Here is a 144179-nt window from a genome sequence, read left to right on the forward strand (position 1 = left end):
TTTAGTACAGACAGGGTTTTGCCATATTGGCCAGGCTGGTGTTGAACTCCTGGCCTCATGTGATCCGCCTGCCTCAGCCTCCCAAAGTGCTGGGATTACAGGCATGAGCCACTGCATTCAGCCTCAGAGTCTTTTAGTAGCAGATTTGATCAAGCAGAAGAAAGAATTAGTTAGCTTGAAGACAAGCTATTTGAAAATGCACAGATACAGGACACAAAAGAATAAAAAAAGAAGAATGCCTACGGGATGTAGAAAATAGCCTCAAAAGGGCAAATGTAAGAGTTATTGGCCTTAAAGAGGAGGTAAAGAGAGAGATAGGGGTAGAAAGTTCATTCAAAGGGATCATAACAAGAACTTCCCAAATCTAGAGAAATAAATCTATTTTCAAGTATAAGAAGACTATTAGAACACCAAGTGGAGTTAACCCAAAGAAGACTACCTGAAGGCATTTAATAATCAAACTCTCGAAGATTAAGGAAAGAATCCTAATAGCAGTAAATAAGAAAAACAAATAACATACAATGGAGCTCCAATACATCTAGCAGCAGACTTTTCAGTAGAAACTTTACAGGCCAGGAGGGAGTGGCATGACCTATTTAAAGTGCTGAAGGAAAAAAAACTTTACCATAGAATAGTATATCCAGCAAAAATATCTTTGAAACATGAAGGAGAAATAAAGACTTTCCCAGACAAATAAAATATGAAAGACTTCATCAACACAAGAACTGTCCTACAAGAAACGCTAAAGTGTGTTCTTCAATCTGAAAGAAAAGGACATTAACGAGCAATAAGAAATCATCTGAAGGTACAAAATTCGGATAATTACTGGTAATAGTAAGTACACAAAAAATAAATATTATAACACTGTAATTGGGGTGTGTAAACTACTCATAACTTAGGTAGAAAGATGAAAAGAACTGTTCAAAAATAGTAACTATACCAACTTTTTTCTTTTTGAGACAAGGTCTCACTCTGTCACCCAGGCTAGGGTGCAGTAGTGCAATCATGGCTCACTGCAGCCTCAGCCTCCCTGGCTTAGGTGATCCTCCCACCTCAGCCTCCTGAGTAACTGGGACCCTGGGTGCACACCACCATGCCTGGCTCATTTTTGTATTTTCTGTAGAGATGGGGTTTCGCCATGTTGCCCAGGCTGGTCAGAAACTCCTGGGTTCAAGTGATCTGCATTTCTTGACTTCCCAAAGTGCTGGGATTATGGGCATGAGCCACAGCGCCTGGCCTGTAACAACTTTTTAAGACATAGTACAATAAGATATAAATAGAAACACCAAAAAGTTAAAAAGTGAGGGATAAAGTTATAGCGTAGAGTTTTTATTAATTTTCTTTTTGCTTGTTTGTTCATGCAATCAGTGTTAAATTGTCATCAGTTTAAAATAATGAGTTATTCCACTGAGCCAAGATCGTGCCACTGCACTCCAGCCCGGCTGATAGCACGAAACTCTGTCTCAGTAAATAAATAAATAAATAAATAAATAAATAAATAAATAAATAAATAGTTATACAATATTATTTGCAAGCCTCATGGTAACCTCAAATCAAGAAAACCTACAAAGGATACATGAATAATAAAAAAGCAAGAAATTAAAATATACCACCAGAGAAAATCACCTTCACTAAAATGAAGACAGAAAGGAAGGAAAGAAGGAAGAGAAGACCACAAAACAACCAGAAAACAAATAACAAAATGGTAGGAATGAGTCCTCACTTATCAATAATAACATTGAATGTAAATAGACTAAACTCTTCAATCAAAAGACATAGAGTGGCTGAATGGATTAAAAAAAATAGGACCCAATGATCTGTTCCCTACAAGAAACACATTCCACCTAAAGAGAAAACCATAAACTGAACATAAAGAGATGATTTTTTTTTGTTTCCATGCCAATGGAAACAAAAAGGAAGCAGGTGTAGCTCTACTTACATAAGACAAAATAGATTTCGAGACAAAAACTATAAGAAGAGACAAAAAAGGTCATTATATAAGAATAAAAGGGCTACTTTAACAAAAGGATATGACAAGAGTAAATATATATATCCCCAACACTGGAGCACCCAGATATATAAAGCAAATATTAGAGCTAAAGAGGAAGATAGACCCCAACACAGTACTAGCTGGAAACACCCCACTTTCAGCATTGGACAAATCATCCAGACAGGAAATCAACAAAGAAACATCAGACTTAATCTGCTCTATAGACCAAATGGACCTAATAGATATTTACAGAACATTTCATCCAACAGCTGCAGAATACACATTCTTCTCAGCACATGAATCATTCTCAAGGATAGACCATTTTAGGCCACAAAATAAGTCTTAAAACATTTTTAAAAATTAAAATAATATCAAGTATTTTCTCTGACCACAGTGGAATAAAACTAGAAATCAATAACAAGAACTTTGGAAACTATACAAGCACATGTAAAGATATTCTATGTTCATGGACTGGAAGAATCAATATTGTTAAAATGTCCATACACTGAAAGAATCAGTATTGTTAAAATGTCCATACTACTCAAAGCCACCTTCAGATTCAATACAATCCCTATCAAAATACCAATGACATTCTTCACAGAAACAGAAAAAGTAATCCTAAAATTTATGTGGAACCACAAAAGACCCAGAATAGACAAAGCTCTCCTGTGCAAAAAGAACAAAACTGGAGGAATCACATTACCTGACTTCAAATTATACTACAATGCTACAGTAACCAAAGCAGCATGGTACTTGCATAAAAACAGACTCATAGACCAATGGAACAGTGTAGAAAACTTAGAAAAAAATCCATGTACCTACAGTGTTGACTCATTTTTGACAAAGGTGCCAAGAACATACATTGGGAAAAGGACAATCTCTTCAAAAATGGTGCTAGGAAAACTGGATATCCATATGCAGAAGAATGAAACTTCACTCCTGTCTCTTACCATTTATAAAAATCAATCAAAATGGATTAAAGACTTAAACCTAAGACCTCAAACTGTGAAACTACAAGAAAACATTGGGGAAACTCTTCAGGGCATTGGACCAGGCAAAGATATCTTGAGTAATACCCCACAAGCATAGACAACCAAAGGAAAATGAGCAAATGGGACCACATTAAGTTAAAAAGCTTCTGCACAGCAAAGGAAACAATCAACAAAGTGAAGAGACAATCCAAAGAATGGAAGAAAATGTTTACATTCTATCCCATCTGACGAGATTAATAACCAGAATATATAAGGAACTCAAACAACTCCATAGGAAAAAAATCTAATAATCCAATTAAAAATGGGCAAAAGATCTGAACAGACTTTGCTCAAAAAAAAACATACAAATGGAAAACAGATATGTGAAAATGTGCTCAACATCATCAGAGAAATGCATATCGAAACTACAATGAGCTATCATCTCACCCCAGTTAAAATGACTTTTGTCCAAAAGACAGGTAATAACAAATGCTGGTGACAATGTGGAGAAAAGGGAATCCTCGCACACTCTTGCTGGGGATATAAATTAGTACAACTACTATGGAGAACAATTTGGAGGCTCCTCAAAAAACTAAAAATAGAGCTACCAGTGGGATCCAGCAATCCCACTGCTGGGTATATACCCAAAAGAAAGGAAATCAGTATAATGAAGAGATATCTGCACTCCCATGTTTATTATAGCACTCTTCACAATCACCGAGATTTGGAACCAACTTAAGTGTCAATCAACAGATGATTGAATAAAGAAAATGAGGTACATATACACAGTGGAGTACTATTCAGCCATAAAAAAGAATGAGATCCTGGCATTTGCAATAATATGGATGGAACTGGAGGTCATTATGTTAAATGAAATAAGTCAGGGATAGAAAGACGAACCTTGCATGTTTTCATTTACTTGTGGGAGCTAAAAATGAAAACAATTGAACTCGTGGAGACAGTGGAATGATGGTTACCAGAGGCTGCAAAAGGTAGTGAGGGAGTGAGGAAGAAGTAGGGATGGTTAATGGGTGCAAAAAATAGTTAAAAGAATAAATAAGACCTAGTACTTGATAGCACAACAGGGTGATTATAGTCAATAATAATTTAATTGTATATTTTTAAATTACTTAAAGAGTATAATTGGATTATTGTAACACAAAGAATAAATGCTTGACAGGATGGATACCCCATTTACCCTGATGTGATTATTATGCATTGCATACCCGTATCAAAATATCTCATGTACCCCATAAATATATACACTTACTATGTACTCACAAACATTAAAAATAATTTTTAAAAAAAACTATAAATGAATAAGAAAATGACAAACTACTCAAATAAAATAATGGCTAAAAGAGTTAGACATTTTACTTGTAAAAATCACAAGTGACCAATAAACGCATGAAAAGATGCTCAATATTTTTAGTACAAATTCAAACCTCAAAGAGATACTACTTCATCCTCATAAGAATGGCTAGAATTTAAAATACTGACAATACCAAATATTGACGAGTTGACAAGGAGCTGGAGCCACTGGTACTCCTTTTTTTTTGAGACCAAGTCTCACTCTGTCGCCCAAGCTGGAATGCAATGGAGTGATCTCAGCTGAGTGCAACCTCCTCCTCCTGGGTTTCAGCAATTCTCCTGCCTCAGCCTCCCAAGTAGCTGGGACTACAGCTACCACCACCACCACGCCCAGCTAATTTTTTATTTTTAGTAGAGACAGTGTTTCACCATGTTGGCCAGGCTGGTCTGGAACTCCTGACATCCACCCACCTTGGCCTCCCAAAGTGCTGAGATTACAGGCGTGAGCCACTGCGCCTGACTGCCACTGGTACTCTTATACTTTGCTGACAGGAGTGTAAAACCATGCAACAACTTGGAGAACAAGTTGCCAATTTCTTGTAAATTGACCTACCTTTTGACCTAGTCCTTTCACTGCTAGGCATTTACTCAGAGCAAGAGAGTTGAAAACAAATGTCCACAAGAAGAATGGTATAAAAGAATACCTGCTCTACGCATCATAGACAAAAACTGAAAATATTTCAAAAGTCCATGGATAATCTGTTATGATTTATTCATAAGTTGGAATACTACTCAACAATAGAAAGGAACAATCTGTTGATTTCTCACAACAACATGGATTAATCTCAAAAACATTATGTTGAGAGGAAGAAGCCAAGTAAAAGAGTACATACTGTATGATTCCATTTATACGAAGTTCGAAACAGGACACAACCAACCTGTGGGATAAAAGTCAGAACAGTGGATACCTCTTGAGTGGGAAGAATTGATTAGAAAAGGACATAAATGAATTTTCAGGAGTTATGGAAATGTTTTACATTTTCATTGGGGTGGTAGTTAAATGAAATGCATTTGCATTTGTCAAAATTTATGCAACTGAGCATTTAAAATCTGTGCATGGGGCATGTCAGGGTGTAGTGTGGGGCTTAAGGGTGAGCTGAGTCAGGACCAGGATATTCAGATGACCCATGGGCTGGAGACATCTGGTGATACTTGGGTTATAACCTTATTCAAGCAGTTTTATAGTGAGCTTTTACCCAGAGCACTTTTGCACGTTATTTAATAGTGATGATAACTCTAAGAAGTACTATGATCTTGGTTTTCTTTCTTTTTTGTTTATTTTAGAGACAAGGTCTTGCTCTGTCGCCCAGGCTGGAGTGTAGTGGCACAATCATGGCTCACTGCAGCCAGGCCTCCGGGGCTCAAGTGATCCTCCTGCTTCAGCCTCTACCCCTGGCTAATTTTTTTAACTTTTTTGTAGAGATGGGGGGGTCTTGCTCTGTTGGCCAGGCTTGTCTTGAATTCCTGGACTAAAGTGATCCTTCCACCTTAGCCTCCCAGAGTGCTGGGATTATGGGCATGGGACACTGTGCCCAGCCTTGATTTTCTAAATGATTGAAACAAGCTTCAGGAAGCTTCAAGAGCTGGTTCAAAATCACTTGGCTATTAAATGATGTAGCTGGACCTCATCCCTGAGAGTTATGATTTCAAACTAGAGACTCTTGTCCCCTTCCACTTGCAAATGGCCTATCTGAAAATCAGCTCTGTCTGGAGCTGGCCCCCTTCCCCTCTGCTCCCTGCAGCACAATCTTCTGAATTGAGTTTCTCAGAAGGGGCGTGGGGGAGGCATACTTTCGTCAGGAGATTCGCCCTGGTCTGAAAGGGGTACAAGTTCTGTCGAAGAGTTTGATATTAAAGATAACTGTAATTTTAAAGCTCTGCCCTTCTGGAGTGGATGGGCTCTGTGTTTGGCAGAGAACTTTGGTCCGTGTTTGGAGAGCCAAAGGTGAGTCCTGGTTGCACTTGGAGTGGCAGGAGGTCGGGAGAAGTGAGATCCTTCACAGAAGACAGCAACAGAACTGTGGGCATTGGGGGCTGGCAGATAGAGAACAATCATAAGCAGCAAGCCAGGCTTGGGGATCCTGCCCTATCAGGTGGTGAGGCTGGGGTGTATTGACAGTGCCATCTCATATTCAGTGGCTCTGCTATGATCCTTTAATCACTATTTTGAACGTTGTTCATTCTTCCCAGTTAATTCCACCACGCCTGCCTCTATGAGGTTTTGTGGCTCTCACAGAGAGGAGGAGGAGCATGGGGACTTACAGGCTTTTTTCACACACCATGGGTGAACACAGAGACACCCAATTTGTACCCTGGGGCCCTGTTATTCTACCTCAGGAGCAGGAATTATTATTTTCCTAATTTGCCCCACAATACACAAAAAAAGACAAAACTGGGAATATAAATTAGCTATGTAAAAATACTACTAATGACAGCTGGTTTCCATTCATGGCTAAGCACTGTAGGGAGTGCTCTGTGGATGGTCTTCTGCACCTGGATAGTAGGTACTCAATGAAGAAGATTGTTGAATTAATAAGCAGGCACTGGTGTGGGTGGAAATGCCGTTATCTTAATGGAGCTTAAAATGTAGCAGGAAAAAATCTTAAATAAGCACACAAATACATAGCATGGCAGAAGGTAATCTTTTTTTTTTCTTTTCTTTTTTTTTTGATGGAGTTTCTCTCTTCTTGCCCAGGCTGGAGTGCAGTGGCACCATCTCGGCTCACCAAAACCTCTGCCTCCCAGGTTCAAGCGATTCTGCCTCAGCCTCCTGAGTAGCTGGGATTACAGGCATGTATCACCACGCCCGGCTAATTTTATATTTTTAGTAGAGACGGGTTTCTCCATGTTGGTCAGGCTGGTCTCGAACTCCCGACCTCAGGCGATCTGCCCATCTTGGCCTCCCAAAGTGCTGGGACTATAGGCGTGAGCCTCCGTGCCCACCTGGTAATCATTTTTAGGAAGAAAAATAAAGCAAAGTACAGAAACAGTAAGCAAAGGAGGTACAGGTGGCTTTCAGGAGGCAAATGCTATTTTAGATAAGGTGGTCAAAAAAGACATCTCTGATAAGGAGCCATGGGTGCAGAGGCCTCAATGCAGAAGAGGAAATAAGTCAGGTGTATCTCTGGGGTAGAGTATTCTAAGAGAGAAGAATAAATGGGAAGTGCATATTAAACTAATATATTTCATAAAGAACTAAAAGTAGAGCTACCCTTTGATTCAGCGATCCCACTACTGGGAAAAGAAGTCATTACATGAAAAAGATACTTGCACACGCATGTTTATAGCAGCACAATTTGCAACCACAAAATCGTGGAACCAACCCAAATGCCCATCAATCAATGAGTGGATAAAGAAACTGTGATATATATGATATATATCTCGATATATATCTCGATAGATACAGCTATATGGTGGAATACTACTCAGCCATAAAAAGGAATTAATTAACAGCATTCGCAGTGACCTGGATGAGATTGGAGACTATTATTCTAAGTGAAGTAACTCAGGAATGGAAAACCAAACATTGTATGTTCTCACTGATATGTGGGAGCTAAGCTACGAGGATGCAAAGGCATAAGAATGATACGATGGACTTTGGGGACTTGGGGGGAAGGGTGGGTGGGGGGTGAGAGATAAAAGACTACAAATACGGTGCAGTGTATATGGCTTGGGTGATGAGTGCACCAGGATCTCACAAATCTCCACTAAAGAACTTACTACATGTAACCAAACACCTCCTGTACCCTATTAACCTATGGAAAAATAAAAAAATAAATTAAATAAATAAATAAATAAATGAATACACTTCAGAATATGTTGGCAGTGAGTTTTCATCAGTTTCAGATAAGGGCCCAGGTGCTCTAGGGAGCGCAAACAGCAAAACACTGAATCTTTACTTTAAGGTGCTCAGGGGATAGTTAAAACATACACCTCTGGAAAGACCCCAGAGGCTCCATGCGGATCAGGGGTCTGGGCTACAGGTCCTCATGGAGTTTAGAAGAGAGGGTTATTGAGGGCTGGTATGGACAGTCCTCAATGTCTTCATGGAACAAATTGTCCGAGAGCCTCGCTTTGAGATTTTTATAGGAACTAGGGGGTGCAGATGGGGAGAGAGAGCACTTAGAAGTGGAGCATGGGGTGGTGAAAGGACAAATTTCAGAGTGTCCAAGGCCTGTTTATGCCTTAGGACAGACTAGAATCCTTACCATGGCCTACTAGGTTAGCAAGATCTAGCCCCAGCCTAGCTCCCTGTGCTCCAACCACAGGCCTGCGTTGAAAGAAAACTAAACTCCTGTGACTTATAATAAATACTGCCAAGGAGGGAAGGGGAAGATGTCAGTGTGACTCCATTGTGGCCTAAGGAAGATGTGTCTTGACTCTACACACAGATATACTGATCTCTTGGCAGGAAGCCCCTTGGAGTGGAGGTGGAGCGCTCAGGTGGGGCAGCTTGAGGTCCCTGGTCACTAAGATCTTTCCTCTGCTCTGACTCCAAGCAAATCAAGTTTCCTGAGTCATCTGACTGTGTCAACTGTCCCTGGGAAAGAATGCAGGCATAGCTGGCCCCTGAACAGATCCATTCCCCACTGTGGTGAGTGCCTGGGTATTTTATCTATCTCTTTTACGAGTTCTGTCCACTACCCACCAACACACAAAAGTACACATTTCCCTTGTAGGCATGCCACTGGGATTCCTGTGCTGAGTTCCAACATGTGGGTGTGTTCCCCCGGGCGAGGAGGGAAGTGTTAATTCCACACACCAGTCAATCCTACAGGTAAAAGGTCTGCAACAAATAACAGGATGACAGGAAGTGGACTTTAAAGCAGGCACAGAAGACTTAGAATTTCTCGGGTCTCATCCCTTGGAGATTAGACATAGGCAACAGGCAACATTTGGATACTTGTCAGGGGTCAGGCCCCACCTCAGCTTGATTGACAGGTGAATGAAAATAAATTTTTCCTTAGAGTGAAACGCCTAGAGAGTCTTGAAAAACCAGACCTTCTCTAATTTGAGAGCATGAACCAAACTGATAATTGCCTTGTCAAGATTCTTTCCAGGCCGGGTGTGGTGGCTCACACGGTAATGCTAGAACTTTGGGAGGCTGAGGCGGGCAGATTGCTTGAGTCCAGGAGTTAGACACCAGCCTGGGCAAAATGGTGAAACCCCGTTTCTATTAAAAAAAAAAAAAACTTTCCGGAGCAGAGTCAGGTGTGTATAAAATGCTGCCCCCTGGTGGATATTTCCTGAACTACTCTTTTAGCTCCACATGAAGGAGACCCAGATGCAAGACGTCAAAGCTAATCTTCCCTGTTTTTAAGCTTTCTCAGGTTTAAAGCTAAGAACCCAATAGATGAGTTTCATTATCTCCAGAAATTTTTATGGAGAGAACTGGGCTTAATGTCAAGCATGTTGAGATTTGCTGTTGTGGCTTAGAGATTTCATAGTTATGTGAAGAGAAAACACAAAATTATTTGGTTTCCCCAAGATTTGCAAGAATTTTACCCCAATTTGACACCCCCAGTTGAAGCCCAATTTATGTTCCCCCCAAAATGAAGCCTGAAATGTGTTTTAGCCAGCCTGTGATTGAGAAAATAGAAAATCTTCTACCTTCAACCAAATTAACATGTAGTCAAAACGTACTGCTGATGCAGTAAGGAGCCTTTCTTTGAAGTTAAAGACCATTTCCCTCCTTTGTATTGACAGACACTACCAGAGCCAGGTGGGAGAGCTGCGAGGACTTGACCTCAGGGTTCCTGACTTAGCACCTATGTGGCCCACAGGGCCTCAGCCCTGGCATCCTGATGTCCTTGTCCCACACCCAGATCAAGTGAATCAGAACCTCTGGATGGAGGAGGTAGGGCACTTTTGGTAAAGAGCTCCTGCAGATCAGCCTGATGAGGACACATATCTAGTTCAATTCCCTCCTTTTATGAAAACTGAGGCCTAGGGAGGAGAGGTTGCTTGACCAAGGGCTCTCCAGTGAGTCTGTAGGAAAACTGTGACTCACCAATGAAAGACTTGAATTCAGCCTTGAATTTTCAAATAGTTGTCCTTGATTCTGTAGTGTTGTAGCAGGTCAGGCCCAGAAGTGATAGAAGGAGCCACACTCCTCTTGAGGCTTGCTTGTCTTCCCTCTCTGTGCTTTTCTCTCCCGTCTCAGCCCCTCCACCTCCCGGTCACCTGTGCACTGCCCACCAGTTGAACAAAAGCCTCACTTAAGCATGAACCCCAGGCCTGGCTTTCCTAATCCATGGCCCCTGCCTTGTGCTATAAAAAGTGCTGGCCCCTTGATTATTAATTTCTTCACCACAGGCTGAGACCAGACCTGCAATACCCCACCAAGCCAAACTCAAATGTTTGCACATCCATTTGCTTTAAACATAGCCCCAATAAGCCTATGTTAATCCATTTAGAACCTGCCTGCTCTGTATACTCCATGAAACTGTACCCAATATCTGCTGGCCAAGGATAAGCCCCAAGCTATTGCAGCCCATAGGAGCTCTCTGACCCAGAGATTCCCTGCTGTGCTGCTGGGTGACTTCACCTGGCCATGGAACCCCCTTTTCCAATTCTCTTCTTTCCTAGGAGTCCTCTTGCCCTCCCTCCCTTCTGAGTAGGACCATATCTCCACACTACAGCCTCCTTGACCGACTCCTGCGGTAAAGGACCTTCCCCAGTGTAAATCTGTTAAAGCATCACCCAGAAAGCCTGTGTGTGCTACCGCCACCTCGTGGTCATATCTTTTTCCTTAACCTCCAAATCTCTGAAAAATCCTTCACTCTGGGCCTTTCCCCTCTTCTAAGCTTCCTTCAAAATATTCTTGGTCCGAGTCCCCAGTCTTCTCAAATTTGCTGGCCAGTCGAATAAATTAATCCCTATTGATATATCAGTGGACAATTCATTTATTCACTGGCCAGATATTCACGGAGCACCCAGTATATCGCAAGCAATGGCCTTGGCACTTGAGATACACTGTAGAACAAAACAGACAAAAATATCTGCACAGGTTGAGCTGACATTCTAGCAGCATGATGATGGTTTAAAGTTTTTCCTCTTAGGAATATTTTATGGAACACTTTAAACCAAAGTAAGGAAGTGTTTTTTTTTGTTTGTTTGTTTGAGACAGGGTCTCACTATCACCCAGATTGGGGTGCAGTGGCATGATCTCAGCTCACCGCAACGTCACCTTCCAGGTTTGAGTGATTCTCGTGCCTCAGCCTCCCAAGTAGTTGGGATTACAGGCATGTACCACCACGCCCGGCTAATTTTTTGGCATTTTCAGTAGAGACAGGGTTTTGCCATGTTGGTCAGGCTGGTCTTGAACTCCTGGCCTCAAGCGTTCTGCCTGCCTCAGCCTCCCAAAGTGCTGGGATTACAGGCGTGAGTCACCATGCCCAGCTAGGAAGTGTTAAGAGAGGAGTTTTTGGTGTCATCAATGGGCTAGTGGGATAGAGAGTAAGGAGATGGGCTAGGTTTATAATTAGGAGAATCCCTTTATGCTAGTGCATATGCCAAAACTTACACACTGTGTGATTTATGCTTTTTATTTTATTTATTTATTTATTTTGAGACAGAGTTTTGCTCTTGTTGCCCAGGCTGGAGTGCAATGGCGTGATCTCGGCTCACTGCAACCTCCACCTCCCAGGTTCAAGTGATTCTCCTGCCTCAGCCTCCTGAGTAGCTGGGATTACAGGTATGCGCCACCATGCCCGGCTAATTTTATATTTTTAATAGAGACGAGGTCTCACCATGTTGGTCAGGCTGATCTCGAACTCCTGACCTCATGTGATCCACCTGCCTTGGCCTCCCAAAGTGCTGAGATTACAGGCATGAGCCACCAAACCCGGCTAATGCATTTTAAAACAGTGCGTCTCAAATTTAATGTGCATGGGAGATCTGGTTAAGATGATGACCCTAAGTTGGTAAGTCAAGCCTGAGATCTGAGAATCTGCATTTTAACTCCAGAAGCATGCTGATGTTGCTGATGCATGAGCCACACTTGGAGCAATAAGGCTCTAAAGCAGATTCCTTTGAGCACTGACTCTTCTAGGACTAATAATAATAATAAATGCCACTCACCACAGAAGGCTATTGCAAAGATTAAGTAACTTTGCAATAACTCAGCATTGCCTATTATTTGCATTTAGTGGTGGGAAAACCAAGGCTCTGAGGTGTTAACTAGCTTGCTTATGAGCACCCAGTGCAAGCAGGAGAGTCAGAGTGTGACTGCAGAGCCCCAGAGTTCACCCATGTGACTGTTTTGCTGCCTTGCCTGTTTCTAACCTGTAGCTTGCTGCTTGACCTAGTTTGCATGAAGAGTCTTAGCCTTGGGTTTTACCTTCTGTAACATGAAGGGAGGCTGCATATAGATCCTCACAAATATTAGCTGCTATTGTCATTAAGCTTTGATGAGTTTTCTGCCTTGAACCTCCTCCTTTTACCAGGATTAAAAATATATCAACGACACATGCCCTGCCCTGCTAGCTACTTCCATTTTATATACAAGAAAGATAAAACTCAGAGATGTTGGATGACCTCCTCAACGTCATAGGATCTTAGATCTAGAGAAGACCTTAAATATTTTCTCCAGTTTGTTGCCTTTTAGCCTACTTAGTTTAGTTTGCTTTTAGCAATGAAGTCTCCCTTTCAAACAAAGTCTCATGGGAGGTCCAAGTTGTAAAGAAGAGGAAAACAGAGGGCTCTGTTGGGAGCAGGGTTCAGGGATGAATCCTGGCCCATTTATCCTCCCCTCTGCAGGCCTTCCCATTTCCAGAGACCTCAGAGAGAAGGGTCCAAGGAGCTCTGTTTGGAAAATCTCCATCCAAATCAACACTCCCCTCAAACAAATGAGGAACAGTCCCCAAAAAGGGAGGTGACTTGGCCAAAATCAGACAGCAAGTGCATGACCTCACTGGGGCCTGCCTCTTGGACTCCAGAGACCAAGCCCAGAATCTAACAGAAACAACCTGGGCAGGTGAAAGGACCACACTCCTCATTCACCTGACTGTTTACTAAGGTATGTTTGATAAGTGGTCACTCATGGTCTTGCACTCCCACCTATGGGGCCAAATTCAATACTCCACTCACTAATCTTACAATTTCCCAGATGCTTCTTTCCTTACATCCTGGTTGTTGGGGGGCAAGTCTTTTTATTTTCTAGATATTGTGAAATAAAATATACACACAGAAAACCGCCTAACTACATCCATGCCAAGAAATAGAATGTTGTCTGGACCCTAAAATCCCCCAGGTGCTCCTGCCTGCCACTCTGTCTCCCAGGGGCCAAGCTTCACTAGGCCTTCAGAGAGAGCATGGCCTTGCTTCTCTCTGGATCACCTGTTTCCACAGCCCTCCACACAACAGCCCCATGTTGCCCGTTTTGAACTTTATAGAAATGGAATCATACTCTATGCATACTTTTGTGATTCTTGTACCCACATGATGTTTGTAAGATTCATCTGTCTTGTGAGGTGCAGCTGGCTGTAATTCATTCATTTTCTTTGCCAAGGAGCGTTGTGTTGTGTGCAGATATGTGATGTACGAATTCATTCTGTGATGGGTGCTCCAGTAGAGGCTGTTGTGGACAATGCTGCCCTACATCTTTTTTTGCAGAGAGATTTGCTCTCATGTTATCCAGGGAGAGTGAGGCTGAAGGAAGAAAAGAACTCTCAGAGAAGAGGCAGCCAAGCCCCAGCCTCTGGGGTGAGAAAGACACATTGGTCTTTCAATTTCCTCAGCACTCTATACCCAAAGCCTGTCAAGGCCAAGGACATAGTCAACAATATAGGCATTTTCAAGATTTTATTGTAAAACAGAGCTGAAGTCACAGGAGGTAGGGAACTTTGCACCCAACATATACAGCATTCATTCACTGAGTACCTGCCAAGAGCAAGGTTAGGTGCTCGGCCCTGCAGGGACCTGAGACATACAGGAGTCATGTTTCCTGCTCTGCAGAGCTCCCAGCTTGGTGGGGGAGACAGGCAGAGGCATAGCCATCTTTCATACAAGTCTCCAAGTGCCAGAAGCTCTACAATGTCAAGGAGCAATTCATTCCTTCAGCAGAGGAGGAAAGAATCCCCAGGAGCCACATTTGCTCAGAGCCTTGGGAGCTGAGAAATTTCTGATAGGAGGTAAAGTACTGCAGGCAGCTGTAAAAGATCTGGAGTGGAGATGGAGCTTGGAGCCTGGGCAACAGTGCCTGGACAGAGGAGTCCAGATTATGGAAGTGTTTTAAAAGGAAAAAAAAATTATGGGGCCAACATAGTACCATAACTTTTAATTTTTACAAGTTGGGACATCACAAAAAAGAAGAAAAAAAAGGGAAAAGCTACCATTTACTTTCACTATCATTTCACAAATGCAGGAATATTTTAAGCCCCGAGCCTCTCCCAGAAAGAACATAATCTCCAAATGAAGGGCTCTCCTTCATGGGGACTAAAAAAAAAAATCATGAAATCCTTAATTTTCATTTTCCACAAACCCTTAAAAACCTTCCTCATGGACTGGCCTTTTTTTTTGTAAAACAGGGTGTGGGAGCCACTTGGTGGGGGGTCATCAAGTGGCCTGATGGATCCGGGGCATGGGAACGTGGAATGAGGGAGGAGGAGGCAGTGGGGAGAGGAGAGCAGGCTGGGTAGGTGGTCGGGGTTTGATCCTGAATGCAGAGGCGACATGGAAGGGCTTTGCACAGGGGCTGCTGTGCTCTGATTCACACATTAGAAAGACCATTCTGGAGGCAGCATGGAGGCTGGTCAGTTGAAGAGGAGGCAGAGTCCTGTGACCAGGTTCTTGTGACACTTTCTGAGGGTCCACCTCTCAATGGCTGGTCCTCAGTGCCCCCATAGCCGGAAGCCCTGGGGCAGGGGGACTGGCAGCCCCTGCAGTCCTTGCCACGCCAGAATGGAAACAGGCAGGCCTGGGCAGTACTACTCGTCCTCCTGGAAGTAGAATTTGGTGACCACAACGCCCTCGTCAGGCATATTGGTGAGGCTGACGGGCTGGTCAGCTTCCATCGCTGTGCAGAGGAACCAGCCAGGGCAGGCGGCAGACTCGAAACTGGTGGTGGGGCCGCTGTCTGAGCGGATGAAGGTGAAGCGCTTGTCCTGCTTTCTGTTCTCACTCAGGTCAGTGATGTTAACTGCCTGGAAATCAAAAGATGGGCAGGTGAGAGCTGAGGCCTAGGAAGTCCTGTGCTGCCTCCCTCTCCACTCCACACCATGATGTGACCCTCTGGACAGCCCAGAGTTAGTACAGGGGAAATGCCCTACCCTAAAAGCCCCCAGGTGCTCCTGTCTGCCACTCTATGGGACTCTGGGCCCTAGGTTTATTTATTTATTAATTAAGTTTCCCGAGAAGGAGTCTTGCTCTGTCGCCTAGGCTGGAGTGCAGTGGCGCGATCTCGGCTCACTGAAACCTCCACCTCCTGGGTTCAAGCGATTCTCCTGCCTCAGCCTCTTGAGTAGCTGGGATTACAGGCATGCACCACCACACCTGTCTAATGTTTTGTATTTTTAGTAGAGACATGGTTTCACCATGTTGGCCAGGCTGGTCTCAAACTCCTGACCTCGTGACCTGCCCACCTTGGCCTCTCAAAGTGTTAGGATTACAAGCGTGAGCCACTGCACCTGGCCTGGCCCAGGTTTCTTAGGACAGCAAAGACACAAAGAGGCTGTCCCACTGTCACACCTTGACTTTGGGAAATCTGGCTACTCTGGCTTCGAACCAGTAAGTCTGATAAATACACGGCACCATCAGCAGAAGCCAAGGCCTGTAGAGCTGGTGTTCTGTCAGGGTTTGAGCTCTGAGGAGATGGGGTGGTGGTGTGTTCCATGCAATGTCCTAGCCATCCCCACTCCTCACAGAACAGGCAGCCACCCTCCAGAACAGCGTCCCTGGTGAGGGATGTGACAGTACCACAGTATGGCCACTCACATTAAGGTTAAGGTTACATCCAGCAAGCCCCTGAGACAAAGCCATGTTTTCCCAGGGCTGGGAAACCTATTAACATTACATGAGATCAAGGAGCACAGGGCTCTGGGTGGGGCACCAACTAATCAATGTGAGTCGATAAGGATTGGAAGAGAAAGGTCCTGAGGATGGGCTTTGCTAGATGAGGGCAGGTACAAGTGGGTTGGGGGCCCTTGAACAAGGGAGTAGCACACAGAGTTTCAGGTCCTGGGTAGACCGCTACAGTGGTGACCCCCAGTGACCATGTCCCCTGGTGTTCACACTCTTATGCAGTCTCCTCTCACAAGTGGCTAGACATAGCCACGTGACTGGCTTTGGCCAATAGGATGATGCAAGTAGAAGTTATAATAAGCGCCTGCATGTTGAGGCTTGTCTTTTTGGAATAATCCCTTTTGGAAGTCAGCTGCCATGCTGTAAGGAAGCTCAAGCTGACTCTTAAACACTGACAGATCACATGGGAAGAGAGCCTGGAGGATGAGGGACCACTTTGGATGCCCAGCGCAAGCCAGGCACTCTGCTGAATGCAGCTGCCAAAGTGACCCAAGCCTGTTCCACCACACAGAACACAACTACCCAGCTAATCCTGGTCAACCCATAGAATCATGAGAAAAAATTGTGGTTGTTTCAAGCCACTGGGTTTTGGGGTGATTTGATATCCAAAGCATGTTTTTACCTCCAGCTGGAGTCTGGTCTCATCACCAGACTTGACACAGGACAGGCACATCTTCCCTCCATGGATTCCCAAGAATAGAGCATGAGGCTTAATGGGTACCACATCTATCTTTTCTGGGGAAGAGCAGAGGGGAGGGTCAGGTTAATAGAAGAGGAGACAGCAATAATGAAGAGACCCTGGGTATTTTTCTGTCTCCCCTGGTAGCCACAAAACTAAAATCCCAAGGTCAGAAGGGCAGAGAGGTCTCATCTTCCCAGTCTGCATCTAACAGAAGATTAAACCAAGTACACTATCCAGTTACTCCTAGAGGCCTGAGTCTCCTGGATGTTGTTCCATGTGATTTCCATCTTTCCCTCACTTTCCCCAGGATACCTGTGCTCCAGGTCAATAAGAGTGTTGCTTAGGGGCAGGGAAAATGAACAAGGCCATGAGTGGGGCTCCACAGGAGCCTAGGGGTCTCTGAACTTCCTCTTTCCCCAAGAGGCCTCCATGCTCTCATGTAGCAACAAAAATCTCAGCTTCCTCGTGCTTCAGTGTGTTCATTAGGAGAACTACCAGGACAGGAAAGGTAGGTCTCATCCACTTTCAGAGCGAGGCACGGGAGACAGAACTAGGGAATAGGGAAGGTGGGAAGGTGGAGGTAATACCGTCCTACAACAGCAAACAGGGGAGTGAAAACATCCTAGAAGGCTGGAACTAAAAGAATCACACATCCTGTCGTCCAACTGACATCATCCCACTGAAGGGAAAGCTGAGGAACAGTGTGGGTGAAGCTTCTTCAAGTTCATCCAGCTTGTTGACCAGAATATGGCTGAGTTTGGTGTCCAGGAATAAGAGACATAGCCCAGCCTTATACACGGTGCGTTAATTTGGGATTGAGTTAGGGTTTGAACAACATAGGAACATGGAGGCTTAATAGGCACTTGAGGAAGGGAATGGTCAACCTTGCCTTCTGGTATTTGCCCTTCCCAGCTGTGGCCCTGGGACCACCGTGCCTATAGGCACTGACCCCTGACCTAGACGCTACCTCTCCACGCCCTCTTCAGGCTGCCCTCATATGTACCCTTTAGTAGCCAGGACCTCCCAGCTTCAAATTTGAATACAAAGACCCAACAAGGATTAGGACATTGCACCTAGGGTTTGTGCAGGCAGGCCATGCTGCTCCAGACAGATGGGCAAAGTGACCCGATGCCCACACACATTGGCTTTCCTGGCAACCGCTCACCTTCTAAATTGACATTTGGTCCTTGCAAGTATCCAGCAACTAGTTGGTTGTTCCTCAGGTAGAAGGTCTTCTGGTTAACATCCCAGATTCTGAAAAGGAAAAGGACTCAGCTGTGGTGCACAGCCACCATGTGCCCAGCCTTGTGCTTGGCATCATCCTGTGGCCCCCAGAACTTGTCAAATTTGCATCCAGCTCTTCCGGGGGTATAGTATTTTAGTATACCTATGGCATGCATGGATGAGAAGACTGAGGCTGACACTGGTTAAGAGGCAGGCCCAACCCTCACAGCTGGTGAGCAGTGAGCCCACATTTGACTCCCTTCCTCACTTGCTTCCCATCTTAGATTCCCAGTGAAGGCACTTCTGTTTCAGCAAAGCATGCTGTAGAGCAGCAACATCCAAAAGAACTTTCTGGGATGCAAAAATGTTCTATAGCTGCACTGCCCAATAGGGTGGCCGCTAACCACGTGTGGCTATTGAGTTCTTGAAATGTGGATAGTGTGACCAAGGGTCTGGATTTTAAATTTTCTTCTATTTTCATTCATTTAAGTATAAATTTAAATAGCCATCTGAGACTAGTGACTACCACAGCACCTAGTTAGAAGTTTCAAGAGACAGAACACCTTGCAGCTAACTCGCTCTGAGCCTTAGACCAGAAGGGTCTGCCCCTAGAGCCTTTCCTCCATTAGCTGGTGACCTGCTCAGAGTCCTGCAGGAGCAGCTGCCCTTGGGAACAAGCTGGCTTCCTCTCTACCTCAGCCAGTGACCTGTTTCTTGGTCTCAATCCTTTCTTATTGGTACAGGGCCTCTCTGGTTGAGAGCAGGACTCAAAGCTGTGAGATGTAATAAACAGAGCCCCGGCCAGCATGACATAGGACCTGTGCCTCACCTCCTCACCTGTGAAGTGTGGCTAACTGTACCCACCTCATCAGGTGGCTCTGAAGAGCCCAGGGGCTCGATAAGGGGTGGCCGGGCAAACCAAAGTGCTTTGCATATGGCAGCATTGGCCTGTCTGTGATTATCCTAGTTTCTAGATTTAGCCTCAGTCTGGAGGGATAAACATCACCTTCTGGGGCCTCCAGGGGGATCTCCTGGAGCTTCTAGCTGATCAGAGCAGGGAGAGGCAACCTGGGGAAGCAGACAGTCCCCATATCTGGAAGGGAGAGACTTGTCACCCATACACCCACAGAGCCCGACTTGGAGCTTCAGCCCAGACAAACATAAAGGTCAGAGTGGGGGAGAAGTCACCCCAACATGATTTCACTGCTGGACTGTCACACGGCAGCGGGCATGCACAAGCAGTCCTGTCATTTCTATCAGCATCTTTACAAACATCTTTACAATAGTGATGGTCTCACAAAGCCCTGATTCCATTTCCAAATCACAATGGTTTTCAGGCTCTTTACAATGCACGGAATACTGTTATGCTATTATCTGTGCATTTAATTTTCACAACAACCCTGTAAGGCACACAAGGAGTTATCGTGGATCTCATGTCACAGATGTCACAGGTGGGGAAACCAAGGTCCCTGGAGAGTGGGACCCTCCGACGTGTCAGCACAGACAGGCATTGCTCATATCAGTCTGGGCCTTCGGGCTGTGCCCCTGGTGCCCCTCTCTGCTTCTCTGTCAGCACATTCAGCTAGGCCTGAATCGCAGTCTCACTCCTTAGCATGCATCTATTACTCACTGGGTTCCTGAGTCTCTGGGAAAGTAAGACAGCCCTCCAGTCGTACTGTCCACATCTGGGTTATTTTGAAATACAAGTCCTGAAGCCCATACATGTAACAGCCTCTTTCTTGAATAATGGACATCCTCTCCAGCCCAAACCCACTTCTCAGGCCCTCTGGGGCCTGGCAGCCCCTGGCAGCTGTGATATGTTTCCAATCTCCAGCTGATCCACCCTCACCTTCTCCTCCTTGGGGTAGCCTTACCTGAAGGCTTGCATCTTGCTGGATTTTCTCCCAAAGGGTCGGCAGACTGTCTCTGAATGGAACAGGAAAAGGAGGAGAGAGATTAGGTGACTGCAGAGGCCTCTGTAGATTTCCATTCTGTGACTGCAGCAAGGCAGTGGACTGCCATTGTGGGCCCAGGGTTGCGGTTTATAAAGAAATAGTCACTCACCCAAGCTAGGCATCTGTCACCCTGCCCCACTCTGAGAAGCGGAAATACCCTCCTCGCATTTCCAAAAAGAGAAACCCTTGCTGTTGTCACTTTCAACCCCGCTAAGTGTCGCAATGGAGTGTTGTAACTGATTCCCTCCCCCTTTTCCCCTGTGCAATTTCCCCAAAATTGAGATTTCTATTTCCCCTTCATTGAGCTCCTGGGAAGAAGAGCACAATGAAAACCAAACTCCCTACTGTGCCTGACAGGTACCCGGAGTCTGTTTGTTGACTTTTTAAAAAACAGATTTGAGCAGAAAGGCCGTTTTTTCATAATAAAATGATAGGGCTCCCTGCACATGGGACAGTCTCATGTCACTTTGTGTTCTTTGAAGGATGGACAGCCTTGGACTCCGGACCATAGATTGGCAAACATTCTGTAAAGGACGAGATAGTAAATATTTTAGGTTTTGTGCACCATGATTACTCAGCTCAGCTGTCTGTTTCACAAAAGGACATTGGCAATCCATAAATCAATAAGCCTAGCTGTGTTCCACTACAGCTTTATTTGCAAAAGCAGGGGATGGACCAGATTTGGCCTGAATCTGCCGACCCCTGATGTAAAGTGAGTCCTTCTAAGAAGTGATTTGAAATCAACTCTTTTCCCACTATCTTACATCTTTAAAGTTATGGTCTCCGGACGATGACATAAACTCAGCATTTGGACAGGAATGGGTCTAAATTCAACCTCTGCCACTTGTCATGTGCCACCCGTGTGACCTCGAACAAATCATTTCATTAGTTGAGCCTCTCTCTCTTCACTCTCAGAATGAGGGTGATCATGTCTTCTTCACAGATGGATGGAAGGAAGGAAGGGAAAGAGGGAGGGAGGGAGGAAGCAGGTGTAGGGAGGAAGAGGAGAACTTCTGGCCCATAATGGGCTCTGATACACATTAACTTCCTTCCTTACGATATTCTAGGCCTGGGGCCTGGAACCTTAGGAACAAGGTAAGCGTGCTCCTATTTTATGGGTAGGAAAAAGTTGAAGAGAATTTCTGCATGATCTACCAGATGGACAGTGCTGGTGCAGAAGCATAGGTTGCAGTGTTTTAGAGCTGGACAGGAGCGTGGCAATCATCCTGTCCCAACCTGGCATTGTTTTCAAAAAGACTCAGAAAGATTTAGACAAAAAAGGGACGTGTCCAAGGTCACATAGCTTGCTGATGGCAAAGGTATGCAGGGAAATCCAGGTCTTCTGACCTCCAGCCCCGGGCTTTATTAACAAATGCTTCAGAAACTTTAAACCCTAATATTCATCACACTCTGGGAAGAGGCAAATAAGTAGGCAGGTTAATATATATCACCTCCGTCAGCTAGTCCTCACAAAAACAAACAAATAAACAAACAAAATGTCTCCTTGGCCCTCAAAGGAAGACACTATTTCTCAAACGTGTTTCAAAAAGGATGGATGGGCTGGGCGCGGTGGCTCATACCTGTAATCCCAGCACTTCGGGAGGCTGAGGTGGGCGGATCACCTGAGGTCAGGAGTTCAAGACCAACCTGACCAACATGGTAAAACTCTGTCCCTACTAAAAATGCAAAAGTTGGCAGGGTGTGGTGGCATGTGCCTATAATCCCAGCTACTCGGGAGGCTGAGGCAGGAGAATCACTTGAACCCAGGAGATGGAGGTTGCAGTGAGCCAAGATCACGCCACTGCACTCCAGCCTAGGCAACAGAGTAAGACTCCATCTCCAAAACAAAAACAAAAAAGTATGAGTGACTCACTCAAGGTGACGCAGCTTGTGAGGGCAGTACAGGAATACAGACAAAATGTCAAAATATTTACTACTACAGCAGTTGATCTTGATGAGTCTGACTATTTTCAACTAACAAATCAGAATCTTTCTCTCAACCAACACATCTTCCAACCAACAAATCGGAATCGAACACTTTGTGTCCAAAGAGTTAATCCTTCAAAGGAAGAAGGCTATGAATGAATTTCCCACAGGTTTAAAGAACGTATCCTTCAGAGGAAATAGAACATTTCTGCAAAATTGTGTCACCTCCCTGGGTGATGGATTTTTCAGGCAAAATGGCATGTCTGTATTCCTGTACTGTCCTCATAAATAGTGTGACCTTGAGTGGGTCACCCATCCTTTTTGAAACACGCTCAAGAAATAGTGTCTTCCTGTGAGGGCCAAAGAAGCATTTTGTTTATTCATTTGTTTGTTTTTGTGAGGACTAGCTGAAGGAGATGATGTATATGAACCTGTCTACTTATTTGTCACTTCCAGAGTGTGTTGAATATTAGGGTTTAAAATTTCCGAAGTATTTGTTAATAATCAAGTGTATCACTTTATGATCACACCCTCTGAAAGAGACGGCAGCTAGCACCTGACTACGGTAGGTTCTCTCCTATTTGTCTTTCTTCAGCCCTCTGGAATTGGAAAACCATAATTCTCTCAAAAACGTCCTTACAGATTGCAGAAGAGAAGTGGCTTGCCAAGGCATGGTGGAGAGTTCCATCCTGGCCACTGCCCTCAGACAGCATTTCAAGTAAAAAGCCCCACCCAAACTGTGGCTCCTGGGTAAATGTTTCTCTGATCCCAGTCTGAATTCAGAGAGTATTCTCCTGGAGAAAAGACACTTGGGGCTCCTGGAACCTCCTTGCTCTGTGTCATTTCCCCACTGTGTGGTGTCATGTCCCCCACTGAGAAGTGGCCCAGCCTGTCCTTTGTCGATATGCACAGCGTGAGGGTGGGGGTGGTCCCTGGGGCAGGAGTTATGGAGTCTAGGTCTGAATCCCCCTGTGTCATTTCCGAGCTGGGCCACCCCACACAATGTGCAGAGCCTGTCTTGGTCTCAGTTTCATTATCTGATAGAGCTAATAATAGAAGCCACATCATCGGTTACTATAAGGATTGAATGAAATGCTGCACGTGATGAATCATGCCCTGACTCTGGCACTTGGGAAATACTCACACCGTGGCTTTTGCATATGCTTCTTTACCCCAGGTAAAGTGGGAAAAATCAGGCACAATGAATGCCCCAGCCTCTAGCTCCTGCCCTGCACTCCCAGCCTTCCTGCCCTGTATCCTGACCCACCCTCCTTTCCCAGTCCAGTCTCAATCCTGCTCTGACTCCAAAGGAGGGGGCTGTCAATCACTGTGACTTAGGGAGAGGAAGAAAGGGAACAAGGGAAGCTCTCTCCCTCTTCCTCACGCTTCTGGCCACAAGTCCACTCTTGGTTTCGTCTTATCTCACCCAAACAGTTGGCGTCCTTATGATTTCTGCCCACAGGAAATCTCTGACTAATCTTATTCTCGATTCTGGGTCCTCAGCACCCCTCCAGTTCTGCTTCCTGGATGAAGCTTTAAGACCACAGCACATAAAGAACTATGCCTTCCCAATCAGCACCCATGGCTTTCATCGGAGGTCCTGGTCATCACAATCGTGTCTAGTGCCTTCTATGTGCTGAGCCCTGTGCTACCAGCCACTAGAGACAACAGGAGTGTCTAAGCCCCATGTAAAGGGGTTTTGGTGAAGCAGAGAGATAGGGAAACCAGGCTGTCCATATCTTAGGAGGGACACTGCACTGCTGTAAGGAGACACATCTTGTATTGATGCCTGTAAAGCGTTTAGCACAGCCATCCACGTGGGAAGTGTTCAATAGATGTTGGCTATTTCTCAACAACAGTTAATTGCATCTTTCAGTTCTAGGATTTCCATTTGGTTCCTTTTTTGTACAGTTGTTAGTTCTCTGCCAAAAATTCCAATCTTGTGTTTTAAATCTTTGAGTATATTCTCCATAGTTCTTTCAAAGGCTGCCCCTGATTCAAATCCATGATTTGAATCCCTGCTGGATCTCCATTTATTGCCTATTTCTCCCTAATACACAAATCATCTCGCATATGCCTAATTCCTTTTTATTGACTGCTGAATACTATATATTAAGCACTGTAGAGGTCATTCAAGGCTCTGGATGATTGTTATCTGTACCCTGAGATGGTTCACTTTTGCTCCCGCTGCACAGGTAGGCCAGGAGCCTTTCAAAAGCAGGTAACCTCTACCCTAGCAGGACTTGAGATCATTCAGAGGAGGGCTTCAGTACCTGTGAAGGCTGACCCAGATTTCCAAATTGGGTGGGGATTATCAGGGACCCTCTTTGTAGGTAGGATTTAAGGTACAAATTTTATCTCCCCCACCAAGTTCCATGAATGCTCAAAACCTCAGCTGAAGTTTTTGAAACGAGCACATGTCCCCAAGAGTAAAGGGCACCAGTGCTGGGCTCCACCTCACTGGGCTCAGGCAGTTCCTTACAGCCTTGGCCATTCTCTGATGCCTCCAAAGAGATCTTTTGGAAATGTGTTTTGTCTAGCTTTTCTAGTTATTCTCAGCAGGAAAGTTGGTCATAAACAACCTAGGCCAGAGGTATCTGATGTAATCTAGTTTTTGTTTTTGTTTTTGTTTTTTGTTTTTGTTTTTTGTTTTTTCTTTTTGAGATGGAGTTTTGCTCTTGTTGCCCAGGCTGGAGTGCAATGGAGCAATCTCGGCTCACCGCAACCTCCGCCTCCTGGGTTCAAGCAATTCTCCTGCCTCAACCTCTTGAGTAGCTGGGATTACAGGCATGTGCCACCAACCCCCACTAATTTTGTATTTTTAGTAGAGACAGGGTTTCACCATGTTGGTTAGGCTGGTCTCGAACTCTCGACCTCAGGTGATCCACCCATCTTGGCCTCCCAAAATGCTGGGATTACAGGTGTGAGCCACTGTGCCCAGCCCATAATCTACTTTTTAAAAGTCTTATTATTCAGGATGGCTGGAGTTTGAGTGGCATTTAGAGGTAGGGGTAGGAAAAGTGATTTGAAAATTTGGGTGAGGTCCAAAGGAGGAATGGCCTTTAAAGCTACCCTAATGAGCTGGAAACTTATCTTTTAAAAAACTGAATAAGAGGGTAATGTTGTCAGCTGTGTTTTATAAAGATCGTGTTGGAGACAGTGGACAGATGGATTAAACTTGGATGGGGTCATTGACTCTGAAGGCAGGGCAGTGGTGTGCTGGTAAATGTTTAACAATTGAATCTCCAATAAAAGTTTCCATTTGCCAATTTCCATGACATAATACTCCCACCACGGATAATTTCAAGCTACTGACGTGATATCACTGAATGGGGAGCTGGGGAGACATATACACAATTGGATCCTGCTGGCTGCCACCCCCCAGAGAGGCAGGGAGATTCAGTCCTTCTAAATGGAAATTGTCTCCATATTTCTCAGCTCCAACCTCTCTCTTCCTCAGCCCAAATGGCTCACCCCACAAGTTTCATCCCCCTTGCAGAAAACAATTCTTACTGACAAATCTAGTTTGTCTGGAAGCTTTAACAAATCTCAGTACAAACATTTTCATCTGGGCCTCCTGGAGCTGCATTTGCGTCATGCAAGCACTATTTGTGAAATGTTGGCATCCAGCTTTGGGTGGACAGATGTGCACCCTGCCTTGTAATGGCTTCATCTCACATTTAGTGGCTTCAGCCAACACTTGAATCTTGAGTGTCACAGGACACACCACACAATATGGCAATATTGTTTTCCAAACTTTGTAAATTTTTGCTAAGATAATGCTACAAAGACTCCAGTTGCTCTTTCTGAGTCATGGGTAAACAGTTCAGTACAGAGAAGAGAAAGAAACACAAGAAATACAAACCCCCAGGGTATAATCTGATGTCTTCTTTTTGTTCGTCCCCACTGACCCAGTCCTGCCAAGTAGCTAAGTTAATTTTAACCAAATCCATCAACTTATTAGAAGCTCCATAAGGCAACAGGACAGGTTTGGAGACATCTGTCCCCTTGAGTACCTCCACCCACCAAGCTGCAGCCCCCAGGCTTGCTGCTCTCAGAGTGACCACCTCTGCTCTCCTGGATGATGAAGGGGATCAAGACATGGTATATAATCCAACTGTTATCTACAAGAAGCTACTCTCCTCTCAGATCTAGCTGGTTAACTTACTGTGAATCCTTTCTGAGGTTCAGAGCCTTCCAAGATGATTTTTGCCCCAGCAGTTTATGGGTTAGCTATGGATCTGCACTGAAAGTCATTACTTATGCAGTTATCTTGTGTTTTCAGAGGCACATGTTTGCTCTTGCCTTCTTGGCTTTGATGATTAGTTTTATAATCCCCCTGCAGGCAGGAGGAAATGGAGAAGAACAGACACCGTGGGGAAGGGGACAACTGTGTTGCTTACCTGTTGTAGTTTAGGCTCTGTGTTACACTTTCACACACATCTCCTTTTGTCCACATAACAGCTGTGCAAAGTGGACAGACATATTGACACCCACTTTCAAAATGAGTATAAATTCATAGTCACTTTATAGAAGAACTCAAGGTTCAGGCTACTCTGTCTATGGAGTGGCCATTCTTTTATTCCTTTACTTTCTTAATAAACTTGCTTTCAGTTTGAAAAAAAAGCAAAAGAAGAAGACGAAGACGAAGACAAAGAATAAGAAGAATAAGAAGAAGAAGAAGGAGGAGGAGGAGGAGGAGGAAGAGGAGGAAGAGGAGAAGGAGAAGAACTCAAGGCTTAGAAAGATTAACTCACTTGCTCCAGATCCTGGCCAGGCGAGGATTGAAACCCAGTTTTGTTATTTCTTCCCACACTACAGTCCTCCTAAAGAGGTCACTGACTTTTTCTCTCTGCTTCATTGCATGGTTAACAGAAGCAAGAACTGTATTTGTTCTTATGGTGTTTGTTTTGGGCTGAACTCCTATCTCATAGAGTAACTATTTAGTTCATAACTGCTTGAAAATTTGGGGAGGATTTTTGGTAATAAGGAAAAAAATGATTCTAAAACCTTAAACAGGTTACAGGGAAAGTTCTTTACCTGGTTATGGACTAGAGTGACCAATTACCTTGGTTTTTCCAGGACTTTCTTGACTTTATTACTGAAAGTTCTACACCTTGGCAAACCCCTCAGTCCCTGAAAAACTCAGACAATTGGGTTATTCTAAATTATGAACCCTTAAAGGGCACTGGTACCTCTGGTGGCTGCTGCTGCAAATTGCAGGCACAATTAATGATTGTAGTTGTACCCTGCCAGTGTAGTCTGTTTTTATTAGCAGAGATGTGATCCATTTTATTAGACAACAGATAGATAGATAGATACATGCATACATACATAATACATACATAGAGCAATCAGCAATCACACAGGAGTATTCAAAGACCTTAGTGAGTCTGCCACTCAGGAAAATAAACCATTGCAGGTATATTAGTAATCAATCATTTTCATTCTGATTAATTTTTAATTAAGCCATTCATCTTTAATTTCCTTCAACTACATAATCAAGATGTTGTTCATAACTAGTAGCCTAAAATTGTTTTCAAACTTGATCCTAAAAAGGATTTACCCTTTTAGTCAGCATTGTCTTCACTTTCTCCTCCTCCTCCACCTCCTTCTTCATACAAGTCAGCTGTAAGGGAAGTGGTGGGACCCCATTGTGTAGAGAGAAAGCAGAGGTCCAGAGAAATGAATGACTAGTCCAAGGTAACACAAAGTGTATGCACATGGTTCCATCTCTATCGTTTACCCTCTGTTCTCACCCTTCCAGTTTCCAGTCAGAGTATGCATCCCCTCAACTTTTCTCTTCGCGGCACCCTGTTCTGTGCTGGGCAAACATTGATACCTCCCATACTCCTGGCCTTAGATGGAGAATGTGGTTCCTCTACCCAGGGAACATGGTGTCTTCACTAAGCTTATTGCACTTGTTTCCCGAATTCAATCCAATTCAAGTTCACCCACATTTATTTAGCACCTATTGTGTGTCAGTTCAAAATATGTTGGGATGAACCAGTTTTAAGCACAGAGATTTATTTCTTCACAATTTATCACTATCTGGTTCTAAGAGTGGTTCCAGCATCCTACTTTACACATTTGAAAAACACATAAGACCATGGGCTAACATTGTAGCACAACCCACCAGGGACCATTGTACACACTGGGGGACAGGGGAGGATCTGCTGTCCCCGGAATAACTGCTTGTGGTTGACAAAGCAATTCCCTCTCCATGATTTCATTAAGTCTCTGTGCCCCCATAGCATAGTGTAGTGGTTTGAAGACAGATTGTCTGCAGTCAACCCACCTCCTCCTCTTATACTAGCTGTCTGGACATGGGCAAATTATCTAATCTCTCTACATCCATTTCCTCTTCTGAAAATGTGAGCAATAATAGTCCTTCCTCATAGGGTTATTGAGAGGGTTCAGTGGGATAAACCATGTAAAGAGCTCGGCACGGTGCCTAGCTTGTAATATGTCCATGACCCATTAAGAGCTGACACTTCCACTGTGCTTACTACAAGCTAAGAGTTGTCCATCTTCCTCTAGACCTCCTCTTAACACCCAGAAAGGAGAGTAAGGAAAGTAAGACCCAGAAAGGAGAATGGCCTGCTCATTAGAGGCCTATTTTATTTCATTTTATTTATCTTTATATATATATTTTTAGACAGAGTGTCTCTCTCTATTGCCCAGACTGGAGTGCAGTGGTGTGATCTCCATTCACTGCAACCTCTACCTCCCGGGTTCCAGCAATTCTCCTGCCTTAGCTACCCAAATAGCTGAGATTGCAGGCATGCACCACCATGCCCAGCTAATTTTTGTATTTTTAATAGAGACACGGTTTCACCATGTTGGCCAGGCAGGCCTTGAACTCTTGACCTCAAGTGATCCACCCACCCTGGCCTCCCAAAATGCTGGGATTACAGGCGTGAGCCACCACACCCAGCCTCAGGGGCCAATTTAAATTAGAAACTTAAAATTAGAGTCTACAGACCAATGATCCTGAGAGTTTTTTTCTTTGCCCCACACAAATCCTAACCAGAGGTTGCAAACTGGCAGCTTATAATTTAAATATTTTATCTGCTTGCTTTATTGTCTTATTTAATCAGAATACTATACATAATGAAATCAGAATATTGGACTCTTCTGGAAAAGTGAGAAGTTCTGGCCACCTGAGCCTGCATTCTCTTGCGACAACTATCTGGTGGAACTGACTAGTGCCAAGCCCTTAATTATCCACAGTCCCCACCCTTCCTTATCAATCAACCCTCAGACCTTGTGGCTCAGTGCCACATTCTATTAGTATTTCTCATTGAGCTCACACTGTTCTTTCTCTCATTTAACAGAGCTATTTCACCAATTTCCCTATTCTATCAACAGTGGAAAATGACCCCCACACTCCAAGGACTCCATGACTTCTGTCAGAGCAGTTACACCTCTCTGTTCACCTGCTGCCCCAGCAGGCACTAGGCTTGCAGCCCCTGCCTCAGAGTGCCTGCATGGTCTCCCGTGGATGCCTCCCCGTGCCCAGGTCCCCTAGACAGGCCTGGAGCTCCATGCGCTTGACATTTTCCTGGACGCTTGCTCACCAGAGCCTGAAAGCATTTGGTAAACACCAGTTGTAGACATTTTCCTCTCTCATTTCTCAGGTGGAAAAATAAGAGTGGAAGGAGCTTACCTAAAGCCATGGGGAGGGCCTCTTAGGACAGGAGGTCTTCCGAGGTCTTCCAGACTCTAACTCAACTGAGCTGCTGCCCATAAAGTAGCACCCAGGCAGTACCTGGGCCACAGCCCCTCCCAGGGTGGAGCTGCTCCTCTTTCCAAAGCACCTCAGAGAGTACAAGGAGGAGCCCAGCCTCCCCTCCCACACACTCACAAAGGGCTGGCCAGCATGAGGAGATGGGTTGGCTGATGGCTGACTTGATGCCAAGCAGGCCCAGTTTCCAGGAGGGTGACTCAGGCTAGCAGAAACCAAACTGGTTCTTATCTGCGTAAGATGGGAGGTCACATGCAGAGAACTGAGCTGGGCCTTTGTGCTTACCCCAACCCCGACTGCCACCAGCTCATGCATGTGTGCACACATTCATTCAAAACATATGTGTTGGCTTAATCCTGTGTGCTGGGCACTCTTCCAGGCATTGGGAACAAGCCGGACAAGGTCCCCAATGCTCTAACAAAGGAAAACAGACAAGAAAGGAGTTAACAAATAAAAAAACTTCATAGGGCATATTGCTGCAGGGGAAATCCAAAGCAGGATATGCTTTTGAGGGACCTAGGAGTGGGTGGTTATTTTAGGGAAAGTGGCCAGGGAAGCCCTCTCTGAGAGGGTGACATAGGAGTGGAGACCTGAGCAATGTCAAGGAAGGGGAAGAATATTCCAGGTGGAGAGAACAGCAAGGGCAAAGGCCTTGTTTGAGCACTACGTGGAAACCATGTCTTAGAGAATAACAGGGTCCATCCCGCTTCCAGTTACCCCCATGCCCTATACCTGGCCTCTGCCGTGACATTGTCCACAAGGCCAGACACTCTCTCCCTGCTTTCTCTAGAACCACCTGATGTTCTGAACACCCCTTCTCCTTTTTGCCACTGAGAATGAACCTGCTGTAGCTTCATGTCTCTGCATGCTGCCATCAGGGAGCAGACAACTCACAAATGCTTAAAGCCATCCAAGTTGATGGGGAGCAGTGGCAAGAGACCCCTGGGCAGTACGAAGTCCTGGGTCTAGTCCCCAGGTCTGTAGCCAACCAATTGTGTGTGTGTGGGCACACCACTTCTACCCTTCAGACCTCATTTTGACAGCTGCAAAATGGATCTGATGCTCCCTGCCCTATCGTAGACTTAGGGCTCACCGGAAGGATGAATGACACGCAGTATATAAAATGCTCTGTAAATCACATGAATTTACACAGGCCCTTGCTGCAGGTAATGCCTTCATACACAGATGAAATAGAGAGGAAGGAGTAGACCAGCCTACTGGCTGCCACCAATCTTGCCACCTACAATCTGTCCCTCCTGACAGGGAAGAACACTCTCATTTGCAGAAGGGCTCATAATTCATAAATTTCTCAACAGGGATCTAGTAAGGGCCTTCAATTTCCTCTAACCCTGCAGACCTGGACTCATTCCCAGGGTCTCTTCATTCAACTCACAGGGCCTGAATGGGGCTGGGAGGTGCAGGGAGCTGGCCACAGGAAAGCCCCCCACCCCCAGCCCCGCCTGGGTGCTCCAGACCGCAGGGACTTCCCATGGGGCCTTCACTTCCTGTTCTCTTCCTCCTTGGCTCACCAAGATGTAATGCCAAGGTGTGTAAGGCTTGGCTGGAAATTTTCAAAGCAGCTTTTGTAGAGAAATTCCTGCTGACTAAAGAATCAGAAACTAGATTTGTAAACCTGGAAACTTTGTAAATGTCAACTTTGTAAACCTAGAAAGTTGGGCATTGGGGCAGCCTGGGAATCTGCCAGGATAGCCTGTTGTGTCATCATGGTATTGTACTTTTCTGTTATGACAACAGAAGGAGGACACAGTAAGGTGGGCTCTGGTGGCCAGAGGTTCAAATCCCAGCCCCATGAACTATAGCTGTGGGATCCTGGGCCACATCTATAAAATGAGAGTAAGATAAGACTCTTGCCCACCTCACAAGGTGCTTGTGAGGACTGGGCTAACAACTGTAAAGTGCTTGGCATGTGGTCAGCATTATTTAAGTATTAGCCATTACTATCAGAGGAAATAGATTGGATTTCTTCCCTGGGGAGCTAGGGGCCTGGCTGGTCCAGGGTCAGTCATGAGAGAGAAAACTAGGCTTCCAGTCAGGGCCAGGGGACTACAAGTCAATCAGCATGCAAGGCTGGGGGTTCCCAGGTGGTCCCAGCACTGGGCACATCCAGGGTAAAGGGACAATTTATGAGCATCTGTAGCACCCCAGTGCCTGGTCCACCCCAGAACTCTCCTTTGCAAGCCTGCCTCCCTCTCCTCTAAGGCTATGAAGCTCTGATGGATCAGTCGCTTAGCCTAGGGTACTCAGTGCATCTGAGAAGCCCAACATCCCAGAGATGGAGAATGCTGGGAGTAGTGGGAGAACTGGCATTTGGGAACCGTGGAATTCTGAGTGACTGGGGACTCTTGATCATGAAGGGGCTTCTGAAGAACCCTGAGGATCCGCAACCCCAATGATGGTGACTGGCCACTTGCTCCAGCACTAACCTGCCAGCCTGAGGCATAGGAAAAGAGGTAGGGGAAGGGTAGAAGAAAAGGGAGGCATCGGGAATGGAGGAGCAAGATATTGAGGTTTAATGTTATTAGAACCCCTCCCTTGAATTGAGACAGTCACAGGCGAAGCCCTCTGGCAGGAGAGACCCCAAGGCTCCCAAAGGAAGTCCTACTATGGGAATGGAAATCTAGACCACACACTAGCAGGGGGGCCCTGGGTGCTGTGAGAAGACTGACAGCTTGGGTGAATCCCTCCATTCCAGCCAGGGGAGAGGTGCATCCTGATTCCTGCTAGCTTAGACACACAAGGTCAGAGCAAGGGATCTGAGGTTTGAAAATACATGGGATCAGTTTTACAATTCTGATGACTGTAAACCCTTGAATTGTTTGCCAACTTGTTTATCTACGACCGTAGTTGTTTACGGTCATAGATAAACCTTTAAGTTTTTGCAGAGTTCATAAGAATCTGCTCAGCCTGGTTCCAGACTCAGCTTGTGAAACAAACCCCCTTGTTCTCTGAACTCCAGCCACACCATCCTTTTGGTTCCTCAAATTCACCTCTTACTCTCACCTCAGGACCTTGACACAGGCATGGGACACTCTTCCCTCCCCTGCTCCACTGAGTAGTTACCTATCCTCACCCTTAAGACCTCAGCTCAGACTCTGCATTTATGTGATCCTCCGTGTAATATCTGTCTCCCAGGGCAGGTCACAGCAAGCACCATGTCTATTTTGTTTACTATTATATCTCCAGCTCATAGCCCAGGATTTGGCCCATAGAGAATTAAATGGGAAACCACCACTCATATTCTCATTCTTCTCTCTCTGTCTCACACACAAACACAGACACACACACACGCACACACAGACTCATACATCACCATAAATAAATGAGACACCCGATCATAACTTTGTAAGTGGTCACACATTGAAATTTGCAAGTTCACATCAAATGTGGTCAAGATATACAGACTCCTCTTAACCTGTAATCCATTCTTCTGGGAGCTACCTCCATCACCACCACCACAACTCACAAAGCCAGCTGATTATACATGTACCTGACCGTGTCCCCAGGCCATGGCTCACTGGACTTATGGTGGGCAGCTGCCTCAAACTAAGCCAGTACCAGGAATAAGAAACTGGGACTAGAGTTCACAGGTGCCAGGCATTGGGTAACTGCTCTCAAACTGAGGACTCCTAAATCCATAAGCCTTATGGTGGTCACCTTCTGCAGGTGCACAGAGAAGCAGAGAAGACCATTCTGCTGAGAGAGAAGAACAAAGCAAACAGATAGAGGCAGGAATGATAACATTATGGCCTTCGATAGAGAGACAATTACTACTGCCTTAACTTCTCATAACTTTCCTATTCCCAGTTACTGCCTCTCACAACGTCTGGCTGCACTTCCTGTCACTGTGTCACGTCTCACAAATTCCCCATTACAGCCAAAACCAGCTCAAGCGTGTCTGCCTCCTGCAACCAAAGTCTTACTTAAATAACTCCACAAGAGCCAACAAGCAACCCATAAGGGAACTGAGGAGTCAATACAAATGAACAGAGGGAACTAATCCAGTAAGGTACACATTGAAGAATCCTTGACTACATTGGCGTGGTGCATCCATGGCCACAAAGCTCACAGGCATGAGTCCGTTGGTTCAGTAATGCATGTGTGAGGCTTTGTCTGCCCAGCACCCAGCCTCATGTTGCTGAGCAGCTCCTCCTTTTCTCAGTCCAACCATTTTTAAACTACTTTATTGAGGTACAAGTGACATGTAAAAAGCTGTACATATTTAATATTTACATCTCAATTCGTTTGGGGATAAGTATACTCCCATGAAATCATCACCACCATCAAGGCCATAAACATATCCATCACCTTCCAAAGTGTCCTCCTGCCCCTTAATTATTACCATTATTATTATTGTTGGTAAGAACATATAACATAAGATATACCCTCTTAGCAATTTTAAGTATACAATACAGTATTGTTACTTATAGGTACTATGTGATATATTAATAGTAAACCTCCAGAACTTATTTATATTGTATAACTGAAACTTTGTATCCTTTAACTATCACCTCTTCATTTCCACTTTTCTCCAGCTCCTGACAACCAGTATTCTACTCTCTTCTTTAAGCTTGACTATTTTAGATTCCACATATAAGCGAGCTCCTGCAGGAAATGTCTTTTTGTGTCTGTCTTATTTCACTCAGCATAATTACCTCCAGGTCCATCCATGTTGTCACAAAATGTTAGGATTTCCTTCTTTTTAAGGTTGAATAATATTCCAGTGTATGTATATACCACAATTTCTTTATCCATTCATCCACCAGTTGACATTTATGTTCTTTCCATATCTCAGCTATGTGAACAGTGTTGTAAACTCCAACCAGCTTACCCCATCCACAGCTACAATACATCGGGTACGTGACCCAACTCAGACCGATATGAATCTTCCTGATATTATTCAAGCTGAAACTGAAGGAAGAGGTGCAGTTCCTCTTCCTCTCATGCTGCAAAACACAAGGTGGTAGAGCCGTCAGTCAGCTAGATCAAGGTGGGGTTATGTCACTTGCAACAACAACCAACAACCATAATAAAAGAGTCCTTCCTGTGTGTTTGCCTCATGGGTATTTACTCCCAACCACTGTGTGCCAAGTGCAATATTAGATTCTGAGGATACAACGGTCAACAAGGTAGGTGTGTATTTGTCTTCATAGGATTCACAGTCTTCACACCTCCAGAAAACTACATTACAGCATAATATATGCAACGATGAAGGAGGCACAGGGTTTTGTGGGAACACAGAAGAGGAACACCCCACTCAAGCTTGGGAGTGGGGTGAGAGGAGGAAGATGGAGGAAGAGGAAGGATGAGAAGCCCCAAAGTAAGAGAAAGCATGGGTGGGGAATTCAGGCAATTATAAGTAAGTCACAGAGCTAAACTGTAACATTCAAAGGGAAAAGCAAGGGGAGCAGCCTACAGGGCGAGGGGAGCTCCGGCCTCCACAATCACATCCCTTCACCTTATCAACGGTCTCAGCCTTGGGGCAGAGTTGGGGACTCCAGAACTTCCTGCAGGGGAGGCTTGGGGTGGCATTCTGGTTGGAAGTGGGGGAAGGGCTAGCAACTCTTCAATTTGCATTTTCCTCCTTACATTTGTATTCTTGTTTGCAGGAAGGGGAGTTGGAGAGCTGATTTTAATTATAGGGTCCTATACCCAGAAAAACAACTCTAGCCAAAGAATATCTCTGTTGATTGTTGCATGTAACACAGTGGCTGGGCCCTCGGAAGCTTTACCCCAAATGTTGGTCACTTAAACTAGCTTCCTTTTCTGAGGCCAGGGGCTTTTCACAGGGAAGGTAGAAGCATTCAGACCATGGGATTTTGCAGTGCGTCAGAATTCCTGGAGAGAATGGCCTACAAACCTCTCTGTGCTCAGTAACAGGAACGGGTGATCAACCTGTGGTCTCTCACAAAGGATTGCAACATTGGCAAAAGGAGGCTGTGTCCAGGAAACAACAACCCAAAGTCTGGGGTTGCCTCAGACCTAAAGCTGTCTCAGATGGCTGAGTTTCAGGGGTGGGGCCAAGGCCATGAACTTACACCTCAGGAGGGCCTGTTTGTCTTGTTCTGTTGTAGAAACAGGGTGCACATCTAACCCAGACTGGCCTCTTTGCCTCTGCAAGTAAGGGGCCTGACTGATAGAGGATGGTTTTTGTGTATGCATACGAAGCCTAGCATGCAATAGAGATTATCACGTGAGGCATTTAATATCTGGGTCCTCACCTGTGTGAGTGTAAAGGAAGGACTGAATGGAAAGAACAGATGAGCTGCAATGCAGTCATAATGTAAGCCTCAGTCCATTCACCAGGAGGTAGGGTGGCCCTGGCAAGGGAGCCAGGCCTTTATATACCCACGTTGAACAGTCATTGGATGCAGGCTTCACCTGGGGAAAAAAATGCGACTTCTTGAACTATGGGCCATTCTCATAGATAGTTGTGGGGTTGTGAATCTAGGCAGTGTACTACAGTATCCATGCCATTGTGTGAACTATCTCATTGAAATTCCACAACAGCATTCAGAATATATTATTATCTTCATTTTACAGATGAATAAACTGAGGCACAGAGCTGTGTGACTCTGAGCCACTTGGCCACCATAGTGCCTTCTGCATAAATAAACACTAGATAGGTAGTCAGGAAATGCCAGTTCAGCAAATCTTAACTTTTCATTTACTCACACACTGTCCCCTAGACAAGTCTTTCAACCTTTTTGAGATTCAGTTTTCCCAGCTTTAAAATGAGGATTATAATGCTTGACCTACCTTTTACTTGTCTCATAGAATTGCTGCCAAGATCAATTCAAAACAAGCCCTTATATGTGAATGTGCTTTGTGAACTGCTAATTCCTAGACAAATGTAAGAAAGAATGCTTATTACACGTAAAAGGCAGCATGTGGTCAAACAGATGGCAGCATACGACCTCTCCAAAACCTCTAAGCCTTTTGGTTACTCCAACTGGCAGAGGCCAAATGCAAACATTTCCATTTGATAAATGGAGAGACAGAAGTTAAGTATCAGAGAAGTTGGCAGGCATAACTCATTCCAGAAATTAGTTCTTGGGATCCATGTCCAACACATGGACTTAGTATGGCTCTGATGACACAATGGAAACCAGAGGCAGCCTACCCAAGAGGATATGGACTCCCACAGTGGGATAGAAAGGAGTTAACCTTTGTTAAACACCCACCTGTGCCAGGCACTATGCCAGGTGCCTTATATAGGTTGTGTTTTTATCCCTTTAAGAATCACAGGCACTTTACCATTGACAAGTCAGAGGTTCAAAGAGAAGGAGTAGTGGTAACTTGTTAAGGATGCAGAGCTAAGAAAGAGCAGTGTCTGGCTTTCTTCAGCACACCTAATTATCTTCGCGCAAGGTGAGGACCCTGCTCCAATGCCTCAGGAGTCATAATTGAGGGGGCACTGGGAGCTACAGAGGCTGGCCAGCATTGGAATCTGTTTCTACCCACGAGTTCAAACTGTGTGAGAGGTGAATGTCTTTGTCTCTTGCAGCAAAACCTACCTCTTTAATTTTGGGATGGTCCAAGAACCTGATGTGGTTGATCAGAGAAAGTTGCAAAACTAGGATAGCTTGGAAAGCTATGACAGCAAGCCCACAGCACAAAAAAAAAGCTTCTGTGAGGAACAAGAGGCACCAAGAAGAAACATTCCCATAAACCCCAGAATGACAGTGGTTTCCTCAACGGCTTCAGAGTAAGACCTGGAATTTGAATGTTGGCACTACTGCCGGACCAGAACAGGACTGTGCTTGCATGTGTACGTGTGCATGTGTGTGAGTGTTCATGCAGTGATTGACATGGAGTCAGATATACCATGGGGCCTCTTTTTTCATCTGCAACCACAGAAGCCTCCATCCAGATCTATCTAAACACGTTTTGAAGGTGACTGTGGTCCTTTGGTAAAGGCACACCACTTCTCATCCTGATGGATAATGTGAAGTAGGTCTCCAGGTGAGGTGTGAGGATCAATCAGCAGGAAGCAGAGTCAAGAAGAAACCAAGGCATGGCCCAAATCTTTTTCTCTATGGGGAAATTCCCCCATCTGTAAAACGGGGATGAAGACAGCACCTTGGTAATATGGGTAAAGTTTGTAGTAGGACAATGCAAATATGGTAAGTGCATGTCAGCTGATAGCCATGGTTCTTCCCAAATTTTATATATGCTGGGGTTATTTTTTTTGCACTCATAAAAGTTTAGAAGTGTCATACATTTGTTGAGAAAAGAGCTTCATCACTATGTTGTGCCTTTCCCCCTTCCTGTTAGTGTTTTCTCAGTGAAATTATGCTCTAATATAAAAGGCTGAACCCAGCTCTCTTCTAGTTAGTTTGACTGTGTTCTTCCATCCCTTTACTTTCAACTTTTCTGTGTTTAATATTTTAGGACTGTGTCCTGGAAATATCATTGCCAGATTTTAAAATCCAATCTGACAATAAGTCTTTCAACTAGGAAGTTTAGTTCATTTTCATTTTTTGTAATCTTTAATGTATTTGGATTTGTTTTACTATCTTAATTTTCTTTTTTTTTTTAGACGGAGTTTCGCTCTTGTTGCCCAGGCTGGAATGCGATGGCATAATCTCTGCTCACCACAACCTCTGCCTCCTGGGTTCAAGAGATTCTCCTGCCTCAGCCTCCAAAGTAGCTGGGATTGCAGGCATGCACCACCACACCCAGCTAATTTTGAATTTTTAGTAGAGACGGGGTTTCTCCATGTTGGTCAGGCTGGTCTCAAACTCCCAACCTCAGGTGATCCACTCATCTTGCCTCCCAAAGTGCTGGGATTACAGGCATGACTTAATTTTTAATTTCATTTTAGCCCCTTTTCAATGCTTCTTTTTTTTCTCTCACCTTATTCTTTATTTTGGGTGGAGATGTTGGTGGTTGCTATTGTTTTCTTATTCCATCCCCCTTCCCATATTGATTTAGAAGTTATATATTCTGTTTCTCTTGTTTTAGTGGTTACTATTAGATTTTTATCATGACTATTTTACTTTTCAGGGTCTAAAATTAATAAATATCTAACTCCCCTACCCCAAAAAATACCATTTAGGAGTATTTTTAACTTTGATCATCTCCCTCTCAACTTATAGGCTTAACATTTTAATTTGTCTTAACATTTTAGTTCTGCCCTTTTTCTAACCCCACATTTAGACTTATTTTTCAAAGATTTGTTTAGATTATTCTACATGTTTACTGTTTTCCTCCTCACCATTTTTACTGACATCCAAGGTCCCCTGTGGTAAGCAGAATAATGCCACTACTCCACCGCCTGCAATACCCACATCCTATTATTCCCTTGGGCCTGTGACTATGTTAGGTTACATGGCAAAAAAGAAATTAAGGTTACAGATGGAATTGAGGTTGCTAATCAGCTGACCTTAAAATAAGGAGATTATCTTGGATTATTTAGGTGGACCCAATCTAATCACAAGGGTCCTTAAAAGTAGAGAAAGGAGGCAGAAGAGGTCAGAGTGATCAGATGAGAGAAGGACTCGACTGCCATTGTTAGCTTTGAAGATGTGGGAAGAAGCCACGAGCTAAGGAATGCAAATGCCTCTAGAAGTTAGAGAAACATCATCTCCAGAGCCTCCAGCAGCCCTGCTTATACCCTGATTTTAGCCCGGTAAGACTTCTGACCAGAAATCAGGAGGTTAAATTTCTGACCTACAGAACCGAAAGATAATTTCGTGTTGTTTAAAGCCACTAAGTTTGCAGTAATTTCTTGGAGCAACTAATAAGAAACTAATATACCAGCCTTTAAGGGATCATTTTTCTTCCTTTTGAAACATCCTTAGATATTCTTTTCAGTTGTAACAAAACAAAAGAATAAATACTTGAGGTGATGAATATCCCCCAAAAAAATTTTAAAAAGAAACATCCTTACATATTCGTTTACGAAGTAATCTCATTCACTGTTTATCCGGAAATGTCTTTATGGTGTACTTCTTGAAAGATTGGTTTGGTTTGGTTTGGTTTTGAAGCAGAGACTCACTCTGTCACCCAGACTGGAGTGCACGATCTCAGCTCACTGCAACCTCTACATCCTGGATTCAAGCGATTCTCCTGCCTCAGCCTTCCAAGTATCTGGGATTACAGGTGCACACCACCACACATGGCTATTTTTTTTTTTTTTTTTTTTTTGTATTTTTAGTAGAGATGGGGTTTCACCATGTTGGCCAGGATGGTCTCAAACTCCTGACCTCAAGTGATCCACATTCCTTGGCTTCCCAAAGTGGTAGGATTATAGGCGTGAGCCACCACGCCTGGCCAAAAGATATTTTTGATAGGTACACAATTTTATATTAACAGTTAGTTTTTCTCTCACCATTTTCAAGATGTCTTTCAAGTGTCTCCTTGCTTTCATTGTTGTTGAGAAGTCAGTTGTCATTCCACTTATGAAAGAATATCTTTAGCTTTGGTGATTTACAGATTCATTACAATGTATCTCTGGTGAATTTCTCTTCATTTATCCTTTGTAAAAACTGTGTTTCTGAGATCTGTAGATTCATTTATTTATCCGTTCTGGAATAGTCTCAGACATTAACTCCTCAATATTGGTGCTCTCTCTCTATTTTCACCTTAAGGTGCTGTGATTAGATGTCTATCAGGTCTTCTCATACTATCCTTATAGTGTCTTAACATATCTGCCATATATTAAATTACCCTATTTCATCATTTTGCATTCTGTGTAATAGTTTTTGAAATCTTTCAGCACAATAGTTTTAACTATATTCATTTTGCTGTTTAAACCTATTGACTTGAGTTTTTACTTCAATAACTGTATGTGTTATTTCTAAAAGCTCAATTTAATTCTTTCTCAAATATGCCAGTTCATTTGTTATTTTTGCTTCTTGCTCACTTTTTAATTTGATTTATTTTCTTTAAATCTTTCAAATATAGTTATATTAAATTTGAATCTGATGAGTTTGGTTTCTGAGGGCCTCAGTCTGCTATTTTTGTTTTAGACTCTGAGGTTCCCACATTACTGGGACCACTTCATGCCTGAAGTTGAAAGTTTGAGCAGTGAGGTCAGATTCCCACCCGGTACTCTAAAGCCCACTTAGTGATAACCTCAAAACTCTCAAAAAAAGGAAAGGAAAGAGAGGTCACATTAAATTATTTATAATATTGACCCTCTTACACAAAATTTAACAATTAGCTCTTTGTTAGGACAGGTAAACACAAGCAAAAATTAAACATTTTGGTTAAAGCAGTTATTATAGAACAATGTTTCTTAACCTGAGAGCATTTTGTGGATACACTTCAGGGGATCTATCAACTCATTTAAATTTTATGTAAATCAGGTTCATTTTGAGGATAAAAATGCATATCTCAAAATAATTTATAATCCCAAAAAGGTCAAGAATTACTGCCCGGGGAAAGATTCAAAAATAAAAATAAGTTATTATTTTGTATCTTTATTCACTATCCCTTTGCTGTTCTTGTTCCTTATTCATTCCCTTGTTTAGCCTCTAAAAAAGACCCTTTGCTTATTTTATCACATGATTTTGGAGTCATACAAATTGAAAAGAAAAATACTAAATTCCAGTGAAGAAGTGAGCAAAGGAAATTGTGCAAAAAGTAGAATTTAGTCAGAAAATAAAAATACAGAAAATGTTTAACTTTCATCAATAACAAGGGATTAATAGTTAAAATAAGTCATTAATAACTATTGAATTAGCAGAAAATAGGAAAAGCCCATTTTCCGACATTGGTGAGATGGCTGTGAAATGGGATGCCAGCAATAGGCGCTCCTTCCAACTCTTCCAGAAGTTGATTGAGTGACATGTATCAAAAGTCATGAAAAGATTACTAATCTTTGGATCAACTAATCTAATTTCAGGGAACATTACAATATAAAATAATTCAAAGAATAAAAACCACATGATTATTTCAAAATAGTTAAAAATAGCAAAACACTAGAGGTAACCTCAATGTGCAAAAAGGAAAATTAACTAATAATGCTACATTTATAGACAATTATACAGCTGTTTGAAATGCTTAGTTTTGAATACGGGGTAGTAAACATGAAAAGTGCTTATAACACACTGTTAATGTCATCTCACCCAACTGGGGGATCAAAAAAGGGAAGGAGATTTCTGAGCTGCACAGTTCTCAGAAGAGATGGAACTCGGATTTCAATTTCTCCCAATTTTAAAAAAGTTCTGAGCAGATGGTTGTGCCTCATGATTGAATGACCATATTGTTTGAGTGGCAAACTGTGAAGCCTGTAACTACATATATAGAGTTTACATTTGTAATCAATTCTCACCTAAAATTTACCCTGATACATCTTTAATGAGTGACATAATGATTACTGAGCAGGATGATAAGTAAGCCCAAACATTTGTATTGTCATGAGAGATGATATATAATCACCATGGCCCTAGTACTCAGCTGGAAATGTTAGGGTTTTCTTTTCACAGAAACTTCAGTCATCAGCTATGCCAGCAGTAGCCCCTGACATCATAAGCTCCTGACTCATCGTGTTCATCAGTCTAGTACTCACTCTTTCCAAACATGTCCACCATCTTCATGCCTTTCTATATGTTCTCCCTCTATCCACAATGCGCTTCTAGCCAGAAACTCATCCACCCCTGAGCCCAGCTACAAGGCCACCTCCTCTGAAAGATCTCCTCCGTGCATTCCTCTATTGGTGTTACAACTTCCTTTCAGGGTTCCCATGTCTTTGTTTTTGTATCTACATCGCTACACTGTGTTATGGTAATTTGTGATTCCATCTGTTTTCCCACTGGGACTGGGAGTTTCTCAAAATCAGAACTATGTTTAATTCATGGCAAAATAAATCAGATGTGGGATTTGGCGTTGGATAAACCTGGTTTTAAATTTCAGCTGGACCACTTACTAGCTACATGACTTTGGCCAAGTTACTGGGCCTTTCTGACCTTCTGTTTCTTTATCAGTATAATGGGACTCAAAAAGAACCTGTCTCATAAAGCTCTTTGGCACATGCTAAGTGCCCAATAAATGTTAGCCATGTACTCAGGCTTGTGGGCTACTGGGGCAAACCAAGACCAAAGTCTTTGACTCCTCGCTTAGCATCATACATAGAAACTAAAGGGAGGTGTTGAAATCCCAAAACGCCCCAGCTACTTGAGCCAACAAGACTCCAACTCCAAGTCATCAGTTACTTTTTCGTCTCCTGGAAGCACTCAGACACTGCGGAAATCCCTTTGCATATCTTTTGCCCCCACCGTGAGAAGGCCCAGGAATAGACATGTGGGGGCAGGAGGAGTCAGATTCTCTACCCACTACCCAGCCTTTCATCCCTCCCCTCACTGGGCCAACAGTCAGTGAGTCACTGCTAACATCCCCCAGAACACCCACTAGTCTTAGAGCCGGTGACTTCATGCTGTGAAGAAATTTTCCTCTGAGAAGCATCTCCTCCAGGTTACCAAAGATTCACTCCTCTCCAAGTACCACTGCCCTGAACTTTATTTACCTCTAACCTTTCAAAGTGACCAGCTAACACTGACAATACCTCTGCCTCACTTTGCATGTTACTAAGACTCCAGACATTTCTCAGGAACTCTCTTGACTTCCTTCCTCAGTGCTTCAGTAGAACCATAGTACCATGTAATGATGAAAATCACTCTGTCTAGTCTTAGTCACATCTCTTAACCCCTGGCCAATTACATGGGATGCTTAACTGAGAAAATTTGGTTTAAGGAAAAAAAAAAAAAACACCCCTGGATGCCATAAAAATTAAATAAAATACCTTGGTGAAAGAACCAAAAACCTTGTAGGTACTCAACACATATTGAATATTACCTACTTTCTCCCTTTCAAAATATTGTTGCTCCTTCCTTTCTTTCTTTGAAGTCCCAGCTTTTGATGGACTGTTCCCCAATAACATTCATATGACACCCAGAATGTCCCAAACAGAATCCATCACCTTCCCACCCCACCCTCTGCTCTCCCCAACCATCTTTCTTCTGATTGCTGTATTTCTGTTGGTAGCACAACCCTTCTTGTATTAGTTTCCCATTGCTGCTATAACAAATTACCACAAACTTAGTGCCTTTAAACACAAATTTATCCTCTTAACAGTTCTGTAGGGCAGAAGTCTGACAGAGGTGACACTAGGCTCAAATCAAGGTGTCAGCACTAGTGTGATCTTTCTGGACTCTGGGGGAGAATCCATTTCCGAATCATTGCCAGCTGCTAGAGGCCACCCACATTCCTTGCCTCATGGTGGCATCACTCCAACCTCTCCTTTTATCAGCACATCTCCTTTGCAATTCAGTCTCCAGTGTCCCTATTTTGAGAACGCTTGCTGTTACATTGGACACAACTGGATAATCCAGGAGAGTCTTTCTATCTTGAGATCCTTAGTTTAATCCCATCTGCAAAATCCTTTTTTCTATGTTAGGTAACACTTGGATTGACTCTAGACGTTAGGACATGGATGTCTTTGAGGGCCATAATACTACCTACTGCACTTCTCTCAGACTCCCAGGCCTGTGACATCAGGACAACCTGTGACTCCTCCACCTCCATTCCAATCCCATCTCCCCTCACAGGATGGAGTGATAGCACCAGTCATGTGCCCACTCTGATCTACTGATACAGGCTGCCTGAACTATGATGCTGAGGACTGTGAAGTGGTGTGTTTGATTCCAAGAAAGTATTGTCTGATCAAGTAGTCATGTCTGCCGTGGGCATGGGATGTCAGGTCAGCAGGAGTACTTTGCACCTCTATCCCAGCTCCTCCTGTGACTTGTCAGGCCTCTGAGCCCAAGCTAAACCATCGTTTCCCCTGTGACCTGCACATATACATCCAGATGGCCTGAAGCAAGTGAAGAATCACAAAAGAAGTGAAAATGGCCAGTTCCTGCCTTAACTGATGACATTCCACCATTGTGATTTATTCCTGCCCCACCTTAACTGAGTGATTAACGTTGTGAAATTCCTTCTCCTGGCTCAGAACCTCCCCCACTGAGCACCTTGTGACCCCACCCCTGCCCAAAGAGAGAAACCCCCTTTGACTGTAACTTTCCACTACCTACCCAAATCCTATTAAACGGCCCCACCCTGTCTCCCTTCGCTGACTCTCTTTTCGGACTCAGCCCACCTGCACCCAGGTGAAATAAACAGCCTTGTTCCTCACACAAGCCTGTTTGGTGGTCTTTTCACATGGACGTGTGTGACACTCCTGACCTCTCCTTCCCATGCCTACAGGCTTCCCCCTTCCCCAATTAGAGCTGCTTGTCCAAACCATTGCAATAGCTCTGTGTGAACTGAATCCCTCCACAATCCACATATCGAAGTCCTAACTCCCAATGTGGCTGTATTTGAAGATAGAGCCTATAAGAAAGTAATTGAGGTTAAATAAGGGTGGGTCCCTAACACAATAGAATTGGTGTCCTTATAAGAAGAGGTAGAGACACCAGAGAGCTCTCACCGTCCCTGTGCCTGCACAGACACCAAGGAAAGGCCACAGTGAGAAGGTAGCTGTCTGCCAGCCAGCAAGTGGATGATCTGAGACTTGATCATAGCCTCCAGAACTGGGAGAAAATACATTCTTCCTGTTGGTTAAGCCACCCAGCCTGTGGTATTTTGTTATGGCAGTCTGAGGTGACTAAGACAAGCTCCTTAAGAAAAAAAATCTCGGGTGGGGCACAGTGGCTCACACCTGTAATCCCAGCACTTTGGGAGGCTGAGGTAGGCGGATCACCTGAGTTTGGAAGTTCGAGACCAGCCCGACTAACATGGAGAAACCCTATCTCTACTAAAAATACAAAATTAGCCGGGTGTGGTAATGCATGCCTGTAATCCCAGCTACTTGGGAGGCTGAGGCGGGAGAATCACTTGAACTGGGGAGGTGGAGGTTGCAGTGAGCCAAGATTGTGCCATTGCACTCCAGCCTGGGTAAGAAGAGAGAAACTCCATCTCAAAAAAAAAAATAAAAATAAAAAAAGAATAAAAAAGTCTCTCTTCCCCAGCTCCAATCTGCCTTCTCCGCTATTGCCAGATCTTTCAGAGCAGTGGTTTCTACATGTTGGTCCTTAGACCAGTGCCAGTTTTAATGATGAGCTAAATGAAATGAGAAAATCGAGAGCCCAGGGCTTGATATTTAAATATGTTGGGATGCTATTGTTAACTCTTCACTCTTGAGAAAGGCAGTCCTTTCTTCTGAGATCATGCTCACTGAGTGGAGAGGAAATGTAAAAATGGCCTTTCTTTTATGAAATAGTGGCTATAGTAGGTGCAACTTGTTATTTTTATTAACGTTCTTGTAAAAATTATAAGTCGTTTTCTCGTTTTTAAAAAGATTACAGGTATGATATATTAAAATATCTTTGAATGTTGGTTTTACATCACAGCTCTAATCACATCAGGCCTCCTGCTCCCAATCTTAAAATGTGAATGCCTCATCCCACAGGTGGAAGGAAATCCCCTCGCTACCCCAATCCCTACCCCCCGCCCCCACTGCGTCCACCAAGTAGGACAAAGGTCAACCAGCGAAGACAACTTTAAGACTCTTATCAGTCTGGAGATGGCACCAGGGGAATTTACATTAACAAGCTTTACAAACTAGCCTTTATCTGACATTTCGCCTTTCCACAAGTCACTACTCTTAGAGACTCAAAGTCCTTTTTAATTCTCTTGTCATGTCTCTAAAACTTTACTGTTCTTTGTTGAAGACATTATATAAGCTGGAATTCAAAGCCACCTCTTTGAAAGCTACTTTTTCCCTGGGGGTCTCCCATGTATATATGAAATATACATGTTAATAAACACCTGCTTGTTTTTCTCTTATTAATCTGCCCATTCCAACTAAGAACTTATGAGAACTGAGAAAAAAATATTTTTCCTCTCCTACAAAGTCTTCCTGATCGCCCAAGCCACTGGCAGTCTCCTCCTCCTCACAGGTCACTTGGATCTTCTTTGTGGTATTTAAATCTTGGCTTGCTTGAGCTTTTTAGCCACCCTGTGCTAAGAAAGAGCATGAATATGTGGTGATTACAAACATTGCTTTCTGTCAGAACAGTCTAAATTTGATTCTTGTCCGCACCACTTACTAACTGGGATAAGTTCCTTAACCTCTCCGAGCCTCAGTTTCCTCATCTGTGCGATAGGGTGATAGAAGTGCCTCCTAGGTGGGGCCCTATAGGAAGTGCAATGGCACTATGCCTGCAAGGGAAACCATTAGGCCAACCTCATAGCTGTGAGGACCATGGCTCATTCTTCTTTGTCTCCATGAGGGGCCAGTGCTTGGCCTGACAGACTCCTGTCCTCCCCTTGTCATTTGCTGCTTCTCTTGTGACCAGCACAAGGCTCAGCTAGTACCTGTTGGCCTGAACATGAATGCGCCTGGCCTCAAAATAATCTCCAGTTTTCCAGCTTTTTTTTTTTTTTTTTTTTTTTGAGACGGAGTCTCGCTCTGTCACCCGGGCTGGAGTGCAGTGGCGCGATCTTGGCTCACTGCAAGCTCCACCTCCCGGGTTCACGCCATTCTCCTGCCTCAGCCTCCCGAGTAGCTGGCACTACAGGTGCCCGCCACCATGCCCGGCTAATTGTTTTTGTACTTTTTTAGTAGAGATGGGGTTTCACCGTGTTAGCCAGGATGGTCTTGATCTTCTGACCTCGTGATCCACCCGCCTCGGCCTCCCAAAGTGCTGGGATTACAGGCGTGGTCCAGCTTTTAAGAAGGAAGAGGATGCTGAGGAAAAATGGCGGATAGCAGGCAGGACTAATCTGCAGCTCCCACTCAGACGAACACAGCAGTGTGTGGAGACCCACATCGTGAACTTTTGCTCCAAGAACTTCCACAGGAACATACCAGGAAAGCCGAGAAAGTCCACAGACCCTTTGAAGGAGGTGGACTGCCACTGCAGGCTCCATGGGACAGTCGAGGAACTGTGAGTTCGCTCCTTTTCTCAGCTGGGAGGCTTGTAGCCTGGGGCAAGTTCTCAGCCCTGATCACCAGCTTCCTGGAAATAAACTCAATGCTGTTGGTGGGGCATGGTGGGAGTGAAACCAGCCTTTAGGGCTGTGGGCTGCATGGGAGCTGGGTGAGGCCTGTGGCTGCCAGCTTTCTCCTACTTCCCCAGCAACCTGTGTGACACAGCAGAGGCAGCCAGAATCCACTTGGGAACAGAACTCGATTGGCCTGGGCACCACAGCCCCAGACCCCATAGCTGCCTCAGCAAGCCCGGCCCAAGGAGAGTATGAGCTCAGACACACCTAATCCTGCCCCTACCTGATGATCTTTCTCCACCCGCCCTGACAGCCAAATACAAAAGGCATAATCTCTTGGGAGCTTTAAGGCCAGGAGTGAGTCTTACCCACTGCCTGATCTTCCCTATACTGATGCATTCTTGAAAGCACCAACTCCTAGCTGGAGGCCAACCAACACAAAATCAGTGCAGTTAACAAAAATGCAAGAACCCTCACAGAGTCTACTTCACTCCCCTGCTGCCTCCACCAAAGCAAGTGCTGGAATCCATGGCTGACAGACCTGAAGATGGATCATATCATGGGATTCTGCAGATACTCCCCAGTACTAGCCCAGAGCCCAGTAGCTCCACTGGGTGGCCAGGTCCAGAAGATAAATAACAATCACTGCAGTTCAGCTCTAAGGAAGCCCCATCCCTAGGAGAAGGGAGAGCAGCACATCAAGGGAGCACCCTGAGGGACAAAAGAAAGTGAACAGCAGCCCTTGAGTCCCAGATATTCCCTCTGATGTAGTCTACCCAAATGAGAAGGAATCAGAAAAGCTATTCTAGTAATATGACAAGATCAGAGCAGAACTAAATGAAATTGAAACAAAAAAATACAAAAGAAAAATGAAACAAAAACTGGTTCTTTGAAAAGATAAACAAAAGTGATAGACCATTAGGGAGATTAACCAAGAAAAGAAGAGAGAAGATCCAAATAAGCTCAATTAGAAATGAAATGGGAGACATTCCAATACTACAGAAATACAAAAGGTCATTCAAGCCTACTGTGAACACCCTTATGTGCATAAACTAGAATACCTATAGGAGATGGATAATTTCCTGGAAATATACAGCCCTCCTAGATTAAACCAGGAAGAAATAGAAACTCTGAACAGACCAATAACAAGCAGTGAGATTGAAATGGTAGTTAAAAGTAATTGTAATGGAAATGGTAACAACAAAAAAAGTCCAGGGCCAGATGGATTCACAGCTGTATTCTATCAGACATTCAAAGAAGAATTGATATCAATACTATTGACACTATTCCAAAAAATAGAGAAGGAGGGAATCCTCACTAAATCATTCTATGAAGCCAGTATCACCCTAATGCCAAACCAGGAAAGGACATAACAAAAAAAGAAAACTATAGACCAATATCCCTCATGAACATGACACAAAAATCCTCACCAAAATACTAGCTAATCAAATCCAGCAGCATATCAAAAAGATAATCCACCATGACCATATGGGTTTCATACCAGGAATGCAGGGATAGTTTAACATTCACAACTCAATAAATGTGATACATTACATAAAGAGAATTAAAAATCACATGATCATCTCAATAGATGCAGAAAAAGCATGTGACAAAATCCAGCATCCTTTTATGATCTAAAACCCTCAGCAAAATTGGCATCAAAGGGACATACCTTAAGGTAATAAAAATTATCTATGACAAACCCACAGCCAACATTATATTGAACAGGAAAAAGTTGAAAGCATTCCCCTCGAGAACTGGAACAAGACAAGAATGCCCACTTTCACCACTTGTATTTAACATAGTACTGGAAGTCCTAGCCAGAAAAATCAGACAAGAGAAAGAAATAAAGGACATCCAAACCAGTAAAGAGGAAGTCGAACTGTTGCTGTTTGCTGATGACATGATTGTATACTTAGAAAACCCTAAAGACTCATCCAGAAAGTTCCTAGAACTGGTAAATGAATTTGGCAAAGTTTCAGGATACAAAATTAGTGTACACTAATCAGTAGCCCTGCTATACACCAACAGCAACCAAGCTGAGAATCAAATCAAGAACTCAATCCCTTTTACAACAGCTGCAAAAAAATAAAAATAAATACTTAGGAATATACTTAACCCAAGGAGATGAAAGACCTCTACAAGGAAAACTACAAAACACTGCTGAAAGAAATCATAGATGACACAAACAAATGGAAACACATCCCATCCTCATGGATGGTAGAATCAGTATTGTGAAAATGACCATGCTGCCAAAAGCAATCTAAATTCAATGCAATTCCCAACAAAATACCACCATCATTTTCACAGAGCTAGGAAAAAATATCCTAAAATTCATAAGGAATCAAAAAAGAGCCCACATAGTCAAAGTACGACTAAGCAAAAAGAGCAAATCTAGAAGCATTACATTAGTCGACTTCAAACTATACTATAAGGCCATAGTCACCCAAACAGTATAGTACTGGTATAAAAACCAGCATATAGACCAACGGAACAGAATAGAGAACCCAGAAATAAAGCCAAATACTTACAGTCAACTGATCTTCGACAAAGCAAACAAAAACATAAAGTGGGAAAAGGACACCCTATTCAACAAATGATGCTGAGATAATTGGGAAGCCACATGTAGAAAAATGAAACTGGATCCTTATCTCTCATCTTATATGAAAATCAACTCAAGATGGATCAAGAACTTAAATCTAAGACCAAAAACCATAAAAATTCTAGAAAACCCTTCTAGACATTGGGAAACCCTTCTAGACATTGACTTAGGCAAAGTCTTCATTACCAAGAACCCAAAAGCAAACACAACAAAAATAAAGACAAATAAATGACACTTAATTAAAATAAAAAGCTTCTGCACAACAAAAGAAATAATCAACAGAGTAAACCGACAACCCATAGAGTGAGAGAAAATCTTCACAATCTATACCTCCGACAAAGGACTAATATCCAGAATCTACAAGGAACTCAAACAAATTAGCAAGTAAAAAACAATTCCATCAAAAAGTGGGCTAAGGACATGAATAGACAATTCTCAAAAGAAGATATACGAATGGCCAACAAACTTATGGAAATGTATTCAATATCACTATCAGGGAAACACAAATCAAAACCTCAATGCAATAACAAGTTATTCCCACAAAAATGGCCATAATAAAAAAAAATAGATGTTGGCATGGGTGTGGTAAAAAGGGAACACTTTTACACTGTTGGTGGGAATGTAAACTAGTGTAACCACTATGGAAAACAGTGTGGAGATTTCTTAAAGAACTAAAAATAGATCTACTCTTTGATCCAGCAATCCCACTTTTGGGTATCTATCCAGAGGAAAATAAGTCATTATATGAAAAAGATACTTGCACACGCATGTTTATAGCAGCACAATTCACCATTGCAAAAATATGAAACCAGCCCAAAAGCCCACCAATCAATGAGTGGATAAAGAAAATATGATATACATATATATATATATATCACTCATAAGTGGGAGCTAAGCTGTAAGGACTCAAAGGCATAAGAATGATACAATGGACTTTGGGGACTCAGGGGGAAAGGGTGGGAGGGGGAATGAGGGATAAAAGACTACACAGTGGGTACAGTGTACACTGCTTGGGTGATGGGTGCACTAAAATCTCAAAACTCCCCACTGAAGAACTTATTCATGTAACCAAACATGCCTGTTTCCCAGAAACCTATTGAAAAAAATGTAATCACACACAGAAAAGAAGTAATGCTGAAAATAAAATGGTTTTCATTCCCAGCTCCCCCCGCAAAAAATTTTTTTTTAAAGGAAGAAGAGAATGTTACAGCAGAATGATCCTTCCTCTGTGAATAGCCCCTCTCTATCTTTCATTGGCACATTCCCCAGCCCCTACAAAAATTTCCCTTGATCTCTGTCCATTTTCTAAGCCAGTTATCCAGCCTTCCTATTAATTCTGGGAACTAACCTGATTTTTTTTGAATACTTTTTTTTTTAAATCAATAAATTTCTGTTTAAATTGGTCCGAAGTCTATTTCCACTGCTTGTTCCACAGAGACCTGACTGATGCACATGGATCTACCCACAAAGATTAATTCGCGACACTAATTGTTGTCAACACTTTGCATTTGGGTTCCTAAAGTATGTGATGTATATCACTGGTGGTACATGAGATTAATTTCAGATCTCAGGATGTATTTCTGTGTTTTAATAGTATTATTATGTGTTTATTTTAAGATGTAATAGAAATACACAGTCCATTAAACTTATGATTTCATGGATATCAGTGCCATGCCCAGGAGGAAGCAAAAGTGAGCAATCTCTATTTAAAAATATGTGCAATTATACAGGCATTCGCTTTTAGTGAATAGTGGCTTTTAAATTTTCTACCCATTAACTAAACATGCTTTCCATTTGGGGATGAATTCCACACTGGTCTCGTTTTGGTGGGAGACAGGGCTCTGCCTTCCATTTCATAACCAGAAAAACCAACTACTCCCTTCCTGCTCTCTGATAGTGAGGAAAGTGTGGGCACATGAGCCTTTGCTTATAGGCCACATGGATGCTCTTACTGAAGACTTTGAATCTGAGAGAGTGAAGCAAGACACAGAAAGCACTGGGTTACCTGTGGCAGTGGCTACTATCCTGACCACTCACTTTATGAGTGAGCATTTTGATATCACAAAGCACTAAACAAGATCCAGAACATTGCAGGAGTCTGTCCAGGATCACACAGCTATTGAAGAGTAGGGCTCATGGTGGGACAAGACCTCTCCTCCAAGCCCCACGCTCTGTACTACATTCACTTGTAGAAGAGTATCAGGTTTGTCTCTGTGAGTCAGCCACCCTATGAGCACTGTCCCCAGACATGGTGATGCTAAGCTGGGCTCTAAGCTGCACGGTGGGAACCCAGAAAAGGAGCACAGGCTTCACTTGAGAAGAATGTGAGAGTGTTGGCTCAACTTTCCACCATGGGCATAAAGGTACACAAATTGCACAGTCCCCCAGCAAGGCCAGGGAGCAGGAGGGAAAACCACCCCACAAAGAGCTCTGGCTTATCCCTACTGACATACACAGACCATTTCTGGTTCCTAAACCTCAGAAGACATGGAAGAGGTAGTACAGATGGTGGCTTGGCTACTCAATGTCTCTCTTAGCATCCATCCAACTCATTCCTGCAGTGCTTGGAAAGCTAAAACCCACATTTCTCAGACTCTCTTACAGCTAGAGTTCCAGCTGTGACTTCAATTCTGCGAAGCAGATGCATTCATGGCAGACTTAAATTTGGAATACATTATTTAAATAGAGCCATCTATTTTCTTTTTTCTTTTTTTTTTTTTTTTCAGACGAAGTCTCGCTCTTGTCCCCCATGCTAGCATGCAATAGCACAATCTTGGCTCACTGCAACCTTTGCCTCACAGGTTCAAGGGCTTCTCCTTCCTCAGCCCCTCCAAGTAGCTGGGATTATAGGCACCTGCAACCACACCCGGCTATTTTTTGTATTTTTAGCAGAGACAGGGTTTCACCATGTTAGCCAGGCTGGTCTAGAACTCCTGACCTCAGGTGATCCACCCACCTCGGCCTCCCAAAGTGCTGGGATTACAGGTGTGAGCCACCACGCCTGACCTAGAGCCATCTATTTCCTGACTGCATATTTTAGCAAGTACAGCATGCTTCAGGAGGTAGCTTTCTGATCTCCGGATTATAGGTAAAACCGTGTTTTTCTGGAGCCAACAACTGTGTGATCCCTGCACTGGGCCCCAGTGCTGTGTTGCTGGAGCCAGCAGTGTAGCAGCATCTTCCTGATTGTGACAGAGATGATGGCTCTCCAGCAAGCCAGTTTTAGAGTGTCCCTCTGGGAATTATTCCTGGATGTCCAGTCGAAAGCCCATTCCTGTGGTCCTCCAGCTGATTCTGTAAGAACCAAATTCTTTATATGGAAACATTTTACCATTAAACTAGCTAGGGTACTTTCTGTAGTCTTTCACTGAATCCCAACAAATTAACCAACATTTCACCCTTTTGCATACCTCTCTGCTTGTGTGCGTTCTTGGCTGTGTCTAAAAATCCCCTTGCCCTTACTCTGCCTGGATAACTCCTCCCTTTACCTCAACACTTGGCCCAAACATCTCCTCCTCTTTGAAGACTGTACTGCCTATTTAGTGTAGGATTTAAAGTTAGTTATTGCTCCTCTTCATTCCCATAGTCTACATTTTTCTCCCTTTCCCTCTTCCTCCCTTCCTTCTTCCCTTCCTTTTCTTTTCCTTTCTTCTTTCTTCCCTTTCTTCCTTTCATTCTTTCTCCCTTTTTTTCATGTATTCATTTAACACACGTTTATTGAATATCTACTACAAGTCAGTCACTGGAGATACAAACACACAGGGCACAGTCCTGCCCTTGAGCTACCTAGAGATTCATGGAAGAGGCTCACAATTAACATGTCATTTAGCAAGTGCTATGCTGGGGGTGATCCAGGGTCTCGTGGCTGCTGAGAAAAAGCTGCAGAGCTACACATGGTTTCCAAGAGGGGTTGAGTTTTCAGCTGAGCTCTGAAGTATAAGTAAAATTAACCAGGGAAGTCGAAGAGGAAGGATTTTCTAAACAGAAGTTGAGATACAAGTTCTGTGCAAAGACAGAACTTGTGAGAGACGACAGCATCCTGGAGAATCTTTAAGAACCTCATAATCATAATGGCTGTTGTTAAATTTGCTGTATGTACAAGGTTCCGGAAGGACAATGGAGAAATGACCTAGAGATTGTCAGGGCCCAGAATCTGAGGGGCCTTGTCTGTGCTACAAACATGTGGGGAGCCATTGAAGAAAAGGCAGGGTGCTATCCCTATGTAACAATGTGGACCTGCTTTAGAACAAAGCAAGACTGGGAATACCCATTTGGGAGCCCCTCTCTCTCGCAAGAGAAAGCTATTCTCCTTTCTCTTTCTTTTTCCTATTAAAGCTTTGCTCCTAAATAAACAAACAAACAAAAAAATGGAGGCAAGACTTTGTGGTAAGACTAGCTGGGAGGTTATTCAGTGACCTACAGATAAGGAGACAAGGGTCTAAGCCACAGTGCTGACCGTGAGGATGGAGAGAAAACCCTAGAAATGTTTAAGAGGTAGACTCAATAGGACCTACTACTGAATATGGAAAGTGACTATTGAATGTAGAAGGGCAGTAGGGATCAAGGGTATTATTATTTAAAGGCTTAGATAACTGGCGGGCAGCAATAGCATCATTCATTGAGAAAGATGATACAAGAGGTGGAGGAACAGATTGATTCTAAGGGTAGTCAGGGAGGTGTTTAATTCCATTTGAGTTGTGTTGTGTTTGAGATGCAGATGGGATCTGCATCCCACAGAGTGTCTAGTTGGAAACCGGATGTACAAATCTGGAAGCGAGAAGAGAAAAATGCACTAAAGATAAAGACCTGTCAGTTATGGTTGAAGCTTGGAGATGCCTGAAGGAGAGAATGTGGAGTAAAGGGAAACCCAACATTTACATTATTTTGTAGCGTCATTCAAAAAAATTATCTCTTCTTCCTGCTGGGTGAGTTATAACATTATTTTATCTTTAAGTCTCTATTTTTTACAATAGTGTCTTGAATATAATGAGAGCTCAAAAGGTGGGAATAAATGAGGCATTAATGAATTAATTTGGTCATTTTAAAAAAGAAAGAATTTAACTGTAACTAGAAAATAATATCTTCCTCATGATCTCAAGAAGAGGCACAGGTTAAGACAGAATCAGGAAAGAGGACTATAGGATATGTGATAAAGAAAAACCACACAAGGGGGGCACCAATCTGAGCCTGAGTGGCATTTCCAATGCAGTGGCCAATCAGAGCATCAGAGAGAATCACAGGAGCCCAGATACTGACCTTGAGGCCACCTGGAATGAGGACTCTTTCCCAAATGTCCCCAGTTCTCACCCCAGTCAGTTATAGCTCTATCCCCTTAGTTATTGTTCCTGGTCTTCCTCTAATGTTATTTGGAGATCTATTAAGAATGTACATGTCTTATGTTTACTAACCGTGTAACCATGAGTGAAGTAAAACTTCCCTTTCTTTGCCCTAAAAAAGTCTCCTCCAAGCCTCAATGAGTGTCATGTCTGAAGTGCTAGCCACTTCCCTTTGCTCGACCTGAGAATGCCATTTCTCTCTGAGCTGCATGCAAAGGGCCTCAGAGGCTTCCTCCAACCCTCACACAGCAAGTGTCTGCTTTGCTTTCCAGTGGTTCCCTGACCCATGGAGTCCATGGGCAGGAGTTGCAATTGTCTGCTGCTGGCCCTGAGGTCATGTAGGTACGAGAGATCTTGCACTGGTCACAGCTTTCCCTAAGAGGCCACAATGGGAATGAGTTGCTGTGAGAAACCCTGGCAGTTCTGCAAAATTACATGCATCACAGTGATGATTTGCAAATCCCAGTGTGCTTTCTTCCATCTTCTATTCAGTAGAGCTATTTATTCTAGCAAGCATTAATACAATAAAATCTATCTAGGCTTACTGTCAACACAACTCCCACAGCACTCTCCATTTCCTTTGGAGAACACAATTTGTAGCAAACCTCCACTTTCTCTGCACACCTTCACTCTTCATCTAATAGCACATTTTTTTTCCTGCAAATCCTGTATCACTATCCAAAATATATATTGAGTATGTATTTGCTCAGGCATTTATTCTCTGTCTCCTACCACTGGAATGCAAATTCCTTACTATGTCTTATTCACAGATGCATCTCAATGCCCAAAACAGCATCATGCACAGAGCAGGTGCTTGAAAGTTACTTTTTAAATGAATAAACCTATCTATTTTTTTCCATTCTCTTTTCTAACTGTTTTCTCAATTCATGCCTTGGCTGAGACCTGGCTGTCCTCTGGGACCATGTTTCCCCTGCATCTTTCTCAAGGAGAAGAAGCTCATGCCCCTACCATCTGGATATCACAGGCCAGCATGGGGTCATCTTCTACTGACATTTTCAGATTGTGATTTCTCCAGCCTTTGTAAAACAAAAAAAACAACAAAAACAAACAAAAGCATCAGTCCTTTAACGTTTTTACCATCCTATATCTCTCTTTGTAGCTTTCAGCTACTGACTGCCTAGTCATTCTCCCCTATTTATTAAATATTTGGCACTGGAACCTAGCTCTCTTCTTTGTCCTAATCCCCAAGGGGTCTTAATGTCCATTTGGATGACTAACACCATGACCTCTCTGTAAAAATTACTATACTACCCTCTGACCACAACCGATAGCAGTCTTGTTCTCTCTCTCTCATTCTTCATTATTCCCATTGCTCAGGCATTTCAACCACACAGAAACCTTCCATCCTTTAACCTGCTCAACTTTGCTCTACCACCTCCTCCTTGGAGGTCTTCACTTCCTTCAGTTGCTCACTTGGACCATTTTTTTGTCAATATTCTCCACTGTTTGGCTCCTTTGCCTTCCCATTGCACTGTGGGGAAAGCTCTGGATCTGTCCAAGGTCCACCATCCCAGACTAACCCAAAGCCACTGCCGCACATTTATGATATCCAAAACTAACTGGCCTCGTGTTTGCTTAGCAAACCTTTCATGTTTCTATAATGAGCTGGCTGACCCATCTCCACAGAAAATATTTCCAGCCTACTCCACTGACTTCAATCTCCTAGCCCATCTCCCTTTTCCTCACTTATAGCAAAGTAATAGAAGCTAGGAAAAGGACACTTTCTTAGTTCCCCATTAGCCCACATTAAAACCTATTGAAACTCTCTTTATGCTTTCCCTCTTCTCTCTCATTCAATAGAAGCAGGAGCCCACTCTTACCCAAGGCCAATCTCTCTGCATTTGCTTTGCGTCTCATTCAGCCTCCTCAAGGCTCTCACATCATCAGTCATCCTCAGTCACTTAGTCAGTACCTCGGTGTGCCTGGCTCTGTGCTAAGGGCTTGGAGTGCATGAGTGAACCCAATCTTCCCCCCCAGAAGCCTGTGAAGCAGTAGTTCTTATTACTGTTATACCCACTTTACTTAACCATGTTTACACAAAGGGGAAGAAAAATGCTCTATGTTCTTTATCCCACTATTATTAAATGAAACTGCTTTTAGTTCTTATTTCATTTCAGCTGAGAAAATCTTAAGTGCCCAAAGGCCTGAGCTGTTGCTTATCATACAAATAATACCGCTTATAGTGCTTCTAGTCTTCAGAATTAACAAAGAAACAAAAAGGTCTCTGATACAGGTGTCCCCACTCCCTCACAGCTTCAGTGGTTTTGCAACACAAACTTTTTCAAAGAATTCATCTGAGAGGCATTAAACTGAGAACAGCCGCAAGACTAGCACTTTTTTTCTGTGCATTATAAAGACCTGTATAAATATCCACTGCTGTCACCAACTTTTCTGTTTTTCTTTCTTTTTTTTTGAGATGGAGTCTCATCCTATTGCCCAGCTGGAGTGCAGTGGCACGATCTTGGCTCAAACTTCGCCTCCCAGGTTCAAGTGATTCTCATGCCTCAGCCTCCCGAGTAGCTGGGATTACAGGAACATGACACCAAGCTCGGTTAATTTTTGTATATTTAGTAGAGACAGTGTTTTGCCATGTTGGCCAGGCTAGTCTCGAGCTCCTGACCTCGTGATCCGCCCGCCTCAGCCTCCCAAAGTGCTGGGATTATAGGCATGAGCCACTGCACCTGGCTGCCATCTCCATCTTTCCTGTTCCTAGTTAAAATAAATATGTCATTGCAAAGATTTGAACAAAAGAGGGATCTATTACGAATGTGCATTCCTTATGTTTGCTAACCAGTGTAAGACACTGAAGATTTCAGAAAATCTTTCAACATACTGTAGAAACAACCCTGAAAATGAAACCTGTAATTTGTTGTCTTAATTGGCAACTTGTTGCTGTTCTGATTTTAAAACATGCCCATGAATTCTTTGAGACTTTTCTCATTAAGAGGTGGAGTATGATTTTCTTCCCTTTGAATGCAGACTGACATTAGTGAATAGAATGAGGCAAAAGTTATGCTGAATGACTTCTGAAGCGAAGTCATCAAAAGTTATATAGTTTCTGCCTGACTGTCTCTCTCCTAGCCCTTACTCTTGAAACCCAGTCGCCATATTGTGGGGAAGCCCAGGTGTCATGAAGAGGCCAAGCAAAGGTGGTTTGGCCAACAGTCCCGCTGAGGTCCCAGCAGAGATCCAGCATCAATCTCCAGACCTGTCAGTAAGAGAGTCATCTGACCAGTCCAGTTCCCACCCATAGACTCCTCTTGGCTGACGCTGAGTGAAGACAAGATGTCCCTATGTCCCTACTGAGTCCTGCCCAATTACAGATTCACAAAGGAGAACAGATATTTTCTTTTTTTAAAAAAAAAATTATTCCTTATGGAGTGCTTTATGAATTTGCATGCCATCCTTGTACAGGGGCCATGCTAAACTTCTCTGTATTGTTCCAATTTTAGTATGTGTGCTGCCAAAGCAAGCACAGATTAAATGATTTCTATTTTTAAGCCATTAAGTTTAAGGGTGGTTTATTCCTCAGCAATAGATACATGAAACAGATAAATAGATAAATGGAAATAATACTGAAAAAGTACTTCCATATTTTTAATGATATACATTTTTAATGGTATAAATACTGAAAAGATTTATTGCTAATTCTAAAGAAGGTAACTGACACTTTTTTTTTTTTTTGAGACAGAGTTTTGCTCTTCTTATCCAGGTTGGAGTGCAATGGCGTGATCTCAGCTCACTGCAACCTCCACCTCCCCAGCTCAAGCGATTCTCCTGCCTCAGCCTCCTGAGTAGCTGGGATTACAGGCATGTGCCACCACGCCCAGCTAATTTTGTATTTTTAGTAGAGATGGGGTTTCTCCATGTTGGTCAGGCTGGTCTTGAACTCCCCAACTCAGATGATCCACCCACCTCGGCCTCCCAAAGTGCTGAGATTACAGGCTTGAGCCACCATGCCCAGGCTTTTTTTTTTTTTTTTTTTTTTTTTTTCTGAGAGGGTGTCTTGCTCTGTCACCCAGGCTTGGGTACAGTGGCATGATCTCAGTTCACTACAACCTCTGCCTCCTGGGTTCAAGTGATTCTCCTGCATCTGCCTCCCTAGTAGCTGGGACTACAGGTGCATGCCACCACACCCAGCTAACTTTTCATTTTTAGTAGAGACGGGGTTTCACCAACATGGCCAGGCTGGTCTCGAACTCCTGACCTCAGGTGACCGGCCCGCCTCAGCCTCCCAAAGTGCTGGGATTACAGGCATGAGCCACTGCACCCAGCCAGACACTGACATTTTTCTTTGCTCCCAGATTCATTAGAAAATAAGAAAAGCATGACTCTCCTACACTTACAATTTTTTAAGTAATTTGAGTACATCAATTTCATTCAATTTTCTCTGATGAGAAATAACAGAGTGGAAATTTGAATCCAGGCAGGTTTACTCGAGAGCTCATGCATGTACTCATACTGTAACCTCACCCTGTTTTTTCCAACCTGTCCTTCTCCACTGGCTCCTTCCTATCAGCTTCTTTCACACTTGTTTAAACCTGCCACATCTTGACAGTTTCTTTCCTTAGCCCCATGACTCCCTCTAGCTACACCCTTCTCTTTCTCCTCCCCTTTACAGCCAAAGTTACTAAAAGAATTCTCCCTACTCACTGTCACTGTGCTCTCACTTTCCACTCACTCCTGAAGACCCTTCATCTTCACTTTTGCACAATCACTCTCCTGAAAGCACTCTGGAGTTTGTAGCTCCTAGATCCAATGGACACTTTTCAAACTTTTCCGGAGTTGATCTACTGTTAGCATTTGACACTGCTGGCTCTCGCCCTAAAGCCCTCTTATATAGACTTCCATGATTCCACTTCTCCTGATTTTCCATCTGCATCTCCAGGCCTCTCCTTCTAAACCTCCAATGAAGGATTTTCATCTTCTGCCTGCCTCTCAAAAATCTCTCTCTCCTGGGCCATCTCCTCTCTTAAACTAACCTCTCTCTTCATTTCATTCACCTCATAAGTTCATTTTCTTTGTGCTGAAAACTCTGAAATTTATATCTCCATTCCAAATTTCTCTTCTGTACTCCATGTCTGCATATGTAATTGCCCACTGAAATCCTCTACCTGGATGCTCACATACACCTCAAAATTCAACACAGGCAAAAGCAGAGCTTATCATTTCCACACTCTTTGCCCCCAAACTACCACTTTCTTTTCCAGCATTGCTTATGTCAGTGAATAGAATCACCATCCATCCATAGAATCACCACTCATTAGTAGAGACATCTACCAAAAGACACCAAAACAAGAAACCTTCACAATGACTCTCTCACTCTGCCTACAATAAACCACCAAAATCTATCAACTCTACCTCCTGAAGATGCCTTAAATAGATGCCTTCTATTAACTTCTCTCAAATCTCCTGCAAGAATTGAGACATGATGAGTGTCTAACAATTCTTGCAGGAAACCACTTGAGTGGCTGTGCCAATAATCCATGCTCCAGTTGGCAGCCAGAAACAACTATTTTAGGAGGTCAATCTGATCATGTCACTCCCCTGCTTGAAATCATCCATGGTGACTCCATATTGCCCTCCTGATAAAGACCAGGCTTGTAGCTCGCCTGAATGGATTTCTTGATCTGGCTGTGCTCTTTGCTTTAACAACTTGTGTCTCCTTGGAGTGAATTAGCAACAGGTTGCCTATTCTGATTTTATTCCCATCAGTTAGAAAGTTATTAGAAATGCTGGCCTTTTTTTTTTTTTTTTTTTTTAGTACAAGGCACTTTATAGCCAACTGTCACAATATCGTTATAGTAAATATTCAATTCTATGATATCAACATGTGAGTGGTGCCCTCTAGAGTTACACAGTGGAAACCCTGCATTTCTATATGAGGTGGCCCAATCGTTTCATGTTCATTTATGAGAACAATCATGTCCTACATAATGAAATTTCACTCAACGATGAACTGTCTACACAACGGTGGTCCCATAGACTATAATATCATATTTTTACTATAATTTTCTATGCTTGTTTATGTTTAAATACACACATACTTACCATCATGTTACAATTGCCTGCAGTATTCAGTACAGTCACTTGTTGTATGGGTTTATAGCCTAGGAGCAAGAGGTTATACCATATAGTCTAGGTGTGTAGTAGGCTGTACCATCTAGGTTTGTGTAAGTACACTCTGTGATATTCACACAACAAAATCGCCTAATGACACATTTCTCAGACTGTATCTCTGTCCTTTTGTGAGGCAAGACTCTATCTAGAAATAAAAATGCCAAGGTCCCTATCCCTTAGGAGCTCACAGTCTGTTGCCATATAAGAACACTGATAAGGGGATAAATGTCTACCTACTGCCAGCAGGGTGTGTGGGGAGTAGGAATGGGCTCTGACACACCTATATTCTCTTGTCAGGATCTCTTCAGAGCAAGAGCTCCCATCCCTTTGGTCAAGTGATTGGCCAGGCCCAGAAGGTACCATCTATACGGTATGACAAAGCTGTACCAAAGGACAACACCTTATGGAAGAGGACCCAACCTCCAGAACAGGGAAAGAGGCATCATCTACCTGAACACTCACCCCCAAAAAACATATTCCTAACTCCACACTAGACAGCCCTGGGCAAAGCACCTCCCACCCCTACTGGACTCCAAACCCTTGGTGTCTCTGTCTCTTGTGTTAGGAGGGGACGTGAACTCTCTGAGCCAAACTTCCCTGAATTTGCATGCTCAGTCACCTACTTTGCCTCCCTGCCAGGCTGTGGGGGTAATGACTGATGAGCAGCCTCTCATAATGAGGATGATTTTCCATGACCTCCTATGACTAACGCAAATGAGCAGAGAGTGACAGAGAGGGTCAGAATTTGGAGCATGGTTCCATATAGGAAAGTCAAAGTTTGATTTTCAACTTCCTGTTTTAGTTATTCCCTTTTTCGTCATAAGAACATAAACGTACCGAGCATCACGTTCCCTGATTGGGATCGAACTTTTGTGGGTCTGACTTGCAACTTACAACAGGGGGCTTTATTTTTAAATCATGTGACAAGCACATGTTACAGGTGGTAGTAGTAAGGAGGGATTCTGTCTATTCAGCATCAGTGGCAGAAATGGTCATGGAAGAAGTGGTGTTCCGTAGAGGCTGGAGATCCTCAGACTCTTCATAAGAATAACCCACAGGCTGCCTAGAAATTCAGCTTTCTAGGCTCAGCCCCACAGTTTTGCAATTTTGTATTAGCCAGTAAGGGGTAGAGGCCCAGAAATCTTCATTTTTCACTAGCATTTCAGCTGATCCTGATATAAGTGGTTAAGATAATTTGAGAGCCTCTGGTTTCCTGACAGTACCTTTTTAACATAGTAAGCATGCAAATGTATAACGTTGACAGCATCCTCTGAGTTGATGTAAAGGGGCAGGCCATGGAGATAATCTTGGATTGAATTCAGGGCTTGGGAGGGCATGAAGGAATGAGGAGGAGTGTGCAAACCTGAGAAGGCTAGGAAGTCAAACCTTACACATAACCTCTGGCATAGAAGCTAAGCCTTAAGCCTGTCCTTGCTTCTCCAAGTTTACTTGCCACAGACTGGGACTCCAGCTGGGCTTCACCTTCCTCTGGAATTCAATGTTGAGCAACAGTGAGAGCTTAATCAATGGCTTTGAATGATTTTTATGCAAGCTGAGAGGAATATCAACAAACGTTTTATCAGATATTCCCAAGAGTAGCCTCTAAGTAGGACCCTTTTGGGAATCTTATTTGGGTTCTTTTCTTCATTCAGCAAATGTTGCTGAGTGCCTGACATGTCATAAATGCTTGTGCATGCTGGTAATACATAAACTAAGCAAAAAGAAAATCTTCTGCTCTGTGGATCTTGCATTCTAGTGGAGGATAAAGGAAAAAAATACAGTAAATAAAAAATAAATTATAGAGTGTATTAGAATGTGATAGTACCATAGGTAATCTAAGGGTGCTGAGATTTGAGGGGGTGCACATTGCAGTTTTAATTGGGGTAACGAGGGTAGGCCTCACTGAGGAAACAAGCCAGGCAGGTAATTGGGGAACAAGTGTTCAAACACAAGGCTACTGCCAAAGCTCTGGAGTAGCATCGTGCCTGGAGTGTGTCTTTGGAGAATCGTGAGGAGATCAGTGTCTGAAGCAGATGGTGTGAACAGGGAGAGACATGTGGAAGAGGGTACCAAAAATAACACATTTTCTCACATAAACCTATGAGCACTCATTGGAATGTGTGCACTGGAACCAGTCTACAAAATAGATAACTAGCTAATACCTACGTCTGCTGTCCTTTATGCAGACAAACTTACATAACCAGTGCTATTTTTTGTATCATGGGTCCTATGACTATGGACCTTCAGAAGATGTCTATGAGAAATATTCCAGTGTGGAAGAGCCTCTGCTAGAACTCAAGGCTCCCAGCATCCTTTGTCACCCAATTCTGTGACCAGAGCCTGAGCAAGGACATCCAAGGGAGTTGGAGGGGATGAGTGTACAGGAGACAGATTCACAGCAACGTCTCTGTCACGGGGAGAAGGGATCAAGCATTCGTGTGGTGCTCCTTCACATAGGTGGGAAAAATGTCGAAGTGAGTATGTGTCTAATATCTACCTTCCCTGCTAAGCTCTAAACTCCTAGAGAGCAGGGGCTGTGTCCCTCGTGACAAGGGGGAGCTAACAAAAATTGTTACCCAACAGAATGGGCACGCGGACTTCCTGAAGTCTTCACAGGATCCAGTTCTACTTTCACGCATTGCGTGGAAGGATACATCTACTGTAAGTGAGGCACAGATTTGAGGCACAGATTTGAGGCACAAGGGCTGACACACAGTAGCTGCTAAGTATTTGAAGAATTAAATGTTAGAGCTCATTCAGAACCTAGCCCCAGAGAGGCAGTGCCAACATTGATCTCTGTCGCCATCTTTAGCCCAAAGGCCACACTGCAGGCTCCCAGCCTCAGAAATGGGCAGGGGGATCACGTCTTTAGATAGCGTGGAGTCTGTGCCTTTGAGGGCGGAGATTGGAATCTGCTCTGGGGATAGACTCTGTTTTGGTAGGATTCTGGTGAACACTTTTAGTTATGCAAATGTAAAATCCAACCAGAAATAAAGTCAGGTAACCCGAATGCCAGTGCTTCAGTCCAAGATGTTAACTTTACTGTTTATGTTCATTACACTTGTTTCTGTCAAGTTCATTTATGAAGTAGTTGTATATTTTAGAGAATTATATCAAGGAAAAGTTAGTATCCATTAAAGTTGTCTTCATTTTTCTTCACTTTTACTATTTCCTCCCTAAATCTGAGTTTAGATTTCCCTAGAACTGACAGGCATTGTGTGTCCTGCGGAGTTTTCTGTACAACGTTTTGAGCAGGTATTTGTAGGGGATATTGTGATGCTAGATGTGGGCCTAGGATTGCGAGATGAAAATTTGGGTCAAAGGGAAGAGTGACTAGATTTTGAATCCTGGTGGAATGACTTAAGACATACAGGTTATAGGAGACCCTGGATTCATCGCCCTCTTGTGTGAAGTTGTTCCATAGCTTCTTGGAACAAAGACTAGGTCCTCTGTGAATCAACTGCTGCCTACATCTGGAGTCTCTTGTAAGCACGTATGCACACACAGCACACATATACACATACATGGACACATCATGCACATACAGACACACACATTCACCCTCCCCACCCACCCTGCTCCTGGTGCTACCTGACCGAAAGCTGGCCACACTGTGTTTAATTGCCTGTTTACTCTCTCTCTGGACCTACCAGTTCATTCTGAGATGTAAATAGTGGATAAGACCTAAAGTGTACCTCTCCCTAGAATTCACATAATAATAACCCTCTAGCCTGGTTAGGTTTTGGAGTGAAGACTTTGGTGTGGTTTCTAGGGAGGAGAAGGAATTTAAGGGATGAGCCTTGGGGAGTGGGAGAAGAATACTCTTGGCATCTCTGAACTGCACCTGTCAGAAGTTGCCTCCGTTCCTTACTTTTAAATCCCTAGTGCCAGAAAGTCCCGTCACTATTTCTACCACAGTCCTGCAGAATTTGATTATAAGTGCTATTTGGAGTGTCTTGCAGTCAATAAATATGAGCTTTTATTCACAAGGTCTGGTTTTCCCATCTGCACTATGTGTCCTTCAGTCATAGAGACGTGTCTTCTAAGTCTTCATGTCCTCTTCCTCTTCTGTGCGCTGATACAGAATTGGCATATTTTACATGCTGAAAAATTTTTTTAGTTATATAGAGAACATGATTCAACTTGGAACAGCATCACTAGTAAGTAGGAGGAGGCCTGCATTTGCCTGGGTGGCCCGTGGGCACAGTTCACAAGGGAAGGGCCAGCAGAAATGAGTTACCATGTGTTAAAATAATTAATTGGGAAGGTATTAGGCTGAGATGACTCCAGCTTGTTGGGCTCCTGCCTAAGTAAACTAAAACCCAACCCAGAGTGAATGGTCATTGACTAAGAAAATGAAACTTAAGCTTAGCCAATCAGGAACAGCTGACTAACCTGCAACTAAAGATTTTCCACTTAACCAATGAATTTTTTTCTTCCTGAACAACTTATAAAAGTTTTTCCGGTGCCCTCTGGGTGGAGCCCTGAATCGCTTGCAATTTGGCACCTTGTGATTCATGAATCATTCTCTGCTCAAATAAACTCCTTAAAATTTTAATATGCCAAAGTTTGTCTTTCAACACATGCATGAAGGAGATGAACTGGTCAGGGAAGATGAAGCAGGGGTCAGGCTGACTGTGAAATCACAGCATGGAAGCTGACCCCACGGCGGTGCTAAACAGAAGTCAGGGAGGGAGAAGGGGAGGGAGGGGGTGGCTGAGAAGAGCTGAGGACCCAGTAGCATCTGTGTTGGCCCAGTGTTGATCTGAGGGGCCCAGGATTAAAATCTGGGTCTTGCCTGAAATACCTGGATGATTCCTTGGGGCCTCCCGGATAAAAACTCCTTCGCAAGGCATTAGCAATCAGGAGCCACCCATCTTCTCATCTGAATTTGCAGCAACTCCTCAGTCCAAGCCCTGGGTCTCAGCCACATTGATGACTCACCTCAGATGTGCTGGGAGCCCTTCTCCGTCATCACACCTTCCTGAGCGGCTTTTTCTGCCTGGGATGCCCATCCCCATGTTCTCTGCCTGGAAAACACCTGCTTTTTCTCTGAGGCCCAGATTACATGCTCTTTCTTCTGTGAAGCCCTGCCCAGCCCTCCCTGCCAGCTCCACCTCTAGGCTACAATGGTGTCTCTACCTGGTACCATAGCTCTTCTCACACAGTATCATGAATGTCCAATAAGAACCAAGTGATTGGCCAGATGTAGTGGCTCACACCTGTAATCCCAACACTTTGGGTGGTTGAGGTGGGAAGATCACCTGAGCCCAGGAGTTCAAGACCAGCCTGGGCAACATGATGAGAGCCTGACTCTACAAAAAATTTTAAAAACTTAGCTGGGCATGGTGATGCATGCCTGTGGTCCCAGCTACTCAAGAGGCTGAGGCAGAGAATGGCTTGAGTCCAGGAGGTCAAGGCTGCAGTGAGCCATGATTGCACCACTGTACTCCAGCCTGGATGATAAAGCAAGACCCTGTCCTGAGGAGGAGGAAGAGGAAGAGAGGAGGGGGAGGTGGAGGAGGAGGAGGAGGAGGAGGAGGAGGAAGAAGAAGAAGAAGAAGAAGAAGAAGAAGAAGAAGAAGAAGAAGAAGAAGAGAAGAAGAGAAGAGAGAAGAGAGAAGAAGAGAAGAAGAGAGAGAGAAAGAGAAGGAGAGAAGAAGAAGGGAGGAATAGGAATCAAGTGTGATTATCCATTAACTTGTTTAAGATTTTGCATTTACTCAGCCTCTTCTGCATTTACCAGCAGCTGTTCTGGCCATGGCTGACATAAAATTGAACGGAACATGTGCTGAAAAAGCACTGAGTCCCACCATGTAAACACATAGTTACAATGGACTAGCCAGGTGATCAAGTCCCCGGGGCACATACAGGCTGTGGAGAGGCAGCTCAGAGAAAGAATCTAAACATTATCAGAGCCTATGGTGTAGCTCCCTTCACACTTAATACTTGGAAGCATGTACTTTGCCTTCAAGGCCACACATGACCCAACCCTGCTGGTTTTGCTCACTGCATACTCCTCCCTTGCTCTCCAGGCTCCAGCCCCCACCCCAGCCTTCTAATGTTACTTGAACATACCAGCTCCTTTCTGTCTCAGGGCCAAAGCATTTGCTACTCTTTTGCCTTGATTATTTCTAGTCACAGTTCCTTCCTGTCCATAACCTCAGTGCAAATGTTACCTCTTCAAAAAAGTAAAACAACAACAACAACAACAAAAAAAACCCCTCCCCTGACCCCCCATCTAATATTTCCATTGAATACCTGCTGCCCTCACCTTCTAATCATGAAAAGTGTCCTTTCTGTTTTCTTGTTTGTTTATTTGCTTGTTTAGTGTTTCTTCCTTTCAATTATCAGCTACAAGGAAGTTTGGTTTTATTCACCATTCTATCCTCAACTCCTTAAGTGGAATAAAAATTTGCAAAATGGTATTGAGGTCAGCTGCACTAAGTTTTATCTTGAGCTCCAACACGGATAGCCCATATGACCGTCAGCAAGTTATTTCACTTCTCTTAGTCCAGTTTCCTCATCTGTCAAATGCAGGTGAAAATGCTTGCCTTAAAGTGTCATTCTGAGGATGACGACAGAACGTTCTTAAAATTGCTGCCCCATGGTTGGAACTCAGAACATGCTAGGTGAATGTTGAGTAGTTATACACCAGAGGGAGAGCGCCAGCAGCCTATGTCTTCTCTGAGTCCTGATACCACGGGCTCTCTGCTCTAGCTTGAGCCCAGTCAAATATTTTCCCTGAAGCAGAGAAGCGTTTGAGCTCTGAGGATGAGTATGAACTCCAATTGCAAACTCTCAGCTGAATTCCAGCCCTGTACTCCCAGCTATATCAAGTCACCTCAACTTAGAGACTCCACTGTAACCTTAAACTCAACACATCCAGGACACACACATTGCCTGGCCCTTGCTACTCCTTGCTTTGCACACTCAAAGCAACTGGCAGATAGTGGACTGTACCAACAGTCAACCATGGAATTGTGGATTCACTGTGAAGCGTCTGGTAGAAAATCACAAGACTTGAGCTAGAATTTAAGTTGCAAGCAGCCCAGGGCTTTGTCCCTGCGCAGAGGACACTGAGTTCTGCCTGGGACTTCTTGGTTGTTTCTAGAGACTCCATAGCAGATGGACTGGAGGGGAAGCTGCAGGTAGCCTTCTAAGAACTAACCAAGTCTCTTGCATCAAACACTGGACACAGGGTCGAATGAGCTCTGTAGTAGTTTTCTATGGCTGCTATAACAAGTTACCACAAACTTAGAGGTTTACAATAACACAAGTTTTTTATTTTACAGTTGTGGAGGTCAGAAGTCTGAAATGGGTGTCACTGAGCTGAAATCCACGTGTCAACAGAGCTGTGTTCCTTCTGGAGGCTCCAGAGGAGAATCCGTTCCCTTAGCTTTTCCACCTTCTAAAAACCCCTGCATTTGTTGGCTCAAAGCCCCTGACTCCATCTTCAAAATTAGAAGCATGGTGTCTTCCAGTCTCTCTCTGACTCTCCCTTCCTGCCTCCTTCTCACAAGGACCCTTGTGATTATACTGAGCCTACCAGGATAACCCAGGATTGTCTCCTCATCTCAAGATCCTTAACATAATCACATTTGCAAAACCTCTTTGGCCATGTATGGTAACATATGCACAGTTCTTGGGATTAGCATGTGGACATATTTCGGGGGACATTATTCTGCCTACCATAGACCCTGAGCAGGATGAGCTTGGTTTTGGGGCACAAGGCTGAAACACAGCTACCTGTCTCTCTACCAGCTCTGTTCAAAGTAAAACTCAGTACGGGCCGAGGGCTCACTCTCCTTGGTGAGCTGTACTGGCTGCTGGGGCTCTGCCGGGCCACACAGGAACCAGCCAGGCCAGGCAGCAGCCTCAAGCCTGAAGGCAGAGCCTGAGCTGCTCTGGAAGAACGTGAAGCGTGTGGCCTCTTCACCACCTTTGTACAGCTCCTCAATGTTCACATCCTGTGGGGGCAAGGTGGATGGCTGCAGAATGAGAGTGCTGATGGAGGTGTTAGCCCTGGAGGCCTCTGGGGCTTGGCCAAAAAAAGGATCTGACAGGGCTGGTTTTTACCTAAGGGACTGCCTTCTGCAGATTCTAGAGGGCAAGGGTCTTGGTGCTAGGTGCAGAGGGAGATGGTGGAAACCTGAGGGAGTAGGACATGTGGCCCTGGCTGGGAATCCACAGATAGGCACAAAGATGCCAGAGCATCCCAGGGGTCAGGCCAGGTCTGCAGTGTCCCCTAGAATGGGAAAGGCCTCTCACCTCCAGCTGTAGGGAAGGCCCCTCTCCTGTCTCCACACATGCCAGGCAGCGGCTCCCTCCCTGGATCCCCAGGAAAATGGGGACCTTGGTGCGGTCCAAGCCTCTGTTAGGAAGTATGCAGATCTTCTCTAGGAGGGAAGAGAGAGAAGATTCAAAGGACAAGGGAACCCCATGTTGCAGACTCTTGGCAGGTAAAGGCTCAGGCAGGAAGGAACTGGACATGGGCACACCTGGCCTGGCCCTGCATGCAGACTGGAGGGTGAGCCAGGACTTCTGCAGGAGTCATGCCCCCTCACTAGGAGAGGCCACAGCTGCTCTCTGGCCCTTCTCACTGTCACTGGTGGCAGCTGCTGACCCTCTGCTGGGGAGGAAAGGGAAGAAGAGAAGGGAGGGCCTATGGCAGATGGAGCATGGGGTGGAGGCCCCAGAAGCTCACCTGCACAGCAGTTGTCTGCAACAGGATCTCCCACCAGCAGCTGGCCATCTCTCGTGTATAGAGCCTTCTGGTCTGCATATTTAATTCTGAAACAGTATGACAGTGCTGATGGCCCATTCCCTTTATGCACCACTGGCCCCCAAGCCCTTCCACCTCCATGCTCTGAATCACCACCTTGAGCATTTGGGCGATTTTCTCTCCTTCACAGGTGGTAAGAGGGGAATGATCACTCCCAAGAGCAGGTAAAGACCAGGCCAGCCTTAAAGCAAGGAAGGTCTCCTGTGTTCGTGCTTTTCAGAGGCTGTGCTTCCTGCCTTCTCATGGCTTGGGGAGGCCTTCAGAGGAGAATGGAGAGCCAATGCTCTCCGACAGAGGGGTAAAGAAAATGGTCCTGGCTTCCTGAGAAATTTCTTAGTGAGGCTCAGATGACTTTGGGATACAGTGAACCTTATCTTGAGTTTTTTGGGCCTGCCCTAATTGTTTATAAATGTTTATTCTCTTTAGTACAGAGATTAATTGAGCATATACTGAAGTGTGATTTGCTTTTCAGATATTTTAAAAACTTTAAAGTCATGCAGGTTATTAGCTCAGTCACCTGGTTGGTTTCAAAGATGCCTGTCAGCTGCTGTCAGGGCTGGAGAGCTCTCATTAACCTTTTAGGGCAGAACCTCTGGACCAATTCCACCACCTCCAGGGGATTTTTCTATCTCAATAACAGCTAATGATAATACCCTTAGCTAATGACTGTACGTGTTTAAAGCAGGTTCACTTGTACAATAAAAATAAACTTCTGGAAAGATCTCGGGCTTGCTAACTGGCATTCCCCCCCACCTTGACAACCCAGATGTGACAACTCACATGCCAGCAGCATTCTATTTGGAGACCAGAACCCAGATTAGATGCCCTGAAGTGCTGACATCTGCTTTGTCATTTATGTGCTTCCTATGTATGTGTCTTGCTTCACAGCCAGGCTGTCACCTCCTTGAGACCAGGACTGCTCTCCACCCACCTTGTCCAGGACACAGCCCTGGACATTACAGGGTCCATGGGAGGAGCAGAGGAAATGCATCCCAGAGTCCTCTTTTATTTTTCTTATGCCTCACCTCCTTCCTGAAAGGAGCTTATGATAAAATCACAGACAACAAAGTAGTAAAAGATAAGGACGGATGCAAATCTCAAATGAGATTAAATGTAAGTAAGTGTTAGAAGGCCACACTGGGAGTAAAGGCCACAGGGACCACCATCAAGGTGCTGTCATTGAGATTCAAAACTGTTTCTGAGATTTCAGAGAGGCGGATGGAGCAGCATAGAGGACATGAAGTCTGATTCCCGGCTCTGCCTTTTGGTAGCTGTGTGACATGGGGGAATTTATTTACCCTCTTTGAGCCTCAGCTTCCAGATCTGTAAAATGGGGTTAATAACACTCCACTTATAGACTTTTTGGGACAGAGATGAGGCAGTAGATTGGCTGGCATCTTGCAGATGTTCAGGAAAGAGCTGTTGCTACTGTGGTGATGATGAAGCTTAATTATGGGGCACTTGCAATATCTAAGGTGAGAAGGAGCCTCATCCCCTGACTCAGCATTCCTTTCCTCTTCCCACGTGATCCCCAGACCCCCTGCCTGGGAAAGCAGGGACATGCCAGGACAACTTACATGTAGTATCTTGCCGTGGGGAGGGAGCACATTCCTGCAATCAGTGGTGTCTGGTCCTCACTGATGGGGAGGAGAGAAGGGCAGTTAGAAAAGGAGGCTGGGTGAAGCCAGAGGCAGACATGCTGGGGCTCAGAACCACTCAGCCACGGGCTGCATGGGTACCCCAGGCCATTCATCTATAATTGGCCTGCCAGAATCCACCAAGGCTTCCACCGGCCCAGCAGGCTCCAGGCAGCTCTGCCTCTCCCTGACTGAGGTTATCCGGGAGCAAGTCCAGCCAGCAGGGGTGTGAGCCTGGGAGGTGTGTGCTTGCGCTGGTTCTGAGAAACTGGAAAACAGATTCCCCCAAATAGCTGAGCCACAACACTTCCCAGCCCTGAGAGTGGGGTGGAGTGTGCTGTAGCCTCCCTCACAGCTGGAGGATAAACCCAGCTCAAACCCAGTCCCACTGGCCTGTTGGCCAACAGGGCACCACACCCCCACCCCCATAACTAGCCAAGGGTTAGATAACTAGAGCCCAGAGTGAAAGAAGAGAGCACAACTAGAAGGGGTCTCCAGCAGCAGTGAGGCTGGTGGGGTCCCCCCAGAGAGTTGGAAAACATCATTCCTAGTGACTAGAAGTGCTTGGCCAAGACTGCTGAAAACAGCCCATCCAAACTCCCCCATTCTGTTCCAGATGGAAAATGGCACAGTCAAGATAGTGGCCCTGTATAAATGCCAGGCCACACAGCTTCACATGACTCTGCTCCTTCCCGATGGGTTATCTTGTCCTAGAGCTCTTCCCTAAAATGACCACCCATTGGAAAGGCCAGTCCAGAATTTAGCATGGAAATAAACCCAGAGCTAATCAGGGCTTGGAAATTAGCTCAGGAAAGTAACGCAAGTATGACTAGGGCTGAGGTTTACCGAGTAGATCTGATTGTCACCAAATAAGAAGGGAATAGAGAAGAAAAAATATAAGAAAGCAGAAAATGAGAGAAGAGAAAGGAAGAAGGCGGGTGGAAGAAAGTAACAGGGCTCAGGGAGGAACAGAGTGATGCTGAGGGACCTTGGGGAGGCAGGTGAGGAACAGGTGGGTGCTGAGGATACGGCTTCCAACCACCTCAGCACTCGAGTTCCAGAAACAGGGCTGTAGCCAAGGTGGCTTTTAGTACTGGGTCGGTCACTGTCACTTTGGACAAGTCATTTTCTGTCCCCGGGCCTTGGGGTATGACTTTGAGACTTAGAGTGAAGGATAATAGGGACTGACAAGTGCAAATTCTGGAGGGATGTTGGTGCTGTGAATGAAAGTCTTAAAGCATTCTGTATACTTTGTGATTACATGTGTTTCCCTTACTCTTAGGAAAAAATAATGGATTGCCCAAATGTTTACTTACAAAAATGTTCACTGCATAATTTTTTACAATAGCAAGAAGTTGAAAAAATCTAAATTTTCAGTAATAGGTAATTGGCTGAGAAATTATGGCAAAATTCAATAAATAAGGATGTACGTGTTTGCTAAAGATGATATTGTAGAAGCCTGTTTTATGACATAAAATTTTTCAAAATATGTTAGGTGAAAAATGCAGATTATAAATCAAGTGTACATTATAATTCTATTTAAATCCACACAGAGACACATACACAGAAACCTTACTCATGTTGTTGCACCACTTACCTATGGCTTTATGAGTAATTTTTTAAACATATCAACATTTTTCCTATAATGAACATGAATTTCCTTTGTAGTATCAAGTAAGTTTCAACATTTTTTAAGTATTATTTTCCTGGGGAAGTTCTAATTCAGTAGGATTGGTGTTCCAGCAATAACCAGGTTTGAGAATGGTGTATTTTTTTTTTACATGTGCACAATGTGCAGGTTTGTTACATATGTATCCATGTGCCATGTTGGTGTGCTGCACCCATTAACTCATCATTTAGCATTAGGTGTATCTCCTAATGCTTTCCCTCCCCCCTCCCCCTACCCCACAACAGTCCCCGGAGTGTGATGTTCCCCTTCCTGTGTCCATGAGTTCTCATTGTTCAATTCCCACCTATGAGTGAGAACATGCGGTGTTTGGTTTTTTGTCCTTGCGATAGTTTACTGAGAATGATGATTTCCAGTTTCATCCATGTCCCTACAAAGGACATGAACTCATCATTTTTTTTTTCAGTTTTTTATTTTATTTTATTTTATTTTATTTTATTTTATTTTATTTTTTATTATACTTTAGGTTTTAGGGTACATGTGCACAATGTGCAGGTTTGTTACATATGTATCCATGTGCCATGTTGATTTCCTGCACCCATTAACTCGTCATTTAGCATTAGGTGTATCTCCTAATGCAGTCCCTCCCCCCTCCCCCAACCCCACAACAGTCCACGGAGTGTGATGTTCCCCTTCCTGTGTCCATGAGTTCTCATTGTTCAATTCCCACCTATGAGTGAGAACATGCGGTGTTTGGTTTTTTGTCCTTGCGATAGTTCCATTTTTTATGGCTGCATGGTATTCCATGGTGTATATGTGCCACATTTTCTTAATCCAGTCTATCGTTGTTGGACATTTGGGTTGGTTCCAAGTCTTTGCTATTGTGAATAGTGCCGCAATAAACATACATGTGCATGTGTCTTTATAGCAGCATGATTTATAGTCCTTTGGGTATATACCCAGTAATGGGATGGCTGGGTCAAATGGTATTTCTAGTTCTAGATCCCTGAGGAATCGCCACACTGACTTCCACAGTGGTTGAACTAGTTTACAGTCCTACCAACAGTGTAAAAGTGTTCCTATTTCTCAACATCCTCTCCAGCACCTGTTGTTTCCTGACTTTTTAATGATGGCCATTCTAACTGGTGTGAGATGGTATTTCATTGTGGTTTTGATTTGCATTTCTCTGATGGCCAGTGATGATGAGCATTTTTTTATGTGTTTTTTGGCTGCATAAATGTCTTCTTTTGAGAAGTGTCTGTTCATGTCCTTCGATTCTTCACATTCATTAATAAATATATAAACCACCTGCAGGTCTTGTTAAAATACAGATTCTGGTTTTCCAGGCCTGGGGTGGGGCCTGAGACTGTACATTTCAAATATGCAGCCAGGTGATGTCAATGCTGCTTGTTCCTCCTGGCCAGCACTTTGAGTCCTAAAGGACTAGAGAATCCCCCAGTACAGATAACTCAACAGCCTCATGGCCTCAATGCAAGCCCACTTGATGATGGGCTCCCCTTGGCCAAACCACTGGGGCTTCTTTGGTTGTGGCAGCAGGACAGTGGGCAGTGTGGTAGCTGTGCCCAGATCTAGGTGGGGCAACAAAGTGGAAGGCCCTGGGTGAAGGTGGACAGCAAGCTGATGACTCCCACTCTGGGTCAGTGTCAGCTCAAAGAGCTGGAAGAAATTCAATGCTGGTCCAGTCCAGCTGGATCCCATGGGCCATAGAAACCTCCCATTCTGGCACAGCCAAAATGTACAGTGTCTCTCCCAAAGGCTCCCCTATTCGGCTCCCTCTGCCTGGGTTCTGATAGATTGTGATGAAGTGAGTAAGAGTAGGAAGCTAGCGTCTGGTCCATCAGAGAGCCTGGGTCTTGGTGCTGAGCCTCTGCTGTGTGCCAAGCCCCTCCCAGTATGCCACGTGCCTTACCTCCAAAGCTTCACCTCCCTATTGTCCTCAAATGACTTTTCACTGAACTTCAGTCTATATCCCTCTTTTCTTCCTCTCATTTCTCCCTGGACATGGCATCTGGCTCTCAGCCCTCTGCAATTCACCTGTCCTTGCTCAAACACCGCCATCAGCTAAACTTGGGCTTTCCCCATGTTCTTTTGCACAGCAGCCTGTCCTATCCTCCATCATTCTCCTGCATGGTATCTATGTGGGATGTTCTGTCCAAGACCCATATTAACTTCTGTGGAGCCAGATCCAAAGATTCTTTTGATTCCTTTGATATTTGGTCATTGCCTCCTTGGAACCCTTGACATTGAATGACTCCCTTCACACCTCTTTCTCCCATTGTAGATTTCACCTCCTTCTGGGGCCGCCCCTAAGGCTAACAAGGTCCTAAGCACTTCTATTTCACATCATATTAAGCTGCAATTCATTGACTTCTACAGCTACAATGATTATCTTGGGCTAATTGCTCCCAAATGTAGACTGCACATCCCACTTTACCTCCTGCAGCCTACAGGACAGCCCACTTTGGACATCCTGCTGATATTCAACCAAATGTATTTAAGGTTAAGTTAATTATCTTCTTCTCCCAGCCCACACATTCCTCCCAGTTTCATTTCTCTCACTGTCGTAATATTCCTCTCACTAGTGATATTCAAAACCTGAGACTCATTGACAATATCTTCTACTTCTCCTGACACAGTGTCTAACTTATCAAGTCCCTAAAGGTTATTTCTTTAAAATATAACTTTGTGTTCTTAATTGCCATTACTACTGTACTTGTATTCCTGGTTTTTCTGCCTTTCATTCATTCCAACCTATGTGAGGAATCCAGACCCACGTTCTAAAGATTTTTTTCACCACATCCCTGCCTGGCTCTAGAGTCTACAGTGACTGACTCTTTTGCCACCATCTGGCACTGATTTTCTTGTGTGATAGCATCTCACTTCTCCTTGGACACTAAACCACACCTCCTGGCAACATAATTCCTTTCTTATCTTCTCAGTGGACATTCTCACAGGTGTCCCATTGTTCTCCCTGCCTCAAAAGTCATCCCTTCTCATTGTCATCCATTCAGATCTTTTGATATTAAGATCACTGGAGATAGTATCAGTATAGGTGGGTTCAGTATCTAGTTCTATCAAATTAATTACCAGTGTAGAGTTACAGCTTAGACATACAGGGTTACGTCTTTTAACCTCCAACCCTCAGTTTCAGCACTATACATTCATGGGATTAGATTATGTGGTTATGAAGGTTCTTTCTAGGCCAAATTCATGTGATTCGATTATGTGGTTATGAAGGTTCTTTCTAGGCCAAACTATTTATAATTCCATGACTCAGAGTTTAATGAATCTTTCCCTTACTATTGTAACTCTACTCTGAACTCCTATTAAATTTTACTGTATTATTTATTGTTGTACATAAAGATATTTGTTTCCCTTATAAAAGCTAATAAGATCTTGAAGTCATGAAGTATGGCTTACAGCTCACTTGAAGCTCTCTCCAACCACCCTAATTGAACTACCCTGGTCCTTATGGCCAGGACATAGGAACACACAGAGCAGACTTTGAATAGAAAGGCTGAGCCCTAGACCTAGCTCTCCTACCAATTTATTTTGCCACCTTTTATCCCTGGGCCTTCAACTTATCATTATTGGATGGAAAGATTGAGTAAGGTATCTTTCAAAACTGTTTTAAGTTTCACAATAAATTTTTATGCAGAATTCTAATGATTGTAAAAAGGATAAAGGGCAACTGCTTTGCTGACACAGGAAGCAATGGAGACTTTGGAACCCTGCTAGTATTTCTCTTGCCTACAAAGAAGAAACTGAGGAGCTCCCATGGAGCACACACACACACACAAAAAAAACGAAAACGAAAACAAAAAAAAACTCTTAAGCTTCCACCAAACACAGTTGGAACACCACTGGCCCAGATGGTTTCTTTTGAGATTACTTTCTAAAGTCAGTTGTTCTAAGTAGTTCAAAAATCTTGATTTGGCTTAACCTATTCCTTCTCCTCAAATCTCTTTATGTGCTCCTAAATGTTTTTGATGTCCCACCATGTTCTATGAGGGGAACACCTTGTTACCTAGACAGCTGGCCAGGAGGAGCGAAGGGATAGAGGGCATATCAGAGATATTGTCAGGAGAGAGTAGAAAAGAAAGAAAAGAGAGAGAGAATATTGCCTGTCCATCACTGACCTGCAGATCCTGAGTGCCTGGAACCCTGATCCCTGGAGACTCCAACTGATTTCTCCAGGGCATTGCACTGTGTTTATACCGTCTGGTAAGTGTGGGTCAGGCCTGCACCAATCTCTATAATTGGCTGCAGGGCATGAAGGAAGAAGAGCCTGGGCATTTCACAATGTCTTTGGTACAGCATGAATAATAAGACGGTGGGAACATTAATGAGCATTTGTTGAAGGGGGAGAGAGTCATCCATAAAGCCTCGGCAGAAACAAGGTATGGGGCCCCTGCTCTGTACCTACTGTCAGTGACTATGTTATTAGTGGGTTTGCAGCCAGATAAACAGTGCTGGGGTCAGACGTCTTTGGTGCACTGTGGGGCTCCATCCTAGACTTGAAGAGGTGGTGAATGCAAGAGAGAGTATGTCTGGCAAGCCCAAGGACAGAACAAATTCTGATGCCTGAATCCAGGCTGTGGCCAGACAGCCACAGTAAGAGAAGGGGCTGATAGCACTGTGAGTGTGGCTCTGTTTGGAAAGATGAGAAGGGAGTCTCTGCTTTTCAGTGGGTTTAATTAGTTGGTACCAGCTTGATGGGACAGAACATCTAGGGAAACCCAACTGCAAAGATATTGACCTCAGATTAACCCTGAGACTGAGCAGACATCATGTGCCATGGACTGCTAGGAAATATGATAGTGTGAGTATAGCACAGAGGAAAGAACACTCAGGTCTCTAATTGACATTACTTGACTCAGTCCATCCATCTATCCACCCACCCGGCCACCCTTCTGTCCATCTATCTACCCATTTGTCCATTCTTCCATCCATCCATCCATCCATCCATCCATCCATCCATCCATCCATCCACCCATTTGCCCATCCATCCACCCTTCTGTCCACCCTTCCATTCATCCATCCATCCATCCATCCATCCATCCATCCATCCATCCATCCACCCATCCATTACAAGGGTGGAGAAGCTTAGGTGTAATGTTCTCTGGGAACTAACAATCTTATTATAATTCTCCCTCTTTGGTCATTTGCAAAGTTCCACCAAGGGCTTCTTGAGGAAGTGGGATAGGTGGGTCTAAGACTCAGATGCCTGCAGGATGAGAAATGAGAAAAGATGGGCAGAAATGGGACCAGATTTCTGCTTTCTAAGGCCAGTGATCATTCTTCTTCCACTCTCCCAATCTCTCACCCTTCTATGGGAAGGCTTAAAGCATGAGTTACTATGTCAGGCAACTAATGAGTGTTTACCCAGCATTTACATTGCTGTGTGACAAAGACATTCAATACACAGTCCTTGTTGTTAAGTAGTTTTACAGTCTAGCTGAGGAACTAAGTCATAAACACTTGAAAAGATAATTAAGAAGACCAGACTCTCTAAGCTGTGGGCCAAGGACATGTTGGAAACAATAGTGGCAGAGAAGCTCCTTGGGCAAAAAAATTCTTAGAATTGAAAGGACTTTAGGCCGGGCATGGTGGCTCATGCCTGTATCCCAACACTTTGGGAGGCTAAGGCAGGTAGATCACTTGAGGTCAGGAGTTCAAGACCAGCCTGGCCAACATGGTGGAACCTCGTGTCTATTAAAAATACAAAAATTAGCCAGGCATGGTGGCATGCACCTGTAGGCCCAGCTACTTGGGAGGCTGAGGCAGGAGAATCCCTTGAACCTGGGAGGCAGAGGTTGCAGCGGTCCAAGATGGCACCACTGTACTCCAGCCTGGGCGACAGAGTGAAACTCCATCTCATAGACATGGAATCATAGTCTCCCTCCAATTGGAGAAATCTGTGCTATGGCATCCCTGAGAAATTGGTTAATTAGGCTCTGCCTTAATATCTCCAGGGTCAGGGACCACACAACTTCTTGAAGAAACACTATCAATGTTTGTGGTCCTTGTGGTTAAAATATGGGGGTCATCTAGGAAAAACAGCCTCCACATAATTTGCACCCATTGGTTCTGCTTGTGTGTTCTGGAGTTACACAGAACAAGCATATTCTTCTACCTGGCAAGCCTTTAAGTGCTTGAAGAGGGCTCCCTGTGCATTGCTTTTTTCAGGATAATACCTCCCACATCATAGCCTCTTCCCTACAGCCTGCCCTTGGAACATTCTCTGCTCCTCAGTGTCTGCAATTTGTACAAACCCCACATGATGTGAGTATTGCATCTCTGTAAATACAGGTCCAGGCCAGTGATTTATACCAAAATTGCAGAAATCTAAAGCCACTAACTCTTTTTCACTTGTATAGTCATGATGTCCAGACTGTACATTCCTGAAGGAGGCATTTTATATTCCTTCTTTTACTACTGACTTGTGTCGGCTCATCGTGGCTAAAGCTCTTCTGAGTTCTGTCATCCTACAAATGAGGAAGCAACAAATTCAGGCTGGAGAAACCTTCAAGAATGAGGTAGAATTTAAGCTGCTCCCTTAAGGGTGGGCCTGTTTAGATGGGTGGAGGAGAGGGAGAAAATAGTCCAGGGTGGAGAAATAGTTTCTACATTATATACTCATTGGGTTTCCATTATGTGCCAAGCATTATGCAAGGTGCTGAGAGACAAACTTATATGTCCCTAACCTTAAGGTCATCCCAGGGGCCACAGACTCCAAGTTAAGGTACTACAGCGTGGAGAGGTGCGTACAGAACATTGCCAGATCAGACAGCTGGCGGTGTCTCAACTCAATAAAAGCTTCTTGGAGGAGGTGACATCTTAGCAGGGTATTAAAAGATGAGAGATTTATCTAGGCAGAGAGGATGGATGGAGGACCCAAAAGCAGAGGGAGCAACACAAGACTGTGTCTGGGCCCATGGACAAAGAGAGTGTGAACAGGGTCTGAAACACAGCCTAGCATCTGGAGCTCATGTTCTTGGCAGCCCTGAGAGGCCTGGGGTAGGAGCTGTGCTGCCTGTTGCCTGAGGACTTCAGCTGAATCTGGGCTGGAGCTGCAAAGTCCATAGAGGCAGCCCTGTCTGTCCTGGCCACCTCCTTGCCAGTGCCTCAGTGGACTCTCAACCACCAAGCTGGTCCAACAGGCGAGGTGCAGGTGGAATACCTGGGTCTCAGATATGGGCTCCTCCTCTGGCTTCTGCTCCCATTCCCCAGGGTTTGGGTGGGGACACTGGAGTTCATTCCTGGCACATAGGGCCAGAGGATCTCAACCTTGCAGAACCAGATGACTCAACAAATGTTGTATTATTAGCTTTTAAATAGAATATTTGGGTAAATGAAGGATAGTTGTTCATTGTGAGAAAGAAAATAAAAAATATTGGAGAAAATTGCAATAATTTAACAAATGCATTTGTTTCTCTTTCTCTGCATATTAGTCATCTATTGCTGCATAACAAGTTAGACCAAAACTGAGCAACTTAAAACAACAAACATTGATTATCTCATGGAGTCTCTGCTTCTAGGTTCACTCATGAGGCTGTGGGCAGGAGACTTCATTTTTTACCACATAAGTCTCTTTATAGGCCTGCTCATAGCATGGCAGCTAGCTTCCCCCAGAGCGAGTGAGCCAAGATAGATTGGGGGTGGTGGGTGGCAGAGAGAGAGGGCTCAAGTAGAAGCTGCAATGTGTTTTATAACCTAATCTTGGAAGTGGCATGCCATCACTTCTGCCATATTCTATTGGTCACAAAGACAACTCTGGTACTTTGTGGGAGGGGACACACACAGACTGTGAACACGAGGAGACAGGGATCATTTTAGCAGCTGTATTAGTTTCCTAGAGCTGCCGTAACCAATTATCCTTGGTGGCTTAAAACAGCCGAAATTTATTCTTTCTTTGTTCAGGAGGCTAGAAGTCTGAGATTAAGGTTTCAGCAGAGCCGCGATCCCTCTAAAGGCTCTAGGGAAGAATTCTTCTTTGCCTCTTCCAAGCTTCTGATGGTTGCCACAATCCTTGGTGTTTCTTGGCTTGTGGCCGCAAAACTCCGATCTCTGCCTTCATCTTTACATAGTCTTCTTCCCCGCATCTCCTGTGTCTCTGTGTCCTCTCCTTTTCTTACAAGGACACCAGTCATATTGAATTTATGTCTACCTTCATCCAGCATGACCTCATCTTAACTAACTGCATCTGCAGAGACCTTATCTCCAAATAAACTCACAGACTGAGATTCCAAGAAGGATGTGAATTTGAGGGGGACACAAGTCAACCAGTACAGCAGCCTTCTTAGAGACTGGATCCCATGCCTTGGAATCCCAGGGGCTGTGATCCTTCTAGGAAAGAATTACCAGATGATTTTTGTTCTTTAAGTTCCTTACCCAGAGATTCCAGCCGCACGAACTCATTACAGCCTCCTTCTCAGTGGCTTTGCTGAGATCTGTTTCCTGATCTCTACTACAACCAACCAGAGCAGCAGAGCTCAACTCAATTTGAATTTAACTCTGGGGAAGTGAAGGCTGAGGACAATCAGAGATGATATCTACTCTACTTACCTCAAGATTAATTTCTTTTCTTATTATTATACAAGCAATTGATCTTCATTGTAGAAAAATTAGGAAATACAGATAAATTAAAAGAATTAAAAGAAAAATCACCTATACTGCAACCACCCTGACATTGCTACAATTGAAGTAAACTCTTCCAGACTTTTTTCTATGAAGAAATATATAAATAGGCATTTTTAAATTAAAATCAACTGCAATATATGCCACTTTGTAAGTTGCTCTTCTCAATATGTCATGAGCACTTTTTCATGGGAATAGAGACCAGCATCTGGGATTTTGATTGTATCTTGGGTTTTTAAAACAGGATCGGCATGCCCTACTTATCTTTTATCTTCTGAGCTCGAGCCATTTCCTCTGACATCACCACCTCCTCATGCCCACAGCAAGAGGATGAGGGTAGAGATAGAAAAGGCAGCATATGACAGTGGCAGGATTAAAGGGAAGGGGGTGGGGCTGGGCCAAGGGCCATGGATCCCTAACTCTATGACCACCTCCCTCTCCTGCACAATGGTGAGTGACAGGACTTCATGTGGAAAGCTACTGACCCTATAAGGCTCAAGAGGGGACCGGTTGGCCTGCGGGGCTCAGGGTAACACTGATCAGTTACAATTAAGCAGGAATGATTCCCACCAGTCCCCCTCCCCACCCCCATAGAAATCTTTTCATGTTATTCCCAGTTTACCCCACATGGTTTTTACAAGGTTCCGCAGCAGTAGCACCATCTAGTGGGGGAGGACCATGACTGAGCTCCAAATCTCAGAATTTATCCAAACTGGGAACCAGAAGAGAAAGTGGCCAGATGCCCAGTAAGTCAGACGTGGGGGTCCTGAGAGCAGAGAGAGTGATTGTTCGCCATGGGTCTCCTCCACTCACCCCTCACCCGAGCTGGCTCTGCCCAGGGAGTTCTGGGGGGCACGTTGCCCTAGTCACACTGCTGGAAGTAGAAGTCTGTGATGGGGGCATTCCAGCTGGCATTCTCGGGAAGCTGGGTGAGTCTGACAGGCTGATCGGCTTCAGGCACCGTGCACAGGAACCAGCCCGGGTAGGCAGCTGACTCGAAGCTGGAGGTGAGCCCCATGTCCCGCCGGTAGAAGGTGAAGCTCTTGGATTCCTTGGCACCAAGATAGAGCTCCATGATGTTCACTGGCTGCCGGCAGAGGAGGGCAGGGCAGGTGAGGGCAGAAGCAGGGGCAGAGGGAGGGCCGGGCAGGGTCCTTAGGGAGGAGGCAAAACTGCCATCAACAGTATCCTGCTAGGGTGTCCCACAGCACCAAGGCTGTGGACTGCCCAGCTGCAGTGGCTCAGAATCTGTGGTTCAGTCCCCAGTGAGGATGCCCCAAGTCTCACCTCTAGTGTTAGAGTCGGCTCCTGCCCCGCCCCACATGACAGGCACTGGCTTCCACCCTGGACGCCCAGGATGACGGGGGACAGGCTGGCATCCAGCCACCGATTGGGGACCACGCTGATCTCTTCACCTGTGGGAAGGAGGCCAGATGCAGGGCCCTGGATGCCTTTCCCTCCTTCTCCCCCTGTCCTGGGATCTAGGGCACTGGACTGCTGTGAGACGGCCTGCCCCCAGGCTGGGCAGAAGAGAGGCTTCTCAGCAGCTGTCATGACATAGCCTCTCCTGTCCACTGGCCCAGAGTGGACATCAAGGCATGGAAGCACACTGTACCACCTCCACCCCACCCTCTAGTTCAGGGTCAAATCTTCAAGCCTCTACACCCCAAAATAGATTCAACCCCCTCCTTTAATGCCCCTTGGGTCTCAGGTCTTTTTCTGAACCCTGCCTTGATAAGACCCCCTTTGGAGTTGTTTGGACAACTTTCTACACCCTACGAGGTTGCTGAGAGCAAAAGAGGGTCTCATTCCTCTCTGTACATCCCCTCACCACCCACATACATCAGACACATACATGCACAGATGCATGCCTGCACACATAATACATATACACACACATGCTCATACATACATACCTGCACTCACATACATGGTTACACACAGATACATGCATGCACACATATGCTCACACATACATGCCTGCATGCACACTTACATACACCAGTAAGCACACACATACACATATGGCCTAGCTGAAGGATCTACCTGGCATCTGTGCTCAGCAAGGGTGCCCTGGGTGGGCAGGTGCAAACTATTTTAGAGACGGACCTGTTGCAGTGCATGGGGCAGAGTGAGCAAGCAGGAGGTCCAACAATGCCACCTGTTCTCTGGGTCCCTCCACTCTAAGTGACTGAGGATCTTCAGAGAGCAGAGGGGACCAAGGGTGAAGAGGCAGAAACCCACTCCCATATGGGAAAAAAGGTATGGAGAATCTATGTTAGTTCTCTCCTTGGTACTGGTTCCCAGGGAATGCAATGCTTGACCAAAATCTACATGTAAGGGAATGACAAGACACACCTCTTGGAAAACATTCCCACTTCTGCATAGAAGCTTCAGGTGGCCCCAGAGCCTGTGTCTTCATTTTGCTAAGAGGTGTGGTATTTTATTTGCCTTTGCTTAGAGCCTGGTTTATGCTGCCCTAATGCCTGGGCTCTGTAGGCCTGTGCTAATCTGTATGACTATTCTAAGCCCTCTTCAGGCCCCCTCCCCTCAAGTGTATAGAGACCAAGGAAAGTGGGTCATGTTTCGTCACCAACCTTTAATGACCTTCCCTGCATGCAGCCCTCCAGCTAGAAGCTGGTTATTATGCAGATAAAGCACCTTCAATGCCGAGTCCTTCATTCTGAAACATCAGGAAGGGGTGAGGACTACATTAGGGGGAGGGTGGACACTCCAACATGCCCTGGGTCCAGAGAACCCCCTGATCTCAGGCATTTTGTCGCTCTTTCTTCCTACTGTGCCAGAAGTAACAGCACAGCCTTCTCTCCCAGCCCTGCTGGGTTCATGCCCTACCAGGAGGATGACCCCACAGCCTCCCACTGGAGTCTGTGGTTTGCTCCTTCAATCTATTCAACCTTTTCTACCCCAACCCATCTCCTGTTGGAAGAGAAGCTGCATGGTGAGTCAGAGCCCTAGGTTCTTGCCCCAGCTCTGCCTCCAATGCTACTGAGTCGCAGCAGACGACTCTCTCGCCCACTCTGGGCCTGAGCCTCCCCATTGCTACACTAAGATGATGGGTTGGATAACATCCAGGCCTCTTCCAGATTAAAGCCTGATTCTTCAATTCTTCAAGATACATGTATTTCTATTTGGTCATATATTCCTTACTAAGTGATGAGTTTCTTTAAATTTAAATTTCTTTTATTTTACTTTTCAAAGTTGTTTCTCATCTTTGAACTCAGTTGATTTCCTGGCATCCTATGAGGTGGAAGATGTATCCTAAAGTGGGTTTCTCCAAAAGTTATACGGGGGAAAAGGATGCAGTATAAAAATTGGGTCGATGTGTGGCTAAATACGATTCAACAAGTTGCCTTACTTCAGAAAGCCTCAGAGTCACTCATATGCTGAGCTGGGCTGTGGTTCTCTTATGAGAGGATGTAGAGAGCAGAATTCCCTGCATTTACTTGATCAGAGAGCTCCACTGTGTAAAGCATCTCCTGGATGCCTCTATGGGACTCCTCTAATTGAGTCCCATAGAACACATTGTGGGAAGTGCTTTATTAGACTGAGAGGAGACCACTCTCATCCTCTGTTGTAAATCCCAGAGCACGGCAGAGTGTCTGGCTTGGTACATGCCAGTGGGTGGACAGACTGACTGATGGTCATGGTTTTTGTTTTATTATTATCCCCAAAGAGCAGCAGGGAGGTAGGGGCACAGAGTGGGTGAGCTTACATCCATTCACTGTGCTGGGGGGCAATAGCGGAGCTCTGAGCAGGGATCCTGGCTCCCGTACCCACCTTGGATAGACTTGGCTGCAGCTCTAGACTGGGTGGTTCGCTTGTCCCCCTCAGCATCTGGGAACCCTTGTGAGATGGCCTGCCCCAGTCCTGCCCCTATTTGAAAAAGGCTGGGAAAACTCTAAGAGCAGTGAGGTGCTGGTCACAATTTCCCAGCTGCAATGGCAGCCCCTCCCTTCCTCCCTCCTGCTCAGAGCTGGACAACGGGTCTATCCAGAACTCACTTCCCCCGGAGGACACCACCAGGCCAGGGCCTCATACACTCACCGGAAGCACAGCGCCCCACTCAGGACCATCTTGAGCTCCACGGGGTGTAGACTCCCCTATTTTGGAATAAACAACAGAAAATCATGGAGAGAGAGGCTGAGTTGGCTGGGGTCTGGGGAGCAAGCAGCCGCACGGAGACCCCCAGCATGTGACCAGCCTCCACAGAGCAGATTCTGGGTCTGGGGTTCAGTAGAGAGCTCCGGTCCCACCAGCGCCCCAGAGCATACCTCAGAATGTTCCTTTCTTCTGGCGGGAGCTGTGGAGTCTGCCTGTTCCTCCAAGGATGCCTCAGCCTTTTAAGTAACGCCTAGGGAGGGGCCCTGAAACTGCCAGGACCTGAGGAGGAGCAGGATTCCCAGCATGATTTCACATCACCCTAAGTCGCCAGAAACACTTGCTGCTCATTATCTGTCGTGGGGAGGGAAGCTTCTGGAGACAGTTTCCTTCCAGCAATATTGAAGAACTTCCTTGAGGCTTTCCAGCTCTTTGTGAGCACTCGGCTGTTGCATCTCAGGGGCTTTCAGAGTCAGTGCCCATGGCAGCTCAAGGGAAGCACAACTTTCTTTCCTCCTTGCCTCCCTCCCTTTCTTCCTTCTCTCCATCTTTCATTCACTCACTCCCTCCCTTTTCCCTTCCTTTCTTCCCTTCCTCTTTCCTTCCTTTCCTTCTTTCCCTCCCCGTTTCCTCCCTTCCTCCCCTATTCCCTTTCTTCCTTACCTTTTTCACTCCTTCCTACACTCCTTCCCTTCTCCCTCCTTCCTTCCTCTGTCTTTCCTGCCTGTCATTGCCAAGCTTACGGGAGATGTTGGAGGTGGGACTCTCCTGCTTAGGGAATGTTCAGCCTACATGTTCATTGTAGAAAAACCTGAAAATCCAGATCAGCCACAAGGAAAAATGTGAATACTTGTCTTTTCTGAGTGCATCATCAGAAAACCAATGACAACACTTTTTCCTCCACACACATACACATGTAACTATAGACAGCTTTCATACAACAGATTCACAAAACCTATACTTTTTCCAACCTCAATTTTTCATGTAGCAAAATGCAAAATATCTTTCCATATGAAATATGAATAATGACATGCTTGAATAGCTGTATAGTATTTAATTGTATCACTGTAACATTATTTGTTGAAACCTATCCACTGTTGTCTTTTATATATTTTTCTCTCTTTTTTGCTATTGAAAACCATGTTGTGATAAACATCTTTGTATTAACATCTTTGCTCATGTATCTGATTATTTCCTTAGAAAGTAAAATCTAGCTCATGCCATCTATAATTCTGTAAGTGATCTTTCTTGAATACCTAATTGATAAGATAATATGTAATTGTGAAACAGTTAATGTAGTTTAAATGCACTCTCTCCATGCACTCTCTGTGATGGATCTGAAATAAAGGTAAGGGTCAGTGCACAAAAACCAATTTAGTTATATCTTGAATAACACAGATAACTATTTATTAATAATTTATTGTTAAAGCATTTTTTTATTTTTTTAAGTTTTTTTCTTTTATTATTATTATTATTATACTTTAAGTTTTAGGATACATGTGCACAACGTGCAGGTTTGTTACATATGTATACATATTAAAGCATACATTTTAAAGAAATGGTATTCAGACATATGAGCCAAGAGGTCCTACAAGTGTTCAAGAATAAATAAAATATCAAGTTGTTCAAAAGACAGAAAATAATCTATGATTTTCATAATGCCACTAATATGATAGATACTTTTCAGAAAAATAAAATTGATGTAGAAACTGCCTTGTACAAAATTATTAAATTACAAATTGACCAAATAGAAATGACAGTTGAAATAAGATGAAATGAGACAAGCCTGGCCAACATGGCAAAACCCCATGTAATACAAAAATTAGCCGGGGTGGTGGTGCACATTTGTAATCCAAGCTATTCAGGAGGCTGAGGTGTGAGAATTGCTTGAACCTGGGAGGCGGAGGTTGCAGTGAGCCAAGATTGAGCCACTGTACTCCAGCCTGGATGACAGAGCAAGACTCTGCCTCAATAAATAAATAAATAACAAATAAAATGAAACGATGACTGTGTACACTGTCAATACCATATGAAAACATTATCAAACAGGCCTCACCAACAATAAGTTCTCTCTGGACCTATCCTTTTGCTTGACTCACTAATTAGGTCTCAGACTCTGTGAAATTAGCCGTGAACTAAGAGAACATTGATAAATTACACATTATTCCTGTCTGATAGAAAAGATAACTCCAAAGGGTGCAGTCTTATTGCCTTACCAGTCATAAAGCTGTCTTTAAAAACGTAACTTAGCCAACCTATTTCAGCCTTTATTTCTTGACTGATGGTATAAGCCTCTATTCCCTGAATTATCTTTTGATAATCAGCTTTATAATCTTGCTGATTCCCTCACTTATGAAAAATAGTAAATCTTTGACACATGCTCACTATATGTTTGTATGAGAGTCAAGTTTTGAACTTCTGAAAAATAAACTTTGGCACTACCTAAAGACAATGCCGCCAATTCACAAACCATGTGTGGTTGTTTTAAAATATGTCCACAAATTCTTGGAAACTTCATCTTTAAGAAGGTGATATGATTTGGCTCTGTTCCCACCCAAATTTTATCTTGAATTATAGCTCCTATAATTCCCACGTGTCATGGAAGGAACCCAGTGGGAGGTAATTGAATCATGGGGGCAGGTCTTTCTTGTGCTGGTCTCATGATAGTGAATAAGTCTCACAAGATCTGATGGTTTTAAACAGGGGAATTTCCCCGCACAAGCTCTCTTGCCTGCCACCATGTAAGACATGACTTTGCTCTTCCTTCATCATCTTCCCCCATGATTGTGAGGCCTCCCCAGCCATGTGGAACTCTAAGTCAATTCAATCTCTTTCCTTTATAAGTTACACAGTCTTGGTTATGTTGTTATTAGCAGCATGAGAACAGACTGATATAGTAAATTGATACTGGGAGTGGGGTGCTATGTTACATGATGAACATGGCAGCATCATAAAAGGCATTACAATTTCTTCCTAGCTCTTAGATCACTCACCTGGACAAAGCCAGCCACTATGTGATAAGGACACTCAAGCAGCCCTATGGAGAGGCCCACGTGGTGAGAAACTATTTTTTCCTGCCAACAGTCTGTGAATGCACAATCTTAGAAGCAGATCTTCTAGCCCCAGTCAAGCCTTCAGATGACTGCAACCCTGGCTGACATCTTTCCTGTAACCTAATGAGACACCCTGAGCCAAACCCTCCAGCCAAGCCAGTTTTCTTGTTCCTGACTCTCAGCCTTTGTTAAATAATAATTTTTTCCTGTTTTAAGCTGCTAACTTTGCTGATACTTTGTTACACAACAATTGGTAACTAATACACCTTGACATCACTACTGGCACTTCGGCACTTTAACACTTTGCCTGTTACCCAGCAATTTGGAACTGGGTAAAAGGCAGAGGCTGGAATAGTCTGGAGGGCTCAGAAGAAGATAGGAGGATGTGGGAAAGTCTGGAATTTCCTAGAGACTCACTGAATGGCTTTGACCAAAATGCTGATAGTGATATGGACAATAAGGTCCAGGCTGAGGTGTTCTCAGATGGAGTGAGGAACCTGTTGGGAACTGAAGCAAAGGTGACCCTTGTTATGCTTTAGCAAAGAGACTGGCAGCATTTTGCCCCTGACCTAGAGACCTGTGGAATTTTGAACTTGAAAGAGATGATTTAGGGCATCTGGCAGAAGAAATTTCTAAGCAGCAAAGGATTCAAGAGGTGATTTGGGTGCCGATAACATTCAGTTTTATGTGTTCACAAATATATGGTTTGGAATTGGAACTGACGTGTAAAAGGGAAGCAGAGCATAAAAGTTTGGAAAATGTGCAGCATGAAGATGAGATAGAAAAGAAAAACCCATTTTCTGAAGAGAAATTCAAGCTGGCTGCAGAAATTTGCATAAGGAAAGAGGAGCCAAACGTTTTTCACCAAGAAAATGGGGAAAGTGTCTCCAGGGCATATCAGAGGTCTTCACAGAGCCCCTCACATCACAGACCTGGAGGTCCAGGAGGAAAAAATGGTTTCATGGGCCAGACCCAGGGCCTTGCGGCTTTGTGTAGTCTCAGGACTTGGGGTGACTTGCGTCCTAGCCACTCCAGCTTTGGCTAAAAAGGGCAAAGGTACAGCTTGGGTCATGGCTTTAGGGCATGTAAATCCCAACCCTTGGCAGCTTCCACATGATGTTGAGCCTGTGGGTGCACAGAAGTGAAGAATTGAGGTTTGGGAGCCTCCCCCTAGATTTCATAGGATGTTTGGAAATGTCTAAATGTCCAAGCAGAGGTGTGCTGCATGGGCATAGCCCTCATGGAGAACCTCTGCTAGGGCAGTGCAGAGGGAAATGTTGGGTGGGAGCCCTCACACAATGTCCCCACTGGGGCACTGTCTAGTGGAGCTGTGAGAAGAGGGCCACTGTCCTCCAGATCCCTGAATGGTAGATCCACTGACAGCTTACACTGTGTGCCTGGAAAAGCCACAGACAATGCCAGCCCATGAAAGCAGCCAGGAGGAGGGTAGTACCCTGAAAAGTCACAGGAGTGGAGCTGCCAAAGACTATGGGAACCCACCTCTTGCATAAGCATGACCTGGATGTGAGACAGAGACTCAAAGGAGGTAATTTTGAAGCGTTAAGATTTGACTGCCCCGCTGGATTTTTGAACTTGCATGGGGCCTGTAGCCCCTTTGTTTTGGCCAATTTCTCCCATTTGGAATAGCTGTATTTACCCAATGCCTGTACTCCCATTGTATTTAAGAAGTAACTAACTTGCTTTTGATTTTACAGCCCATAGGCAGAAGAGACTTGCCTTGTCTCAGATGAGACTTTGGACTGTGGACTTTTGAATTAATGCTGAAATGAGTTAAGACTTTGGGGGACTGTTGGGAAGGCGTGATTGGTTTTGAAATGTGAGGACATGTGATTTGCGAGGAGCCAGGGGTGGAATGATATAGTTTGGCTCTGTTGCCACCCAAAGCTCATCTTGAGTTGTTGCTCCCATAATTCCCATGTGTCATGGAAGGGACCCAGTGGGAGGTAATTGAATCATGAGGGCAGGTCTTTCCTGTGCTATTCTCATTATAGTGAATAAGTCTCATGGGATCTGATGGTTTTATAAAGGGGCATTCCCCTACACAAGCTCTCTTCCCTCCTGCCATGTAAGATGTGACTTTGCTCTTCCTTCATCTTCCATCATGACTGTGATGCCACCTCAGCCATGTGGAACTGTGAGTCAATTCAATCTCTTTCCTTTATAAATTACCCAGTCTCAGGTATGTCTTTATTAGCAGTGTGAGAACAGACTGATACAGAGAGGCAGTTTAACTGCCCTTCTCTTGAGTACGGACTGGACTTAGTGACTTTTTTCTAATGAGTATGTTACACAGTGAACATGGCAGCATGTCACTCCTGAGACAAGGTCATAAAAGGCATTGCAGTTTCCTCCTTGCTCTTAGAACACTCACCTGGATGAAGCCAGCTGCCATGTAATAAGGATATTTAAGCACCCCTGTGTAGAGGCCCACGTGGTGAGAAACTGTGGTTTCCTGCCAACGGTCTGAGTGAGCAATCTTAGAAGCAGATCCTTCAGCCCCAGTCAAGCCTTCAGATGACTAAAACCTTGGCTGACATCTTTCCTGCAACCTAATCAGACACCCTGAGCTGAACCCTCCAGCCAAGCCAGTTTTCTTATTCCTGACTCTGTCTTTGTTAAATAATTTTTTTTTTGTTTTAGGCTGCTAGGTTTGCTGATACTTTGTTACACAGCAATTAGTAACTAATACACTTTGACATCACTATTGGGAAGTTTCTACTCCTGTTGTTTTTTCATTTTCCACTGTCTTCAGTGGGTATGCCCTCTTCTCAGCAAACATCTCAGTTCTTCATGGGCTTTATATGCCCTAGAAAGTGTCACAGCCCGCAGAGAAGCAATGTTCCCCACGGTGACTTATCCTCACCTTTGTGAGAATGGCAATAACCCTGGAGGTAGGTGTGGCCTCTGCTCTTGCTGTAGAGATGAGGACTTAGGGCAGGTGTATTCACCTATATGAGTATGTAAGCAGAGTTTATTATGGTAAGATAGTAAATTCCTGTTAGGGAGATACATTTAGTAATAATTAAAATAACTGATATTCACTTGGTGCCCACTATGTCCCTAGAATTCTATAGCACTTCCCACAATGTGTTCTATGAGACTCCAATAGAGAGATAATGAGCAGCAAGTATTCCTGGCGGCTTAGGGTGTTGTGAAATCATGCTGAGAATCCTGCTTCTCCTCAGGTCCTGGTAGTTTCAGGGCCCCTCCCTAGGCCTTACTTAAAAGGCTGAGGCATCCTTAGAAGAGCAGGCAGACTCCACGGATCCCACCAGGAGAAAGGAGCATTCTGAGGTATGCTCTGGGGCACTGGTGGGACTGGAGCTCTCTGCTCATTTCAGACCCAGAATCTCCTGCTCTGTGGAGGCTGTTCTCATGCTGGAGGGCTCAGTGTGGCTGCTTGACTGGATGAGACAGAGGATGTGAAAAGCCAGGTTGGCATCTAGCACAAATCCACAGACACTGGTTCCTCCCCACTCTGTCTTTCTCACCTCTCCGTCACTTTTCCTAGGTATGTAAAGAAGGCATCAAGAACACAGTAAAGGCCAAATTTACATTGACTTAAATCTAAGGCTGGTTCACGACCAAAAATTCATGTAGCCAGCATGGCTTTCCCAACCCAGAGAGAAAAAGGCATGGACTCAGCTCCAACAGCCTGGCCTAATGAGTACAGAATATGCTGTGAGGTTTTAAATTTGCTGACAAGAAAAGTTAACATTTGTTACACATTCACTGTGTCAGGCACAGTGTTAAAAGCAATATAGCTATTATGTCGCCTCATTGCCACATCAGGCCTCTAAGGTAAGTGCTATGCTTATTCCCATTTAACTGATAAGACTAAATGAAAATTAGAGAGGTTAAGTCACCTAAGGTCACAAAACTAGTACGAGATGGACCTGGTATGGGTACTCTTGCAGCTTGATTTCATACTAATTCACACCCATTCCCCAATATGAAAAAATAAGCTGTGTAATGCTTATAAATTCACACATTTAGAATAGAAGGCAGAGCTGGAGGCTGGGGGAATGAAGGAGTCTGCACAAAGGACCAACAGGCTTTTTAAGAAGATAATAGAAACCAGCCAGGCGCAGTGGCTCGCACCTGTAATTCCAGTACCTTGGGAGGTAGAGATGGGCAGATCACTTGAGGCCAGGAGTTCAAGACCAGCCTGGCAAACATGAAGAAACCCCGTCTCTACTAAAAATACAAAAACTAGTTGGGCGTAGTGGTGCACACCTGTAATCCCAGCTACTAGGGAGGCTGAGGCACGAGAATCTCTTGAACCCCAGGAGGTGAAAGTTGCAGTGAGCTGAGATCATGCCACTGCACTTCATCCTGGGCAACAGAGCAAGACTCTGTCTCAAAAAAAAAAAGAAAAGGAGAGAGGGAGAGAAGATAATAGAAACCAACAGAGTTGGTGCAGAGACAAAGGGGTGCCCCATGGCAGAGTGTGGCACACTTTGGGTTGGACGGAATTTATCACTCCCTGGAGTGACTTTTGGTAGCTGAGGACATCCGTGAAAGTCCTTCCTGGAGTAGGAGTGATGGTGTGCACGCACAGACACAGCCTCCAGGGAGCCGTGAGCAGAAGGGGACCTCCAGCTGCACCCAGGACTCCCTCTCCAACCCAGCCACATCAGAAGGGAAGGGTGCCACTTGTCTCATGGCGCTTTCGAGAAACCCTGGATGCCAGTGAAGTCAGGGGGAGGCTGTGGGCCAGGGTCCACAGCGCTGTAACTGGGTGCTGAGCCAGAGGCCAGTGGCTTTGTTGCCTGCCCTCAGCCCCATGGCACCCTCTGCCTGGGAGGCTGGGGAAGGGCCAGGTGCACAGGCCGGGATCTGAGAGAGCGTGTAGGCAGTCCACAGGGCAGGTGAGGCTCCGGTGTGTGTCACACCCACAGTTTCTGCTGACTGAGTCCCAAGAACAGGGCCAGAGCCACCGGCAACTTCCGTACCCCAGATTCACATTCAGGCTCTTTCCTCGTCTGTGCCTCAGAGGCCTCCAGAGCCTGCGGACTCACCTCCCCCGGATTGTGTAGTTTGACCATTGCTCTCTAGCAGGAAATTGGAAATAAACCCAGTGTGTAAAGGAAAAGCCAACAGGTCAAAAGACGCACTGGCCTAGCTCCATTCTCCCGGATCCTGCGCTGGCCCCTCCGGCGGGGCCTGTCACTCTCAGTGCGCCAGGCGAGGATCTCCCGGTAGGGGGCGCTCTCCACTAGGCTAGATCGGGAGGCCACCCTGAGATGCACGGCCTCCAATTCAAGCTCTCTTCCTCTTTTTCTGTCTCTTTCCACAAGGATTTGCAGCCCGTCACCCAAGTAGCGAGCATCTAAAGCAGGACTAGACGAGGCAAGGGAACTGCACCAGGGCTACCCCTGAGAAAGCCCCAGCTCTCCTTGGCTTTCTCAGTGATGTGTGACTTTCATGGGCTCCTCAAAAACAGAAACTATCTTTTTTTAAATTATTATCTGTCCCTTTCTGCTGTTTTTGATAACTTATTTATTCGATAGATGTCTGCACATTTGCCTCTTTTGATATATTTTAAAATTGTTATTAAATGTGGTAAGATACACATAATATAAAAATTACCATTTTAACCATTTTTAAGTGTACAGTTCAGTGGCATTAAGGACATTCACATTGTTGTGCAACCATCACCACCATCCATCTCCAGAACTCTTCTCGTTTTGAAAAACAGAAATTTTGTACTTACAAAACAATAACTCCTCACTCCCCTCTCCCCAGCGGCCCCTGGCAACCACCATGTTACTTTCCATCCCTATGAATTTGACTGCTTTAGGCGCCTCATATACGTGGAATTATACAGTATTTTTTTTTGTTATTAGTTTATTTCACTTAACTTAGTTTACTTTCAAGGTTCATCCATGTTGTAGCATGTATCAGAATTTCATTCCTTTTAATGCTGTATCGTGTGTGTACCCATTTCCTTTATTCGTTCATCTGTCAATGGACACTTGGGTTGCCATCACCTTTTGGGTATTGTGAATAATGCTGCTATGAACATGGGTGTTCAAATAGCTTTTCAAGTCTCTGCTTTCAATTCTTTGTGAATATAACCAGAGGTGGAATTCCTAGATCACACGGATAATTCTATGTTTAAGTTTTTAAGGAACAACCATACCGTTTTCCACAGTGGTTGCACCATTTTACATTCCCACCAACAGTGCACAAGGGTTCCAGTTTCTCCACATTCTTTTTTTTTTTTTTTTAGATGGAATTTCACTCTTGTGGCCCAGGCTGGAGTTCAGTGGCGTGATCTCAGCTCACTTCAACCCCTGCCTCTCAGGTAAGTGATTCTCCTGCCTCAGCCTCCTGAGTGGCTGGGATTACAGGTGTGAGCCACCATGCCTGGCTAATTTCTGTATTTTTAGTAGAGACAGGGTTTCACCATGTTGACCAAGCTGGTCTCAAACTCCTGACCTCAGGTGATCCTCCCACCTTGGCCTCCCAAAGTGCTGGGATTACAGGCATAAGCCATCACACCCCACCCAATTTCTCCACATTCTCATCAACACTTGTTATTTTCTATTTTTTTCTAATAGCAGCCATCTTAATGGGTGTGAAATAGTAGTATATCATTGTGGTTTTGATTTACACTTTCCTAATTATTAGGGATGTTGAGTACCCTTTCATGTGCTTATTGGCTATTAGTATATATTATCTGGGGAAATGTCTACTCAAGTCATTTGACCATTTTTTAACTGGGCTATTTGCTTTTTTGTTGTTGAGTTACAGGAGTTCTATATATATTCTAGATGTCAACCCCTTATATGACTTTCACTTATTTCCTCCCGTTCCCTGAGTTACCTTAACATACTGTTGATAGTGTCATTTGATGTACAGAAGTTTTAAATTTTGATGTAGTCCAATGTATCCATTTTTTCTTTTGTTGCTTCTGTTGCCTATTTTTTGGTGTTATACACAAGAAATCATTGCCAAATCCAATGTCATAAAGCTTTCCCCTATGTTATCTTCTAAGGGCTTTAACTTTCATTTAGGTCTTTGATTCATTTTGAGTTGATGTTTTTGTGTAGTATAATATAAGGGTCTAATTTCATTCTTTTGCATGTGCACCATCACCACTTGCTCCACCATCACCATCATCACCCACCAACACAACTGCCATCATCAGTATTGTTATTGTGTGATGCTTCCTCTTCATCATCAAGAAGAACAATAGCTAGCATATTTCAAATTATTAAACATTTTTAAAATAAATTCAATTGCTTTCATAAAAATTGGATTACTCAGGTTACTTACTTCTTCTGTGGGTTTTAGTAGTTTGGCTTTCCAAACGTAGGTCCATTTTATCTAAGTTGTCAAATTTATGGGCATAAATTTGTTTGTAGTATCCTCTTATTACCCTTCTAAAATATGTGTAATCAGTAGTGATGTCCCTCTTCTATTCATGAAACCAGTAATTAGTCTCCTTTCATTTTTCTTGATTTTTAATAATCAGATTTTAGCTTCATTAATATTCTCTACTGCATTCTGCATTCAATTCTATTGATGTTTGCTCCAATCTTATAAATTTCTTTCCCACTCTTTACTTTGAGCTTGTTTTACTCCTCTTTTTCTGGTACCTTGAGGTGGAATCTCAGATTATTAATTTGACATCTTTCTTCTTTTCTAAACATTTATGCTATTTTTCTAAGCATGATTTAGTTGTATCCCACAAATTTAGCTATAATTTTGGGAATGTTTTTTGTTTTTTGTTTTTTGTTTGAGACAGAGTCTCACTCTGTCATTCAGGCTGGAGAGCAGTGGCGAGATCTCAGTTCACTGCAATCTTCGCCTCCCGGGTTCAAGCAATTCTCCTGCCTCAGCCACCTGAGTAGCTGGGATTACAGGCACATGCCACCATGCCTGGCTAATTGTTATATTTTTACAATTTAATACAATTACAATTGTATTTTAGTAGAGACAGGATTTCCCCATGTTGGCCAGGCTGAACTCTTGATCTCAAGTGATTCAAGTGATTAGTATTTGCATGATACATCTTTCTCCACCTTCTTACCTTTAAACTATCTATAGTTTTATATTTCAAGAGGGTTTCTTACAGACACTATATATTTAGATCTTACATTTTTATCCAATCTGACGATCTCAGTCTTCTACCTTGCATGTTTTTATCACTTACATTTAATTTGAGTATTGATATAGTTGGATTAATAGCTACCATCTTGCTGTTTTCTATGTGTTCCATCTGTTTTATATTTATTTTTCTTCTTCTGTCTTCTCCTGAGTTAACATTTTTTATTATTCCATTTTATCTCTTTTATTGACTTATTAATTATACCATTATATATTTATATTGGTTAGCCCAAGGCTTCCGATACATATTCTTAATTAAAGTCTACCTTTAATTTTTTTATACCACTTGAAGTCTACCACAAGAACCTTACAACAATATATTTCCAATTCTTTCTTCCTACACTTTGCGTTATCATTGTCATTATCCACAAGGCTGGGGATAATAACATTTCAAAGGTCACAATACCTGTTCTCACTGTCTGGCCTGGAAAACCTTATCATTCCCAAGGCATTGGTTACAGTATTCAGAAGGATCTTGCTTAAGTAATGGAAAATAACTACACCTAAACTAAATGCTTCTCAGGTTCAACCCATCAAATCCTAAAATCAAGTCCCAAATGGATCAAATTCTTGCCAAGAGCCTTAATTACACTCCGGAATTAAGCTCAAGAATATTCATAGTACAAGTTGAGCCTCCCTAGTCTCAAAATTCAAAATCTGAAATCTTTCAAAATCCAAAACTTTTTCAGCACCAACATGACACTCAAAAGTCATGCTCAAAAGAAATGCTAATTGGAGCATTTCTAATTTTGAATTTTTGGATTAGGGATACTCAACCCGTAATACAAAAGTACCCAGCACCCTTGGCAAAATGGCTGAATTTGGGACTGGCACAGAAAATACACAAGAGCAGCCTAAGCATGTTCTTGTAACAAAAAGTAAGGAAATACTTTTAAAAATCCACAATGATTGGTATTTCAAAGGAACACAGGAGCTAAATAAAAGTGCTTCCAATGGCCAAAGCTGGAACAGCTTAAGTAGCAAAATAAATAAAGTAGCATTGGATTATAATTTAAAATATAAAACAAATATCAGTGAGCACCAGCTGACTAAATAAATAAATAAGACAGACTAATCTCCCATGCAAAATAATTCCAAATTATTTATTTAGCAATCCAACTCTCAAGAAATTGCAACATAACCTTCAGGCTTTAAGTGTGGGCTACACATAGTAACTTCTCTGTAATGAATATAATATGGAAATGGGGGTGAAAGAGTAACTTTACAGTGGAGAAATCTAATAAACACTATCTCAGCCAGGTAATCAAGATTAACATCAGCACTGATAAGTTATGTTGACAGTATGTACCTTAGATATGATATATAATAAAAATAGCACTTTATCTCTGTGATCTTCCTCCCCTAAACCCATAACCCTAATCTAATCATAAGAAAAACATCAGACAAATCCACATCGATTTACTGTACTCCTCAAAACCGTCATTAAGAACAAACAAAGCCTATGAAATGTTTATAGCAAAGAGGTAGTCTAAGGAAACGTGATGACTAAATGTCTTATGGCGGAACAAAAAAAAGGATATTAGATAAAAACTGAAGAGGCCAGACGTAGTGGCTCACGCCTGTAATCCCAGCACTTTGGGAGGCCTAGGCGGGTGGATCATGAGGTCAGGAGATCGAGACCATCCTGGCTAACACGATGAAACCCCGTCTCTACTAAAAATACAAAAAATTAGCCTGGCATGGTGGCGGGCGCCTGTAGTCCCATCTACTAGGGAGGCTGAGGCAGGAGAATGGTGTGAACCCGGGAGGCGGAGCCTCAGTGAGCCGAGATGGTGCCACTGCACTCTGGCCTGGGCAAGAGAGAGAGACTTTGGTCTCAAAAAAAAAAAAAACAAAAAACAAAACTGAAGAAACCAGAATATAAACTTTATGTAATAATAATGTGTCAATATTGGTGTATTCATTGTAGCACATATGCAAAACTAATGTAATATGTTAATATACAATCTTTGCACTTTTTCTGTAAATTTGAAATCTTTCTAAAGTAAGACTACATTATTACGTATTAAAAAAATACCTAGCAGCTAACACAGTAAAATTACAGTGTCTGACATCCAAAGCTTACAAGACAGGCAAAGAAACAGGAAATTCAGACACAGTATGAAGAGAAAAATTAATCAAAGCCAACCCAGAACTGACACAGATGTTAAAATGAACCAATGCACATTAAAATGTTATATCTAAATTCTATATATTTAATAGTTTAAGTAGAGACATTGAAAGATTTTAAAATAGACTCAAGTCAAACTCCAAGATGTAAAAACTGCAATGTCTGGAATGAAATATACACTACATGAAATTAGCATGCAGAAGAAATTATTAGTGAATTTGAGGACATAGAAATAGAAACTATCCAAAATAAATTATGAAGTGAAAAATAAAAATAAAAGGATATACGACACATACAAGAACAGAGAATCATTGATATATGGGACAACTTCAAGTGGCCTAATATACGGAATTCTTAAAGGAAAAGAGGATGGTGGAAACAAAAATTTTTTTTCAAATCTTAGCCAAATATTTTCTAAATTTGATGAAAACCATAAACACAGGTTCAAGAAGATGGATGACCCCATGCACATAAAATATGAAGAAAACTACAGCAGCAAAATCATAATCAAATTGCTCAAAACCGGTGATACTGAGAAAATTTTAAGAGCAGCTGGAGGGAAAAGGACACAATGCGTACAAATACATAAAAATAAGGATGACAGCAGATTTTTTGTCAGAAACAATACAAGCAAGAAAACAGTAGAGCAACATATTTGAACTACTGAAAAAAACATTGTCAATTATGCTTTTGCGGTTATAACCAGCAAAAATATCTTTCAAAATTAAGATGAAATAAATGTCTTTTCAGACACACACAGAAAGAAAATAATACTGTATGGAAATAAGAATTTTAATGCAGAAAAGCTCCAGAAATGATAACTATATTTATACATATGTGAGATTTTTAACTTAATATTTAAATCCCTTTAAAAGATAATTATTTAAAAAACAATAACAAGGTATCATTAGGATTATAACATATGTATAAGTAAAATGAATGACAAAAATAGGATATGGTTTAGGAGGGGAGAAATGAAAGTATATTATTTTACTATGGGAGTAAACTGTGATAAATTAAAGATGGATACTACAACTCTAAATCAACTACTCAAACAACAAAAGAATTAGTAATCAGTAGTAAGTTAACAGAGGAGATAAAATTGAATCAGAAAATATTCAAGTAATCCAAAAGGACTCAGGAAAAAAGGAAAAAGGGAACAAAGAACAGATGACAAATACGGAAAACAAATAACAAGATGATAGACTTGAACCTAACCACAGCAATAGCAACATTAAATTTAAGTAGCCTAAACACTCCAATTAAAAGATTGTCAGATTGAATTAAAAAGCAAAACCTTACTAGATGCTACCAACAAGAAGTGCACTTTAAAGATAAAGACACAATTATGCTAAAAGGAACATGATGGAAAATGATATACCATGTTAACACCAATAAAAAGCAAGTTGGAGTGGCTATATTAATATTAGACAAAGTGAGCCTGGGCAACATAGCGAGACCTTGTCTTTACAAAAATAAAAAAAAAATAGCTGGGCATGGTGGCACATGCCTGTAGTCCCAGCTACTCCGGAGGCTGAGGTGGGAGGATCACTTGAGCTCAGGAGTTCACAGTTACAGTGAACTAATGATCATGCCACTGTACTCCAGCCTGGGCAACAGAGCAATGTTTCTAAATTCACACACACACACACACACACACACACACAGATATAGATATAGATATAGATATAGATGATATAGATATAGATATAGATATAGATATAGATATAGATATAGATATAGATATAGATATAGATATATCAAAGTAAATTGCAGAATAAAGAATATTGCCAAGGATAAGAAGGTTATTTCACAATGATTAACAGTACACTGACACACCGAAAATTTTAAAACATTGCTAAAAGAAAGTTTTTGAAAGGCCTAAAAAAACAGAAAGATATGCCTTCCTCAAGGGTCAGAGGATTCAATATTATTAAAAGGTGAATTTTCCCCAACTTGACCTGTAGATCCAATACAATCCCAGTCAAAATCCTAGCAGGCTTTTATTAAAGAAATTGACATGCTGCTTATTACATGTGGCATTGGCAAAAAGATAGACAAATAGGTCAATGAAAAAGGATAGAGTCCAGAAATAGACTTACACATATATGAACAACTGATTTTCAACAAACATACAAATACAACCAGTGTGGCTAGGTGCGGTGGCTCATGCCTGTAATTCCAGCACTTTGGGAGACCTAGGTGGGCAGATCACCTGAGGTTGGGAGTCCAAGACCAGCCTGGCCAACATGGTGAAACCCCTTCTCTACTAAAAATACAAAAGTTAGCTGGGTGTGGTGGTGTATGCCTGTAATCTCAGCTATTTGGAAGATAGAGAATTGTTTGAACGTGGGGAGCGGAGGTTACTGAGAGCTGAGATCGCGCCATGCACTCCAGCCTGGGCGACAGAGCAAAACTCTGTCTTAAAAACAACAACAACAAATACAGTCAGTGGAGGAAAAAATACTATGTTCAACAAATGGTGACAAAGCAATGAGATATTTATATAATGACAGCAAAAAGGTGAATTATGATCCATTTCTTGCAGCATATGGAAAAATAATTCAAAATTGATCATAAATCAAATTGGAAAACATAATCTACAATGCTTCATAATTAAACATAGAAGTAAACATTTTTCATTCTATTAAGCAAAGATTTCTTAGATGCAGTGAGAAATTATGGTACGTATGATTTTTTAAATTGCTAAATTTGACTTTATTAAAAATAAAAATTTCTTTCTGAAAGATTCTATTCAGAGAATGAAAAGAGAAGTCACTGACTGGGAAAAATACTTGTAATGCATATATCTGAGAAAGGACTTGTATCCACAGTATATAAAGAACTCTCAAAACTTAATAAAAAGAAAACAAAAAAGACAATTTTTAAAATGGGCAAAAACTTAGAACAGATATTTGTGTCAAATAATATATACAGATGACCAAAAAAAAGCCTACAAAAAGATATTCAATATAATTAGTCATTGGGAAACTGCAAATAAAATAGCAATGAGCTATTAGTATTGCTTACCTATTAGTATTGCTAAAATTAAAAAGAGTAGCTATACCAAGTCTTGGTGAGAATATTAGAGAACCAGATCTGTCATATAATAGTGATGAAAATGTAAAATGAAAAAAAAAAAGGTAGTTTCTGTTAAAGTTAACATATACCAACCCTATGATCCAGCCATTCCACTTCTAGGTATTAATTTAAGAGAAAAGAAAGCATATGTCCATACTAAGACTTGTACATCAATGTTCATATAGCTCTATTTGTAATAGCCAAAAAGTGGAAGAAACCAAATTTCTATTAAAAACTGAATGGACAACAATTAAAAGGAATGACTATTGGAACAACTTGAGTGAATCTCAAGGAAAGTACACTGAGTGAAGGAAGCCAGACAAAATCAATTATATACTGGGGGATCCGCTTTATATAAAATTACAAAACAAATGAAAACAAACCTATAGTGACAGAAAGCAGATCTGTAGATTCCTGGTGAGTAAGACGGCGGATGGGAGGGAACGACAGATTCCAGGAGACATGAAGACTCTTTGGGGGATGGTGAATATGTTCATGATTTTAACTGTGGTGATGGTTTCACAAGCATAGACATATGTCAAGACTTATTGAATTGTATATTTTAAATATGCGCCATTTATTGTGTGCTAATTATTCCTCAATAAAGTTAAATTTTTTTCAAACCCTGAGTGCAGGATTAAGGGATGTAGCTAGCTTGGGCATTCTAGGAATGACCTATTATGTGTCCCTAAATAGTGAGAAGCTTGGAAAGGCAAGAAGACTCCTGCCCTAAAAGAGGTTCCATTCTGGATACGACAACATAGGGTGACAGATGAATGAACAGGTGCCTCAGATACAGCCCTCAAAACACTTCAGCTGCTGAAACCCATGGCTGGTGTCAGAGGCACCTCCTAGTGGTTGTCCTTATGAGGTGAAGTCCTGCTCTCTTTCCCCTGATGTTCCATATCAGATGTCCTTTGTCACTACTGTCAGCTCCCTGGAAAAAGCCTCCCAGCATCCTTGAGGGTAATGCCACCCAGTTTCCAGGCACTGAGATCTCGTCACCATCATCCCAGAAAGCCAGTGCATTTTACAAATTAGATTGTTAACTTGGGAGGCTGAGGCAGGAGGATCTCTTGAGCCCAGGAGTTCAAGGCTGCCTTGCACTATGATTGCACCTGTGAATAGCCACTGCACTCCAGCTTAGGCAACATAGGTGAGACCCCGTCTCTAAAAAAATTAGATTGTTGAATTTTTTATTTGTCAGTTATACCAGTTCTTTATATATGTTGAATATCAGTTGTTTATCAGATATATGTCTGTGACTTGCTACTTGTTTCCTTCACAGTGTCATTTGATGAGCCTAATAAGTAAGTTTTTATCCTAACAATGTCTAGTTTAACCTTTATTTTCTTTCATGGTTATTTCTTTCTGAGATCTGCCTAAGAAACCTTTGCTCACCCTCAAGTTTAAGCAATATTAGCCTTTTTTCTCTAAAAGCGCTAAGGTTTTAGCTTTCATGTTTAGGTCTGTAATTCACCTCGATTAAATTTTCAGTATTATGTGTGAGGTAGGGTTTGACATTCATATTTTCTCATGGATATCTAATTGTTCTGGCACTGTTTGTTTAAAAGGTATCTCTTTCTCCCACTGGATCACTTTGGCATCTAGGCTTTCTATTCGATTTGATTGCTTTATTTATCACTCCTCATGCTGCTAGTAAGACATTGTCTTGATTTTTGTCATTTAGTGGTACAGATAGTGATTTCTTAGCTCATCTTTTTCCAAGCTTGTTTGGCATTTTCTTTCCTTTCTTCTTCCTTTTTTTTTTTTTTTTGACAGAGTCTTGCTCTGTCACCCAGGGCTGGAGTGCAGTGGCTCAATCTCGGCTCACTGCAGCCTCAACCTCTGCAGACTCAAGTCATCCTTCTGCCTCAGCCTCCCAACTAGCTGGGACCACAGGCGCAAGCCACCATGCCCCACTAATCTTTGTGTTTTTTTAGAGACAGGATGTTGCTAAGTTGCCCAAGCTGGTCTCAAACTCCTGAGCTCAAGCCATCCTCCCGCCTTGGCCTCCCAAAGTGCTGGAATTACAGGTGTGAGCCACTATGACTGGCCAGCTTGGCAATTTCAACCAAAAAAAAAGCCAAGCACTATTATGGTAGAGATGTCATGGAATCTATAGACTGACATCTTAAAAATATTGAGTCTTTTAATTCATAAACATGGTATATACTTTCAATTATTTAGATATTCTTTAATCTCTCTTGGCAACATTTTGTAGTTTTTGGTGCACAGGTCTTTTATATACTTTGTTAAATTTATTCCTAAGTATTTTAAGTTTTTGATGCTATGTAAATGGATTTGATTTTTGCTTTCATTTTCTGATAGCCTGCTGCCAGTATATAAAAATAGAATTAACTTTTCTATAAAAAATAGTGTATCCTCCAGCCTTGCACTTATTAGTTCTAGTAGTTGTTATGTGGATTTCTTAGGATTTTCTATATACAATCATATTGAGAACAGTTTTACCTATTTTTTGATTTTTATTTCTTGTGTATTTTTAGCAGGCTTCTCGAAATGACTAGGACTTCCAGTACGATGTTAAACAAAAGTGGAGAAAGCAAACATTCTTGACTTGTTATGAATCTTAGGGAAAAAATCAATTCTTTCACCATTAAGTATGGGCTGTAGACTTTTTTTTCTTGGATGCTATTTTAATATGTTGAAGTTTTCTTCTATTCCTAGTTTACTGGGAGTTTATATCCTAAGTAGATGTTACCTTTGGCCTAATACTTTATCTATTAAAAGATTTAGGTGGCATTTCTCCTTTATTCCATTAATATAGTTCTGCTTTACAATTCTTGTCTGGGCAATTTCAGCATTGGTCTTCATTGATGATCTTTATTCTTGATGCAGAGCCACATCTGTTCCCTTATTCTTCAAGAAAGACTATTGGATTTTCTACACTGTGCAACTTCAGCCTGCCCACCTTATGAAACTTTCAAAAATGGGAAATTGACCCATGCAGATGATTTTCCCCAAGTGACTACTCCCTCCAGGGCCTGCCTGCATGCCTTGTCTTATGCTTATTCACCAATGTCAGCAGTTTCCCACCCCTTCCCTATCTGACCCAGGTCTTATAGCTGTTTTTGTAAAAGTTCTGATCCAATACAAGCCAACTCAGTGATACAAAAATAAACTCGTGCCTTTCTGTTTTAAGAAGGTCTCTTTTAATGGAGAATTAAATTCATGTAAGTGGACTCTGGTTTCTGAAATATGTGGATTTATTCCTACCATGCTTTCATTTTTTCTTTGCTTTTTTTCCTGATACCTCTTTTTCTGTTCCTGTTTCTCCTTCCCTTTTTGCCTTCCATTGTATTGAGTAAGGTGGTTTTGTTTGTTTTTCCTTTGTTCATCCTCCCCTCTAGTTTGGAAGTTATATACTCTCCATCAATTTGATACATAATGGCTAGTATATTTATTTCTAGGCCTCTTCAGATGAGAAATCAGTGTGAGCCTAAGACTGTAATATTGTAAACTCTATTTTATCAGTTCTCTTTGACTTAACTAAACACAAAGTTAATCAGTACTTGAAGTCAGGGAACTGTGCCACGGTGAGGGTGGTTGCAGGGATGAGATAGTGGCCACTTCCTGGAGTATTTGGTTTTTCCCTCTTTGGGTGTTCCCTGAGTTTTGTGACTGGGACACACTGGGGATCTTCTTTTTGTCTTATAATGATCTTAGCGAGGGGTCAAGCAAGAGCAGGTTCCAATGCTCTGTGCCTGTCTCATCCCTCACAGCAGACACTGACTATATCCTTGGACTCCCAAGATGACCAGAGTGAGTCACATATCCAGGGACCAACCTGGACTATGCTGATATCTCAATCTAGAGAGAGGAGGCTGGATGCAGAAATCCAAGGCCAACCTACTTTTCCTCCTTCTCATCCCTTAAACTTAAAGGATGGAAGCCACGACAACTTGCCTTCACTCTGGTGAGAAAGGAACATGGGAAAACATGGTTAATCCAGTCTGCAACTGACAGTCTCCCACTGAGTCACTCTCACTGTAGAACCCATCACCTGAAACAAGCACAGATGGAGATCAGGCAATGAGAGGACAGCCTCTCTCCAGGATTGTCTCTGAATTAATAATTGGCTCTGCAGCTCAATCTTTTGTCCTCATCTCTGTCTCTTTGTCTCCCTCTGCTACCACTAGTCCTTGAAGCCATGAAGTTTACATATTCTCTCAGCTCTCTGGGATTATACCTCCCAAAAATAACTAACCCCACAGGCTGCCATCTGAGCTTCAGGCTTGAAGTCATTACTACTCTTTATCTGCCCCTACAGTAACCAACCTCCTCAGTGCGTGGCCAAATTGGACTGGACTTGGGGATGTCACCCAGAACCACACATTTCACTCTGCACAAACTACCACAGTGGAGCAACCAGCAGTCACAGCTGCAATTGAGATCTCCTACCAGAAAAATACTTACTTTTCGGAACTGGACCTTCTAAAGAGGAAGCATGAAGGAGAGATTTGCTGAAAGCACATGGGAAAACCTAGAACCATTTCAGACTTCCTAGTATGAAGGTTCATCTATCTTCACAGAAATAGAAGTGGCACAGGATGAAGTCTGGTCCAGAATGACCATAGTAGACATTGGGCAGATGTCTGAGCCCAGTCAGCAGTGAGGAGCACTCTGGAACTGGGAGTGAGGATCTGGTCCAGGGGTCCTGTTGTTAGAAGGCCTCTCTTTCAACAACTTGTAGCAAGAAGAAAAGCATCATCCTTGTCTGGAAAGTGAAAAGCCCAGATCCCAAACTACCTCCTGGCCCAAATTATCAGTACAATCTGTCGTCTGGAAATATCTCAGTCCCACTTAAGGTTTTGTAAATTCCAGGGAAGGACCTTTGAAGCTATAATTTAACCTAAGGAGGAGCAATACTACCAGACTTCAAATGTCAGCGTCAAATGCTCGTCAAAAACTCCTGTTATTCAGATCTGCCCTAATTGTGAAGCATAAATTAAAGAAAGACACATAAATTATCTATGCAAATTTAGTAGTATCAGCCACCCACTTCTTTAATTAATCTGACCTAATTTCAAATCAACACATAAAATGTAGTATATAATTTGATGAGAATTTACCTCTACAGCATAGAATCTGATGGTTATTAAGGCCAATTGCCTAAAAAGTATTTACATGTGTACAAAATGACAGAAAACATAAAAGGTCAATCATAAGGATATAGAAAACTCCTCTATCATTCATATTATGACATAAAGACTGTACAAAATCAGAAAGTATAGACCAATTGGATTTTTTTTTTTTTTTTTTTGAAATAGAGTTTTGCTCTTGTTGTCCAGGCTGGAGTGCAATGGCGTGATCTAAGCTCACTGCAACTTCTGCCTCCTGGGTTCGAGCAATACTCCTGCTTCAGCCTCCCGAGTAGCTGGGACTACGGGCACGTGCCACCACGCCTGGCTAATTTTGTATTTTTAGTAGAGATGGGGTTTCTCCATGTTGGTCAGACTGGTCTCAAACTCCCAACCTCAGGTGATCCGCCTGTCTTGGCCTCCCAAAGTTCTGGGATTACAGGTGTGAGCCACCATGCCCAGCCTCAATTGGATTTTCTAAATGAGCTGGCTCTTCTAAAAAAGCCACAAAGTTGTACTTTCTATTCTGTTCCAGAGACTCCACAAAAGAGTATCAGGGAACTCCAAGTAACAGGAAAGTGACTTTATGCTGGGAACATCCCTGGGGCCTGTGACAGAGAAGGACATGGACAGGTGGACAAACAGCCTTGTGGACGTTGAGAGCCATAGGTACCTCCATCTGTGGTCGCTGATCCACACAGATGCTCACGCTCATCATGGAAAGGCACAGAGGGAGCGGCCACCTGGTTCTTAAGCACTTCTGAGCGCACCTAAGAGTGAAAGGAGAAATTCAAAGCCAAGGTTCCCTCAACTCCATAGTTTCGACTGGATCTTAGCACTTGTGCTGCCACAGTTACTGTGACTCTATTACATTCCCCAGACTGGAGAATCGGAGCAGCGCAAATTCCCTGCGGGCAGGATGCAGGCAAGATAGGCAGGCTACACAGGGCAGTGCCGTCCTAGATTTTGTCTGGCCCAGATGCAGTCCCTTCTGACTGGCTGAATCACCAAGGCTGGGCCTCCGACATCACCCACCTACCTTCACACCAGGAAAGGAATATCTGGGCTCTCAGCTTAAAGACTCAGGATAAGGTACTCTGGGCAGGATCAAATGCTTATTCATTCTATGGCTCACAGGCTTCTGAAAGCCTGAGTTTGGACTATCCAGGAATTAAGCTATTCTGGCACCCACAGAAATGTGTTCTTCCTGGGGGCAGGAAGAGGAAAATCCTGCTCATTACTGACTTTGTCACCAGGAAGGACAGAGACTAAGGCAGAATCTCCAACCCGGGAATGAAAACTGAGCTTCATATCAAGGATTGAGTGCCCTCAGCTGCATTCATCAGATATTTGGTTTTTCTCTCTGAGCGAAAAGAGAAAAGATGCCATGGGGTGTGTCTGAATACACCCTTCTAAATTTCCTATATTTATCTCCTTAAAGGAGACTCAGCACCCACTCCATGAAAAAAAAAAAAAGCAAGATGTTTTCAGATAAATAAAATGAGGACATGGAACGTGACTAATTAGTTTTAATCTTTTTTTATAACAACACATTCATATTGCTTTAAAAACAATATAGAATCAGGCCTGGTGCAGTGGCTCATGCCTGAATTCCAGCAATTTGGGAGGCCGAGGCAGGCAGATCATTTGAGCTCAGGAATTCAAGACCAGGCTGGCCAACATGGCAAAACTCATCTCTACAAAAAAAATACAAAAATTAGCCAGGTGTGGTGGCGCATGCCTGTAATCCCAGCTACTTGGGAGGCTGAGGCAGGAGAATCACTTGAACCCGGGTGGGGCAGAGGTTTCAGTGAGCCAAGATCGCCCCACTGCATTCCAGCCTGGGCGACAGAGCAAAAGAAAAAAAAAAAAGAATCAAAAAGTGCAAAATTACAAACAACAGAGCCCTGCCCATTTCTTCCCCACCAAATCCCACTCGTCTGAGGCAACCACTTCCCTTCTTTTACCCCAATCCTCTGATCCAGTCAGAAAAGGCATTGTCTATGCCAGAGACACAGCTTCATAGTGGGAATCTTCACACCCCCTCCCTGGGTGAAGCCATTATTCCATGACTCTTGGGATTGCCCTCCTCTTAATCTATTTCTCTTTCTAACTCATTTACTTATTTAACCCATTTATTTGCCATCAAGTCATCTAGGTATAAACATCAAAATATTTTTCTGTTTTTTCCTTTTCTTCTTCTTTAATTTCTACTTTCGATGGTGCTATGTGCACTTGCTTTTTTTCTCACTGGATATCAGGTCCTCTAACAGCATCCCTGTCAAACTTCACAACTTTCTTGTTATTATTATTATTTTTTTTTTTTCAGAAGAGCTTCTCAAGATGGTGGGCATAGGCGAATGCATCATGTTCCCCTACCAGTGCTGAGATGTTGGGGGCCAAGAAAAAGCACAGGAAAGGCAGAGTTCTTGCAGCACTGGCTTTGGGTTTGCAGAGGGAGGGGTTTCCACACTTTCTGGTACAGTCTGATTTCCTTTGATTTCAGTACATAGTGTGTGTAATTTCTTGGACAGTGTGACTGATCATCAGTGTCACCCTGCCTGTCTCCATCATGAAGCGCTCTCAGGACTTGAATAGCTCCCAGGTTCAAATTCTTTCCATGGTTGGACATCCCATCACTTGACACATTGATCTGTTGGGGAGAATCTCATGGTTCCAACCCTTCTGCCAACCACTGGCTTCTTTGCATGGAGTCATGAGAGCCTTCAGTCTTCTACCCTTTAGTGTCTAAAAGTTCTGAGTTGGGGTGGGAGTTTCTGCCAAGTTCTTCCAAGGAATGTGACCCCACAGTTTCTTTAGGCTCTGCTGGTGCTGGGAAGGTTAGAGCCTTGTCTTCATATATCTCTAGAGTACACCACACTTCAGTAAAATCACATCAGGGTCTCCCTGAACTCCCTCACCACACGCTGCCCTAGCCAAGTAGCCAAGGTGAGCCTGTGGGTCTCTAGGTGCGCCAGTCATCCAGATGGGGGCAAAGCTCCCAGTCCCACTGTCTGTTTGAGTGATTCTCTTGAGAGTCTCCATCCTGGATATGCGATAAGAGAGCATCCCCTGGCCCTTCTCCATGAGGAGGTCAAGAACTCACCTCTCACCACAAGTGATGCCTTTCCTGCAAAGCATCCCACTCCCTTTCTCTCTACCCTGTCTTCCTCTTATTCATGAGATACTACATACATTTGTTTATCAAAAAAATTTGTTAGTTCCCGTAGGAGGTCAGCACCGTTCCAGCCACTGAGCACATAGTTCTCTGGCCTCATGACAAAACAGGTTCCCTGGCCCCACAGAACTGGCATTTTGGTAGTGGAGACAATAAATAAATAAATAAATAAATAAATAAATAAATACATACATACATACATACATACATACATACATACATACATACATTTTCCAAAACCATGGAAACATACATTTTATGAAGAAAATAATTGAGCAAAATAAGGGGCTAGGACATGGGTGAGGGACTCTTGGAGATAGGCTGGCTGGGGAATACCTTATTGAGAAGTTGGCTTTTTTGCCTATGTATGGAAGAAGAGAGTGGACCACTTCTTCACCTGGGGAAGCCTATTCCTTCAGAGGAACAGGAAAGGCTCCCTGCAGGCGAAGATAAGCTTGCAGGGCAAGAAAATCAGCAGAATCCAGTGCATCCAGAGCAGGGAAGTCAGATGGGCAGGGATAGAAGGCAGCAGAAAGATAAGGAGGACCCAGATCATGTGAGCTTGGTGAGGGCTTTGGTTATTATTTGGGACATAAAGCAAAGCTATTAGAAGGTTCTGCACAAGACAGTCATACGACTGTATTTACATCTTTGATTCTGGTCACTGCTAGGCGGGCATCTGACTCTAGGGAGGTAAGAACAGAAGCAAGGAGACTATTGCAATACTCCAGAAGATAGAGTCAATGGTGGATTTCAGAGAGCAGAACCACAAAGAGTGATTGGGAGTAGGACTGACCAAAAATAATTCGGTTTCAAGATTAATGATTTTCTTTCATAGCCAACATTGAAGCCAAGTCTGATTCCTAATTCAGAGTTAGGAAGCCACAAGACCTCCAAGTTCTCTCCTCTCCTCTCCTGGCCACATTATAGATTTTTCAGTATCCACAACTGAATGTAAGACTGTGTTCCAGCTAGTGCAGCATGCAGGAGACTATGACCCAGTGGAGGCATGTCACATAATAGTTAAGAATAGAGAGACTTGGCTTCTAACTTGGCTATATTTCTTAGTAGCTATATGACTTTGGGCACATTCTGTCATCCCTCAGAGCCGCTGTTTTCTTACATGAGAAATAAAATTAATGGCCACTAAAGAGTTGTGTGTGGGATGGGTGCAGTGGCTCACGCCTGTAATCCTAGCACTTTGGGAGGCTGAGGCAGGTGGATTGCCTGAGCTCAGGAGTTCGAGACCAGCCTGGGCAACACGGAGAAACCCCTTCTCTACTAAAATATAAAATACAAAAAATTAGCCCAGCGTGGTGATGGGTACCTGTAGTCCCAGCTACTTGGGAGGCTGAGGCAGAAGAATCACTTGAACCTGAGAGGCAGAAGTTGCAGTGAGCCGAGATTGCGCCACTGCACTCCAGCCTGGCGACAGAGTGAGAGCGAGACTCTGCCTCCAAAAAAAAAAAAAAAAAAAGAGTTGTGTGTGAAGATTAAAAGGTTACTCAGGTAAAGCTCTTACAACTTTATCAGAAACAGAATAAGCTCTCAATATTTGTACAATATAAATGTGACATAGTGGGTGTGTAAAACTCCTGCAAGGAGTACTGTGACTGGCCTAACATCACATGCAAACACAGCAATGGCTTCATGCAGTTTAGTGGGTCAAGACAGCCACACCTCTGCCTCCAAGGAGGACCAGTAAAGGCGTTCTCCTCAATTCAGCATCTCGCCTAATCCACATTTCCTCATTGCTGTTTTCTGATGTTGGCTCTGATCTTGTTAATCAGGAAGCGCAGACCAGTCATGCTTGTGTTGCTCCACTGTCACTCCTCCAGAGCCCCAAGAGACCTTTGGGCCGTGTCAGCTTTCTTGCCAAAATGAACACACCCAGGGGCAGGAGAGAATGCTCTTTCCTTGGTCATTAGGGGGTCTGGGAGTCCTGGACCAGCTTTTCAGAACACTTACATGCAACTAGAGCCTTGACTTTGATACCAGGGACAAGACCATCTCTTGCTGAAGGTAGCTTCTGCTGCTCAGAACCCAGGTATGGGGAACTTCTTTCACATCTCTGTGTTTAGCCTTAAGGTGCCTCTGGGAGTCTTGTCAAAGGTGCAGAGTACTGAGGGAGCCAGGGCTGCTTACAAGGGTGCAGGTTGGTGATCTGCTTACCCACTGTGTAGGGACAATTATTGAATCAGACATCAAGGATCCTGAGGGAAGGAGGGTTGTGAACAACAGGTTCTCATTGTGGAGCATCTGTGATATTCTTGGGGACTGTTCTGGTGCCCTAACTAGAAAACCAGAGGCAGATGACCCCTAATAGTCAAAGCACCTTGTGGGGCCCATCAGTGGCCATGTGCAGGATCCTTACAGATGTCTCTTTGGGTGAGGGATGGAGGAAGATGGGCTCAGTGAGGCAGGTTAGCTACCAATTACTTAGGAGTGTTCAGCTTCAAGTCAGGAAAAGTGGTGATTAACCTGCTTTGTGGAGGGCTAAAATGGAGATACACACACACACACACACACACACACTCTCTCTCTCTCCTTCCTCTCAACCCAGAGACTCTGAGCACTAGAAGGTGCCTGTGGTGATGTGTTGGAACCTCCTAACAATCCCAGATGAGATGAATGGAAAGCATGCCAAGACCATCACAGCCTGGAGAAGCAGGACTATGCCAGCCACAGCAGAGACGGGAGCTTCCATTCAGGGCTTTCTGGTCTTGAAATATGCCGTACCCATCCTTATTCTCAAATACACATCTGGGAAAGGCTCTCAGGGCAGCTCTCTCTAAAGAATTTTTACAGTAAAATTTTAGGGGGAGAGGAGAAAAAAGCATAACATTTTTCTTCTCTCCTTCTCTCATGTGGCCAACTGTTAACAACCTCCTCACCACCATCTGATCTATCTTGTTCTCTTCACAAAAGGCTCTGAAGACATCATGAACCCACAAAGTAAGTGGTGAATTGCAAATCAGCTTGGAAATATCTCCACCTGACCTCACCAAAGACAACAGAATGGAAGGACCCCTATCATTTGCTAAGCTATAAATGTATTTGCCCTTGCTAAAACACTCAGTTCATAAAACAGCCTTTGAAAATCTCAGGGCATCTAGCTCTTTTATTATTATCTGTATTTAGAATTCCTTGTTTATTTTGATAAGAGGATTTTTAAAACAACATACCGATAACTAATTTAAATATTATGGGATTTTGTTACCACCTAGACATTTTATCATTCGGAAAAAGACAAGTCACTAATAGCCCTAGAAAAAGGTGAATCTTGGGACTGTGATTGCACGTAGATCCTTTCAGATGCTTTGATTCACAGACTAGTCCCTGCCCTATTTCTCCTCCATTTATTGTTATAGCCACTACTTCTCAGAGCAATGAGACTCTCTCCAGAAACTCAAAAGCCATTAATACCAGGATGCAACTGGAGTCCTGAAGTTGATAACCTCACATGTATTTTGTGCGTTTTTGTCATCTGGCAGGGGAGGCAGCACCCAAATGCTATGCTATTCGTGATTCTCAACAGATGGTGTGGGTCCTGAGTGGAAATTCTTTAATAGCATCTCCTCTTAGCAGCAGCATTAAGCCTGGTGAGTGAAAATCAAACCCACTGTTGCTTCCTGAGGTGATGCCAGCTTCACCAGGAATGAGGCTGAGCTTGCACAAGCCTGGCCCTGGACCTCGCCCACTTCTAGGCACCAGCCCAACAGCCACAGGATGGTCAAGTGAGAAAGGACACTATGATTCCCTTCCACAAAGGGAATCCCATATCTAGAAATGAGAGTGTGAAGGGTTGACAGCTCCTCTTACCAAAAGAAAATATCTTCAGATTAGAAGGGCTTATCCATTCAAACAAAAACTAACCTTCTCCTTGGAATTTCTCTCCTTCAGGTTCCAACCGTTGCTACCTATGTCCTCAGATTCAAACTCCATCATCTTTCCACCACCAAACCTATGCAGCTTTCTAAGTTGGCATCCTCTTTTCTAATAACAGGGAAATATTCCTTCCTCCCATCAAAAGTCAGTCCATCTCAGCTTCTTTCCCTGTATTCAGAACTTCAATGTTTAATTCAAACTAAAGAATGAGATGAATGTGAAATTAAAGGTTTGCATGTCTTCATAATCCTAATGAATTCTTAATGTCATTCATTAATAATTTGACACACAGTGTATACACTTAACCCTTGAACAACACAATTTTGAACTGCACAGGTCCACTTAAACATTGATTTTTTTCAATAAAAGTTACGCGAAATGTCCCTGCTTTTCCTGCCTCCCCCTCTAACTCCTCCACCTCTTCTGCCTCTCCACCCCTGAGACAGCAAAAACAAACCCTCCTCTTTCTTCTCCTCAGTCAATGTGAAGATAATGAGGATAAAGACTGTTATCATGATCCACTTCCACTTAATGAATAATAAATATGTTTTCCTTACGAGTTTCTTAGCCTACTTCATTGTAAGAATACATTATATAATACATATAACATACAAAACGTGTTAAATGACTGTTTATGTTATTGGCAAGGCTTCTGGTCAACAGTAGCTTATTAGTTAAGTTTTTCGGAAGTCAACAGTTATACATGAATTTTTGACTGTACTGCTACCCCCATGTTGTTCAAGGGTCAACTGTACTTTGGTTAAGATCAATTGCTAACCATGGTGAATGTAAACCAATCCAGATTTTAAAAAATCATTTATATTATTTTTAATTTCTTTCAGACAACTTCTAGAACTGAATGTTTTTTGTTTTTACTTTATAAAGTCGCTGGAAGAAGAAGCATCAGCTATGATACTTTCTTGTTATTATTATATTTTCTGGAATTTTGTTAGTATACATTCAATCTACCACTCCTCTATAGGGATACTTTTAAGCCAGTTGTCCATTTTGTCAGGGTTATTTTAATTAAAGTTTGTAATATAATCTGCAAATCTACTAACCAAGTACATGTAGACTGCAATAAATATACCATAATATCCTGAGCATGAACATGAGCATAACAGGCTGTCTTCTCTCAAGAGACCTTGTCCTTCTTTGCACATGACAAGCAGGCATATTGGGTCTTGCAGTGGGTACCCACTGCTAAATTCAAATTTCTCAGCCAGGCATAATTTGTCCCCAAACCTATGCTTCTGGCATTATCTCTTATTGCTTTAGTTCCCCCTATTCTGTTTGGGATACTCCTTGAACCCCATCTTACATGCTGTTAGCAGGCCTTTTACTCCAGTCATTGCGGTGCAACCAACTTTGAGACAGTGTAACCTGGCAGTGTATTATCTCAGCAACATTGAACATTTCTCTCTTCCAGCTTCAGGGCTCCCAAGATAACACAGGGAAGGACACTTGCTGGAACCTAGTTGGAATTCACACATGCATAAACCTGGATGTGAGCCGGAGCTGCTCCATGGGAACCCTTGACCAATGGGGAATAGGAGTGGGTGAGGAGCAACTTCTCTTATCCATCCCACAGGTGGACAATTCCGAGATGCATTCATTCTTCATGGTTCCTCAGAGGATCCCAGCAGTATTGAGACATAATCACCCATGGCAGGGCTAAGTTCAAGAACACATCCTGAATTGACTTCTCTCATTTCCCTGCTTCAATTTTCCCAGCCCCTTCTCATGTTCCCTAGGGTCACTTGTCATTATCTTGCATGCAAACCCTTGTCTCAGGCTCTGCTTTCTGGTATAAACCTAGCTAAGACAGATTCTATCAAAACCAACTTCTTTTCTCAACTAGCCACCTCCAACACATTGGATTTCTTCCCTCTATGTCCCTGCTCATGCCTTTGCACACATCCCAATCACTTTCATTGCTGCCTATGTCTTACTAACATCCTAAATCCCTTCCAGCTGTTTAGGGGACTCTCCTCATCTTCCCAACCAAAGGCAACATCTTAACTTCTGCGAGGTCCATAGCATTTTTGCCTTCTCATGGGACATTTATTTTCTTAGGCTTTGTGCTATAGCTTCTTCTCCTTGTCTTGGCCCATTTGCTCTCTTCTCCTCAACCAAATTCTAGGTACATAGAGGCAGAAATTTGTCTCTTTCATTTATGCACTCCCTTTAGTTACCAAATCTTCCCTCCCTCTTAGCAGTTTCTCAGAATACTGTTGAAGCAAATTAATTTTCATTTCATGTATCAGCATCTTCCCATTAATACCAAGGTGTGTCAGGGAGAATCTTGCATTGTCATGGCCAGGGCAGCCCTCAACTTCAAGAAGGGTCCAAGGAACTGGAAAGCTTCTCACAGAATATGGAGAGGAAAACATAGAAAGGCTGCTTAGAAACTTCCCTGTCTCAATTCTTCCTCCTCTTCTCCATATGCCAATATGGCCCCAGGGGAATGTGATGATACAAGGGCATCCACTCAGGAGGAGATGGCTGCAGAAATGAAACATAACCAAAAGTATCCCCAGGAGCTTCTAGCCAGTATCCTCTGCCTCCCTCTTGGAGGGCTCCGTGCATAGTCTGAGGGTTTGCACTTTGTCCAAGCCTTTCCCCACATGTATTTATGCATATGCACAACAGCGTAGGGGCACAAGAGAAGGAGACCGGGGAAATTCATCATTGCAAATGTCTTCTCTGACAAGGTCATGACTAAGCACAAATGGCCTCAAGGATGGCCATGAGAGACTTGCAACAATGTACTTGGATATGTAGTACATAGGTTTTCTGAGAAGGGCTGCAAAGAATGTGAGTTCTGTACATAGCTAAATGTACAGAAAGAATCTATAGGAAGATGGTGATGAAAAACACAATGTAATCCTGCACTGTGCTTATAAATATCAGCTTCCCAGCTATCCCAGGGGCACTGAATATGAGCAAGAGATACACAGCCAGCCCACCTTACATCACACCACCTGTGCCCTCTGCCAGAGGAGTGAGAATATTGTGGTGGTGAAGGAGGAAGAAGAGGAGGAGAAACCACAGAAAGACTTAAGGGGTGTCCTCAAATATTTTATTTGCTCTCCTGGATCGAGAGCTTTGATGTTCTTTGCTTAAATCTAAGAACCACAGGAGAAGGCACTTCCTGTGCCTTCTGTTCGATCAGTATCAGAAGGCACTTCCCAAACAACGTGGGTTTCCTAAACCTTGCAAGAAGGTAGGCTAATTCCTTGTCTATCTGTAGTATGGAAAAAATAAGGACAGCATACACACAAACACACACACACACACACACACACACACGAAATAGAATATCGACAATTGGAGAAAGAGCACGAGCAGTGTTATTCCCCCTGTTTCAGTCTCTGAAGCACTAGTTCCTATGACCTTTTTTTCAAGCCAGTGAGGTAACTCTAATATTCAAGGAGATGTTGATGCTTTTGTTGCTTTCTTAAGCAAGAGTCACGGTCCTCAGGCCCAGGACTATTGGATGATGGGTTTTTCACAGGGTGATAGAGAGGGAGTTTACCCTTGTAACACTCAAAGACAGTTCGTCCCCTGAATCTCTTCCATTCAGAAACCTGAATGCAAGTCCATTTCAGAGATCCCTGCTCGCTTCCACCCATCCTTTCTCTTCGATTTCTGTCAGCATGCATATCTGCCCTGCCCTTTCCTCAACTTCTGTTTCCTTTATTCTTCAGAAGAGAAAATGTAAAAAGCTCTACAAGCTTGCAGCTGAGAATCTGTGTCTCTCACTTAAATCAATAAGTTTATTTTAATGTTGTTGATGATCTAATGTGAATTAGGGGCAAGAAAACAACACTTGAGTTGTCAATAAGAAGGAAAGGGAGATAAAGATGCAGTTAAAGAACTGATCAGTTAATTACCTTATTAGTTTGAGTCACTTACAAGTAGAAGATTTCTGTTTATAAAAAGAATACTTCAAAGTCAACTCTAGGCCATATGGTTGGGAAGTAACACCAGAAATAAGTGAATAAACTACATAATGTCATTCCCTTGATGGTTCTCTCCTTAACTAAGGATGCAATTAAAAATGAGATACAGACTAGCAAAGACTGTGCAGCTGACAGAGTGCCACCTCCCTATATCTAATAGCAAACATCAAAAGATCAAAAACCATACACTGATGTTCTCTATTGCTTGTACAGTTTAGCAGGTTAAATTTTGCCAATTACAGCTCTAGTTCTCTAAAATCAGTTTTATCTATGCCTATAATAGCAGTGTGGCCATAATAAAAGCCACATCTAACTGACCAAGGCCAAAGCCACTAGCAATGGCTTCTCCAAACTCATAGTGTAGTTTGAACCCCAAACAACAAAGCTTGTGTTTATCTCAAAGGAAGTGTCAGGATCAATAATTTGAATTATTCAACAAATATGTTTTGAGCACCTATGCTGTTCTAAGTGCTGGGGACATAGTAGTAAACAAAAACGGGAAAATATGGCCATCCTTTTGGAACTGACATTAAATTTTGAAGGTTTGTAGGTAACAGTCCCCCCTTCCAATCCCCATCCACGTTCAAACACTTAGAAACTATGTTGATGCCAAAATCAAAATCATAGCAATGCCTTTATTATTGTTACAGCTGGATTAGGGAAGTGAGAGGTGCCTCTTAGTCTTTTGGGGCCTCAATCTAGACTTTTGGGGCCAAAAGAATGCCCACCAACTCTAATTTCATTTTCTCCAGCCACTGTAATAATCCATCACTCTTCAGCAGAACCAAGTGAGTAAGGCTGAGTGGAATGCAAACTCCAAGCTGCTCCAGGCAGCCTCAGTGTAGAATCTGCCCTTTTAGCCCCTACTCAATTGGTGGTTTAGCAAATGTCCACATCTTGCTAAGCCTAGGAGATACTTCTCCTCTCCTGCAGGTGGAAAGAAGTGGAAGAGTTCCTGTCAACATCACCATCTCAGGAAGAACGACAAAGTTTTCCCATCCATGCAGACCAACATAGGAATGCCAGGAAGGATGCAGAAATAAGAGGAGGACGATTCCCATCTCTACCATCTTTGAGTGGGTTTGGTATCAAGGAAATGCTACAAACGGAATAAGTTGCAGAACTTTTTCTCTTTTCTTGGGTTCTGGAGAGTTTGTAAAACAAGGACACTGTATTTTTAAAGAGTTGGTAAATCATACCTGTAAAGCTAGAGAAGGTTGGAGTCTTTTTAAGAGTATATTTGGACTACATAGCCTGTAGATGTGTTTTGTCCAGTCCTTAGAGTGTTTTTTAAAAAATTGTAAAGTCAAGGTTTTCATGAAAAATGGGAAGATCAGACAACATTGCTCCTGAATTCCCACAGAGCCACAAGCTACTAGAGCTCAATCTGTTATTTCTTTTCTTGATGTATGGAGGTTAAGTCCTACAGAAGAAACAGCAGAATTATTCAAAATTATTTACATAATATGCAATTATTCACTAGAGCATTAGCAGTGAAATGCTCTGTTTAGTATGTATAACTTAAAAGGAACACATACAATTAAAAGTAATTGAAAGACATTTCTTCTTAAAAATTCTATAATCTTACGCTGGTAAAATAAACTAGTTTTTCCCATGTAATCGAGTCTATATGATATTATTTTTATAGTATATTATTTTTCTTCATCCTTTTGCCTTTAGCTCCCATGTGGTCTGCTCTTTATCTACCATGGGCAGAACCATGTATTTCCATTCCTATGTAATAGGATCCCAATGAGTTGTTTTCTCCCAAAAGATGCAGCAACAAAAAGTTAGGGATTATAGCCATGGAAAAGACAGTCAGTTGTTTCTTACAATGGAATAGTAATAGTCTAGGCCTCCTACTGTAGCCACCAAGTAGCCACACTGGGTATCCACTCTTTCATCCATTGATTTGCCCAGCACCACACCTAGTTATTGTATCAGAAAATTTTCAAGCATACAGAACATAACAGGGACCACAGCGTTTGAGAAACACAGCCTCTGCTAAAGCTATTTTCTTCACATGCTGTTTACACTTTTCACTTTTAAAAATGTTAATTTTTCAGTTATTAATACATCGATACATTCATCTTGAAATAAAGTTAAAATATACCAGATAAATCCAAATTCTTTCCCCCCAGATCCTAGTTCCTCTTTCTCCACCCCAGTGATAACCACTGTTATGTATTGGTGTCACTCTGGCTATTTCTTATGCATTTACATACTCATAGGCTCCATTGGAAGAATACAATGTTGTTTTATGTGTGCCCCTGTTGCATCTGTATGTATGTGTCCATGTGCATGCACGTTTCTCTAACTGAAATAATAAAATACATATTTTTCTCCAACTCACTTTTTTTTTTTTTTTTCAAGACAGAGTCTCACTCTGTCACCCAGGCTGGAGCACAGTGGTGCAATCTCAGCTTACTGCAATGTCCGCCTCCCAGGTTCAAGCGATTCTCCTGCCTCAGCCTCCCAAGTAGCTGGGATTAGAGGCATCCGCCACCATGCCTGGCTAATTTTTATATTTCTACTAGAGACAGGGTTTCACCATGTTGATCAGGCTGGTCTTGAACTCCTGACCTCAAGTGATCCACCTGCTTCAGCTTCCCAAAGTGCTGGGATTACAGGTGTGAGCTACTGCGCCCAGCCCAACTCACTTTTTCACTGAACAATGTGTTCAAATATCTGTCTACACTGGCATGGATGGCTGTCTCATTCCTTTACAACTGCTGCAGAGCACCCAGCAGAACGGTTTTACCATCCTTTGTTTAGCCATTCCTTCATGGATGGAGAGTTAGGTTGTTTCCGTATTTTGCTACTTTTTTTTTTTTTTTTTTTTTTTTACAAACAATGTGGCAATGAACATTCTAGTGTATGCCCTCTGTGCAGACATGCAAGACTTTCTTTGGAATAGATAAGTGATCTTAGACAAGATAGCTGAAAAAAATAGATAAAAGAATTGCTTGACCATGGAGTAAGTGCATTCTTTATTTTCAATAGATACTACCTGCCCTTGGATGTGGCTTTTCTAATTTACACTTTCAATGGTGTTTTCATTCTTCCCTGCCCTACATTTTTACTTTTTAAAAATTTAAAAAGTATTGTTGTTCTAGCATATAAAGCAGGAGTTTCCAACTCCTCGGCCATGGTTCAAAATTTTTTTAAAATTTACACTTCCAATGGTGTTTTCATTCTTCCCTGCCCTACATTTTTACTTTTTAAAAATTTAAAAAGTATTATTATTCTAGCATATAAAGCAGGGGCTTCCAACCCCTAGGCCATGGGCCATGGACCATTACCAGTCCGTCACCTGTTAGGAACCGGGCTGCACAGCAGAAGGTGAGTGGCAGGCGAGCTAGCAGTACTGCCTGAGATCTGCCTCCTTACGTGCATGAACCCTATTGTGAAGTGTGTGTGTAAGGGATTTATATGTGCACTCCTTATGAGAATCTAATGCCTGATGATCTTCTAAGAACACCCACATCCCCGGTCCATGGAAAAAATGTCATCCATGAAACCAGTCCCTGGTGCCACAAAACTTAGGGACCACGGATATAAAGGATAATCTCTCACTGTTATTTTCATTTGCACATGCCTGATTACTGATTAGTTCTTCAGTATTCTGCACTCTCCAGTCTGACCTCTGACATCTGACTTCTCCACCAAAACCTTTCTTCTGAGCACCATCAATGACACCCCTGCCTGTTTCCTGATGCCGTGGGCACTCTGCTGTCCTAATCTCAATCAGCACTAGGCACACTCCACTGCTCCCACACATCTTTACATGCACATACTAGGGATTGTGCAACAAGTATCTCTGGGCTTTCCTCAGACTCACCAAAATTTTCTTCTTACTTTCATTTACTGGCTCCCCCTCATGTGACTTCTTGTAGTTGAAGTTCCTCAGAACTCACCCTTGAATCATCTTCTCCTTTATACTGTTTCACTGGATGACACTATTTGTTTCATGAACAAGTGTATGTGGATGTATAAGATTGTTCCCATGCTGCTAATAAAGACATACCCAAGACTGGGTAATTTATAAAAGAAAGAGGTTTAATGGATTCACAGTTCAGCATGGCTGGGGAGGCCTCACAATCATGGCAGGAGGCAAAGGAAGAGCAAAGGCACATCTTACATGGCAACAGGCAAGAGAGCTTGTGCAGGGGAACTCCCATTTATAAAACCATCAGCTCTCATGAGACTTATTCATACCATAAGAACACATGAGGGAAACTGCCCCCATGATTCAATTATCTCCACCGGGTCCTGCCCTTGACATGTGGGTATTATTACAACTCAAGGTGAGATTTGGATGGAACCACAGCCAAGCCGTATCAGTTGACAATTTTATCCCTGGCCCAGAACTCTCCTCTAAACTCCAGATACGCATTTGTAGCTACCAATGTGAACTGTCTCTGAACTTGGAAATTGAATATGTCCTAAGTAGAACGCTTGATCCTTCCACAAACTGCACATTCCAACACTCAGTTATCTCTGTCTCAGTTACAACAGAAACCTAGGAGTGATCCTTGATTTCTCCTTTCACTGACGTCCTACATCCAACCTATTAACAAGGCTGTATCTAAAGCAGACTACCTCCAAAATATGTCTTGAATCTACTCATCTCTCTTCAACTTCCTTGTCACCCACCACTGAATGCCAGACAACCACCAAGGCTCACCTGAATGTGGATCCATCTCCTGCCTGGTGCCCTTCATCTACTCCTGCACCCATTAAATCCATTCTCCATGAGACAGCCAGGATTATCTCTACCAATGGAAATCTTAGCCATGTCAGTCCAATCTTTAGACCCCTTCAACGTTTCCATTTGCACTTGGAAGAAAATGCAAAGTCCTTACCATCATTTACAGGCTTGCCTGAATTGTCTGGCCCCTACCTCCAACCCCTCTTCCAGATAACTCTTTCTTTCCATCACTATCTTCAGTTGTTCCAATCTTTCAGCTCTTTAACCATGCCAAGTTCTTCACAGCCCCAGGACCTTTGCATATGCTATGTTCATGCACAGCCTTTTACCTGTATTAGTTTATTCTCATATTTTCCCTTTCTAGCTCCTTCAAGTCACCTTCCTATATGTGACTTTTTGGTCACCATGTCTAAAGTAATCTCCTTCTTCTACCTCTTGTATCAGCTTTTGACTGTTTCCTTCATAGGGTTTGTAATCACTTTATTGATTTGCCTTTATCTTTCTTTCCTTCCCCCATTACCTTATAAACTCCTTGATTGCAGGGAAGTGATATTTTTCTAGTTTACCATTGTATTTCCAGCCCCTAGCACTGTGTCTATGTTTAATAATTTTTGTTGAATTAATTATTAATAAATCAATAACTGAATAAATGAGGAACTGACTTTCTTCCCAGGGAGTCCACCTTCTTTAACAAAACTAATCTCACTCAGAATAAAATTTGTCTTCCTGTTCCTCAGACTTGATGTCGCAGAGAATGAAGGGACTCCCAGGTCCACACAAGTCCTTCAGTTTGTGAGTGCAGTTGTCTCAGCCCCCTTTAGCCTCACCTTTCCCTTTGACATAAACCTCCAAAGGAAGAACAGTTCTTTCCTCCTCATGTTTCCTTCTATTAAACACCCGGCTTTCTTCCTGCTCTTATTCACCTCAACCAAGTGAAAAGAAACCCATACATCCTGCTGCACACCTATTGTCCTGCTGTCATTACTGATACCACCCTTTCCCCTCTTAAAAATGACACCTTATATATAAATTATATGGTCATACTACTTATGAGAAACTAAGAGTGTTTGGCCCAACTGCTCTCTACCTACTTTCCATTGAAAACCAATAGAATTGAAGAAAGCTTTCATTTTGCTCTGTTGCATCATGATTCACTCTTCTTCTCCTTCTCCTTCCTTCTCCCTCCTTCTCTTCCTCCTCCTCCTCCAGATCCTTTTTCTTCTTATTATTCTCTTCTTCTCCTTCTTTTCTTTTTCTTCTCTTCTCTTTTTTCTTTCTTTCTTTCTTTTTTCTTTCTTTCCTCCTCCTCCTCCCCCTCCTCCTCCTCATCCTCCTCCTCCTTCTTCTTCTTCTTCTTCTGCTTCTTCTTCTTCTTCTGCTTCTTCTTCTTCTTCTTCTTCTTCTTCTTCTTCTTCTTCTTCTTCTTCTTCTTCTTCTTCTTCTTCTTCTTCTTCTTCTCCTTCTTCTTCTTTCTTCTTCCTTTGTGTGGTCCAACTGCTCTCTACCTACTTGAAGAAAGCTTTCATTTTGCTCTGTTCCATTATGATTCACCCTTCTCCTTCCCCTTCCCCTTCTCCTTCTCCTTCTTCTTCTTCTCCTCCTCCAAGAGACAGAGTCCTGCTATGTTACCCAGGCTGGTCTCAAACTCCTGAACTCAAGCAATCTCCCCACCTCAGCCTCCCAAGTGCTGAGAGTCCAGGTGCAACCCACCGTGCCCAGCCATGATTTATACTTTTATGAGAGCCATCCTCCCTGTGGTTCTAACTGTGACATGTGTGATTGCAATTCTTATCGTCTCATTCTGTGCTTTATTCATTTGCAGAAAGAATCCACAATCAATATCAGCTTTATCAATAATAAATGTATCAATAAACAAAAAAAAGTCTTTGTCTTGCTTCTCAATTGGTTCATAACTCAAGTGGGAGACAGGGATTACCCCTATTACCCCTCCCCTCGAACACTAACAATTAACGTGGCAAAAACCAATTCTTCATCCACTGCCAAGGTCATTGGTATCAATGGGCGCTTCCTAACCCAGACAGGACTAATAGCGGGGTTCAGTCTGAAATAATGACTAAGCCCAAGTGGCACAGCAGTGCTGGTGAAGGAAAATGGCTCATTAATAGGGGTAGCAATGCATACTTTAGTCACTCATCTAAAATATGATGTGCACTGGGTCTGCCATTTAGGATCCGTCTGGGAAGGTCCTGTGCTTGACTATCACATTGTCCCCACCCCATCAGCCTAAAGTCAACAGGAACAATTCTGTAGTCCAGTGAAGTCAGATTTTTTGACTTACTGCAGTAAAAGAGACTGTCCATCAGGAACCTGAGCCATACCAAGGAAGAAAGACAGTGATTATAGGATTGGGGGGAAAAGTAATATTTAGGCAAAATTTAAGTGAAGCAATGTTTAGATGGGCTCAAAGCAAAAAGTACTGTATGGAGAGGGGTCCACATTAGATCAGAAGTGTAAAGAGGATCTAGGGTCTGTGTCCTGTGAAACTACAAAGTTAAGATACATGTAGAAGGTTGTGACCGGAAACCTTTTATCTGAAGCTCTGTTCACAGGCAGGAGATTGAGGCTGCTTTTCTGTGTCAACATGATTTATATTATTCAGGCAAAATTGGGATGCTTCATTCTTGTTCATACAACTTGAAAAGTCAAATGTCCAGTTGTCCATGGTTGTAAAGAACAAAGTCTCTTAGTGATTAAAAAAATAGTAGCCACTCAAAGAAGAGGAATGCAGCATGTTATTGGGAGAAATATTATTACTTGTTAATTTGCAGTGTGCTTTATCTGTGCCTTGTTATTCCAGCCTCATGTTTTTACTTTCTAAACACAGTGTATCCAGTGGGGAGCAGAGAGCATGGTCCCACCAACTCACTGTCCAACAAGAAGCAGCTGTCCCTTTGATTCCAGCACAAGCAAAGACCCTCATCGATGGCCAGGGCCAGGCCAAAGGCCCACCAGTGAGCTTGGGATCAGAGGCCAGCAGCTTCCTGCATGAGCTGGGCCAAGCAGTCCAGACACCCGTGTGGATCGGGGTCTCCATGTTCCAGTGGACATGTGGTTTCTCTAGTAGCCCCTGTGCTCCTTTAGCCAAAGGAGCATGGAAAGGCTTCTCTCTCTCTAGAAAGCTGCTTCCTGTTGAGGCTTTGGGTGGGGAAATATCAATGGTAGCACAGGTCAGACTGCTTAGAGATACTAAAGGAAAGAAGGTGAGGGAAATCCCCAGACAGTAAAAATAAAGAAATGGGATTACATCAACATTTTGACGGACTCTCCCAAGTCAGGTTCCCGGATGCTGTTCCATCTGAACATGGGCACTCCCTGAGGTCAAGAGTACACCTCCTAGAGCTGAACAAAGTTGGCTCCACCTAACAAGCCTCTGTAACTCAGAGCCCAGGGCAGGCCACCACTGTGGGCACCCTGGTCCCTAACAATAGACTCAAATTCCCTCTTTCAGAATTCCAGAAGAGGGAGGCATCTTTCTGAAGCCTGAAGTATTGACTTTCAGCTTTTCCCAGTGCCCTTTTCCCAATTCCCAGTGCCTGGAAATGAAGAGGGGTTCAATGGAAGATACTTGTGATTACTATTGCCTACAATGTATAAGGTTTGTATTCAGCACCTGTGAGTCCAAACTTTGGAGTTGCCTGCTTCTAGCTGTATGGATTCAGTCATCTCTTCACAGCTCTGAGTCCCTGATTTCCCTTCTATAAAATGGAAATAATTTTCAGGGTGGGTATTGTGGTTAAGAAGGATAATATGCTCAGCACATTATTCATTCAGCAGAAAAAGTGCGTATAGACCAACTACATTAGTGTCACCCTACCTCTGTCTTGAAATTCATTTGCATCTCTCCACTCTCTTGCTTTTTCTCTTGGATACTGAGTTAGTCATCTCCTGGGGTCCTAGGTCACTCTGACCTTTCCCTAACATTTGTTTTTTCTTTCCAAACTTCAATTTTATTATAGGCTACCTTAATTCTTGATGACCTTGTTTTCTCTCCAGCATACCAGTCCCCTAAAAATCACCTTTCCTGGAATTATCATCATACAGAAAAACATAAAAGCTGTTCTCAGGGAGCCTCCTAGGCTCAGAAGCTTTGCCCCACACAGCCTGCTACTGAAATCCCTCTTGAAGGAAGCACTCCAAATGCAGAAGAATAAATCCAGGATGATTATTCAAAATATTCAGTAGGTAAGGTTGAAGACATACTAATAATTTGGTAAAGTTTAATGTTGTTTTAAAAATGACTAAAAAGATCCAATTGCTCAAACCCTACATTTTAAAAAAGATAGATTTGGCTGGGTGCAGTGGCTCACGCTGTAATCCCAACACTTTGGGAGACCAAGGCAGGCAGATCATGAGGTCAGGAGATCGAGACCATCCTGGCTAATGTGGTGAAACCCCGTCTCTACTAAAAATACAAAAAATTAGCTGGGCGTGGTGGTGGGGGCCTGTAGTCCCAGCTACTTGTGAGGCTGAGGCAGGAGAATGGCATGAACTCGGGGGGCGGAGGTTGCAGTGAGCCGAGATCGTGCCACTGCACTCCAGCCTGGGCAACAGACCAAGACTCTGTCAAAAAAAAAAAAGATAGATTTGATGACAGCAAACAATAAGAATTTCTCTCTTTATTAAAGACACCATAGGAAAAAGTTAGCCAATGACAAGTTAAAATAAGATAGTTGCAACAACTGAAACAGTGAATTAAGACTTAAAAATATATAATAAATTTCTGCAAACCAACAAGAAAAAGGAAAGATATAATAGCATCAAGAGAAGAAAATGGGCAAATGCAATGAACAAGTAATTCACAAAGCAGAAACTCAAGTGGTTAATCTGATCCTAAAGCCATGTTGGATAGCAAATTTTCAGATACTGCGGCATATATTTCACTACCTCAAATTGAAAAAATAACGAGTTCACCTAAAAATCCAAATTAATACCCCGTATATCACCAAAACACTCCTGTACTATAATGACATGTCATGTAATACATCACAATTTCTGCACTAAAAAACTAAACTAATTACTTAACAAGTAAGAACTCACTAGTAGGTATGTGTAGATTACAACAATACTCCAAAGTATATCAGATTCAACTATCAGAAGAAAATGAAAAGCAAAATAAAACAGGACAAACTGAAAAAGACAGAAAATATGTCATATTTAATTCTGCATACCAGTGATCAAAATAAAGGTTAATGGGCCAAATTCAATAAAAAGACTATCAGATGACTTGTTAAACCAAACACACACACACACGTCTAGCTCTATGCTGTTGATAAGAGGTAAGTGTAAAGGAAAATAATTCAAAAAGGTTGAAAATGTAGGAATTGATGAAGACATATGTCAAGCAAATGTTAACACAAAAAAAGCAGTTGACAATATCATGTTACATTGACTCTAAAGTGCCATGGATTGTTAAGATGTACAATTATTTTATATACTACCAAAAAAGAAAAAAAATTGCCCAATGAAGATATATGTCAAGCAAATGTTAACACAAAAAAAGCAGTTGACAATATCATGTTACGTTGAAAAATGCCATGGATTGTAAGATGTACAATTATTTTATGTACTACCAAAAAAGAAAAAAAAATTGCCCAATTACAATACAATACTTTCTTAGAAACATACATGTAAATGGAGCTGTTTTAAGGACATATATTTATAATCTAGTATTCTTTTCACTCACAAAAAGGTAAACATAAATGAGATTAGTCAATTAAAGTATTCCTAAAATTTCTTACTTTTTTTTTTTTTTTTGGAGGCAGAGTCTTGCTCTGTTACCCAGGCTAGAGTGCAGTGGTATGACCTTGGCTCACTGCAACCTCTGCCCCCCGGGTTCAGTCAATTCTCCTGCCTCACCCTCCTGGGTAGATGGGATTACAGGCATGTACCACCACGTCCAGCTAATTTTTGTATTTTTATTTGAGGTGGGGTTTCACAGAAAAGGTGATTTTCTGTCTCTCCTGGAGCTGGGACATTCTCTCCTGCCCTTGGACATTATAACTCCAGACTTTGGACTCCAGGACTTAATATCAGCATCTCCCTGGGTTCTCAGGCTTTCTATCCCAAAGTGAGAATTACACCATTGGCTTCCTAGTTCTGAGGCTTTAGGACTTGAACTGAGCATGTTACCTGCATCCCAGGGTCTCCAGCTTGCAGATGGTCTGTCATGGGATTTCTCAGCCTCCAAAATTGCATGAGCTTATTCCCCTAATAAACCCCCTTTCATACAAGGGGTAATCAAAAAGTTCATGGAAAATGCATATTATGAAAAAATATTGCACGGATTTTGAATTATTTTGCACCAAAATAAACTCCTACTAACTTGTTATAAGATGTTTGAAAAGGATCTAGTTTGAGGCACTAAGAAAGGTAAGACATCGGTTTGTAAAGAGCCCCTATCAGAGCAACATGAATTCTTCTAAAATTGAAGCAAGAACAAAAATCAAATTTATGGTGAAACTTGGGTGGAAGAATGGTGAAATCATTGGTGGCTTATAAAAAGTTTGTGGGGACAATGCCCCCAAAGAAATCAGCAGTTTACAATGCATAACTCATTTTAAGAAGTGAGACAATATTGAAAATAGCACCTGAAGCAGCAGACCATCCACATCACTTTGCAAGGAAAAAACTAATCTTTTTGTGCCCTAATTGAAGAGGACTCAACATTAACAGCGGAAACGATAGCCAATATCATAGACATCTCAATTGGTTCAGCCTACACAATTATGACTAAAAAAATTAAAGTTGAAGCACAGTGGCTCATGCCTGTAATCCCAGAACTTTGGGAGGCTGAGGCAGGCAGATCACTTGAGGTCAGGAGTTTGAGACCAGTCTGGCCAACATGGTGAAACCCCGTCTCTACACAGGTTTGTCAGTTGACCCTGCAGAACCCACTTATACAAAAAGTCAGCCCTCTTTATCCACAGGCTCAGCATCCCTCAATGTTGGTTGGTTGAACCTGCAGATACAAAGTGCCAACTCTGTATATATGTGTGTGTTTGTGTGCATAAACACACATCCTACTGATTCTATCTCTCTGGAGGCTCCTGACTAATACAGCAGGGAAGGAAGCCTGGCTGCCAGATGCCCCAGTGCTCTGAGCTCACAGTACCTGACATTAGGTCTTCAACAAAAGGAAGCTGAGGTAATACTGTTGATGCTCTCCTCCATACCTTCAAAAACCTGAGTTCACAACTGCTGTTGGAGATCCTAGCATCTGTCAGCTTCACACCTCTAGGGCTTCCATCTCAGGGGCAACTTCAGTAAGTGGTGAAAGAAACTGGTAGACAAATGTTCAGCATCCCCATCCTCTGATACGATAACACTAAGGTTTCTCAGAGTTGTCCCATAATAGTAACAAGATCACTAGCATTTTCTCTATTGGATTTCCTGGAATAATCCCCTGAATGAGCTCCCTGCATCCAGGATCTGCCTTGGTGAGAACCCAAACTAACACAGTAGTTTGGTGTTCAAAAGCAAAATACTTGTATTCAAAAGATGTGCATTCAAAATTTGGTTTTGCAACTTTTGGAATTGTGTCTTTGGAGAAATTCTATCACATCCCTGATCCTCAGATGACTAATATGAAATGCATTACACCTTGCTGGGCTGTTATGTGGGTTAAAGAAGAGCATGAAAAGCTCTCCATAAGTGACAGCTTCCTGGAGCAACTGACCTAATGAGTCCCCTATGTCTGTCACCAAGCCCCAGATTGACCTGTTTAGCTCAGTCAGCATTTTTGCTGTGACTACCAATAGATCATCTCAGATCTTGGTTTTTTTGCAACTTCATCAATGACCTATCTGGCCAGCAGGAGAATTTCCTTCTGTTTACACCCTGTCTCCTTCCCAGGTATTCTTACTGCATGGTATGATATAAAAGGCCATTAAAATTTTGTCCCAGGTAGCCCCACAGTCATCTCCTCAAGAGTGTGAAATCATGTATAGCCCAAATTTAAATGTGTAGCAGGTATTCCTGAGTCAAAATTAGACTTTGGAATCACACTGAGTTTATAAAGAGGAGCTTCCTCAGGTCTCCATTAGCATAAGATGATTTCCATACCAAAGAAGAAAGTTCAGAGCCTATGACATCAGCCCCACTCTCTCTACACAGAACTGAACCCACATGAATATCTTGGGGGAAAAGGCCCAAGGTCCTTCCACAGGTATGAAGATGCAAACAGACAAAACATTTGTTTGGATGCTGCACAAATTAATGCAAACTCATTTGTGACAACAGCTAAGATGTAGGTCCTTTAAAATTCTTATTTCATCCCATAGATACTTGGAGCTCTATATGGCCTGGGTACTTAGGCCACAGTGCCATCAGTGGAGGTGGTGAGGGCTGTGGTGATACCAGATTGTTCAAGAGCTGTACTTATTTCTCTCTAGCATGGAGAAAACATCCTTTATAGCCAAAAGGGTGAATGCTCCTGAGAAAGGACACTGAGCCAAATATGACGAAGGAAACTTCTCGCTCTGCAAGAAAAGAATTCCACAGGAGTAAAGCCTAGAGTTGTAGCCTTCTCTCTCTCTTCAGCTATGCAGAACTAGACCTGTCTTGGGATTTCATTCCTTTGTCCATCCCTATCTATCCTTCATTACTCACTTCAAGGTTTAATATAGTCACCTCTACCCTGCAAATCTTTCCCAAACCCTATAGCACAATTTCCACCATTTATTTTGGCTACTATTATTCATGTATTGCCAAATCATTAGATAAAATTTTCCTTGTTGTGTACATCTTTAATACTTAAGGTGTACTTTATGGATGATACATTGGCATTATTTTGAAGCTTGCCAGAAATGCAGAATCTCAGGTCCTACTCCAGACCTACAGAACCAGGATCTAAAATAAAGAAACAGTAAAACCACTATACGCTCTCTGCTGATACAGTACACCTTATGCTCAGTACTGTAGTCACACCAGCACAAAAATAAACAAGTCAGTGCACAGGGTTGGGGCTGGGGAGGTGGCAAGCTCATGAAATCTAGATTGCCTTTCTCCAACCTCTAAGAACCATGGAGAGGGCTGTCTTGGCACTGAACAAAGGAGAAGAGTGAAAGAAAAAGAAAAGAAGCATGAAGGGTTGTTGAATTTTGTCAAAAGCCTTTTCTGCATCTATTGAGATAATCATGTGGTTTTTGTCTTTGGTTCTGTTTATATGCTGGATTACATTTATTGATTTGCGTATGTTGAACCAGCCTTGCATCCCAGGGATGAAGCCCACTTGATCATGGTGTATAAGCTTTTTGATGTGCTGCTGGATTCGGTTTGCCAGTATTTTATTGAGGATTTTTGCATCAATGTTCATCAAGGATATTGGTCTAAAATTCTCTTTTTTGGTTGTGTCTCTGCCTGGCTTTGGTATCAGGATGATGCTGGCTTCATAAAATGTGTTAGGGAGGATTCCCTCTTTTTCTATCGATTGGAATAGTTTCAGAAGGAATGGTACCAGTTCCTCCTTGTACCTCTGGTAGAATTCAGCTGTGAATCCATCAGGTCCTGGACTCTTTTTGGTTGGTAAGCTATTGATTATTGCCACAATTTCAGAACCTGTTATTGGTCTATTCAGAGATTCGACTTCTTCCTGATTTAGTCTTGGGAGGGTGTATTTGTCGAGGAATTTATCCATTTCTTCTAGATTTTCTAGTTTATTTGCATAGAGGTGTTTGTAGTATTCTCTGATGGTAGATTGTATTTCTGTGGGATCGGTGGTGATATCCCCTTTTTCATTTTTTATTGCATCTATTTGATTCTTCTCTCTTTTCTTCTTTATTAGTCTTGCTAGCGGTCTATCAATTTTGTTGATCTTCTCAAAAAACCAGCTCCTGGATTCATTAATTTTTTGAAGGGTTTTTTGTGTCTCTATTTCCTTCAGTTCTGCTCTGATTTTAGTTATTTCTAGCCTTCTGCTAGCTTTTGAATGTGTTTGCTCTTGCTTTTCTAGTTCTTTTAATTGTGATGTTAGGGTGTCAATTTTGGATCTTTCCTGTTTTCTCTTGTGGGCATTTAGTGCTATAAATTTCCCTCTACACACTGCTTTGAATGTGTCCCAGAGATTCTGGTAGGTTGTGTCTTTGCAGCCATAAAAAATGATGAGTTCGTGTCCTTTGTAGGGACATGGATGAAACTGGAAAACATCATTCTCAGTAAACTATCGCAAGGACAAAAAACCAAACACCGCATGTTCTCACTCATAGGTGGGAATTGAACAATGAGAACTCATGGACACAGGAAGGGGAACATCACATTCCGGGTACTGTTGTGGGGTGGGGGGTGGGGGGGGCGGGGACAGCATTAGGAGATATACCTAATGCTAAATGACGAGCTAATGGGTGCAGGAAATCAACATGGCACATGGATACATATGTAACAAACCTGCACATTGTGCACATGTACCCTAAAACCTAAAGTATAATAAAAAAAAAAAAAAGAAAAGAAGCATTTCTGGAGGGCTGTGGCCAGGGACAGACTCTCACAAAGATTTTCACACTGAATACTCATAGCTTCATTGAGCTAAAAACACTCAAACTGTATTCAATTTCATGTAGGCTAAACTCATTCCACAAGAAGCAAAAAGAAAGTCTCTCTGGAGGAGGGAAGAGTCACTCAGATACATTTTCAAAGGCACAAGCCAAACATAGTTGAAGATTACCAGGCATATGAGTAAACAAGGTCACAAGAACAAGAACAAGAAAAAAGAAACAAAGCAAACAAAACAAGATAGCAGAAACATATCTACACAAACTTCACATTTTGTAATTTTTTACACACAGCTTAAAGCAACCATCCTAACCATGTTTAAGAAACAAATGAAAAACATGAAAATATTTTTCTAGAACAGAAAACTATGGAAAGTGACAGATTTGAAGGAGTCAAACAGAACCTCTATGACTGTATGATAAGTAAATTAAATTAAATAAGCCAATAGCTATATTTAGCAGTAGGCATCACACAGCAGAAAAGAGAATTAGCAAATTTGAAGACAAATGAGAAGAAATCCAGATTGGAGCACAGGCACAGGAAAGCCGGAAAATACAGAAGAAGGTGGAAAAAATGTGGAGAATAAGGTGAGAAGGTGCAAGATATTGATTGGAGTCCTAGGAGGAAAGATAAAATAAGGCAGAGTAATTATTTGAAGAAAGAATGGCTGGGAATATTCTCAAATAATAAAGACACTGATTCAGTTTCAAAAAACACAATAAATCTCAAATAACAAATTTTTTAAAGATTCACTTCTAAACACATAAGATTGAAATTTTATAAAACCAAAGGCAAAAATTAAATGTAAAAGTAGCAGATAATAAGAATTCATTACCTTCGAGGGGCGCAAAAGACTGACAACTGACTTCTCAATTACAACAATAAAAGTCAAAAGACAATAGAATAGTATCTCAAAATGCAGAAAGGAAACCTTCCAATGGAATTTCATAATCTTCAAAATTTCTTAAGTTTTTCAGATTAAGGGAAAATCAAGAATGTTCTGAGACAGAAACTTGTGGTGGCAGGTTAAGTATATCAGGCCCCTCCCTCTTGGAAGGAAAGCAGTTTGTCCTCACAGGGATGAATACATAGTCTGGGTGTGGGTTTGCTCTCTTACATTCAGAACCTCAGCTGTAACCACTGTCTAGGGGCCTATGGAATCCCATACAATACAACATCCAACCAGGGAGTCCAAAACAACATAGCATCTAACCAAAACACTAGCCCTATAGTGAAGGAAGAGCTGAAACAGGTCCATGATCATCAAGTTCACTTAATGGTATACTAGTACATTTTTAATAACTGGCTCTCCAGAAAAAAACAAAAGCCCTCACACATAAAACCTACCACTATTGAAATATGAAGAAATAAAAAGACTGAACAGATCAATAGGAAAGGAGATTGAATTAGTAGTTTAAAAGTCTCCCATCAAAGAAAACCCGAGGGACTGATGGCTTCATTCCTTAATTCTATTAATTCTATCAAGCATTTAGTGAAGAACTAACACCAAGCCTTTTCACACTATTTCACAAAGGTGAAGAGAATGGAATTCTTTCAAACTCATTCCATAAGGCCAGCATAATCCTGATGCCAAAACCAGGCCAGAACACCACCAAAAAAGAAAACTACAGACCAATATCCCTAATGAACATAGATGCAAAATTCCGTAACAAACTACTAGCAAACCAAACTCAAATAGCACATTAAAAAGATTATTCACCATAGCCAATCATCCCAGGTATGCAAGGATGGTTCAATACACACAAATCAATAAATATAATATATCATGTTAACAAAATGAAAGAAAAAATATATAATCATTTCAAAAGATGCAGAAAAAAACATTTGACAAAATTCAACATCTCTTCATGATAAAAACTCTCAGTGGATTAGATATAGAAGGAATGTATCTGAACATAAGAAAGGCCATATACAACAAACCCACAGCTAACATCATACTGAATGGGGAAAAGTTTGAAGCTTTTATTCTAAGATTTGGAAGAAAAAAAGAATGCCCACTTTCACCACTTCTATTCAACATAGTACTGGAAGTCCTAGCCAGAGCCAGACAAAAGAAAGAGGTAAAGGGCATCCAAATTGGAAAGGAGAAAGTTAAATTGTCCATGCTTGCTTTTGACATGCTCTTATACATTAAAAGTCTTAAACATCGAAAAAAAGCTGTTAGATCTAATAAGCTAATTCAGTAAAGTTGCAGGTTACAAAATCAACATTCAAAAAAACAGTAGCATTTTTTTTTTAACTTTAAGTTCTGGGATACATGTGCAGATTTGTTACATACATGTGCCATGGTGGTTTGCCACACCTATCAACCCATCATCTAGGTTTTAAGCCCCACGTTAGGTATTTATCCTAATGCTCTCCCTCCCTTTACCCCCCATCCCCTGGCAGGCCCCACTGTGTGATGTTCCCCTCCCCGTGTCTATGTGTTCTCATTGTTCAACTCCTACTTATGAGTGAGAACATGTGGTGTTTGCTTTTTCTGTTCCTGTGTTAGTTTGCTGAGAATAATGGTTTCCAGCTTCATCCATGTCCCTGCAAAGGACATGAACTCATTCTTTTTATGGCTGCATAGTATTCCATGGTGTATATGTGCCACATTTTCTTTATCCAGTCTAATATTGATGGACATTTCAGTTGGTCCAAAGTCTTTGCTAAAAAACAGTAGCATTTTTATACACTAATAGCAAACATTACTCTAAGCAAATTATTAAGCAAGTGACACTTTTTAAAGCAAGTGATAAAGTAATTCTACAACATGAGATCTAATGGTGAAGACCTACTGCCAAGGCACTGGGGACACTGATGAATTAGTCACGGCTCCCACCACTGTGAACATGATACTAACAACAAGCATTGTGTTAAATATATGCCTCTATTATATATTTATTATATTTTAACCATGAGTCTTAATGGTCTGATGAAATGACATCAAGAAAAAATGAAATATGAGAGACTTTAGCATCATCATAACTAATGCAGCTAAACAGAGTTAATAAAGATGTGGGCATTATTACATACTTAATTTAAAAAACAATCTCTAAACATAGTGGGTAAGATTATGATATATGCTATAATACAACATCAAAGTCTGAGGAAGATTTACCTAATTAAAGTAGATATTGTTTTGTCCCCAAAAAAGAAGGGAAACATGATTTAAAACAAATAAAGCTTTTTATTAGTCTCTTTTAATTTTTAATTCATGAAATAGAAAATTAATTTGCTTCGTGACTGAATTTTAAATGATTTTTGTCAAGACTATAAAAATTGCTTTACACTAAAAAATACTACATCTTCTATGGGGTTGAGTGCCTTTGTGACAATTTGTAAAATATTGAAACACAGACACATACACACATCTTAGAGTACTAAAAGTCATTATAGTAAATGCTGTAATTGTCATTATTATTATCAAAAAATAAATAAATGATGTTAGAAAAATTGGATATCCACACGCAGAAAAATAAAATTAGACTTTTATCTCTCGCCATATACAAAACTTAAGATGGATTAAATACATAAATGTAAGACTTGAAACTGTGAAACTACTAGAAGAAAACATATGAGAAACATTGTCTGAGCAAGGATTCTTTGGATAAGACCTCAAAATCAAAGGCAAAAAACAAAATCAGAAATCAACAAATGTGATTATATCAAACAAGAGAGCTTCTGTACAGAAAAGGAAACAACAGAGTGAAGAGACAACTTACAGAATGGGAGAAAATATTTGCAAACTATATATCTGACAAGGGGTAAATATCAAAAATACATAGCGAACTTAAACAACTCAGCTGCAAAAAAATAATAATAATAATAATAATAAATAAATAACCTGTTTGAAAAACAGGCAAAATACCTGAATAGACATTTCACAAAAAAAAGACACACAAATGACCAATAGGAATATGAAAAAATGCTCAATATTCCTAATCAGAGAAATGCAAGTCAAAATCACAATGGCATATCACTTCCCCCTAGTTAGAATGGCCATCATCAAAAAGACAAAAGATAAGTGCTGTCAAGGATGTGGAGAAAAAAGAGCTCTTATACACCCTTGGGGGGCATTTAAATTAGTGCAGCCACTCTGAAAAACATTATAGAAGCTCAGAAAATTAAAAATAGAACTGCCATATGATCCAGCAATCACACTATGCAAAGGAATTCAAATCTTTATGTCAAAGAGATATCTGCACTCCCATGTTTATTGTAGCACCATTCACAATAGCCAAGGTATTGAGTCAACCTAAGTGTCCATCAACAGATGAGTAGGTAAAGAAAATGTGGTACATACACATAATGGAATACTATTTAGCCATAAAAAGGGATTGAAATCCCACCAGTTGTGATGACATGGATGAACCTGGAGAACATTATGCTAAATGAAACAAGCCAGGCACAGAAAGACAAACACCACATGATCTCCCTCATATGTGAAATTTAAAATAAGTTGATCTCATAGAGGTGGAGAGTAGAATGGTAGTTACCAGAGGCTAGTGTAGTTAGGCAGGAGGAGGGATGGGGGGATGTTAGCCAAGGGCTACATAATTACAGTTATGTAGGAGCAATAAATTTCAAGAGACCTATTTTACAGCAAGGAGACTATAGTAAATGATGATATATTCTTTCAAAAAATGTAGAGAGTGGATGTTATATGCTCTCACCACAAAAAATTATAACCATATGAGGCAGTACATTTGTTAATTAGCTAGATTTAACCATTCCACAAATGTATATGTACTTCAAAACATCATGTGGTACCCAATAAAAGCATACACTGCTATCTGTCAATTTAAAAAGATACATAAAAATTGAGCTTTAAAAATTATTTTTAAATTTTTAATTAAAAATAACCCCCCAAAAAGAAAAAGTTAAAGAATAAAGAGATATCACATTAAATCCATGCTTGCTGATTGCTTATTGTAATTGTTAGTAGTGGATGCAGTCTGATTGCCCAAAAGTAGAAAAAAAATAAGTTGCTATGCTATTTTGAAGAATGTACTTAAGCAAACAGAATGTTCTGCATTTTCAGTGTTAGAGTAAAAATAAAGAAATCTATTATATGCAGAATCAGATTTGAGGTATATATTTCTACAATTATACACACAGTGACTGTGTTAGGTCGTTCTTACATGGCTTAAAGAAATACCCAAGACTGGGTAATTTATTAAGAAAAGAGGTTTAATTAGCTCCCAGTTCTGTTCTGCGGGCTTTACAGGAAGCTTGGTATTGGTATCTGCTTGGCATCTAGGGAAGCCTCAGGAAGCTTCCAATCAAGGCAGAGGGTGAAGGGGGAGCAGGCACATCACATGGCAAAAGCAGGAGCAACAGAGAGAGTGAGGGTGGAGGTGCCACACACTTTTAAACAACCAGATCTTGTGAGAACCCATTCACTATGCTGAGGACAGCATCAAGCCATAAGTGATCCACCCTCATGACCCAAACACCTCCCACCAGGCTCCACCTCCAACACTGGGGATTACATTTCAACATGAGATTTGGAGGAGGACAAACATGCAAACTATATCAGTCAGTTATTTAATTTAGTCAGAATATATCTTCTAAAGGTGGCTGTTGGGAAAGCAAGGCTTTCTCTTCCACGAAGAAAAAAAAGACACCTTTACTGAAGTTTTTGAAAAAAGTATGTGAATGGTGAGATGGTCTAAAAGGAAAAGACTAGAGGAAGCAGGGAAAAACCAAGGCTATTGGACCATAAAGAAAGGAGCCAAATAGAAGAGCCCTGTTACATATCAAATTTCTCACCCCCAACCCCATCACTATCCACCAAGGAAGGCCCTTTTGTCCCCAGCTTAGCCCCAGTCCCAGGTTTACCCACTGCAATGGCTTTATTCAACTACTCTTGCTAATTTCAGTTTACTCTTTCTTTATTTTATATCAGTTTTAGCTTTATTGTTATATAAATAAACAAAGTTTATTTAACTTTAAGATCACATTACAATCAGGACAAAAATGATTTAACTTAACACAAGAATTATTTTTGTTTACAAGGTCTTAATGCTAAGAAGGTTCTATTACACACAATGAGGTATATTGGCAACATATAAAGACTATGGATGATATTATCCCAAAAGGAAGTAAAGCAAAACAGAAACAGAGATCAGCTCCATGTTAGTCACGCCATCGTGGGTAAGACGCATGAGCTCTGAAGCATCTTCATACCCACCCCTAGAAGAAAGCTCAGTGTTTGGTCTTTGAGTCTTAAGGTCACTTGTGCAGATGCCTTGTGGCCTACACAACACCAGCTTGAGAGGAGAGCCTTATACCACCCAGCTCTCCTGCTTCTGAGCCCACATCCTGTACTTCAGTTGCTATGAAGTAATTGCTTCTTCTTCATTATAAAATGAGATGATGACAGCAGCCTTGCTCCTATCTCAGGACCAGCGTGAAAATGACACAAAGAAAATGTAGACAAAAACACATTGGGAACCAGAGACTTTAAGATAAAGACCAACCTGCCACCTCTAGGCTGAGTTCAGTCATTTATATTTAATTCAAAGGCAGTGTTGTATGACTTCCCAAGTTCTGAAGTCAGGATGATGGGCTGGTCTCTCTTGGAGGAGGCAATGAACCAGTCCGGGAAGGCCACAGACTCAAGGGTGGAGGTCCTACCAGTCTTGACACGGTAGAAAAGGAAGGGTTTCACAGGCTCGGGTTGGCCATACAGATCCATGATCTTCTGCTCCTGAAATGTCAGAACAAGTACCCATGAGGAGAAACAGAAGCTGTTTGAGATATTCAAGGTTATTCATAATAATTCAATATACGTTCCAAAGTTCCAGAAAACCTTATCCATCTATTAGAGCAGGCCTAGAGAAACACACATTTTGAAGGAGCAGCAGAGTAAACATACATGAAATTTTACCTTCCAAGCCCCCACCCTCAAATCCAGAGATGGTGTAGGAAGATTACAAGGGAGAGTTTAATGAACAAGCAGCCACAGTTCAACAACAAGTTAGAACTCTTCTCACACAAGAGGCTGAGGGGACCCTTAGGAAAAGGAAGAAATTGTAAATTACCTCCCTTACCAATACCACAACAGTGAGAGTCACTACCCTGCAAGAACCACTGGCGTGACAAAGGACAGCCAGGTTAGGGTATGAATTTCTGACTAATTGCCACATACATGAGAAAGATAAATACCAATGAAAAAGACACAAGAAAATCTAACAAATCAAAGGATTTGTATCAAAGGAAGAAGGTAAATGGAGCAATCAGAAAATGCTTTCTATATTGTATATGGAACTATATTCTGTATGTCTATGTATTTGTATATACGTGCGTTGTATATTAGGTAAAATAAGTATTTCTAAGTAAATTGCAAGTGTTCAAGATCTCAAGAGAGACACAGAAATGATCTGTAATTCAGCCACATTCCACCGTGAGTGGGAAGTTCTTCTCCCACAGGATTCCTTTACTCAATTAATGGCTTCCAGTTAATCTGATTCTTTGGGTGGCCAGAAACCTAGGAGTCATTCTTGACATTTCTTTTTTTTTTTTTTTTTTTTTGATCCCCTAACATCTAACCCAGGAGCAAGGCCTGTGGACTCTATTTCCAAAATACCAAAATATTTCCTGAATCGAGTCACTTCTTGTACTCCACACACAGCGTCAACCCCAATCCAGGCCATCACCCTCTCAGCTGAACAATTAGGGTGACCTTCTAAACATTCTCCTTGAACCTACTCTATTCTCTAATAATCATGCTCCACAAGGCAGGTAAGCAAACTTTAAACTGAAGTAAATAAATAAGATTATGATACGCTTTTGCATGATTTTCTATTGTTATTACACTGAAACTTCTCAGCAAAGCCCACAGGCTCTACGCCACCCAGCTCCTGCCTACCTGCTGCCCTGCCCTCTTACCACTCTCCTGCATGCTGATTCTGCCCCCACCACACCTGTCTTCTTCTTTGCCTTCCAAGACACCAAGCTGTTCCCACCCAGGGTCCTGGCACTTACTATCGCTGCACCTCACACCAGCCCCACATCTTCCCATGGCCAGCTCCTCCTCATCACCTCGGTCTCCTCCTTGGGGAGAGCTTCACTGAACATTCCATCCCAGCCGAAATCGGTTTGGAATCCCCCCTCCCACCCATTGTGATCACATTCCTGAGTCATTTTCTTCATTAGTACCAACTCTTATCTAAACTTAGCATATTTATTTATCAATCCCAGAATGATAGACTTGTTCATCACTGTATTCCTCAACACAGAGGAAAGCCCCCGGCATTCTACTCAATAGAGATTTGCTGTTTAATAAATGGAAGAGTGCTTCCTCCTTTGAAACTCCCATACCTCCTCCATCATCATCTTCAACTTCCTACCCACTGATAAAATTGAAGTAATTAGAAGACAACTTGTACAAACCACACCATAACATGGGCTCCCAGCACATGGCGCCCATATCTGCACCTCCCTGCTTGAGGAGGACTGGGTGAAAGGTCCTATCTGCACTTGCAACTTAAGGACATCCCTCTAGCCATTCTCCCTGCTCTCTTGTGCTCCATCAATTTTGCTTGCTCTTCTTAGTCATTCCCATAAGCATATTTTCTGTCATTTATACCATCTTAAACAAAATAACTACTTTGCTTACCCACCACCGCCGCCAGTTCCACTTTGCAGAAAACTTCTTGCAATCGCTGTCCATATCTGCTGTCTCTGATTTCTTTCTTGTAATTCCTCCCTTTAAACTTACTCCATCCAGGCTTTTGCCCCCACTACAGCACCAACACTGCTCCTGCCAAGGTCCCCAATGACCCACACATTGCCAAACGCAATGGTCAATTCTTAGTCCCCATCTGAGAACAAACGCACAACATAAGGGTGACTTAGCTGACAGGACAAAGTAGCAAATGTCATTCTCAGTCCTGACTTTATTGATCACACTCACAATCCTGTTTCCTCCACTTAAAATACTACCAGAATCTGACTCACTTCTCCGCACCTCTGCTGCTATCTCCTGGCCCATCAAATCACACCTAGATCACCTCAAAGTCCCCTGAAGGACTTTCACTTTTGCCCGCCACAGTCTAAGATCAACAAGCATCCAGAGAGATCCTTTTTAGACCTAAGCCCTTTCACACCATTCCTCTGTTCAAAACATTCTAATATTTCCCATTTCACTCAGATTGCAAGGCTGAGTCCTTGCAAAGGACAAGCCTTTCATGTCTGCCTTTATCTCTCTGGGCTCATTCCTCAGTTCACTCCTGCACACCGGTCCTCACTGGTCCTGGGACGTGCCCTCACTAGACACCTGCTAACTAACTTCCCTAGCTCTTTCTACTCTCTACTAACATCTCACCTAGGCAATGATGCCTATTGCACTATTCACCACTGCAGCCTGACCCCGCCTGTGTTCCTGGTACTGCTGGTCTATCTATCCTGCTGTAACCATTTTTATTTTTCTAGGAGAGGTAAAGACCTCTAACATAGCACAAATTTACCTACTATTACATTTATTGTTTGCCACTTCTCTCCTTTCACTAGAATCCAAGCCCCACATGGTCAGGGTTCTTTGCCATTCTGTGCAGAGCTATATCTCAAGCATCTACACAGTGCTGGAGGCCAGGAAGTGCCCATACGTGTGGTAATTGAATTGGATTGTGTTGAATCAAACTGAAT

The 144179-nt window shown here is 42.8% G+C and overlaps 5 protein-coding genes and 1 pseudogene across 14 annotated transcripts in view; 1 reads left to right on the forward strand and 5 right to left on the reverse strand.

Annotated features, from left to right (window-relative positions):
* Positions 1 to 14424: 14424 nt before the first annotated feature.
* Positions 14425 to 20249, reverse strand: IL1RN (interleukin 1 receptor antagonist). The gene is made up of 4 exons (XM_032177620.2): positions 20134 to 20249; positions 18201 to 18289; positions 16976 to 17088; positions 14425 to 15476 (listed from the first exon to the last, which is right to left on the reverse strand). Exons 1-4 carry the CDS (start codon positions 20247 to 20249, stop codon positions 15261 to 15263), a joined length of 534 nt encoding a protein of 177 aa, XP_032033511.1. The 3' UTR covers positions 14425 to 15260.
* Positions 20250 to 59178: 38929 nt separating this feature from the next.
* On the reverse strand, positions 59179 to 59295 carry LOC116484445 (U6 spliceosomal RNA; annotated as a pseudogene).
* Positions 59296 to 69203: 9908 nt separating this feature from the next.
* IL1F10 (interleukin 1 family member 10) lies at positions 69204 to 78195 on the reverse strand. Of its 2 annotated transcripts, XM_032177626.2 has the most exons (5): positions 78149 to 78195; positions 72302 to 72361; positions 70647 to 70732; positions 70211 to 70338; positions 69204 to 69909 (listed from the first exon to the last, which is right to left on the reverse strand). In XM_032177626.2, the coding sequence occupies exons 2-5, from the start codon at positions 72331 to 72333 to the stop codon at positions 69697 to 69699; spliced, it is 459 nt and encodes a 152-aa protein (XP_032033517.1). In that variant the 5' UTR covers positions 72334 to 72361; positions 78149 to 78195; the 3' UTR covers positions 69204 to 69696. The 2 variants fall into 2 exon arrangements, with proteins under 2 accessions (XP_032033517.1, XP_032033516.1); XM_032177625.2 differs by lacking the exon at positions 78149 to 78195 and having other exon boundaries at positions 72302 to 72752.
* Positions 78196 to 81441: 3246 nt separating this feature from the next.
* On the reverse strand, positions 81442 to 87537 carry IL36RN (interleukin 36 receptor antagonist). 2 transcript variants are annotated; one of them, XM_058429128.1, is made up of 5 exons: positions 87432 to 87537; positions 86715 to 86770; positions 85247 to 85332; positions 83937 to 84064; positions 81442 to 83736 (listed from the first exon to the last, which is right to left on the reverse strand). In XM_058429128.1, exons 2-5 carry the CDS (start codon positions 86741 to 86743, stop codon positions 83512 to 83514), a joined length of 468 nt encoding a protein of 155 aa, XP_058285111.1. In that variant the 5' UTR covers positions 86744 to 86770; positions 87432 to 87537; the 3' UTR covers positions 81442 to 83511. The 2 variants fall into 2 exon arrangements, with proteins under 2 accessions (XP_058285111.1, XP_032033377.1); XM_032177486.2 differs by lacking the exon at positions 87432 to 87537 and adding an exon at positions 86942 to 86985.
* Positions 87538 to 114394: 26857 nt separating this feature from the next.
* On the forward strand, positions 114395 to 120348 carry LOC116484194 (interleukin-36 beta-like). Its single transcript, XM_058428092.1, has 5 exons — positions 114395 to 114407; positions 114947 to 115054; positions 115356 to 115420; positions 116770 to 116899; positions 120239 to 120348. The coding sequence occupies exons 1-5, from the start codon at positions 114395 to 114397 to the stop codon at positions 120346 to 120348; spliced, it is 426 nt and encodes a 141-aa protein (XP_058284075.1).
* Positions 120349 to 141025: 20677 nt separating this feature from the next.
* Positions 141026 to 144179, reverse strand: part of IL36G (interleukin 36 gamma) — a 218476-nt gene continuing 215322 nt past the window's right edge. For 7 of the 8 annotated variants that reach the window (XM_058428797.1, XM_058428795.1, XM_058428796.1 and 4 more), the window contains one exon: positions 141026 to 141240. In XM_058428797.1, coding sequence (XP_058284780.1) covers positions 141031 to 141240 — 210 coding nt within the window. In that variant the 3' untranslated portion in view covers positions 141026 to 141030. Of the gene's footprint in view, positions 141241 to 142517; positions 142597 to 144179 lie in introns of those variants that run through there. The other variant, XR_009210026.1, reaches the window with a different exon arrangement.

This window comes from Hylobates moloch, unplaced genomic scaffold (genome assembly GCF_009828535.3).
Source record: "Hylobates moloch isolate HMO894 unplaced genomic scaffold, HMol_V3 SCAFFOLD_15, whole genome shotgun sequence".
NCBI lineage: Eukaryota > Metazoa > Chordata > Mammalia > Primates > Hylobatidae > Hylobates > Hylobates moloch.

Coding starts and splice junctions, on each gene's coding strand:
- LOC116484194 (XM_058428092.1), top strand. Junction 115,055..115,355: donor TAGCAGCAGCATTAAGCCTG/GTGAGTGAAAAT, acceptor TCTCTCCTTCAG/GTTCCAACCGTTGCTACCTA. Junction 115,421..116,769: donor CTTTCCACCACCAAACCTAT/GCAGCTTTCTAA, acceptor TCTCTCTTCCAG/CTTCAGGGCTCCCAAGATAA.
- IL1F10 (XM_032177625.2), bottom strand. CDS start 72,477: ATGAATGGCCTGGGGTACCCATGCAGCCCGTGGCTGAGTGGTTCTGAG. Junction 70,733..72,301: donor CCCACGGCAAGATACTACAT/GTAAGTTGTCCT, acceptor ATACTGTTTCAG/AATTAAATATGCAGACCAGA. Junction 70,339..70,646: donor TGCAGACAACTGCTGTGCAG/GTGAGCTTCTGG, acceptor CTTCCCTCCTAG/AGAAGATCTGCATACTTCCT.
- IL1RN (XM_032177620.2), bottom strand. CDS start 20,249: ATGGAAATCTACAGAGGCCTCTGCAGTCACCTAATCTCTCTCCTCCTT. Junction 17,089..18,200: donor ACCAAATGTCAATTTAGAAG/GTGAGCGGTTGC, acceptor GCTCTTCCCCAG/AAAAGATAGATGTGGTACCC. Junction 15,477..16,975: donor AGACCAGACTCCAGCTGGAG/GTAAAAACATGC, acceptor TTTGATTTCCAG/GCAGTTAACATCACTGACCT.
- IL36RN (XM_058429128.1), bottom strand. CDS start 86,743: ATGGTCCTGAGTGGGGCGCTGTGCTTCCG. Junction 85,333..86,714: donor AGTGGGGCGCTGTGCTTCCG/GTGAGTGTATGA, acceptor CTGATGTTTCAG/AATGAAGGACTCGGCATTGA. Junction 83,737..83,936: donor AGCCGACTCTAACACTAGAG/GTGAGACTTGGG, acceptor CTCTGCCGGCAG/CCAGTGAACATCATGGAGCT.